The sequence below is a fragment of the Saccoglossus kowalevskii genome, chromosome 6 (assembly GCF_978046115.1).
Source record: "Saccoglossus kowalevskii chromosome 6, keSacKowa6.1, whole genome shotgun sequence".
NCBI classification, from domain to species: domain Eukaryota; kingdom Metazoa; phylum Hemichordata; class Enteropneusta; family Harrimaniidae; genus Saccoglossus; species Saccoglossus kowalevskii.
The window spans coordinates 37,930,705-38,074,883 of NC_140646.1; the positions used below are offsets into that span (position 1 = coordinate 37,930,705).

Consider the following 144,179-nt stretch of genomic DNA (forward strand, 5'->3'; position numbering starts at 1 on the left):
AATTAGTTGTCTGATTTTAGTCTTTAGTCTTAGTAAAACCGAAACGTGATTGTCTAGCTATTCGCGTGACTGAAAGTGGTAAAAAAAACCCTGTGTTTTCAATGGTAAACAAATTACACTAGCGAAATTGGCCGCTAGATGATCTCTTAGACAAACATTTTAAATCTAAGCTTTTAGATGACGTGTCCGTTGTTATAGTAGCATGCTTAGCTTAGTGACTTCTAGAGAAGGACTGAATCATAGATATTTTTTAAAATATGTTTATCCCCTGTTAAAAATTGTGAATTTGTACAAAGCATAAACTAAATACGTATATCCGTATCACACGCATCTGTTTTCTGCATACTGCACTGTGTTTTCAAAATTAGTGTGTTTTCTGCATTTTTTTCATCCATCCTAATACAGCCGTCATATAGATTTTGAGTTAGCAGAACGGCGCCCTCTTTATTTTACTGTAAAATACTTTATTTTCGCTGGAGTAATGATTCAGTGAAAATAAAATCCAGCGAATATACCTTTTTTCCTATATTTAACATTCAACTCGCCAAAAATCAGTTAAAATAAATTCCATACAAAACACTCACAAAGTCTTTCAGCGAAAATTAATTCCAGCTAAAATAAAGTATTTCACAGTAAGTATAGTGCAATGTAATCGGTCGTTTGACTGATTGATAAACCATTGGTAATCATAGAGTGAGACGTGCGTGAATAAATTATTAATTAAATAAAAATAATCAAAATGGTTGTAATTACATTTTACAGGGTGATTTATCTTTACTTTACAATGACGCACACCGCTGACAAATTTCCTGTCCAAAATGTACTTTACTATCAGTGTTTCCGATTTCATGTAACTGAGATGAGCATTGCGAGGATGTGAAACAGAATTCTGTATAGATCACACGAAAAATTCCACTAGTGTAGTTGCCATGGTAGTATTTGTGTGACCCGATGACCCTCCATCCGTGGGACTCCCATCCATTTGGAAGATTATCCAAAACATACACCCCAAAAGCTCATTGCTTTATCAAAGATAGATTTACATGGAATACTTTAACACAATTTCGAGCCAGCTTTCAAATGAGTAACACTTTAACTGGTCAGAGGCCAGCCACTCCCTACAGAATGCTCAGTTATAGGGTGTACCTTTACAATGATGGTTTTACCATATTGCATTATGGGATTATACAGATATTTCAGGTGTTCGCGCCACTGCTAACAATTGAAAGTGGACACAAACTGCTGAATTTCAAATTTAATTTGTTTATGTAGGTTTTATCTGTATATTTCTATTTACATATGATTTGTTCGCCATACCCATTATACGAACGAAATTGAGATATGATGAGATTGTTTTAATACTATAGTAGGCTGTACATGAACTAGAGAACGTTTGATCCATTTTTGTATGAAAGACTGACACTTCGATTTTCGTGAACAAGCCTTACATGTAAAAACTGCATCTGTGGCAATATTGTTATTGAGGGCGCTATTTCTAACTGTTAGACATTGAACCCATGTTTGACTACTAGTAACCTCAGACTAGTAATAACTCAATAACTAGTAATAAGTCAATATGGAAAACGCACAGGGGATTGTCGTGTATTTAAATTGCATTACGTCCATAAATCTTGTCGCTTTTAAATTTTGCTTTTTTTAAAAATATTATTCTACCAGCATGAGAATACAGTGAATACAAAGTGAAAATAGTATTCATCCACTCTATAAAGACACATCCACCCCTCATTCGAATGGTTCAGCCGACCCTGCCTAGTATGCAAATTACTGAAAGGCGGCCATTTGAAATTCTTCAAATTTGAGCAATTGGGATGAAGTGGTGTTCTACCTTGTAGTCTGCAAAACATTTCACTGTTCATAAATTAGAAGAGTGCCGTCCCGTTTCAACCTAATTTTAGTTGCGTTCAAACAAGGCCATGGAAGTCGACATTTGTTGTGATGCGGATGAAACAATCGTCAAGCAACTTGTTTCTCCATCATCGCCAGTTTCTACTTCCGTGCACCCGAAAGATAATATTCTATCTGCAGCAATCGATAGTCTCCCTGAAGTCTTTGATACCAGTGCATTGTCTTACGAAGAACGATTTTCTGCATATTATGATGAGATATTATTTGACAGAAAGCCGTGTGAAGTGAATGATGCCTTTCGTGGGTACATTGAAGAGAACATTGAACCCGTGGGATGGCAAGCAATCTGGCGTTCAGAGCAATTCAATTGCGATGTATTGGTGGAGGTATATGACATCATTTCTCATAATCCTATTGTAATTAATTTATTTGATTTACTCTTGAATACTGACAATGCTGATACGACTAAAAATTCACTGGTGTGAGAAGCGTACACACCATGCATGGCATTTGACATCTCTGACTTCCACAACCGGCTCTCTGTCTCTGGAAATTCAAAATATGAGTTATTCGGTCAGTTAGCAAGATGACTTGCTGCATTGCAAAACACTTTGGTTGTTGTTAAATGTAGACTTGACTGCACTATTCAATTGACAGGCACACCGTTTATTTTATTCCATTATCATATTTGTTTTGTTTGTTTTCTTTATATACGGACTATGTCTAAATATAATAATAATAATAGATGAGGGTAAAATGCAATACATTACAAAGTTTGGAAATATAACAACATTTCTGACAGACCATGTTTATTTTGCAATTCTTGTTAAATGGTTCACATATGTAACATCAGAGGAGGCAACAACAAATATTTGTATACATATAGATATCGATGATTAGGCCATGCATATGTCATGGCTTTCTGGCTCCTGAGTCATATTAGAATGACCCTTGAGCAGACCATGTGCAGACCAGAAAAGTTTTTGGTAAAAATGTGTGTATATTAATTACCTAATTTGCATAAAAATAAGTAAATTTTTGATTATTCTTAGAATATCTCAAGTACTAATCATATTTCAATGAGACTTGGTACATAGATGCTCTGTGACATTGTGCAGACCTTATTGGCTTTGCGTTAACATATGTGCATATTTTTTACATATTTTGCATAATGATGAGTCCTTTTTTTAGCTTTTCCATCAATATCTCTGGTACTTAACTTTAATATTTCAATGAGTCTTGGTACATATATGCTCTAAGACAATGACCATTTAAGGTAGCGAGAAGGGTTTTGTGACGTTTTCGAATAAAACATTCTCTGTCTGTTGTCTTGTTCAGAAGAGTAATTTAGCTTATATATATATATTTCAAAAGATTAAGTATAGAGGTACAAGTTCGCACAAACTGGACAGTCATTGTTTACATAATTGTCACGTGACATCAAAAATGGCGAATCTTGTAAAAATGACTAAGTCCTCGATTGCGAGAGCACACTGGAATTTCCTGGTTAAATTTACGTCATGCATTGTCCGTAATCAAGTCCATTGAAATGCGTCTCCGATAATCAAAAGACCTATTCCGATTTCTATGCAGGTTTGTTTTTTTTGTCCTCAAATTATTTCATACTTGGCACCTTTAACAGACTATTATTCTGTGACAAAGCATTTTCTTTAAAAACCCAGACATATTTCGCACCATCATTATCTTTTGAACGATAACTGCGAGTTTGAATGTCCTAGTCCGAACGCACTTGATTTGGCGACGGTCCCAATGAGTCGTACTCAATCAAAACTTCCATTCGAGAAAAACGCGAAAAACAGTCTTGGTTAATAAAACACTGTAGATTTGCTGCATTATAAATATACACTAAAAATGGCCAAACATATTAACCATAGAGCTCATAAAGAGTGTCAGATAATGAATAATTTCATGCTCGAGCGTGAAAAATGAAGAAAACTGCTGGCATTTGAGTCCCCACTCCAGGAACATTCGGGTTTCCATTGTTATGCAAACGAACGAGGGATAATCCTCTGACAAACATTACTGTCCCACTGTACACGCTGACAGTTTACAAACAAGCTAATCCTTCAAGTGTCTCTGATAAGTGATCTAATAAAACTGTTTTCATGGTGAAACAAAATGGCTGATGTTTGAAAAAAAAATTGCTGTGTCAGAGTGCGACACTGAGTGGCAAATTTTTCTTTGCCTCATCTGTCAACGCTTTCTTTCTTTTCTTCGCCATTGCGTTAGAAAACATGGTATTAGTAAAATAGAATATTGACTTGGAAAATAAAACGATTTAAAAGAAAGTTGCACAAATTTACAGTACTCATTTCGCACTACCTCCCGCCCGCTCCCGCTTTCCAATCACCTTTTTTCTTGCTTTTTTGACCGCTTGTTGAATTTGACAGGACAATTTCCGCTTTATTTTCGACTGCGCAAACTCCGAAATATCACCGTTCGCTTGCACGCATTTAAAATTCGAACTAACAGAAAAATTTCCGAGGTTCACATTGTCTTATAATTGTCTTTATGGTTTTTATAGATGTTGAACAGCTGACAAAAATTCAAATACTTTTTGTTTTAACTATCTATAATTAACGTACTTATCCGGGTAAGAGCCCATGCCTGGGCAAACGCCCACCCCCCACTTTTGACACAATAAAGGAGTTGATGTCATATCCGGGCACACGCCCAGGGGGTCTTTTTCTACACACAAAAAAAACTATTTTTTATTCGTTGACTGTGATTGTATTAACAGTTGACTTTCTTGAAGACTGTCATGATACTTTTAAATAATGTTAATTGTGTAAAACAAGTGGTGAACGCAAAATAGCTGTGACAGCTTTCAGCCCTTAGGGCAGCGCGTTCTGAATCATAATAGTCAGCAAGTCTATAAAAATATATATTAAAGCAGAAATGGTAGTTCTCTTTTTAAAATATGTCGTGGCCCTAAAATTGGCCGGCCGTTTGGTTTGTGCTTCCTTAGTAACTTAGAAACAATTCAGGCAAATCGTAAAAGGAGAGCCGCAAGTGTCGCACTCGATCGGCTTTAGCGCCGTCGACAATGAAACCAATGTTGCAATATTGTAGCAACCCGTACCTGGAGAGTGGTTGAAATCACGTTATTTTGGATTTATAAAATATTTTGTAGCAGCTTGCGAATCCATAACTTGGGTCAGCAATTTTGCAATGTCACGCCGAAGACTGCCAACTTTTTAGCTCCGCTGTCGACTTTGTCGAGCGGAGCTTATCATATGAGTGATTGTCCGTCGTCCGTCGTCGTCGTCCGTCGTCCGTGTCAATGTTTTACTTTTTCGACTTCTTCTTGAAAACTACAAGCCTGAATGCTTTGATACTTGGTGTATATGTACCTTGGGTAGACCTCTCTTAGGTTTGTTCATTTCATGTTGATATCTTCAATTCTCTAATTTTGGTGAATATTTTTGTCATTTTTGGTAAAAAGTGATATTTTCGACTTCTTGTTAAAAACCGCAAGTGCAAATGCTTTGATAATACATATATAGGTACTACATGTGGACCTCTCTCAGATTTGTTCATTTTGTAATGATATCTTTAATTCTCTAATTTTGGTGAACATTTTTGTCATTTTTGGTAAAAAGTGATATTTTCGACTTCTTGTTAAAAACCGCATGTCCAATTGCTTTGATACTACATATATAGGTACTACATGTGGACCTCTCTCAGATTTGTTCATTTCGTGATGATATCTTCAATTCTCTAATTTTGGTGAATATTTTTGTAATTTTTGGTAAAAAGTGATATTTTCGACTTCTTGTTAAAAACCAATAGTTCAATTGCTTTGATATTACATATATAGATACTACATGTGGACCTTTCTCAGATTTGTTCATTTTGTGATGATATCTTCAGTTCTCTAATTTTGGTGAATATTTTTGTCATTTTTGGTAAAAAGTGACATTTTCGACTTCTTGTTGAAAACTGTAAGTTCGATTGCTTTGATATTACATATATAGGTACTACATGTGGACCTCTCTCAGATTTGTTCGTTTTGTGATGATATCTTCAATTCTCTAATTAATTTATTTTGGTGAATATTTTTGTAATTTTTTGGTAAAAAGTGATATTTTCGACTTCTTGTTAAAAACTGTAAGTCTGATTGCTTTGATACTATTCATATTGTTCATTTTCTAATCATGTCTTCAGTTCTTTAATTGAAATGTGCATTGCTAACAGCGGAGCTATCTCAGCCGATAGGCTGCTTGTTTACCATCTTTCATCACCGTCATGAAAACATTCTTCTGTCGTTGGATAAAAAAAAAACTTCCTATTTCAAGTCAACCGCGATATCCATATAGTGAGATATTCCAACCGCCGGAACTTGCTGAATGATAACTTTCACCGTGATTAATAAGCGTTGAGTCTGATAAAAAAGCAATGTCACGATTTGACCTTTATGATGGAATACTAGTAGTGATGTCATTATTAGCCAATCAGTAAAGCAGATGCATAAAGGTCAAAAAGCATCATGTGCCATCGCAGCAGAGCGACAGACTGCGAAATCCGTAGATTAAAAGTGCTAAGTCCAAATTGTGTGGGACGATATTGACGAACTTCAGGAATAAGTTGTAGGGATTTTGTTCGACGGCTACAGTGACGCCGACTTGGACATTTGAGGGTTTTAAGTTTGACGAAGATGACAATGAACGTACAAATAAAGATCTGAGAAGTTTTTTTCAAACAGCTATGAATTTTTATAATTTTTACTGTGTAAATTTGTAAATTATTATTGATCTTGTATGACGGTTGATGCGTATTTTGTTGAGACCGGAAATCATTTTACGCAGTTTAACATTTTAATTTGACATTTTAATTCATTTTGAGTTCATGCAAGTTTGTCGGCGGGAAAATCCTAATTCAAATGATTCCTTACTGTCGATTTGTATTATTTCTGGTTTTTTGTCACATTATAAGCAATACATTATTTTTGTTCTACTTCTAGTGTTGCATATTGTTCATTTATTTCCGTTGCATGTTTTCATTTGCCGTTCTATTCCCTGCCGCAGTTCGATCGAACTGCGTGTTGCCGATTTTCGCGAATTTTCGTTTTTTTGCCGGGGATCTCCTGGCAAACGCCCACCGATTCTTTTTGGCAATTTTCCATGTTCAAGACCCTGGGCTTATACCCAGATAAATACGGTATATGCACCCAACCCCGACCCTTTGGCCTCGATTTGGCTTGGTCTGAATATTTTATTTTAAACAATATTCTGACGTGAAATACAAAATGTATTTCAACACAAGTATGACATGGTTGTCTGGGTTTTCTTTCCTGATTATTGAGTCTTCACAATGTGTTTTGTATTATTATTGTTGTTTTCCTCCGAGGCAAAGACAAGCTGAAGGACCATGAAGCTAAATGGCAGTTCCATGCATGGGCTGACTGAAAGAATATATTTCTAAGCCTAAAATAAAATCTCGTCTTTCGTTGATAATTGCGATTGTTTGGAATGTCTGTCGACCGTGTCCCAATAATTTGTTTGGAATGTCGATCCCCGTTGGTTTCTCCCACAGTCAGCTGGCATCGGTGTCGCTGGGTGTATATGATAGAGCACAGTCCCTCCACTGTGGATAGAGGGAAGTTGTGCAACCAAATTTGCCGAGTTCGCAGTTTTTCGCCGATAAAAAATAACTAAGGCAAAAACTATCAATAATCCGCCCAAAATAGGAACATTTCTACTAATTCTTGTGTTTTTTCGACGTTTTTCGAAAAACCTGCGATTAGGCCGCGAAAGTAGAACATTCCGGAGGGGGTGAAGAGCATCGCCAGGCGATGGACGCGGGGTTCTTTGGCAACGACCGCAAACGTTTTCGTATCCAGCCATTGGTTGGCCACACAGAGGTCAAAATACGCATTCTATTTTTATGCGTTAAGATTGGCTCTTCCGTTTCACCGCCTCCGGAATGTTCTACTTTCGCAGCCGTGTGAATCTTGAGTTTTGAAATTGTTCATCGACAGGCCACCAAATATTTATGGCTATAACTAAATTTTTAAGCCCAATAAATTATTCATACATGTCAAGCTCTGTTCGATTTTTTCAGGGCATGTGGCCGTTTTTAGTCGAAAATATTTTTGTGGGAACAATTTTACGTATACGGTTTAGACCGAAGTAAATTCAATGATCGTGACTTAATTTTAATAATTGAATGTCAAATTTTACCAGACATGGACAGACGTGGATTCGGTATCGTTATTTTTGGAATTAATCATTAACATTTCCTTGTTTCTCTGCTCTGTCAAAATGAGTTACTTATGTTTTTTTCACGTAACTGTCTCATTAAAATAACATTACATTTAGAACAAGCACCAAAACACGTAACAAGAGGTCCCCGTTCAGTTGGTTTCACGATACAAGTGTCATACAACTATTAGATTTGAAGTGCCGTTCAGAATTTAATAATAGTTAATACTAGTTAGTTGTATGTTCACACTTTACTATCAAAACCACCATTTGACCACTCCTGCGCCAGTGATCAGTGTTGGGACGAGCAGTTGGTGTTTTCAATGAGCGAGCGAGGCCCCCCCCCAAAAAAACGTGATTAAAGTGTGGTCGGTTTCCGGTCGGACAAGACCGCATGGTCGGAAATTAAGCGTTAAGCGGTCGATGTAAAAGTGGAAGGTTGGGCGAAATGGGTACTGTATGACCATGTTTCTCCGACGAAGTCTCGACTGACAATAATGCTGACAATGAACGTTAGATATTCATAAACACGCATTGTTTGTGACTGGAAGCTTATCACCTGTTATATCAGAATCGTCAACAACAGAGTATACAGATAAGATGTTATCATTTAAACCCTTTCAAAGATAAACAATATGCAAATATCCACGAAACGGCAGTTGTAGTCTTTTCTCCTAGCGTTTTAAAACACTGATTTGAGCGACGTTATTTCGCAATTTCGATCTTTTGTAAACCTGGGATGATGTATCAAGGTCTAAAGTGAACGTTTTATCAATTTTTGAAAAATCAAGAAAAAAGTGAAAATTTCCCTTCTCGCTACCTTAATTAGTTTTGGGTTTATATACATCCATAATAATTACCTAATTTGGATTCTAATTTACTTTTTTGGCTTTCTACTGATTTTTTTTTAAGAATTACGGTACAAATCATCCCATAATGAAACACTATAATGGTACATATGTGCTCTGGAACAATACACAGACCTAATAAGTTTTGGATTGAAATTTATGCATAATTGCTTGCTTGATTTGCATAATAATTACCCAATTTTCTACATGTATCTAAAAAAATTATTATCTTATATTAAATTACACTACAAACCACAGATGTACAATTCAATTTTTTGTTTTTCAATAATGTGGATCACATTGTGCATCTCAAATAACTTGACAAATATTAGTTGCCAAGCTTCTTGTTTGAAAGGCTAATCTTAAATTTTGAATTCATTTTGAATGTCTCCACACAGGAGTCCTGAGCTTTTTTGTTTGCTTCTAACAGGCTTGTATCTATTTCTCAATCCTTTCCAAGGTATTTGATGTGAGACCCACTGGTTTTAAAGCTGACATCAGACCAATATATCCTGTGCAGTGTGTTCCGAAAGAGACAAACATAGATGATATTGTAACATTCCTAGTCAAGAATGATTATTTAGTAGCTCTGATTGAATTGTATCCGGTGTTTGATGAGACTGGGGACTTCTATAAAACTGCACTTGCCATCGAGCATTTACGATTCTATTTCAATCACATATGGCGTGGCTGGGATGATGAGGAGGAAGATGATTTCATCTATGTTGATCGGCATCTTGAACCAAGACTCAAATTGTAAGATTTTAAAAAAATACTATTTTTTCAACAGGTGGCAGCTTTTTACATAGAATGTGACTTATTTTTCTGATATTATAAATGTAGAGGGCAAAGTATTACATGAACAAGTAAAACATTGAATTGGAATTTTTTAATGCAATCTGCATATTACAAAAATCTGCTTAAAGTTTGTGTGAAAATGATGTCTTTCATTCTTGGCTCCTATAATTCTCATTCAGATGTTATTATTGTTGGTCAAAATTGACTCGCTGGTATAAACTAATTAAGTAAATTTCTGGCCACAATAGAAAGATAGAAAGACTTTATTGGGCCATATAATGTATTGTGAGATGATTGTGTGATGTCACAATGTATCCCTGTAGGTATTATGACATGCAGAGTGGAACACTGGCTACTGAGACAGTTAAGAAATACACAGCAAAGCTGGAAGAGTACAAGGTCCTCTATGCTGAGTTGACAAAGATGAGAAATGAGCTTGACTGCAGTGACTCTGAGCATGACATTTCTGAGTCAAGTTTGATGGAGTTGACATTAAAATATCAACGGATAAAATCCTATGAACAGTCACTACAAGTTATGGAGAATCCAATGATGAGGTGAGATTCTTTAATATGTTTAGTAACTTATGTGTTGATTATTACAGCACATAGATTGACAAATGAACTGAAAGGTGAACCAATCAAATTTGCATCAACTTGGAGAAACCAATAGTTTTGCACAAAGTGGTATTGCAAAATGAAAATTAGAGTTGTCATTTAAAAGTGTATTAATTTGGTATCGTATATATCGGATCTTTCATGAGTGACCATGTAATATCAGATTTATTTAATGGTGTCGTATGTCATATTACTACACAAATCATTACATGAAATTATGTTGTCGTATATACATCGGAATCGTAAACTCAGTGAGCATGTCAAAGCATTCTCAGCGTGTTCTTTATTCATTCACAAATGGAGATGCTGTTTTTTTAATACAATTTACCAACAGTTTATAGCAATCGCTGGGCAAATTGGCTGATTTTGAGGGACATTGATATATTTAGTGTTAGAGACTCTTTAGTATAACTTTACGAACTTTGAAAGCAATTCTATCAGCAGGTTTTTACACATTTTATAAAAATTTGGAAACCAGTACATCTAAACTAATTCTGTGCACTGCCAAGTTGTGGTAGGCAGAAATAGAAACGGTGAAGTCTGTATGTGTAACTTGAACACCAAAACTCATGTTGGTTAATGTCTGAAATTACTGGTAAATAAAGCGTCAACATAAATATTTATCTTATTTCAAATAAAAGAAACATGTTTTCATATCTTCGCATCGCAATTATGGCTCAGCAATATTTTCACCTTTCATAAGAACAATCACCAGAATGGACTAGAGATCTGATTATATTCCTTGGGATCTCCTTATTATATCTTTAATTGGCAACACAATCAAAGTGATTTCACAAATATATTGCACATACATGCAGGAACCTTGTGTATCATTTGAAAATGCTATCCTCTTGTCAGTAGAACCTGAACTCAGGGAATGACAATTTGATTACATATGTATATCCCAGCCTGTGTAAAATGTACTAAGGTAGTGTGGGACATTGATTGGATCTGCATTGCATCCCTTCATAGGTTAATGATTAGTCATCATGAATCGTTTAATGGTAGTATGCCTGGTCAGAGTAAAGGACCCAGACCTGATGGTAGTGTCATTACTCATATTGTAACTGAGAGACTTACAGTGGGCATGTTACAGGTGAGTTGACATTCATACCAATGTGTTTTTAATGTTTATCATGGCCTAAATTTGATTTTAGTGAATTTCCGGTTGAATCAGGTCCTGAAATTAACAAATTTCTCTAAGCTACCAGTTATAATATAATAGTAAAATCTTGTAGTCCATTGGGTTTAGTAGGTCATGCAGCAGAAAAGTGTTCATAGAAATAAATAAAAGCCATATATGGCTTGATTTGTTTTGACACACCCAGAATTTAGAGGCAAATTGGTTCATTTATAGAAAGAAGTTGTCCTGTTGGGCTGATAACTTTGAAAAATGGTAGCCCTGGCCAGAACAACATTTGGTAGTTTGGGCTACTGTTATTTTTCAAGCCCTGTGAATAGATTGCAATTTTGTTTTGTGAAATCATAAATACATTATTGTAAATCTTTTGTACTAATCATATATACTCTAAAACATTCAAATGAAAATGATTTTTCTAATTGTTTGCTAGCATTGACCATTTTAAGACAAATGCTTGACTGTGGACCTCATTCCGCCTTGAAATAAATAGTAGCCATGATGTATGTCAATATTATTTGTTTGTTTTTTTCAGGACCTGCCTTCAGACACCATAATAAAGGAGTATGAGACACCATCGTGTGCATTGTGTAGCTGTTTTGATGGTGATACAGTACTTATATATCCTGGAAATTATCCAGCAGATGGATTCTATGATCTTCAAGACTCTATTACAATCATGGGTATTGTCATCTATAATTTACCTGACTGGACACTGTCTGGGGCTGATTGATAGGGACATGCGTGCTAGCTGTCTTAAATCAGATTCAAAATGTCTGACTGGTGGCTATTTTTGACCTAAAATGGCCACCTACATGTTATGTTTGTAGAGAAATATCTCAAAGCTGTTCAGACTGATAACACCAGTCAGCTTACGGGCATAATCATTCTATATTTGGAATTTGCATTTCCTAATATGGTAGGATGAAAATACCCCCGAAAATACAGCAAAATTACGGCACACAGTAACTTGTGACATTATGGTGACAGATGTATAATAATTGTTTTTATTCTTCCAATTCACCTAAATCTGTAAATAAATCAGTATTACAACAAATCACTAAAAATACAACAGATCTTGCAAAATACAATCTCTCCAATTCCATTTCATGCAGTACAAGTGTTGCTATTATACAATCACATTCCGCTGGTAAACACTTAGCTTCAAAACTTACTACACTCTTGTTAAAAATGCTTTTTATGGAAATAACATTTTATTTCAAGTCTGCCAAAAATAATGTATTGATGTATATCTTCGTTTTACCAGGTGTTGGTGAAAGAAATGACATTATTATTGATTGTGGACAAGGTGGTGACATCTCGGTAGACTGTCATGCAACTGTGTTAACTATTGCTAATCTGACATTTGTACAGCATGGCACTGATGAAGGCATCCTGTGTGTTCGCCATGGAATGACAACACTGGACAATTGTCTATTTCAGTGTGATGCGCGAGGTGTTGTCGTGAGACGAGGGGCAGAATTGACAATGAAGAAATGTGAAGTTCAAGGTGCAAAGGTTAGTAAAGCTTGCATGTAATATTCTGAGTTTCATAGTAGTTGCAGTTTCTGAGATGTTTAGAAGTATTTTGCCTGAACAAAAATTGGTGCCTATTATTTTATTTCTGTTGTGGACCAAATTCAAAAACGTGTACTTGAAGATTAATTCTTGCATTGGTCTGTGGACTGTTTCTGTGCCTGTATATGTCGGATATGTCTGGACCAGTCTCATTCAAACTTCACACATGCATCACATCTCAATCTGATTAAGATGGAAGCCTAGTCATAATTTTTGACAAAATCATCATAAATCGCATGACAATGTTCATTAGTTTATTATGTACAATCATGAAGCTGATGTCCCATTGTATAATGAAATAGCATTATTTTGTGTGTTACAGTTATGCTTTTTGAGAAACGTATCCCATTATTTCTTAAAAATTGCTATTTTTAGAACAATTCCTTAGAACATAATGTTAAAGAAAAATTGCATTTTTTGACACTTTTTTAAAACCCAGATTTTTTTAATAATTCAGAACAACAAAAAGTTCTCTATCATTAACAATATATGATTTTTTCAGCCTATGTCACCAGGTTAAATTTTGAGATATTGCATAATATCTCTGCCATAGGAACCTGTGGTAAAAGTGTTATAATAGTGTCAAAATGGCGACTTTCCACTAAAATACAACCATCAATTTCTCAAAAAAAAGGCTGGTAACCCCAACTTTTTTTCTGTCAATATTCTTATATTGCCTTGGAGTACAATTTATTGCAAAATGAATAAATTCTGGGTTTTTAAATTTATGAGTAGGCTTCTGCCTTAAAAATGAATGGAGACCATTTTTGTGCTAAAATGCATTGTCTCAAGCCGTTTACGAAGATAACATTGGTAATGTTTTATTTGATACAGAGTGCTGGTGTAACTGTGCATGATGGTAGTATTGCTGTATTGAATTCTAACAATATACATCACTGTGGTACACAAGTAACGGAAGACTGTGACAACTCAGAAGGAGGAATTCTCATAAAAGTAAGAACATCTGACGGGCTACCAGACTGATTTGATGCCCATCTAACTGCCTTCATACCCATCTATCGGGCTACCCGACTTGATTTGATGCCCATCTAACTGCCTTCATGCCCATCTATCGGGCTACCCGACTTGATTTGATGCCGACCTAACTGCCTTCATGCCCATCTGACGGGCTACCAGACTGATATGATGCCCATCTAACTGCCTTCATGCCCATCTATCGGGCTACCCGACTGATATTATGTCCACCTAACTGCCGCCATGCCCATCTATCGGGCTGCAAGACTTGATTTGATGCCAACCTAATTGCCTTCATGCCCATCTGACGGGGCTACCCGACTGATTTGATGCCCACCTTTCTGCCTTCATGCCCATCTATCGGGCTACCTGACTGATTTGATGCTCACCTTTCTGCCTTCATGCCCATCTATCGAGCTACCCGACTGATTGTATGCCCACCTAACTGCCACCATCCCCATCTGACGGGCTACCAGACTGATTTGATGCCCATCTAACTGCCTTCATGCCCATCTATCGGGCTACCCGACTGATATTATGTCCACCTAACTGCCGCCATGCCCATCTATCGGGCTACAAGACTTGATTTGATGCCAACCTAATTGCCTTCATGCCCATCTGACGGGCTACCTGACTGATTTGATGCCCACCTAACTGCCTTCATGCCCATCTATCGAGCCACCCGACTGATTGTATGCCCACCTAACTGCCACCATGCCCATCTATCGGGCTACCTGACTGATTTGATGCCCACCTTTCTGCCTTCATGCCCATCTATCGGGCTACCCGACTGATTTGATGCCCACATAACTGCCGCCATTCCCATCTATCGAGCTACCCAACTGATTTGATGCCCACCTAACTGCCTTCATGCCCATCTATCAGGCTACCCGAGTGATTTGATGCCCATCTAACTGCCTTCATGCCCATCTATCGGGCTACCCAACTTGATTTGATGTCGACCTAACTGCCTTCATGCCCATCTATCGAGCTACCCGACTGATTTGATGCCCACCTAATGCCGCCATGCCCATCTATCGGGCTACCTGACTGATTTGATGCCCACCTAACTGCCGCCATGCCCATCTATCGAGCTACCCGACTTGTGTATACCAGACTGTTTTCATGCCTACCTTGCCGCCATGCGTGTACACTACACCAGACTGGACACGAGGCTGCCTTGTTGCCTACCTGGCTGCTGTAAGCTAGTTGCCTTTTACCTTTATCATTCACATAGGCACTTGCATTTCTGTCAATGCATGCACAATTGTTCAACAACAGCAAATTGCCGACTTTTCAGTTTGTTTCGTTGCAGGCCTGCCCATCAGAAGATAACAAACCAAAAGTGAAATTAACAGGGAACCAAATCCATCATAATTCTGGTTATGGAATCACTGTTATGCATACTATGGAGACAATTGATACTGATATGGATGGGAAAGATGTGGAAGTTTTAAAAGGAGTCAATATTGAGAATGTGGACAATAATATTTATGACAATTCAAGTGGTTGCATTGGTGCACTCAAAATTGAATGAAAAACAAAAGATTACTACAGTCATCTGAAAAATGTATATTAAAAATTATATCAAATTATATAAATTGTATCTATAAAGTGTATTCTTGCATTCAAAGCATGACGTTCGACGTTTGAGAAAATTATCATTGGACGACTGTGTAGAACTGATTGCAGTAGAACTCTTAGAGGCGCTATGAGAGTAAATCTTAGTCCGGATAATATTATTAGTTTTTTTTTTTTCTGTCTTGTTAAAGTACATACGTGTATTGTTTTCAGTAAATACAGTATAGTCTTAGAACATACTAATTTCATTTACAAATTCATTACTGCAGTGTATTCATATTATTTTAGTCCTCCTATTTACCAATTTGTAGATGGAGAATTCCATTCTTTATAGTGGAAGATGTCACAGTAACTTGATAACCAGCGTTTCTCACCATATCCTCTGCAGCTTGTTGCTAGGTTGAATAAGATTTGTTCTTTAAAATTCTTTTTTAAATAGGACTAGAACAGCATGCATTATAAACTGATATTTTTGGTACATACCTGTACGCTTGCAAAAGCAACCGAATCCAATATGCTCATAAACAATAGTTACCATATTGCATCTTTAACTTTATCAAAATCTGCTACTAATAATATTTATTTTTCATTCGCCTTAGTGATTATGTATTGTATTGTGAATTTTAATAACTCGTCACTGTTGTGATAGGTGTTTTTTGTATAAAAAATGTTATATTAATATAGCAGGAAATTACAATAAAGAATATTTTAAATATATAAAACGAAAATGTTCTGTTCATTCATCAAAACTGAAAAAAGTTAAAGCTGACATCAAATTAAGTTGAAATTCTTAATTCTAAAAATTTCAAATGTTATAATTATTAGTTTCACGTGATGAAATGTCAGAGCATTCTCAGGCTGGGTATCTGTCATTTGTAGCATAAATCAGTCCAACTCTCTACTGTAAAATGCTTGAATTTTGTGTTTTGTTTATAGAGTTTATTTTCACTGATTTTTGATGAGTTGAATGTAACATTTGGAAATAAAGATGTATTTGCTGGATTTTATTTGTCTGCACTTTTTCCTCGTATGCTTCAATATTTCTTAAAATGAACCCTAATTTTATAGCCAACAGAAAAAATTCAGTCAATTTTCAGTTTTTACTCAGAAAATTTGGCTATTTTTCTCCCAGTGCATACTTCAAACGGGACTATTTTGTGATGAAAAGAGAACTAATGGAGAAAAGGTTAGGAAACTACTTGCGGTACATAGTTGCAATTTTGACTCTAGGTGGCGCTGTTTGCAAAAATGCTTATTCTGGATGCAAAACTGTTCTTGCAAGGAAGGTTTTCGTGCTGTAAACAACTTTGAAGCACAACCAGCAAAAGTTATAAATGCATTTAATCTTGAAGTTGTTGAATGTGCTCTACATTTATTGGTATCTTGAAAAGCCTATGGGTGATAAATTCGTAAATGTTTTGACACAAAACACATCAGTACGAAGATATTGATCATCTGATAAATCTAATCAAAAACATCATGCCCATCGTTACCATGTCAAGTGCCGAAAAACTGATGTTTGTTTTACTTTTGCGTTAAATTTATTTCTTCCTGCAATTCTTGGAGTAACAATCTGACATATTTCATCCTACTCTGCTTGAATGCGTGTCCGAAGTTACTATTTTTTTTTATATCCTTTGATGCAAAGAATTTTGACACAAAAGTTGGTGGTAAGTTTTTCTTCAGAAACTGCGTTTTAACTTTTCTGGGTTTTCTTTTGCTGACCGATTTTGTTGAACGCTTAAAAATCCGAATTTATGACCAGGGCATTGGGCAAAGTAAATGTTTGAGTAAACAATTCAGACATGTAACATTCTGCTCTGCTTTAGTGTGTGCCCAAATTAGTATTTTGCTTTGGGGTCAACTCTATGCATTTCCGTCACCAAATTCTGAACGACAAAATATTTCAATACTTCATCAAATGTTCAAGTCATAAATCATTCAACGTGGAGTTCAAGTCCATCAAGGGTTCAAGTCTAACAAACAAGTTCATAAATTAATTTTCTGAAGTTGGTCCAATTGTCAGGTCAAGCATAGAGTCGTTAAGACTACCGGCTTGCTCGTACGTGTCAACGCTTCTGCAATGTTTTGTCTGGGCTGACATTGTTACAACTTGATAGGCTCAGTAACTCCTGCACTTCAGATACAGTGGTGGCAGCACCGGGAGTAGACTGGCACAGTCGGGCGATTAATTTGTTTTTGTAGTTTAAATAAAATAAAAAACTTCGCTAAATGAAAGTGGAAGTCTATTTCGCGATTTTTTTATTTTATTTAAACTACAAAAACAAATTAATCGCCCGACTGCGCCAGTATACACCGGGGGCAAATCAAGCTGAAACCTTTTGTGTCAGCAAAATTTACCCTCAAAATGCAGAGAATAGCATTTCAGAGGGTATAGATTTCAGATCTCGCCCCTCATGTAAAATTTCGTGCCGCAGTCTCTGAGATATCCTGACCTTACCGTTGCCATTCTCAACGCCATAGTGTTTTATTTGTTTAACCACGATGGTGCTGTAAACCTTGCATAATGAACTTGTGATGGAAATATACATGAAGATCAGCAAGATCGAAGGCTTTGTATGAATCAGTTTATTGGTGCCGTGTTTAAGGATCGACAGCGCCCTCTGTGGTTGATGATTAAATTAAAACACCGATACGAAACCATTCTTTTTATCAGCCTAAAGATAACGTTATAATGATGAATTAATTAACAAGTTTATATCTGAGAATAATTTTAATCCGTATCCTTTGTCCACAATAAAACGAAATAATACAAATGTTCCCAGACTAAAGACAAGCACCAGACTCAGAAACTGGTTACCCATTTCGTGTATCTATAGTCTGACAATGAAGCAATGGTCGAGAACACTGTTTATTCTACTCACTTTAGTGATAATGTTACCGACGGCTAAAATATGGTAGTTGGCTGCCATTAAAACTTATCGCCAGATTTCCTGGACTTGTATCATATTATTTTAGTTAAAATCTAGATAAAAAGCTATCGTCACCGAACTGTTTTTTGCACAAAAGATATTTTAAGCAATTTACCATTGGTTCATATGGTAAGAATGTTTTATCATAAGTTCCTGTATGGTTAAACAATCACATGTAATTATAAGGTTGGCATTTATGGTTGTTCCAAATAATATTTTGTACGAAATAATGATATAACATGAATTTCATACACGGAAAAATCCCCAGAGTCAATGTCTCGTGTCTAAATAAATAATTATTTGACATTTTTGAAACAAAACAAAAACGTGATAATTGTGCCGCTCTTATTAATAAGTCGAATGCCCGTGAACACCTTAACCCCATATACGCCAAAGTCACCTTGTGTAACTTTTGATGTATTTGTTCAAACGTTTCAAGACATGTTGTCAATGTGAAATATTGCAATTTAATCATTTCAAAAATGTTGCACTCGAAACTTTGGCGGGACAATTACGTAAGTCATTTTCAGAGTTTCTGTCACGGAGATGAAAAAATCCTGCAACAAATAGTGCATGATTTTCACCAGGAATAAACATCGACGAGTTTGATCAATAGTTCCAGTATATATTAAAGTGTTGTAAGCAAATGACACCGAATAAACGGCAAGGTAAAGACTATGTCTAATTATAGTAAATAATAAATATAATAATAAATATAATTATAGTATATTAAAGTGTTGACATATCCAGTTCTCGTAAGTAATACCACGGGTATTGCAGTTAAAAGTACACGTGTCAACACCCATCAACAACAACAAAACAACAAAAAATCACTCTCTCATAATCCTACGCACAACGCACAAAATATTTACCCCTCCCATTTTTAAAAATATATATTTAAATACTATGTTTCCATGTATTTTATTCCGTTTTAATTTACTGTTTATTTGATCGGTTTTCCGAAAGCGCTACGGTCGTCGCGCAATGCGTGTTCGAAATTCGAATATAGAACAGGACGAAGCGCTTTAAAGTTCTGGTAATTGCAAACATTTCAAAATATAGTGATAGTCACACTAATATGAAATATAGTCGATATAAAATATGTTATATAATTTTTTTTTTAAATCGGATATATATAATGATGGCGAATGCATACGTTTTGGTATGCATACATGCTCCCATGTACGCACACACGTAATCAGCACGTGTGTAGTTGAAATGGTCAGCTTGTCACGTGTGCATATTGCAAGACGGGTGTTCTCCCGTGATTGGACCAATCCAAGCAACGTTTAATTTTCTATATGATTTGTGGTAGATGACAATTGCATTGAATTGAATACACATTTATACTGAACCTTTGCTTGAAATGTGCACATGTATCAACTAAAATAACATCAATGGAGTAGTACAGTACAAATAGACTGGCAAATATAAGACGGCGGAGAGAAATTTGATGAGTAATTATGTTAAAGACCCCTACTTCCACGGAAAACGAATGATGGAATTCATACTTAATGATCAATTTTATGCGATTTAGAATATAAACTACACATGCCCTTTTGCAGGGAAATGATGCAGTGAAAAGTTAGCAAAACAGCGTTGCAAAGTATTGTGAGAGTAAATCAGGTTGGTAATAATGTGCTACGTAGCCATCTCACCTTAAATTGTACAATACTAGTACATAATTTATCTGGAATTAATTCTCGCTGGAAAGACATTTTGTCTGATGTATGGAGTTTATTTTCACTGTTTTTTGATAAGTTTAATGTAAAATATATGAAAAATGTATTTCACTGATTTACTCTTCAGCGAAAATAGTGAAAACAATTTCCAAGTGAAAATAAAGTACTTTACAGTATTAGATTGCTTTCTGACATGCAACAGTAATTACTTACTGTTATTGTATTGTCATTGCTATCGGTGTATTAAAACATGCGATTACACGTGGGCGTCATATACTTACACTGTAATAAAATACGAGTAACAATGCTCTAATAACTTCCGAGACTTACTGTAATCATAAACTTGCATGTTTTAATAGTAATAGTCAGTAGTGAAATATGGATGGGTTCATAAGCACACTTTTGACGACAATTATAAAAATAAATTGACTTGACTTTTCATCATTCTGACAATGACATCATTACTTTGGCTTTCATGAATAATTAATCACGTTCTGCGCATGCCATTTTTGTTCAGCATCCGGGTCGTTTGAGCTCAAATCAACATGGCGCCGATCGGTGAGAAGGCGGCGGTGACAGGCAGTGTTGATCTGAATGATGGACAAGAAAGTGGCTCAAACTTATGGTAAGTGGAGCGATGATAGACCGTCTTGCATCGCACATTTCTCTTCTCTGTCTAACTAGTGTTTTCGCATTCCAGGTCGTCTATTTTGGCCGAGGTTGGCTCTCATTCAAGCTCGAAGCTGCCATCTTGCAAGTCGATTCTCGTGTTAGGTGGGTGCAGTTTCCTATATTAACATCAGAAATATTTCTCGCTTTTCTTTTCAACCCCTGTAAGCGTGTTCGAAACATCTGTCACTGAAGAACCATTTCGATTGCTTAATTGCAGGAGAGGATGAATCGGGCAAAACTACTCTCCTTGCCAAAATACAAGGTACGGACGAACCCAAGAAGGGCAAAGGTTTGGAATATCTCTTCTTGGATGTCAGAGATGAAGACAGGGACGGTGAGTTATCTGTCTAGTTATCAAAATAAAAACATGATTAAAAAAAATAAATAAAAAATGGCAATTTATTGCCTGTTATTGAGAAAATAATTTTATGTTAATTTTCAAAACAAGTATCGCTGCATTTACGGGGTATTTACTTTGATCTAAAAAAAATTACGTCTGGGGTGAAGTGTACGCCCTCTACCGTGTCGACAGTCCTACATCAACAATGTGTTGTATCTTTGCCGACTGGAGAACATACTAATACACATTGTGTCAATATGTGGGTAGAAACACTGATTTGAATGATTTTAGATAGCCATTACATGCATTATGTTGCAGTATTTTTGTGTCTTATTGAACTTTACCAGCTGTTTATTGTGTACGTTCTAAATAGCTATAACAAAGCATTTTTAATTATGCAAATTTATGCCAAACAACACTTGGCATGTGATTCACCTGGTCCAGGAATGTGGTGTTCCACTGGAAAAAAAAAAAAAATTGGCCATCCTGCAATATGGCAGCTTATCAAAAACTCAAATTTTGAAAATCTTTCTGCCAAATATGCAAATTAGGCATAGTACTTCGAAAACTACCTATTTGAGCTTTTATTGCTAAACCAATCGAAGATGTGATATAATATTACCTTTATTTCACAACAGCAGCTTTCATACTGACATAGGGGGTATATTTGTTTGATTTTAAAGGTGGCCTTAAGTACCCCTCACAGTGCATCAAATATCAATGAAGATGATTTCATACCAGTATGTCATTTAATTATTCTTTTGAGGAAATAAAACTTAACACTCACCATATTACTCTACTAATACCTCCAGATCACCATTTCTCATATCTTCTTGTAACTGATAGGAATATATGGCTTTTATTTTTTCCTCTTCATATACAACATTGAACCAAGTCGGGAAGCCAGGGACCTGAAAAAGTGTTTAAAATGTATTTAGTCATTGCTTGTTTGTTTAACTGGCCCAGTTATTTATTGAACATTAACATACTTATCAGTTTATTACTATATTTTATGTTGGTTTGAATAATTAACATTGTATAGATACAAGGATTGATAACACAAGAATATTGTTCACAGTTATGATTATATATTCCTGGATGTATTTAAAACACAGCATGGCACAGCAAGGCACAGTTTGGCACAGCATGGCATGGCAGCTAAACAACATGAACGAAACTTACTTTAATGTGATGGACATGATAACTAGTGCATTTAAATGTTGTAGTCTGTAGTTCAGAGTGTGAACTAATATTTTGTATTATACTTAAAATTATGTTGATGCAAAACATGATTTTTTGTATGTTAAAAATTCTCTGTAGGTGACTTGGGTATGATATTTGTGGAATGCATAGAACATATAATTTTCACACGGAAACATGGTATTACAATTTAATTATCATTTTTTAAGTTACGTACACCCCTCACCCACTAAATAAAATTACTATTACATTACATCCTATCACACAACATATAAAATTACTGTTAAGTTTGTTAATGACATGAGTTGTGCCAAATCGAGCCAAAGCTGGTACCTGCGATACAACTAATCCTTTGTATGTAACAATGTTTCCATCCTCTTCAAATTTGTGTTTAATTCTTTTGCCAACCAGAAAGGCAGTTTCCGGCGATTGACTGGTTGGCATCTCGCAGGCATGGTCCACTAGAGCTTTGACCTGCTCAGATAACTCTTCCCACGTCAATGCAACTCTGCGAGCACCCTCCCTCCTTGAAAAAACAAATAAATCCTTGTTTCCTGGATCTTGTTTTAATACATTTTTCCGGAATCTTAATTGAGCTTTCAAAGCATCTATTTTTTCTTTGGTGGTTCTTAATGTACTCAGCATTGTGTCCACTTGCATTTTTGACTGCCAAAGTCCATAGTGGATCATCTCATGCGTTTGTTTTTCCAGATCAGCTATTTTTTTTTCTTTTTTGGTCTTCTCTTTTTCTTGGTGGTCTCTCAAATTCTGTTGTTTTCTCTCTTCTATAACCATTTTTCTGGCCTTAAATTCTTCTTTAATAGATTTGACACCTTTCCTGGCAGCAGCTACCAATCTTCTAGCTGTAGCATCATCTTGGGCATACAGCCATTGCTCTGTCCTGTTCAGGCAGAACATGGTGTATGCCTCGGACGCCAAAACACTCACATTTGGCTTGAAGCGCAATAGCTGGTCCTGATAAGCGAAAATGCGCTCAACATATTTGTTGTGTTTTTCAACACTTTGCGCGCGTTGTCTCATTTCGTCTGTCCACTGTCCAGCCTCCAACAAACCACCAGGAAGTTGGTCCTTGAACTCTTTCTTCACCAATTTAGCAAGAGCTGGTAATAATGTCCCAAGAATGGCTCTTGTATCTGGGTCATATACTGCACTTGGTGTTGTCAGTGCTCTGTGAACTGGGTCTTCATTTATGGGTATGTCTTCAAATGGCAACATCTTACCCTCCATAAAATCATCCAAATTCATTGAAGCATCATGTAAATATGTCACCAATTTGAGATAATATGCTGCCATATCCATGATGTGTATTTCTTTATTCTCTAATAATTTCCACAGAGGTGTTGAAATAAATTTGGAAACTAAGCCTAGAGCCCGACATCCAGCAACAAAAAAAACCTGATCTAAATAATATAATACACACTCTGTTAAATTATTCTTTGGATAACTTAAAAGAAAAGATTTCATTTGATCATGTAAAAAATACAAATGGCCAGCATTAGCAAATAAAATATTAAATCTGTTACCTCTATAAGGAACCAAAGGAACAGAAAGAAATTTATTCTCCTTTAAAAAATCACGAACAAAGGTTTTAAAAGCTCTGTGGCACCCTGACTTCTCATCACCTCCCCTAGCAAAAGCTTTACACCCTACTCTAACTAAAGCAAGTGTGCCTGGCTCATCTCTCCGACGAAAATCTGAACTAAATAGGGGGACACTACTCTCAAAATGGTCTTTTTCTAAAGCAGTGAACACGCCCCTGGTTGTTTCGGCCATGTGTACCAGACTATGCAGCCCACAGAAGAAGTTCATCAGATGGTCTACTGAACTGCGATCTTCTTCTGTCAATTGATGGTAATTGGGCTTGACCTCAGGAAGAATCTGCAGACGATGAATGTCGAGTAATCTGTTAAACTTGCATTCAGTAGCAGCCTTGTCTGACATAGTACTGGAAATATGGCCCAAGATCTTCTTCCCAACATCACAGTCTGACACACTGGATCTGGTCTTAATATCTTGTAGTATAGTTTGGAATGTGTCCAATGTGTCTTGTGCGGATTTGGTGGGTAATTCCCGCAGACCTAAGCAGTAGTAAGCCCCATCTTTGTCACGTGCAGCATAAGCCCCATATTTATCTCCATACTTGGAGGTCTCATCAGTATGGAGGGTGGTTTCTTCTTTGGTTGAATATTCTTCTCCAAGCTGATGCTGGGCCAACCACAAACGTTGAATATTCATATTCGACACTGTTGATGCAGATGGTACTTTGTTCGGCTTTTTATGCACGAGTTTCAGGCAGCTTGTGATAACTTCACCAACATGTTGACTATTGACGTGGTGTTTCAACAGAGTATAAACACACATTTGTAGTTCCGGGGTGTATTTCTTCCCTTCCTCATCATATATTTCGACAACTTCATCTTTCAGCTGAGTTAGCTCTTCATGCAAGTTGTCAAGTTGATGGTACATGTCAACAATCTGTTGTTTTAACTTTTTATTTTCGTCTTTCAGCACCTTGGGGTCACTCTCCTCCGTCATTTTGACAAACTTACCCCTCCAATAATCTTCTCTTTGTGTTGTTCTTTTTTTGGCCATTTTCTGCCAAGTTAATTTTTCTTTTAACTTTATTTCTTCAGATTCTTTGAATCTGATAGTGGCCTTTGCCACTGACACCTCTTCTTTGGCAGTTTTCAAATCTTCTCGCTCCTTGCCAAGCTCCGATTTTAATTGTGTGACTTCAGTGGCCAGTGACTTGGAAACTTCAAGAAACGTTTCTATTCCAGTGAGTTCTGGTTCAGGCAGCATGCTACTTTTTTTGTGGGGGGGTTGTGCTCTGCTTGGTATTGATGGAAATGTATACTTGGCACTCAGGAATTCTTCTAATCTCATTTTTCCAGTAACATTATTTTTGCTTTTATTCAACTTTCTGTATCGTGATACCAGATTGGTTACCGATCTCTCATACGTGGTTTCTTTGATTTTATCACAGGCATGTTGATTCATCAACCAGAGTGCAGTGACTTTACGTCCCTTACTATTAAAGAAATCCATAACCTGGCCATTAGATATAATAGTACCTACCTCAATAGGTTCGGCTTCACTGGGTGATGTTGCCATTTTAGAACTGTAACATATGAAAGCAGTTGTATTACTCCAGTGCTCTCCAGAAAAAAAAATATATCACCCTTCTTTGTGCACAGATTACCATCAATTTCAAGAAGAATTAATGATTCTCATGTATACAGAACAACTATAAGGAAATTGGAGGTATGGAGAACACTGGACTCATACATGACTGCCAGTTGGATGAAACAGACATAATGGATTAATCATTTAAACAAATACAACTTACCTGGTTGAAACAGTGATGGATATCTTGAATTTGTAATGGATATCTTAATATTTTATATTTAATGTTAGTGACTATGAAAAAAATGAGAAAGTATATTGTTAGATAAGTGTTACTATTAGTTATTAAATGTGTCTTTCACTTAGGCTGATTCACTTACCTGTCCCCCGAACAAAAACAAATAAAATAGGTGAACAAACTAAGAGTCTGCAACTTCCTGTTATAAACTCTGATTTATGGGAGTGTTCTACATATCACATACAACATTATTACTGTGGTAAAAAAAATTTATTTCAGAATTTAAGGGTCAGATGGTACATATGAACTACTAACATCTTCTGACTCACTTGATGTACCAGACAGAGAAGAAGCATCAAGCCTTAAACCACCTGCATAATAATTAAAAAAATAATGGCGAAATTTCCAATACTCTTCTGGAATTAATAAAAAAATTGAAGAATAATCAAAGGTAACATTTAAAATTAAATCATATGCTAAATGAAACAGCCAAAAATGTTCCTTGATGGTAATAGAGAAAAAAAAAGAATCGCAAACAATATGTCCCATCTTGCTATTAAGTAAAGTCAATAAATGTCTGACAATGTGTCCGTCATAATAGGGGCTTATCAAAATTATCTGGTTTTTCCCAGTCAACATTGATGCCCAATAGTGAGTACTTGGGTATGAGGGTGGCCCATTCACCTCCTTATCAGCTTGCCAACAAACAACACTTTTAGAAGCATACATTTCCTAAGGTCAAGGAAAAAAATAATGTTACTAAAGTCCCATTTCATGTAATTAGCCTGGGTATTATGTCTGTTTTACTAAACCTTGATTGTATTAACAGGTAATATGATTACAGGATACTACGACAGTTTTCATTTATCAGTAATATCACCTGGTCTTATTTTTCTAATTAGATATTTTGATAAATTGATATCCAGTGAATATCAGCAGATTTACTGTATTATAGTATATATTAAATTTATTAAACTTACCTCAGTCTTGTAAGTCTTGGTAAAGATAAATTGTATAATATTTGTCTGTAATAAAGAAGAAAGTGAAATGTTTTTAATTTGTCAGTAGTCAATATTGAAGTATTTATTAAATTATATATATAATATATATGATTAATCAGGAGAACAGAAACTGCACAAATAATTTCTACTCTCGGACAAGTGAGAACAAAGGCTTTTGTTGTTGCTAGGATATGTATAAACTATTATGGCGACAGACAATAACAAAGCGATGATCACAAAGGTCTCACAACTCGCGGTTACTTCCGGGTTTCAGAATTCCTACTTCGCTCGGGTTCGCGCAGTCGCAGAGATGATCAAACGCAAGAGGTGAATGAGAAAAGCTCTAAAAAAAGGTATTTTACGGTGTACATAGCTACCGTCACACTCGGGGACTTGTAAGACCTTTATAATGAATAAGCAATCTAAAAAATGTTGGTTTTCCGTTGTGAAAAAGCGAAAATACCACAATTTTTTCACATACCTATAGGTTATGAAGCTGAGATGCTGACACGAGAATTTCGCAGAATGACCTGACCCCGATCACTCTCGCGAGATTGTTTTTCCGAGATGTGATGAGCTTTCAATATGGCGGCAATGGTAAGGTCGGGTTTAAGTTACGCTCAGTAAGTTTCGTTATTATTAACATATTCGGACCAGTTAGTCGACATCGGAGTATTATATGTGTTAATCTAACCATTTCTCAGGCATTCTCAAATAATTTGATAAGTCTGGTTGTCTTTAGTCGACTGTCCGAAACTGGCAAACTTTTTTGAAATATTCAGTGTTGGCAGAATAGGGGGCACTGTTCATTGTTATCGCTATTCTAAATCAAAAATTCTCGCATATCCTCATTCAACCAGAGTGTCATTTCAGTAGATATCCCAAAATGCATAAATAAATAATCTGAAGTGATATCTCGCTTCCCCACTCCCTCAAATTCTTCATATAGTATGTTGAAGTATATACACCTCTAAATAAACAAACATTGTTTATACAAGTTTCTCCGTCATTCCTATTGTTCTACTATGTCTACTATGATATAAACCAAGCCATGCACGCAAATAATAGGGGCCCCTGGCAGGGTAAATAATGTGTAATGCAACATATGGCTTGTTTGTGGTATCATTGGCCTGGTTGGTACACATGTATCCACATGCATAATAGAAAATTTAATGTACGCCATAATATTTACAATGCTTCTCAAAGGTGTGGAGCTACTGTTTACAATATCAATTTTAGATAATTTTATTCATTCACAAAAAGTGTTAAAATTAAAATGTTTTTATAGTTACTCTCATCGGAAATCAGTTGAATCATAAATTCCAATTTAATGCAGCATTGAATGTATTACGGCAAAGAAAAAAAATTGTGAGTGGTTCCTATAACATACCCTGCCGAGCCTAAACCATTTTTGGCCATATTTGAATAAGATTTTTTAGAACTTTGCAAAACTGGGTAATTTTAACAACTTTAATCACTTATTTAAAAAAGAATTAAACTTGTACAGTTGTAACAAAGAAAAAGTATATAGAAAAATCCCCAGCTACCAGTACTCTATTTTTGAAAAGCATGTTGTAGAAATCACAGCATTTTTTTTATTTAGCCATAGATGAATAAGATCTCTGGTAACTCAGAGCTTGAACTTCAGCTTTGAGATGGCTCCCTTTTTCAGCCAAAGTTATGGTCTCAGCAATTCATAGGAATATACAGGAAATTTTGAAGGACATTAAGGCAAACTTATTAGACATCATGCCTACGTTGCCTCTATGAAGTTCAACCCCTGAAAATTAATTGTTCTTAGTAGTGGTATGGGTCACCAGAGTATTTACTCAGTATTTACTTAATTTCAAGCTTATATTTTATATAATCTTATTTCTCTTTTATTTGTTTTAAAATGTCACCCCCTGTCAGTTGGCAATGTTTGATTTGTGTTGTCTCATTGTGTTTATTCAATACATCTGTTTTCAATGTAAGCCTACATAATACAAATACTGAAGGTAAAAGTGGTGCTTAGTCATGAAATATCACCCTTTTAGCTAATTTACCTCTTCTGTATTCTTGCTGATTTAAGATGTATTGATTTAGTACAAGGATAGAACAATTGAGGACGTAGAATAACGGCATGCAGGAATTCAAAGTGTACTGTATGATATGATATCAGATCTAAAAACACTCGGTTATCATAATATCATATCAGAAATGTTGTTACTTTTGTCACAGTATTTTAAGTTACAATGTTACATGTGGTATTGCAGTGTGTATCTGAATCCTACATTATTAGGAAATCATTATAACATGATATTTACAAGAATTACAAACATGTTTGAAAAGAAAGTTCATGCGAGTTGAAGGCAATATTGCTCTAGTTCAAATTACCTTGCTCAAAGTATGCATGTTTACAGTACAGTAGGAGTATGTATATATATTTAGCTTGTCACTAACTAGTGTTATTTTGTTGTATTTTAGATGTTACCAGATGTGGTGTTTGGATTTTGGACGGGGATACTCGGCTTGAACGCCTTTTAAAATTTGCCCTAACACCAAATAGTTTAGAACATACACTAGTCATGCTTGTTGTGGATATGTCAAGACCCTGGACAATTATGGAGTCGTTAAACAAATGGGCCAGGATTCTTAGAGATCATATAGAATTGTTAGAAGTAGATCCAGAGAAAACAAATGAATTAGAAAAACAATGTAAGTAGCTAATTGTATTATAATTGTTTGCTTTTGTCATGTTTCTGATCTGTTTTCCATTATCAATGCAGGTGTGTGTTTTTATTTTCGTTTTCATTTTGTTATTCAAAAGTTGTTTTTAACTGCAGAGGGAAAGCTTAAAAATTACCCATTAGAGGTATGATGGCTGGGACATTAGAATATTGAAGTGCATATCTATTAGTAGTAAAGTAGTACTAGTAGTACTGTAATAAAATGAGGTCAAGCATTTAGTAGAACTATATAGATTAGTAATAACACATTAGTGTATTGCACTGCCATCCTGATTCCTGGTAGGTTATGTAATACTTTTCTAGTGTTAGTGCACAATTAACAGAGCCCGAGTTTGTATTTTTTAAATGCTTAATAAAACATTTCCTAAATAAAGAATCCACTCTCATCGCAAGAAAGAATGGAATGACTTTATTGCAACATGCAATACTGTTTCACTAGCAATATTGTAGTATTGCTTCTCAAGACTGCGAAAAAAAGCATAAACTAAAGAAATTGATACAGATGTTTGCAGCGAGAGTAAATTGCATTTTACTCTAAATTGGATTGGTTGTAATGGATTAGCATGTATTGTGAAATTAAAATTCAGAATGTAGATCTTTGAGCTAAGCTCATAGTACCTAGACCAGTGATTAAAACATGATATTAAGGTGTTCCATTCAACTGTGACCTCAAACTTTATATTGTATTGTAATGTATATCAATTACAATTATTCAGCTATGTTTTTCATAAAATATGTGTAATTTAGTGACTAGAAAATAGAAGATTATTGGATCATGATTTTTTAGTAATTATACTGTGTATCTCTTTGGCACTCATGGTCAACATTCTTTTCAATTAATTCTCTGATCCTTGTCAATAACATTGAATTATTGATCTTAAAAATGATAGTTACCATGGTAATGTATCATATCATAAATTTTATGGAATGTTAAAATATAGTTTACTTTGATAAATAGTCACAATTGTCTGTAGTTTATTGCCACTTCTTTGAGTTCAGTTTTCCCACCATTATTTTTGGCGTCTTCAGATTATTTTTTATTCAAATGATTTTCTGTTGCTGAGAGAACTCATATTGTCGGTCATTTTATACTAGTGTGGTGTATAGCAACAGGGTGTTTAATACCATGTGTAGCATAGCAGTAAAAGAATGTGTTATGCATCTTTTTCTACTGTTAACTGTTTCAGACATAAGTAGATATATTATTGCACTACAGTAGGGGTTTATTTTGTTCTTGGGTGTTTTACATCATCTCACTTGGTTTCAACTATCATGAATTTTGAGTTCTAATTTATTCCAAAGCTGTTCATAATTGTTATATCTGAATTTATTATTGACTATCATCTACTTTACAGATTCTAGGGTGCTATACTTAAATTTACTCAACAGCTTTTGTAACAACAGCTGTAATTCTATTTATTTATTATTATTGCCATTTTTATGCCTTTCTTGTGTACAAAATTCAGTATAAAAGTTAGTGATACTCACTGTGTTGAGAATCCCAAAAAACTGTTTAATACTGAAAAGTTTCACAGCTCTCCCAGATTCACAAATCTGTCTTAAATGTGTCTTGTGTGAAAACAAAATAGTTTACAGTATTCCCTCTGTGGTAACAACATATTTCACTAACAATTTACTCCAGTACATTAACTTAGGTTTATTGGATTTCATATTCTTACAGAATTGTTTTTTTTAATAAAACACATTACTACATAATTAGATGGTGTTTTCAGCAATTAACAAAGTATTGCTTCTCTCAGACATATTATAATAAGAATCTGTGTTTATGTTGTCAGTGTGTTATGCATCTTTTTCTACTTGTAATTAACCCTTTTGAATTATTCTGGCTATATGGATTGACACATGGCGTATCCAAAGATTTTAAACACCAGGCCAAATGATAAGCATAAGTGGTTGTTCTATTGTGTCTTAAAAATATGTCTTCTTAAAATTGAAAGTGGAAAATGTTGAAAAAATAAATAAATTTTAATTAGGGGGGGGGGGGTTGTTCTAAAAAATATCCAACTGAAAACTAATGGAAATAAACAAATTGTGCACAGTTTTTCCACTAGATCCAATCATGCCCCCTCCCAGAAGTGCCATCAGTGAAATGCGTACTTGTGTATCTGAAGCAGACCACGTTTTATTCTCAGGTGACATGTTGGTGAATTGTTATGCATCTTGCATACCTTGATGAACAAATTGTAAGCATAATATCTTCATTCGAACAGACTGGGTTATATTCTGAATCTAATTTAATCTAAATTTAATTTTTAAAGAATTTCCAGATTAAAGAAATTTAGAGAAACCTCAACAAAACGCAAGCTTCTTAATACCTTGCGACTTGCACTGTGTTTGGGGTGTTGCATCATGGAAGACACAATGGCATTTGTATCAAACATAGGAGACAAGCCCAGTGAGTATATTTTGTATTGACACCAAATGTGTCAACACAAGAAATGTGAAAGTTACCCGATAATTTTCAAATTTAGTGTGCTTTTTTGGAGTTTCTGACATTTGAATGTTTATTTCAAATTGTTTTAGAAATTGTAAGAAATTTGTTTTCCTGTGTGAAACCAAAACATGATACCATTCTACACAGGATACGTGAAAATAATTTGAACCAAATGCCAACTACATGTAAATAATATCTGGTCTTCAGCACTGACAATGGGATATTGCATAAATACACATAGAATGGCACTATAAGGTGAAAACATGTCAAGAATTCCACTCGCTATTTGATTTATTGATTGATACAGGACAAGTATGAACATGTTTGCAGTAGAATGCGAGATTTGAAGTTTATTGCCGAGGGCAACATCAGAGGTTTATTGTTTACAACGTAGTTCCTGGTGTCATGGAATGTGGTGTATAGCAGCCACTGTGATATTTGGATTTAAATTTGTTAGAGGAAGTTTCTAATCTATGAGTCATGTTTTTATCGTGTCCTGGCAGGGTGATTGACCTCACATTTTCACCTTTGCATCTGGTTAACACAATAAGGGTCATTCAGTCAGAATAGTACAACAGGTTATAACTTGAAGATGATATTATTCAAAAAAATGAAATACTGTAGAGAGGTGACCATTAGGGGTACCGAGGTAATGCTTAAGGGTACTGGTCATGGGTAAAGAAATCTGCAGAAAAATAACTATGTTCATAAATAAGAATCATGTTTGATACAGGAATGTGAAAAAGAAAGTTTTACAGTAACATTATCATGATTAAAAAATCTAATTCAGGAAATGAGAACGGGAAAAAAATAATTTGCTGTTTTTCTACAATGCTAGCTAGGGTTTCTAATATTGTCAACTATGTTCATTGCATTATGGGAACGACATCTATGTATTACACTGTGTGGCAGTCTCATATGTTTTCTTTGTTCATATTTGTCTATATATATAATTAGAATACTGTAGATTAACAATAATTTTTATTTGCTGCTGTCTTTCTATATTTAGAAGGCTGTTTGACATAGCATTCCCTCTGTTGTGAAATCAATAACACAACTCTTTTGGTTAAACGATAACGCATACAAAAAAAAATGTAAAGGCTCATAGCTATGTCCTGTGATGACTCCACTTAAAGGTCATTGGGCTAATTTGGTCAAATAGGGGACAGATAGATAAGGTTGAAGCTAGCATCCTTTACTCGTGCTGCAAATTACATACTCAGACAGCATTTAATACTTCAAAAACAATACTTTTATTAGGCCCATCATATATGTGTTGTATTGAATGTGTGACAAACTTGTGTTTTGTTTTCCATCAATCTCAGCCTTACAGCTGAAAACAAACACGCATATTTGTATTGTTGAAACATAAACATAAAGGGCGACAGTCGTCGTGCCGCGCCCTGTTCAATATGGGACTCATAGCGACGTATATAGCGCGTGTAAAATACATTGTTTATTTACATGAAATTTGAACTTTCGCTGCGCGACGACCACCACGCTTTAAATCATGCGTGTTACCATGAATAATATATGGCACAATAGTGGTCTTTTAATATACTGCGTTTTGTTTTCACACGAATTCAGGTTTATTCAGTATTTATGACAGATTTTAAGTTGAGTTCTCAGAATTCTCAGCAAATACATGCACGATCAGAGCAGTGCATCAATTTTGTTCCCCATGAATGTGCCTGTGAACACAATTGATGCATATTCTGTTTATTCTCTGAACAACTCTTGTAAAGAAATGTTCTTTTGGCCTTATTCCCAAGGCGTCCGAATAGAATTGTGACAATGTTTTTTTCCAGCAACATATGCTTCTTTTAAATTCCAACCTAATCTTAACTTTTGAGGATTCCAATTTGACATCTCGTGTGTCATCTTATCTCACATTGACAATTACTTGGCAGTTTTATCTTATTTCACATTGACGGTTACATGGCTGTGTCATCTCATTTCACATTGACGGTTACTTGGCAGTTTTATCTTATTTCACATTGACGGTTACTTGGCAGTTTTATCTTATTTCACATTGACTGTTACATGGCTGTGTCATCTCATTTCACATTGACGGTTACTTTGCAGTTTTATCTTATTTCACATTGACGGTTACATGGCTGTGTCATCTCATTTCACATTGACGGTTACTTGGCAGTTTTATCTTATTTCACATTGACGGTTACTTGGCAGTTTTATCTTATTTCACATTGACTGTTACATGGCTGTGTCATCTCATTTCACATTGACGGTTACTTTGCAGTTTTATCTTATTTCACATTGACGGTTACATGGCTGTGTCATCTCATTTCACATTGACGGTTACTTGGCAGTTTTATCTTATTTCACATTGACTGTTACATGGCTGTGTCATCTCATTTCACATTGACGGTTACTTTGCAGTTTTATCTTATTTCACATTGACGGTTACATGGCTGTGTCATCTCATTTCACATTGACGGTTACTTTGCAGTTTTATCTTATTTCACATTGACGGTTACATGGCTGTGTCATCTCATTTCACATTGACGGTTACTTGGCAGTTTTATCTTATTTCACATTGACTGTTACATGGCTGTGTCATCTCATTTCACATTGACGGTTACTTTGCAGTTTTATCTTATTTCACATTGACGGTTACATGGCTGTGTCATCTCATTTCACATTGACGGTTACTTTGCAGTTTTATCTTATTTCACATTGACTGTTACATGGCAGTTTTATCTTATTTCACATTGACTGTTACATGGCAGTTTTATCTTATTTCACATTGACTGTTACATGGCAGTTTTATCTTATTTCACATTGACTGTTACATGGCTGTGTCATCTCATTTCACATTGACGGTTACTTTGCAGTTTTATCTTATTTCACATTGACGGTTACATGGCTGTGTCATCTCATTTCACATTGACGGTTACTTGGCAGTTTTATCTTATTTCACATTGACGGTTACTTGGCTGTGTCATCTCATTTCACATTGACGGTTACTTGGCAGTTTTATCTTATTTCACATTGACGGTTACATGGCTGTGTCATCTTATTTCACATTGACGGTTACATGGCTGTGTCATCTTATTTCACATTGACGGTTACATGGCTGTGTCATCTTATTTCACATTGACGGTTACATGGCTGTGTCATCTTATTTCACATTGACGGTTACATGGCTGTGTCATCTTATTTCACATTGACTGTTACATGGCTGTGTCATCTCATTTCACATTGACGGTTACTTTGCAGTTTTATCTTATTTCACATTGACGGTTACATGGCTGTGTCATCTCATTTCACATTGACGGTTACTTGGCAGTTTTATCTTATTTCACATTGACGGTTACTTGGCTGTGTCATCTCATTTCACATTGACGGTTACTTGGCAGTTTTATCTTATTTCACATTGACGGTTACATGGCTGTGTCATCTTATTTCACATTGACGGTTACATGGCTGTGTCATCTTATTTCACATTGACGGTTACATGGCTGTGTCATCTTATTTCACATTGACGGTTACATGGCTGTGTCATCTTATTTCACATTGACTGTTACATGGCTGTGTCATCTTATTTCACATTGACGGTTACATGGCTGTGTCATCTTATTTCACATTGACGGTTACATGGCTGTGTCATCTTATTTCACATTGACGGTTACATGGCTGTGTCATCTTATTTCACATTGACGGTTACTTTGCAGTTTTATCTTATTTCACATTGACGGTTACATGGCTGTGTCATCTTATTTCACATTGACGGTTACATGGCTGTGTCATCTTATTTCACATTGACGGTTACTTGGCAGTTTTATCTTATTTCACATTGACGGTTACATGGCTGTGTCATCTTATTTCACATTGACTGTTACATGGCTGTGTCATCTTATTTCACATTGACGGTTACATGGCTGTGTCATCTTATTTCACATTGACGGTTACATGGCTGTGTCATCTTATTTCACATTGACGGTTACTTGGCAGTTTTATCTTATTTCACATTGACGGTTACATGGCTGTGTCATCTTATTTCACATTGACGGTTACATGGCTGTGTCATCTTATTTCACATTGACGGTTACATGGCTGTGTCATCTTATTTCACATTGACGGTTACATGGCTGTGTCATCTTATTTCACATTGACTGTTACATGGCTGTGTCATCTTATTTCACATTGACGGTTACATGGCTGTGTCATCTTATTTCACATTGACGGTTACTTGGCAGTTTTATCTTATTTCACATTGACTGTTACATGGCAGTTTCATCTCATTTCACATTGACAGTTACATTGCTGTGTCATTTAATGTATGAGATTGCATGTCCCATGGAAGTTGCAACTTGAGTGAAATTTGATTTATTAATTAGATCTACTGGTAACTCGTTTCAAGTTATTTCTAGAGTCAACTTGTTTTCTGAATATTATGCTTAATTAGATTATCATATTGCAGTGCAATGTTGTCTTCTCACCAATTGTTTTGAACTCTCTCAGAGATGTATTAAATTGCTATTTAATTGACACAAAATCCCTCCTTATTCAATGTTTTGCGTTATTTTAACTCCAAAACAAGTCAAAAAATCTAAAACAGTAAAACGTTTTGTTTAGAAGTGTTGAAGTGTTTTTAAGTTCTTGACCATAAAATATAGCTCATCTTGCATGTTTATGGTATGCCATCTGTATGTGGCAGATGGTACTCACTACTATCTCTCAGATTTTGTTTGCCATGTGACTATAACGACTGCTAACTCATTACATCACATCACATCTAGTGAATCAGACTTTCCATTCTTACATTTATATTTTTTATTCGACGCATAAAATCCTTAGGAAAAGATAAAAAGGGTCTTACAGAAAGAAATTAAAAAACTACAATCTAAAAAGGAAAACAAAAAATAAAAACTTTTCTAAAAAATATAAAACAAATCAAAACCAATAAAGACAATTTGCAGCCAATGGTGAATACAGAATATAGAATGAACACAAAATATAGCCTATTAAGATGCTGTTACTGCTGTGAATTATGACATGTTAAAGGTCAATGACCTCAATATGCTTTCTGATTGACATGAATTACTTTTGTACTTTGAATTCGTCTGAGAAGCTGTAATAAAACTAGGCGTTTCTATGTTAGCACCACTATACAGTATGTTTTCTACTCGTATAAAACTGCCTGCTGGTATCTTAGCAATGGATAAGAAATTCATTGTCATGGAAACTAGTACAAGAGGCTTACTTACCTGGTGATGGGCTCATGGAATAGGATAAATTATTTACAAACCCAAGGCAGGACCTTGCACGGGATTATAAAGTAACCATGTCATCAACTATTTTTGTTTTGAAAATTATCATACTATGCTTAAATTGACAGTGTTTGTTGAATGTGAATAAACCAGCATTTATACATTATTGTAATTAAATTGTGTTAATGTTGATTTACTGCTGGCATGCAAGCTGTGAGTCCCATGTTACCTGCTGTCTTTAGTATAACATTTTACATTTGTCCCTTAAGCAGCTACTGTGAGTTGCTTTAATTTGACAAGAGATTAATTTTCTGGTATTTTACAAATCGTAATGAATAAAATTTCATAGCATTGTTCATTTCATTGGGATCTTTTAGACAATAACTTCCATTAAATTTTGTCTCCATGAATGAACACCAAATAATTAGCATATTAGGGAATTGAGAATGGCAAAAATAAATCAGTTGACAATGTTATTTTTAGCCATGTTCTTTGATGCTACTAAAAATATTAAACCAGAAAAGCACGTGCCCCAACTTGAACAATTTATATTTTGAAATGAAATCTTGTAATTTGTCAAACATTCACCTGTTTGTATTTGTACAAATTGGTATATGTTTGTAATCATACAAATTGGTATTTGTTTCTATTCGTACAAATTGGTATTTGTTTCTATTCGTACAAATTGGTATTTGTTCATTCACTGAGACTTAATATTTAGTATTAATAAGCTGATGGTAGAAATTGTTCGTATTATTCTCTGTTGCCTTGGATATATGTTATTTGAATGGCCCAAAATGCTTAAAACCTGCAAGTGTTTAATTGGACCTTGTTGAATATTCATACTTGGTTATCACATTGAATGGCCATTATTATAAGATGGTCTCAGTCCTGTCATGTAAAATACACTAACATTATTAGGAATCCGAATATTACTGTATTGACTCATTTGGGACAGCGATTACAATGTAGATGTTGTTTATGGCACTGATATTCAAAACATGTGTTGCCAAATTACCGCTATTCTGGTCAATAGTGGTTATGTAAATTACAATCTGTCTGATGCCCTAAACTGCAAACTGTAAGTGTTGTCATGGCAACTTTCATACAAAATGTATGTTTACAGACTGCATTTAGTTTATGAATTTATTACATTTACCATTTCCAGATAGCTTCTTTTATTGATGTTTTGTCCTGCTGACTTTTCTTTCAAGTATTCTCTGCTCTATACGTCTTATCAAGTGATGTGGGTATGGATGAGATTCTCACAATGTGAATATAAAGATGAGCTTTTGATATGTTAATGACGACACAGTCCCATTTTAGTAATCCATGCATGCTTACTTGAGCTTTCACTAAATGTTAACTAACTCGTAAGTATTTCAAATTTAGGTGTCACTTTTAGAACATTCCACTCTTGCCCCATGCCTAAATCAGAATAGTAACGATACATTTAAATTTAATAAATTACATCACTTTCAACATGAATTTTTCTGAGAAATGATTAGCATTCAACATGTCATCACCCACAGAAGGTTAAATTAAACCTTGGGGAAAATTTGGCGATTTTTATATCCCTATCTTCTTCCCGTTTGCGAAGGGACTATTATATAAAACAAGTTAGGAATTGGTTAAATAAACAACGTATTATTGGTTACCATGGTTATATTTTTCTTACCCTGTAAGAGGAACCCCAGAACTGGTTGGGTCGATCAAATTGACATGTATTTCACCCAACCCAGTCTGTGTCGAAAATATTCACTGTGACAGTTGGCAATATTCTTGTGATTATCAAGCAACCTGTGAATTTTTTTAGCTCCGCTGTCGACTTTGTCAAGCAGATCTTATCATATGAGTGATTGTTCGTCGGCGTTCGTCGTCCGTGTCAATGTTTTACTTGTTCGACTTCTTCTTAAAAACTACAAGCCTGAATGCTTTGATACTTGGTGTATATGTACCTTGGGTAGACCTCTCTTAGATTTGTTCATTTCATGATGATATCTTCAATTCTCCAATTTTGGTGAATACTTTTGTAATTTTTGGTAAAAGTGATATTTTCAACTTCTTGTTAATAACCGCAAGTGCAATTGTTTTGATATTACATATATAGGTACTACATGTGGACCTCTCTCAGATTTGTTCATTTTGGAATTATATCTTTAATTCTCTAATTTTGGTGAATATTTTTGTCATTTTTGATAAAAAGTGATATTTTCAACTTCTTGTTAAAAACCGCAAATCCAATTGCTTTGATATTACATATATGTACTACATGTGGATCACTCTCAAATTTGTTCATTTCATGATATCTTCAATTATCTAATTTTGATGAATATTTTTGGTAAAAAGTGATATTTTCGACTTCGTGTTAAAAACCATAATCATTTATGGTGAAAAATGATATTTTTGAATTCTTGTTGAAAACAGCAAGTCCCATAGCATTTATACTGTGCATATTGTTCATTTTCTAATGATATCTTCTGTTCTTTAATTGAAATGTGCATTGCTAACAGCGGAGCTATCTCAGCCGAGAGGCTGCTTGTTTTTTATTGCTAAACTGGTTGATGACATGTACATTACTATCCACCATCTGTGTGACCTAAAATGTGGCGATCACAATTAATACTAAAACCCCAGGCAATATGTTCACCTATGCATCTGTAATAACCAATTGTGTACTCTAATGTATTCATAAAGCTGCAGCACAAAGAAAACTGTAGGTTTAATATTATGTGACAGCTGTCATGTTAACAAAGGTGTGGTATGGTTGTCTAGTAAAATGATGCTTAGACCTACCTTGCACTCCCATGGAGGACACTTTGATGTCATAAATTGGATAAGTAGGATACCTGCAGGTGTGGTTAGATACTATAATGAAAAATAAATAAAATCCACTAACAATAGATCTATGAAGCGATGAAAAACCTGTAAAATATGAGCACTTCATGTATTTGCAAGTCTCTATTGCAAGTACTGATGGTATGACATCAGGTTTTACACTGTAATATATTGTTTAGAATAGAATGTTAAGCGTAGGGACTCAAGCAATATTATTTATCTTTCATCACTAGTCCTACAAATTTTATATCAGACTCTGTCTATCAAACTTTCTGGCACTTTTAGAAATGCATAAAAAACAAAAGACCATTTGTTATGCTAAGTGTATGTACATTAGCTAACCAATCCAGTATGACCCCATCAGACAAAGTCCAAAAAAAGGACCCATGTTTTAGGATACGCATGTTTTTCAGTTTGGCTGTTATTTCTGAGACATGCCCAGGCCATATTTGTTCAGGCATGTCTTGACTGTTTTTAATCAAACTTAGTATAAACATCATTAATGGTATGTCAGTTTGTTTTGTGATTTGATTAAAAATGTCCGACTAGCACCCATGGTAGTGTTTTATTTTCATGTGTCCTATGACGAACTTTGACTAATTTTGTTGATAAAAGTTGATACAAACATAATTGTATATCATGTCACATGAATGTGTTTTTCATTTTGATGACTTTTGAATGACTGGTGTTCATTTTTCCCACACTTTTGCCCTGCATGTTTCTTGGGAATGTCTGGGCTGGTTTTATTCAAACTTGGTATGTGAACAACACACGTTTTGTTTTGTTGTTTGATGCAAAATGTTGAACTGGTTTATATGTGGATTATACAATTTTGTACGATATAATAATTTTATTCCTAAGAGTTGTCACTTTGGACAGAACCTGTATAAAGTGAAATAACGCCATATTGTTATATGCTAAATACTTCAACATTTATTTATAATCTATCTGCATCTTTTATTGTTTATAAGTGATACAGTCACTAAAAACTAAACAGGGTTATTGGTAACTGAATAAATTTAGCTGACTTTTTCCTGTGTTCACAACATTATTTCATTTATCACTGCTCTATTTAAAGTTGCACAGTCACTCTGCATGTCAACCTTTCACATAAACAGTGTATTGTATATGTTTCATGGGACCCACTTCAAGCCGTGACTACCAGTACATCATTGTTACGCTTTACCAGTTAGTACTAGATATGAGCTTGAAATCCTGTTTGTGATATTTTATTGGTTGTTCTGTTGCAGAGTGGATGACTACACTAAGCTGAGCAATACAACCACTGATACAAGACTCTCGTTATTTCCTATCCATACAATCACATTTAATGTGTCACTCATCTTTCATCTTTTCTAGTGATTAAGCATTTTCAAGAGTATACAGAACCAGAGAGTGGCGATAACTCACCACGAAGGACGTCAGCTGTCACGCCCACCGCAGACGAAGAAAAAGTTATACTTCCATTAGGAGAAACTACACTAACACATAACCTGGGTGTGCCTATTGTAGTTGTAGTCTCAAAAGTAAGTAAGAATATTTTTTTTTCATTTCTCATAATAAATTTAAATTTCTTTAAAACGGTTGGCTGATTGCTTTGATATTTTATATGTAGACACCTTGGGTGGATCTCTTACAGATTTGTTCATTTTCTAATTTTTGGTAAAAAGTGCTATTTTCTACTTAGTGAAAAATGCTTAGATGATTATACCCTTTTCCCACCCAATGAATGGCAAAAAACATTGGCTACAACATTGGTGTAAATTACTTCAATATTGAGTTGGCCATGATGTTGCCGAACTGTTAACATATTTAAATGAGCTATTGTAATTTGAACACGTTTGCACCATCCAGCATTCTGATTGGTTAATTAGCGACTTGACCTAACAGGTGAAAGAACACAGTTTCAACTTGTGTATGGGAAAAAACATGACTGATATCATATCGCATCAAGGGTTTACATGTGGACGAAAATATTTGCTTGCAATAAAACTAAAGTGAAGTTTACTTTTTCATAACAGTCCGATGAATTTATTTTTTGTAAGTTAATATTTATATTACATTGTAATTTTGATGAATATTTTGTAATTTTTCGTAAAAAGTGATATTTTTGACTTCTCATACAGTACTACTACGGCCATGTATAGATACCTCAGGTGGACTGATCTCTGCTAGATTTTAAATTTGCTTTACAATAATGTTTTGTATAAGAGTGTTAATATAAAATTGATAGAAATCATAATTTTAAGTCCATGATTTTTTTTCAATTTTTACGTTGCCAAGTGCAGTTCAATCTAATGTATGAGAAAGCTGGTCTGTGTTGATACTGGCATAGACATGAAAACAGTTTATTGTACGAACAATGTATATAACAAAGGTGCCAAAACATGGCTCATTATCCAAAACATCATCCAGGGCAATCTTTCAGATAAATACAGTAATAATTTTGTCAATAATGACAGGCAACCTCAAAATCCTGGCACTTGTAACTGATAGCAATACACAGACAGATGGATAATATTAGGTGCAACACAGATGCACTTTGTATCATGTTATTACAGTATTGGCATGTTGATGTTTTAACCAATGCCCAATATGGACTTTCAACACTTGTTTGTTTTATCTTTTTACAGTCAGATGCAATTTCAAGTTTGGAAAAAGAACACGAGTACAGAGATGAACATTTGGATTTTATTCAACAGTATGTTCGAAAATTCTGTCTCAATTGTATCCTTTGCACACAGTGTATGTGTTCATTCTTATCAACAACATCACAATATCAAGGGTTTTTCTAGAAAAAAATTGCAAGAGGGAGAACTGCAATTCAGTGGAGCCACCAAGTGGGGGAGATAGAGTTCTTCCTACCAGGGTGTGGAGTTTTTGATAATTCAAACTTAAAATGGAGCATTCTATGGCTTCCTTGGGGCCAAAATTACTATCAGACAGGTCACTATTGAAGACTGTGACCACATGTGACCCCTGGTCTATCAGAATTTTATGATTTGCTCCCTAGGGTAAGAGGGGCATGGCCATGGCATGAAGGCGCTGTGCCCCTGTTCCCTTGTTTAAAAAAATCCCTGCAATATGATTGTCAATTGCTTATGTTCATTTTGGAGAAATGGTTGAGGAGCCATACATAAAACGGGGACTTATGGTTTGCCCTGTGTGCGTCCGTGCGTTCGTGATCACCTGTATCTCGAACATGCATGGACCGATTAAGTTCAAACTTCACTCATACATCACACATTATATGGGACATATGCACATGCATTTTTTTCATGAACCGATTAACGATAGCCGAATAGCGGCCATTTTAAGGCCGAAAATGCATCAAAATCACACATTTTCACCATTCCGGACCCGGATCTCAGTTATGCATGGACGGATTTTGTTCAAATTTGGTACATACATTAAACATAATAGGACCTTGATGCACGTCATTTTTTTTTTTTTGATCAGGTTTGAAATGGCCGACTGGCGGCCATTTTGTTTTAAAGAATTCAGTTCTGGATCCATATCGGAGACATGCCTGAATTGATTGAGTTCAAACTTCACACACACAAGGTACATCATGTCACAAATAGATATGTGCATTTGTTTCATGATCCGCTTAACATTAGCTGAATGGTGGCCATTTTAAGGCCGAAAATGCATCAAAATCGCACATTTTCACAATTCCGGAACCGGATCTCAGTCATGCATGGATGGATTTTGTTCAGATTTAGTACAGTGTGTTGTACAAATGCAGATGCATTTCTGATTCAGTGGTCTGAGATTTCAGTCATGATCTGCTTTGAATGTATATGTCACTCAAATATGAACGGAACGGGGACGTGTCATTGACAATGACTTGTTAGCCCATAAGTTGGACAATGCCACTTAATGGTACACTGTGTGTATTATAGAGACAGAAACATTTATTTACATTTCTACCAACAAATATAATTCACAGATCAGCACTAGCTTGTGATCTACTGTGAAAATGTTGGCCATGCTTTACTTTATTATGCTGCAGTTGTCTTGTTCTCGCCAACCAGTCATTGTGCACACACAACGAACATAATCAAGAGACTTTCTACACAGTACCATGATTTAATGTACATGGAGCTGACAAGATTAGAGTCAAATCTCATGCTCAATATCTAGCAGCTGACAAGATTAGAGTCAAATCTCATCTCAATATCTAGTAGTTGAAGCATTTGTTGAATGGTAGACTGTGCTAAGGGCAGTGGTGTGATTGGAAATAAACATTTGAAAACAGGTATATTTTGTTATTTTCCTGACATACTTGTCTCATTAGATGGGGCAGCCTTATTCTATTCATCAGTAAAAGAAAACAAGAATTGTGATTTAATCTACAAGTATATGATACATAGGCTATTTGATTTTCCATTCAACACACCGGCATTAGTGGTAGAAAAAGACTCTCTCTTTATGTAAGTACCAAATATCTCTACCTGTGTAAAATGAATCTTGTGCAAAACCAGTCACTTTTTGCAGTTGCTTCACCATTGCTTACATGAATGATCTTAAACACCTGTGGAAAGGATTGGATGGCTGCAGCAACACCATTCAACCATGCTAGTTCATATGGACCACTCAGCTGTATTTCCATATTTGATTGATTTGAAAAGTATCTTTTATTAGAAGCCCACGTAATTTGTTTATATTGTATACTGAATCATTAAAATATGATTTGGTTAGGACATAGTATCATTTACACCTGTATCGTTTACATGAGTGCATATGCTGCTAATAGAGTAAAGACAGTGGAGGACCAGAAAGTGATACAGAAATTTTAACCCTGTATTATTTTGTGAACTTTATTGAGTAATACTACTTATGTATTAATTGTTTTTAGCCTGGTTTGTGTTGTACAGGAGGTAAAAGTTGAACATATTCGCGTTGTAGCTGACAATACTCTCTATACCATATACCTTGTCTTGATATGTGTTTCTATCTAGTCCATCAGGTTGGGATAACCTTAAGAAGATCAGCATTCTGTATGAAAACATGCAAGTTATGCGTCCAGAAGATCCATATGAAAGTGTCATTAGTAGACCACATGTCAGAAGAGTAAGCTTCTATGAAATTGTTTTTTCCTAGATTGTAGGCATAAAGAAAGTAGCTCTGTTAGCTCATGTTTGGATAAAGTTCAAAAACTGGGACTTGTACGTTCACCGCTGTGTGTGCATGCTTGTGTATGTGCATTCATATTTTCTTTAACACCTGACTGGGCTGATCATGTTCAAACTTCACACATACAATCATGTCACTTTGTCATTTTGTGATCTGATTAACCAAATTGTGGTCACTTTCCTGTTAAAAGTGCATCAAAACATTTCTGCCATTCCAGAACTGGATATGGTTGTGTATGGCAGATTGGATTCAAATTTCATTGTGGATTTCATTGAAGCTTGGTACATACATTGAATATTAGGTTTTGGAGACTATAAACACAATATCTACCCATCCTTTATTATTTTCACCTTATGATTGACTCTATTTTCTAGTATCAGCAAATTGGACTATTTGCTTGTTGATCTGACATAAATAATATCTGAAATCAGTGATCAGGTGGAGAATGGAAGGCTTAGAGTATGATTAGAATAGGATTCAATATTTGTGAGAAGCATGTGACATTCTAATGTTTAATTCCATTGCCCTTAGCACGTGCAAGATATGAAAGATATCACAGCTGAAGATGAGCAAATGTTCTTGCTAAAACAACAGGCATTACTTACTAAGAACATCACAGCTAATAGACAGCAGGTAAGAGCTTTCATTCACATACATATTGATATGATTCTCGCTTCAAATTTGTCTGATCATTTTATTGGAATTAGTTTTTATCTCTTTGTATTGTGTTAGGATTCTCCACAGCGGCCAGCAGCTGGCATTACAAGGACACCAGATAGACCAGGTAGAGCTACTGTAGCCAGTGTGTCACCTATTACATCTACTGGAAAAGCCAAGGTAATTACACACACCTCATTCAGCACTTAAACTTGAGTGTTCTGAGGGAACCCAATTTCAAGAAAAAATCTTTTAAAATTGTCTTTTAGGCTAATTGAAATTGTGAAAGAAATCAAATATATTTTCTGCCATCAGAGTATGGAGTGTCCAATGCTTGTCATAGATCATATTCTATATTCCAAAGTAGAGTAATAATAATGAGTTTTAAATGACAATTTATGACTGGAAAATGTTTTGTTTACTTGTGAAAAAATTCAGGTTCAGTTCAATGTGACGAAATTGACATGCTTTAATCAGCTTTTATCATTCAAGCTAAGTGTGCATTCCAAAAATAATGCAGAGGTGTAGATGTTTAAATATTTTGATCAATTATGAACTGGAAAACTTAAAATAGTCACATTGTTTTGTTTTTTTGATCATTTTTGTTAAACATGTGCTCTCTTAAACCCCCTGTTTCATGTTTCGCCCTGTTGACTTTAACAATGTATTTGCATACAAAACAGCAAGCTAAGATATTAGTGTTTTTATATCAAAAAGTTGTATTACCAAGTGGTAAAACAGGATATAAGTAACATTTGATTCTGTTTTCACTTCAGATTGATAGTAAAGCAGCAGCATCAGGAAGTGAAGGGGTACTCGCCAATTTCTTTAATAGTTTACTCAGTAAAAAGCCAGCTACATCACCAGGCACACCAACAGGGGCAACTGGTAGTGTTGGTAAACCAGGTAAGCTATAACAGTATTTGAATACTAGAAACACTTGATTTTGGTCATCGGATATATGTAGATTTAGTGCATTATAAGACTCCTCATGATTGGCTAACAACAGGTAACTGGCAAACCAATTACTAGTTTTGGTGATCTTATAGATTTCGTAGGAATTCTACTCCTGCTCGGCTGCATTGATACATTATTTGGTTGGTATATACAGCCGGGCTTATCTAGGCTGGAGAAATCCCATTTTCTACCATACTCATCTACGATGTCCTGACAAATACCAGTGCTTCGTTTCTTCCCCTTGTAATAATACAGTTGTATTTCAATACTGAACAATTTGTTTTGGGACTGTAGACCACATGATGTCACTGAGCAGCAACAGGTGTTAAATGCATGTTGCACCATGCCCACTGGATTGAAGCACATCTCACTCAACGAATATATTTTTATTTAAAGCATGGCAGTATATTGAATATGTGACTATTTCATTAGATACTTGTCCTGATTGTTCTACAAGACTAACTTGCTATTTTCTGATTATCATGGGTATTATCTATTGCTTTAGTTACTCCAGACAGTCAGGATTTCTGTTGGAAGTAATAGTAACTAGTCATGTTGTTATTAAATAAGATTGTTATAAAAGTCTTAGTGAGTTTTACTGATAAAATGTGACATAATCCACAAATTACAATGAGCTGCATGGCATCTCATAATGGTGCAATTTCTTTGTTTTCCAAGCATATTTAATTTCATTTCTGCATGCAGGTCACCATCATGATTTATTGCGTTTCTCATTATGTTTTTGTTTATTTTTTCCCCCATTTCTGTGTTTCTATTCCTCCAGATGAAGACTCGTGAGGGTCTTTAGCTTCACTGGTCAGTAAGTCATCACAGTGCTTACAATCCTCTGCATGGTTTATTCATATAGACAAAGAGGTGTTAGAGGAATTAATAGCACACCCCTGTTTTGTTTTCTTTACTTTTGCTATCTTCTATAGATTATTCATGCTGTTCTTTCTTGCTAACCTTGTACTCTCTTTCAATTTCACTCTCCATGCTTTGAGATCTTGCATCATCTACTGCTACTAGACTTGAGTTTATTTCTGTTACGATTAAAAATTCCAAGTATGATTTGCTTGATTGTTTCTATCTTGTAGAGAGGACGACAGCACGAAGAGATGCAGCTGCTGAGTTGGACCGACTTACACAGACAAGGAAATCACTAGGGGAACAGAGGGCAAAACAAAATTCAACGTGAACCTGTCTTTACTTTAGAGTAGCTGTTGTAGAAAAGGCTAATAATTCTTTCTCAGTAAACATTTGATGTATGGTATAATTATTATCTAAAGTGCATAGTGGTTCAATAGTCTTTCTGAGTTGCTGTTGCATTCTACAAAGCTTTCTGACTGGCTGTTACTCTTGTATGCTCACTGCGTACATACTTTAGTGTTGTGTAGCCAGCCAGACCCACAGCATTTTCAAAATTGACTATTAACAGTATTGTCCTACTGTGATTTAAATTGCATTGCCATACACAAAATGGTTCATTCATTGCTTTGTATATACCATTTTATTATAACTTTAGTGCCTCTCCTAGATCAGTATTGGTTCCATTTCTTGACTTGTGTCTGTACTTTATGTGGTTTATTAGTTGTGACATGGACTGGCGTATTTATGGTATCTGACAGTCAGTGTCAAGTAAAAATCAGCAAATTGTACGGAGACAGTAAAGCAGGGTAGTTGGTTTGGATCATATACAAATTAGTACTGCCACTAATTGTGTAACGTCTAGTAATTTTTTGAAGGGACTAAAAATATTGAAGATTTAAATGATCAAACAGAGAGGAATTTAAAAGTTTGAGACTTTTATCTTTTTACTTAAAATGCAAAAATTAATCTTACATATGTGTGTTAACTGTGATGTGAAGGACATCTTCCTTTCTCTAAAATTAGGCTGGGTTGATTTACTGCACAGATAATTGGAAATACTCTAAAATGACAGTTTCAATGTTGGCTTAATCTGCACTTTTAGTAGTTGCAAGCAAGGTGCTCATAATATGTAGAAGGAGTATCACAAATTGCCTTCCATTATAGAAACACCTCAAAGTTGGAAAAAGTGCATCTCCCAGCCTCACTTTGGAAGATGAAAAATAAGGATGTCCTCAACTCAAAAGTGGATCCATTATTTCCATAACATTTTGGTACAAAGACTTTATGCTGAAAGCAACAAATGCAAGTTTTATTTGTGAATAATAAGTACAAGTGGTGAAGGAGGCTTTTGGTGCTGTGTGGAAATATTTCAGTTTGGGCATGGTGAAGAAGTATTTTTTATTGGATTGTGTACACCTGTCTCTTCCACTGGATTATTTTCCGTAAATTACTAATTTTGTGTGCATGTCCTGCATGAATCATAGATCAAGAATTAATATAGACATGAGAAAATCTGCACTCAATCGACCACATATTTCATTCACCGAGCAGTGACGACATTTGTTAATCCTGTAGAGTACATGTAATTTCTTTGGCTGAATAATGAAATCAAAGTAAATTGATTAAAAATGCATGTGGTTTTCATAGAAGTTTATCAGTAAATCCCAAGATACTGATGTGTTGGACTCTTATGGTATTGTCATGTGCACATAAATAAACAATACGTTGCTCTCTACAGTATGGGACTCTTATCAAATCCACATGACCTTCATCCTCTCTTACCAGTGTCAAGTGAAAACTTGCCAGCAGAGTGGTTTACCATTGTTTGAATTGGGTGCTTTTTACATCACATGTACAATGAGTGAACAGGTAGTATAAAATTTGGGTAAACCATTTTTGAATGATCAAAAATGGCTGAACTTTCAGAAACTGACAAAATGGCTGTAATTCAACAAATCCAACATGTTCTTTAATAATCCATATCTCAAAATGTGTCTTAGATTCGGCCATGATCATATTGATGTACATATTGTGTGCATCACTTTTCCCAAAGCAAAAGTTGCATGTTTGTATTCAAGGAACTGAAAGAGCATCCTTTAATTCAAATATTTTGGTTGTTATTTATCAGATCACATCACCCAAGTCAGTATTGTACTCATTTGCATACTTAAATTTCTTGAGTCAGGGTTACACCGTTCATCCGGGCATAGGTATTGTAATTTTTTTTATTAAATTAAATAAATTTACACTATTTAGGTGATAGGGAATTAATTTATACAATCCTTGACCACAATCCAGTGGGCGTGTCACAAGAGAAATTTTAATTTTGCTTGTAACAGGGAATGCTTTAACATTTCCTTGAAAAAAAAAGCCAACTTTAGATAGGTATTTGAGCAACAAAAAAATGTGTCCTTTGTATTTACAGTTTTATTTATAAAATTTAGAAATGTCATGTTTTGTTTTTATTTTTGTTTATGCATTGATTGATGTAGCTTTCCTGTAAATTTGATAGCTATGTAATATATATAAAACTTATAGGAACTCTTGAAAGGAATATTTATATCTGTTGAAAATGCTGATACTATTCTTAAAACACTACTGTATTTGTTTTATTTGACCTGCAGCAAGTGTATGGTAAACTCCAATCATTAAAATAATTGCATCACAATAACAGATTTCAAGTTATTTATAGTTTTGTAACGTACAAAAATGTACTTTCAGTGTTATGAAGTGGGTTTATCATGATACTGGCTTGCTATTCGTGCTTGATACTATGTATGAAGTGCCCATCAAAATTTACAAGATGTCTTCCTGTAATGCACCTTTCAGACAAGGAATGACCGATATGTGTACATGTATGCAGTTCTTGATCTTGGGAGTGCAACCAACGCCAAAATTATCACATCTTGAAAATTCATTGCACAGTTTTAGAATAAAGTTGGAAACGTCTCTCATAAATTGATCCATTATTGATCTTTAAGCACCAGTCAAGAGGCAAGCAAACCACCTCCCCCTATTATGGGAGTTTATATCTTCATACAAGTAGAGCACAATTCCATATTTGCGCTGACTAGATTCAAGTGTAACGTCATGGTTTTTCTGGGCTCTTGAAAAACGTTTGGTTTTACAGTAATACTATGTATTCCTAATATATTCCAATGACAACATGATTCGTTTAGACCCATTCCTGGATCTTTAACACGTCTACATATCTTGAGTAGCCTTAATATAAGTATTGACGGATTGTATAAATCACAAATAAAAGAAATCTGCTTGTGACAAAGCATTCTGAAGAGTATTTTTATTGTTCAGTTTGAAACCTTTCATTTGGGAAAATGTAAGTTATCACGTTTACTTGCCATTTAATTATAAATTTTTGTTATTTTTCCCGCATTATTGTCAATATTGGTAAGTTCATTGTTAAATAACATTCTTATTTTGCTGCAAAAATATTAAAAAATATTCACTGCTGTGTTAAAGCAAAGTCTAGTTTATTTTCCCTATGATATGTGTAATAGTTTTCATGGCCTAATCGTCAAAGGTTGTTTTTGATGCTGATCAACATCACCAATTCTCCAGACTATTTTTTTAATGTGCAAAATACACAACTGTATTCCAAGTTACTTTAGTTTTCAGCGAATTGAATTTCAGTTTTTGTCTGAAATTAAAAACCTCCAGAAATATCAGTCTTTTTTGAGGATTGACTTCTGAGCCCACCTTTATCTTGGTCATCCTGGGCTGAATGCAAATGCTGTTCTAGAGCCACTTCTGCATGACATGAAATAAAAGAAGAAATAGAAACTGCTCTAATGTAATTTGTTCACTATTTAACTAACTGGCACTTGTTCAAGTGTATTTTATTGCAAAAAATCAAATTTGAAGACATTTAGCCTATTTCCCAATGCTAAAAAACAAGACAATGACAGCCTGATCCTCCAGTTTTTAATGACTGTTGATTATAAACAAAACCATCCTAAAATAACTGAAGACGACTGTTGGAGACTTAAAAAAAAATAGTTCAACCTCAACTCTAGAGGGGGCTGTTCCAAAGTAAATATGCATGTCATTTTTCCCTGTCAATGAGTTCATCTGGTTCTTTCCAATTTTCACTGGCCCATTCTGGCATTGGTGTGGAGTACTCAAAATCAGGACCCTGAAATAGATAAATATAGTAAATCAACAGCTAATCCTATTAATTTAATTTTGTTTCTATATCTAACAAATTCGGATCGAAAGTAGAGTATATTCATGCTGCTTTAATGTTTTAAAGGATGAGGCTCTTTGTAAGTACATATGACCCAGTAGGTAGTATTTTTTGGACTCATTAGGAAAAAAAAATAGTCTCAATATGTTGAATTGTCGCTCTTTCTGCCAAATTCAACTTTTGTTAGCAAGATCTGAAGCCAATGGTAAATTATGTACATGTGGGACAAAATTAAAGAAATTGTAGCAAAATCTTGGACCAAAAATCATGGCATACAAAGGCTTAACAGCACATTTACTCCACCAACAGTGATTTCATTCACTTCATGTGAATGTGGCAGTATCTTACAGCAGTTATCCATATTGAACACAATAACTAGTGATGTCATTCACTGTCATGTGAATTTAGTAGTGTTTCACAGCAGTTATTCATATTGAACACAATAACTAGTGATGTCATTCACCATCATGCAAATTTAGTAGTGTTTCACAGCAGTTATCCACATTGAACACAATAACTAGTGATGTCATTCACCGTCATGTGAATTTAGTAGTGTTTCACAGCAGTTATTCATATTGAACACAGTAACTATTGATGTAATTCACCATCATGTGAATGTGGCAGAGTTTCACAGCAGCCATTATGTGGCACAGCAGCCATCATGTGGCAGTGTTTCACAACAACCATCATGTGGCAGTGTTTCACAACAACCATCATGTGGCAGTGTTTCACAACAACCATCATGTGGCAGTGTTACACAGCAGCCATCATGTGGCAGTGTTTCACAACAACCATCATGTGGCAGTGTTTCACAACAACCATCATGTGGCTGTGTTTCACATCAACCATCAAGTGTGGTAGTGTTTCGCAGCAGCCATCATGTGGCAGTGTTTCACAGCAGCCATCATGTGGCAATGTTTCACAGCAGCATCGTGTGGCAGTGTTTCACAGCAGCTGTCATGTGGCAACGTTTCACAGCAGCCGTCATGTGGCAATGTTTCACAGCAGCTATCATGTGGCACCGTTTCACAACCATCATGTGGCACCGTTTCACAACCATCATGTGGCAGCGTTTCACAACAACCATCATGTGGCAGTGTTTCACAGCAGCTGTCGTGTGGCAGCATTTCACAACAGCCATCATGTGGCAGTGTTTCACAACAACTGTCATGTGGCAGTGTTTCACAACAACTGTCATGTGGCAGTGTTTCACAGCAACCATCATGTGGCAGGGTTTCACAGCAGCCATCATGTGGCGGTATTTCGCAGCAGCCATCATGTGGTAGGGTTTCACAGCAGCCATCATGTGGTAGTCTTTCACAGCAGCCATCATGTGGTAGTCTTTCACAGCAGCCATCATGTGGTAGTCTTTCACAGCAGCCATCATGTGGTAGCGTTTCACAGCAGCTATTGTGTGGCAGTGTTTCACAGCAGTCGTCATGTGGCAGTGTTTCACAGCAACCGTCATGTGGCATGTTTCACAGCAGCCATCTTGTGGCAATGTTTCACAGCAGTCATCGTGTGGTGGTATTTAACAGCAGCCATCATGTGGCAGTGTTTTGCAGCAGCCATTGTGTGACAGCGTTTTGCAGCAGCCGTTGTGTGACAGCGTTTTGCAGCAGCCAATGTGTGGTAGTGTTTCGCAGCAGCCATCATGTGGCAGCATTTTGCAGCAGCCATCATGTGGCGGTTTTTTGCAGCAGCCATCATGTGGCGGTTTTTCACAGCAGCCGTCATGTGGCAATGTTTCACAGCTGCAATTATATGGCAGTATTTCGCAGCAGCCATTATGTGGCAGTATTTCACAGCAGCTGTCATGTGGCAGTGTTTCACAGCAGCCGTCATGTGGCAATGTTTCACAGCAGCCATGTGGCAGTATTTCGCAGCAGCCGTCATGTGGCAATGTTTCACAGCAGCATCATGTGGCAATGTTTCACAGCAGGCACCATGTGACAATGTTTCACAGCAGGCATCATGTGGCAGTGTTTCACAACAGCCATCGTGTGGCAATGTTCCACAGCAGCCATCATGTGGCAATGTTTCACAGCAGTCATGTGGCAGTGTTTCGCAGCAGCCACTGTGGCAACGTTTCACAGCAGCCATCATGTGGCAATGTTTCACAGCAGTCATGTGGCAGTGTTTCACAGCAGCCATCATGTGGCAATGTTTCACAGCAGCTATCATGTGGCAATGTTTCACAGCAGCTATCAAGTGGCAATGTTTCACAGCAGCTTCTTGTGGCAGTGTTTCACAGCAGTCATCATGTGGCAGTGTTTCACAGCAGCCATCATGTGGCAATGTTTCACAGCAGCCATCATGTGGCAGTGTTTCACATTGAACACAATCCTGATACTTACCTTATAAGTCAATGCATGAAGATACATAATCATCTGATGTGGCAAAGGATCGCTGTGCTTCAGTCTGCATTCTTTACACATTGCATCTACAACATCACAACTGACATCTTTCTGCTTCACAACTTTATTTGCTTCATCTCCACTTGTAATTCCTGCTACATCCTCAGTTTCCTTTGTATTTTGCAGTTCAACTATTGGTTCTACACATTTACCGTCTATGTTACTTGATTGCTCTTTACTCTTCACTTCCATGTTTTGTTCCTTTATATGATCCAAGACTTCATTCGTCTTGTCTTCTAACAATGTAGCATCATTTTCTCTGTTATTTCGCTCTATTAGCTTTGACAGTATCTAAAATATGTAAGTGTTTCAAATTTATTTTTACATTATCATGTGAATATCACATAAATAGAGTTTAATACACTAACTGCACTATTTTTCACCATATCAATGGGCAGTGATCAGCTCTCCATATATATTATACTGCAAGATTTGCTTGAATAGTTTCTAAGGAAGCACAAACCAAACGACCTTTTCAGGGCCACAACATATTTCAGAAGAGAACTACAATTTCTGCTTCAATATACATTTTGTAGACTTGCTGACTAATATGATTCAGATAAAAAATCTTGAAAGTAAATGTAAATCAGCCCTGAATGCGGAAAGCAAAATTACCTATTTTGATGTCACAGCTATTTCGCATTTATCCATTGTTTTAGGCAATTGACAATTATTTTTCAAGAATTTTTATCAGAATCACAACAAAGTTAACTCTTAATACAAAAAAAAAAATATCTTTTTTTATTACAAGTATAGATAAAGACCCCCTGGGCATATGCCAGAATATGACCTCAATTTTTTTATTGTATCAAAAGTGTGGGGGGGGGAGCTATTACCCGGATAAATATGGTAAAACTATTTGAAGGAAGGGAATGTTTTATAAATAAGCATGTACATGCAAATCAATCTAGAATCTAGTTTTGACTCTTTTCATCACATGCAGCAGTTTGAAACCTACGCTTCACAACTTCTTTTTTGCAATTATGTGTACCGGTAAAGTGTGTCACATATGGTAGATTCAGGAAATTCAGCTGATCAGTCTCCGCCATCTTTGGACAATGACCTAATTTTAAAACTGTCTGATTTATTTGAGAAATGTGACGAGGCAAAGAGTATTACAACTAAGTTTGACTACAGTTTTGTTCACTTACCTCATCGTCTGGTAGATCATTTACTCCTCCTTTACCTACATCTTTACCCCATACTGGGTTGTTGTACAAAGGATCGTTCATTATTGGATAACCTAAATATTGAAGATGGACTCGGATTTGGTGCATGCGACCTGTATGTGGCTCACCTGTGAAAAACAGTTATATGCGGCCAAACAAAGCCAAGATGAAGTGAGAGTAATTATAAGGTAACTCAGTGGTGTTGACAGCTACTCTCATTTCATTTAATCACATGACCACAGAGCATATTATTCACAGTAATAACGTTAATGTGTCAAATATCACTTACTGCAAATGTTTCGACACCATACCTAATTTGCATACGGTTGATAGTTGCGTAAAATGGTTTCTCTGATGTTTTGACATTCAGAATTGGTTATGTGATAAAATGTTGAAATTTAATTTACATACTGACAGTTCTTCAAAAATAATGGGATGGGATATGGAGCAACTGACGTTAATGTTCCTGAGCAAGGAAAGCATGAAAGCCACAAATATCAAAATATTAGCCAATACTTACATATAACTACACTGCTTGTTCCATTGTAACTTTTTCTATAAAAATTGGTTTGACACTCCTTGCCTTCAGGACTGACTCGACATACACCTATCTTATGAGACATTGTCTTAATGGGCTCACAGCATTCCACAGGCTCACTGAATACATAAATAGAAATCACATTATCTCAAATATCAATGCATATATAAACATTTTTTCTATGTTTAGAAATTTGAGTGTCTTGTTTGATTTTTGTTTTTCTGTATTAGTGTTTGTTTTCAAGTGTATTACCGTACTTTATTGTATTTTTCATTAAAACCTCAAATATAGGGTACAATAGCAATAAAGATTCTATTCTATAATGTCAGGCATTGTATCATGGGAAAGGTCAACAGCATTAAACCAAAACAGCAAACATTATACAAATGTTCACCCCAACAGAGGTTGACATATAGATTTGGCGACCCGAAGAGCTCATTGTCAACCGAGGTGAAGCCTCACAAGTTATTGGTGTAAATCAGGTAAATTCAGGAATAAGGTATCCAGATGGAGGTAGACATACGAATATGTTTACCTGTAATATGCTAATCTGATTGGCTGTCATGGTCATGAGGTATAATAATGAAAATATATCAGTAATTCACGTTATATTTTGACTAACACAAAATACACAGAATGGCAGATATTACTCTCCTTTTATTATACTTTATTATTATTTTCTTACCTTTTCATAAACCCATCCCTGTTATACAATGTGTATTATGTATTGTAAAACTTAAAATGTATCCAACAGAAATGTTCAAAATTCATGTGATCACCATTCAAATTGACATTGACTTATACAATTACCAGGTGACAACCTAGTACTCATAGCAATGCATTGGAAATACATAGTGTCAACATGCATGTGCTATGCTGGTTCAAGATTCAAGTTTGACATTTGACCTCACAATTACCAGATTCTGCCGTAAATTCGCCCTGGGTTGTTAAACAGCAGTTTGGGTTTGAAAAATAAATAAAATGGGACCAAGGGCGATTTTTCAGCAGTTTTTAAGGTGTTATTTTAATTTTTTCTGATGCCTAAAAGTTTCACCATAGTTATTGACGCCTATTCAAGAGTATTGATGTTTATTGCGACTAGTGTGAATGGGTGAGCTTCGTTTCGACAATGAGCTGTTATTGCTGTAAATAATGTTAAATTATTCTTTAAATGCTCAGTTTATCTTTTAAAAACAACTAATTTTTTAAACAAATCATGCCGTTTTCCCATCAAAATCCAAGCCAAAAGATCGTACAACAACATCGGCAAATCACTTCTGTGCTGCATTCATAACATTAACATATTTAAATGAGCGATGTTAATTTGAACACGTTGGCATCATCCATTGTTTTCATTGGTTAATTAGCGATTTGACCTGTCCGGTCAAATAACACCTTCCCAGGTCAAAACATGGTGGATATTTATTTCTACAGCATCAAGTGTTGAAAATGCGATCGGAATCATTCGCTTACGATGAAATAATAATTCAACAAATTTATTTTTTGCATGTAATAATCAACAATTGTGAAACACAGCATGACCGAATTGCGCTGCCGCGATCATTTGCTACTAAGCAATTCAGTTGGGTTCGTTTTTATTTGAAACTTCTTTTAAAATATACTTTCCTTACTAATAAAATGAAAAAAAAAATTGTATTTGGTGCACGAGGTTTGTTAATGTGATTTTTTTGGAGAAAGGTGCGCGGTCTACTTTTTAATCCAGCAAGAAAAAAATGTATAAAATTTTAGATTAGCTTCTGCAATAGTTTCTTTCGTTTTGGGTGGTCGAACTGCCGACGTAGGTGGATTTTTGAATGAAAATATAAGCTATAAGGCCCCCCCCCAAATATTTGATGATCATATTTTTGAAATTTTGAAGCTCACCAGCCGTGAAACTGCCCAGGGCGATTTTTCGGATGGGCGAATTTACAGCAGAATCCGGTACTAAAGTTTAGTAAGAATTTGTTTCACTTTGTATTTCAGTCAATTCAAATTGTTTGTCTGTCCATATCAGGATCAAGTCATGATTTCACAACTCAAAATCCTTTCACTGTCAATATATGCAAATAAGATGCACTCGCTACCTTGGAAATTCTCCCTTGACCCGACAGATATACGTCTTCTGTAGTTTCCTCTCTCTGACATAAGAATCAAGTTTCTGTGACATTTCAAGCGATCTGCAGCAACAAAGCAAAACAAGATTGTTTTATTTTGTTATAAGTGAGATAAAATCGTTATTACTGGTAATGCTGGTTCAGAATAAGAATGTTTTCTGTTCTAGCAAATCTGAACTACAAAATATTATTCAAGATGTTAACCATTACCAAAGTTTACCGCCCAAATATGGGCATTAAGCGGTGAGACCAGTTGTCATCCTAATGTTTGGTAAAAGATGTAGTCGGCATAAAAATCATATCCATTCTTTATAATATCATATTTCATAATAAAATGTTTGCATTCATGCCAGCTACAATTAAGATAATCTGTTACGATTCAAATTAATATAATAATGATATTTTTTATAATTAGTATAATATGCAATAAAGTTATTACCTTGCAAACATTAATAACCCTGAAGTCAATCTATCCAGTCTATGAATGGCTAGAAACAAACAAACAAACAAACATATGCAAAATATCATAAAAGCATCTATCAGAATATCATCATAATATATTGTGGTATATCAGAGTATAAAATAGTACACAAATAGGAGTATATAAGAGAGGTATAACAGAGAGGTGTATATCAGTGTGTATCAAGGTTTTTCAGAAGTGCATATCATAGTATATCAAAGTTGTATATTAGTGAACATAACAGAATATCATCATGGCATATCATTATAAAATAGTACACAGATTGGAGTATATAAAAGAGGTATAACAGAGAGGTGTATATCAGTGTATAACATAGTATCAGAAGTATATATCAGTGTGTATCATAGTATACCAAAGTGGTGTATATCATAGTATATATCAGAGGTTATATCAGTGTGTATCACAGTATATCAAGTGTATATCAGTGTGTATCATAGTAAACCAAAGAGGTGTATTTCAGTGTGTATCATAGTATATCAAGTGTTTATCAGTGGGTATCATAGTAAATCAAAGAGGTGTATATCAGTGTATCATAGTAAATCAAAGGTGTATATCAGTGTGTATCATAGTAAACCAAAGAGGTGTATTTCAGTGTGTATCATAGTATATCAAGTGTTTATCAGTGTGTATCATAGTAAACCAAAGAGGTGTATTTCAGTGCGTATCATAGTATATCAAGTGTTTATCAGTGTGTATCATAGTAAACCAAAGAGGTGTATTCCAGTGTGTATCATAGTATATTGAGTGTATATCAGTGTGTATCATAGTATATCGAGTGTATATCAGTGTGTATCATAGTAAACCAAAGAGGTGTGTATCATAGTATATCGAGTGTATATCAGTATCATAGTAAACCAAAGAGGTGTATTTCAGTGTGTATCATAGTACATCAAGTGTATAACAGTGTGTATCATAGTAAACCAAAGAGGTGTATTTCAGTGTGTATCATAGTATATCGAGTGTATATCAGTATCATAGTAAACCAAAGAGGTGTATTTCAGTGTGTATCATAGTACATCAAGTGTATAACAGTGTGTATCATAGTAAACCAAAGAGGTGTATTTCAGTGTGTATCATAGTATATCGAGTGTATATCAGTGTGTATCATAGTAAACCAAAGAGGTGTATTTCAGTGTGTATCATAGTATATTGAGTGTATATCAGTGTGAATCATAGTAAACTAAAGAGGTGTATTTCAGTGTGTATCATAGTATATCGAGTGTATATCAGTGTGTATCATAGTAAACCAAAGAGGTGTATTTCAGTGTGTATCATAGTATATCAAGTGTTTATCAGTGTGTATCATAGTAAACCAAAGAGGTGTATTTCAGTGCGTATCATAGTATATCGAGTGTTTATCAGTGTGTATCATAGTAAACCAAAGAGGTGTATTCCAGTGTGTATCATAGTATATCAAGTGTATATCAGTGTGTATCATAGTAAACCAAAGAGGTGTATTTCAGTGTGTATCATAGTATATCTAGTGTATATCAGTATCATAGTAAACCAAAGAGGTGTATTTCAGTGTGTATCATAGTATATTGAGTGTATATCAGTGTGTATCATAGTAAACCAAAGAGGTGTATTTCAGTGTGTATCATAGTATATCGAGTGTATATCAGTGTGAATCATAGTAAACTAAAGAGGTGTATTTCAGTGTGTATCATAGTATACCGAGTGTATATCAGTGTGTATCATAGTAAACCAAAGAGGTGTATTTCAGTGTGTATCATAGTATATCTAGTGTATATCAGTATCATAGTAAACCAAAGAGGTGTATTTCAGTGTGTATCATAGTATATCAAGTGTTTATCAGTGTGTATCATAGTAAACCAAAGAGGTGTATTTCAGTGCGTATCATAGTATATCAAGTGTTTATCAGTGTGTATCATAGTAAACCAAAGAGGTGTATTCCAGTGTGTATCATAGTATATCAAGTGTATATCAGTGTGTATCATAGTAAACCAAAGAGGTGTATATCAGTGTGTATCATAGTATATCGAGTGTATATCAGTGTTTATCATAGTATATCGAGTGTATATCAGTGTTTATCATAGTGTATATCAGAAGAGTGTATATTGAATTCATAATTCACACAAAGCTATACAGATTGTACTTACTGTGCAGGTTTTTAAGGTCATATTCTTTGCCAAGTAGAAATACAATAGTGTTGTGTCTGTATCTTCCTGAAGGATGGACCTACAAGATGATCAGTAAATTAGTAATAAATATAAATACTTTTGTTAAACTACAAAATTGATGTCCATTATTTTATTTTACATGTAAATTGACTTTTCACTCACAATTCATAATGCACACTATCCCAAAGAGGTCAAGCGAAAACGATACATATAGCAACCAGGTCCCTACAACCAGTCAGGTTTTGTTACAAAACCAGCCCCCCTCCCTCCCTCCCCCCACAAACTTACTGGTATGGAGGCTGGTTTGTTGATAACTGCTATATCGTCATTACACACAATAACATCGATAGGCTGCCCAGTAACAGGTGGTTCATGTCGATGAACTCTACTTTCTAAGAAGTCATTGTTTTTCATTACATAATCCAGACTAGCTTTGCTACCATTGATTGTGATCATTCCTGAATTAATTGCAGCAGCCTGAAAAAAAAAACACAGATATCAAATATTATTTTCTTTTCGTCAACTATCACATGACCATGGCTTGACGCAGAAATTCTGTGCAAGAACAGGTCAATAGACAATGTCTCTTGTGAACTCAATTATCCAATCAGACACTTGGAACACTTGATCATTGCCACTGAGTTGTCGGTTTCATCATAATCCGCTGATTTCCATTCTTTCAGATTGTTTCATGACTATTGTTTTTCAGTATAATAGTTTATTTAAAAATATTATTTTTAGTTTATTATAGTTTATTTAAAAATATTATTTTATTCACAGATGTTTATCACTAACTGAAAGAGTGCAATGCACTCTGAAATGACTTTACTTACCTTGGTCACACATTGACTATGAATTTAAATTACAACATAGACTGCCAGAGACAATTCTTCTGCATGAGAGCTGATATCCTGTTTTAGCCAGATTCAACAAATGAAATTATAGTATGAAATCACAGCCCCTCTATCAAAGAGAAACTGTTTGAAATGTATTTTATTCAATACATTTTGTTCTAATTTTTTCCCCTGTCATTTGGTGAAAGTATCGTAAATTGAACTTGAATACAACACTTAGTCTACTTTAATAATACATTCAACTATTTGGTTATCCAAGGGACTGTAGCACTGGTGCTATGTTTGTTACAAATCATATTAACTTTTTTTTCACATATTTATTGTAATCACATTTTAAAATTTTATGAACGTGGGCAGATGTTATCAAATCGTCTGCTTTGGAGCCTGTGTAATTCTGATGTGTGATTCAAGTCATCACTTACTCATTAAAGTTAATTGCCCTATGTTTAGAATAACTCTGCTTTTCAAACAAGCAGATGTCGGCTGAGATAGCTCCGCTGTTAGCAAGGCACATTTCAATTAAAGAACTTAAGATGTCATTAGAAAATGAACAATATGTATAGTATCAAAGCAATCGGACTTGCTGTTTTCAACAAGAATTCGAAAATATCACTTTTCACCAAAAATGACAAAAATATTTATCAAAATTAGAGAATTGAAGATATCGTCACAAAATGAACAAATCTGAGAGAGGTTTACCTGAAATACCTATATGTATAGTATCAAAGCAATCAGACTTAACAAGAAGTTGAAAATATCACTTTTTACCAATAATTACAAAAATAGTCACCAAAATTAGAGAACTAAAGATACCATCACGAAATGAACAAATCTGAGAAAGGTCCACATGTAGTATCTGTATATGTAATATCAAAGCAATTGGATTTGCAGTTTTTAACAAGAAGTCGAAAATATCACTTTTTACCAAAAATGACAAAAAAATTAGATAATTGAAGATATCTTCACAAAATGAACAAATCTGAGAGAGAACCTCATGTAGTGCCTATATATGCAATATCAAAGCAAAAAAAATGATACAAATATTGACCAAAAATAGAGAATTTGAGATTTTGACATGAAATGAACAAATCTGAGAAAGAACCATCCAAGGTATCTGCATATCAAATTTGAAAACATTCTGACTTGAGGTTTTGAAGAATAAGTTGAAATTGTAAAGTTGACGACGACAGACAACGACGACGGACGACGACGACGACAGACAATCAGTAATATGAACAGCTCCGCTGTGCCGACTTTGTCGAGAGCGGAGCTAATAAAATGCAGCAACAAAGAATGCAATGTTACATGGAAGAAAATTAATTTCACTTACATAAAATTCAGGTGACTCTGATCTGAATTCCTTTTTAAAGATATCATGTAGCTTCAATCCAAGCCAACGTCCTTTACAGTGTGTGGAGAAGGTATAATAGTATGGATGTACTTTACGCAAACCTACAACAAATGTATCATAGTCAGTAACAAGTACACATAAAATGTATCAGTCAGTAACAAGTACACATAAAATGTATCAGTCAGTAACAAGTACACATAAAATGTATCAGTCAGTAACAAGTACACATAAAATGTATCAGTCAGTAACAAGTCCACTCAAAATGTATCATAGTCAGTAACAAGTCCACTCAAAATGTACCATAGTCAGTAACAAGTCCACTCAAAATGTATCATAGTCAGTAACAAGTACCATAGTCAGTAACAAGTCCACTCAAAATGTACCATAGTCAGTAACAAGTCCACTCAAAATGTACCATAGTCAGTAACAAGTCCACTCAAAATGTACCATAGTCAGTAACAAGTCCACTCAAAATGTATCATAGTCAGTAACAAGTACCATAGTCAGTAACAAGTACACATAAAATGTATCATAGTCAGTAACAAGTACACTCAAAATGTATCATAGTCAGTAGCAAGTACCATAGTCAGTAACAAGTCCACTCAAAATGTATCATAGTCAGTAACAAGTACACATAAAATGTATCATAGTCAGTAACAAGTACACATAAAATGTATCATAGTCAGTAACAAGTACACACAAAATGTATCGTAGTCAGTAACAAGTACCATAGTCAGTAACAAGTACACATAATATGTATCATAGTCAGTAACAAGTACACATAAAATGTATCATAGTCAGTAACAAGTACACATAAAATGTATCATAGTCAGTAACAAGTACCATAGTCAGTAACAAGTACACATAAAATGTATCATAGTCAGTAACAAGTACACACAAAATGTATCATAGTCAGTAACAAGTACACACAAAATGTATCATAGTCAGTAACAAGTACCATAGTCAGTAACAAGTACACACAAAATGTATCATAGTCAGTAACAAGTACACACAAAATGTATCATAGTCAGTAACAAGTACACACAAAATGTATCATAGTCAGTAACAAGTACACATAAAATGTATCATAGTCAGTAACAAGTACCATAGTCAGTAACAAGTACACACAAAATGTATCATAGTCAGTAACAAGTACACATAAAATGTATCATAGTCAGTAACAAGTACACACAAAATGTATCATAGTCAGTAACAAGTACACACAAAATGTATCATAGTCAGTAACAAGTACACATAAAATGTATCATAGTCAGTAACAAGTACCATAGTCAGTAACAAGTACACACACAATGTATCATAGTCAGTAACAAGTACACACAAAATGTATCATAGTCAGTAACAAGTACACACAAAATGTATCATAGTCAGTAACAAGTACACACAAAATGTATCATAGTCAGTAACAAGTCCACTCAAAATGTATCATAGTCAGTAACAAGTCCACTCAAAATGTATCATAGTCAGTAACAAGTCTACTCAAAATGTATCATAGTCAGTAACAAGTCCACTCAAAATGTATCATAGTCAGTAACAAGTCCACACAAAATATATCATAGTCAGTAACAAGTACACACAGAATGTATCATAGTCAGTAACAAGTACACACAAAATGTATCATAGTCAGTAACAAGTACACATAAAATGTATCATAGTCAGTAACAAGTACACACAAAATGTATCATAGTCAGTAACAAGTACACATAAAATGTATCAGTCAGTAACAAGTCCACTCAAAATGTATCATAGTCAGTAACAAGTCCACTCAAAATGTATCATAGTCAGTAACAAGTCCACTCAAAATGTATCATAGTCAGTAACAAGTCCACTCAAAATGTATCATAGTCAGTAACAAGTCCACACAAAATATATCATAGTCAGTAACAAGTACACACAGAATGTATCATAGTCAGTAACAAGTACACACAAAATGTATCATAGTCAGTAACAAGTACACACAAAATGTATCATAGTCAGTAACAAGTACACACAAAATGTATCATAGTCAGTAACAAGTACACATAAAATGTATCATAGTCAGTAACAAGTACACATAAAATGTATCATAGTCAGTAACAAGTACACATAAAATGTATCATAGTAACAAATACACATAAAATGTATCATAGTAACAAGTACACATAAAATGTATCATAGTCAGTAACAAGTACACATAAAATGTATCATAGTCAGTAACAAGTACACACAGAATGTATCATAGTCAGTAACAAGTACACACAAAATGTATCATAGTCAGTAACAAGTACACATAAAATGTATCATAGTCAGTAACAAGTACACATAAAATGTATCATAGTCAGTAACAAGTACACATAAAATGTATCATAGTCAGTAACAAGTACACATAAAATGTATCATAGTCAGTAACAAGTACACATAATATGTATCATAGTCAGTAACAAGTACACACAAAATGTATCATAGTCAGTAACAAGTACACACAAAATGTATCATAGTCAGTAACAAGTACACACAAAATGTATCATAGTCAGTAACAAGTACACATAAAATGTATCATAGTCAGTAACAAGTACACATAAAATGTATCATAGTCAGTAACAAGTACGCATAAAATGTATCATAGTCAGTAACAAGTACACACAAAATGTATCATAGTCAGTAACAAGTACACATAAAATGTATCATAGTCAGTAACAAGTACACATAAAATGTATCATAGTCAGTAACAAGTACACATAAAATGTATCATAGTCAGTAACAAGTACACATAAAATGTATCATAGTCAGTAACAAGTACACATAAAATGTATCATAGTCAGTAACAAGTACACATAAAATGTATCATAGTCAGTAACAAGTACACATAAAATGTATCATAGTCAGTAACAAGTACACATAAAATGTATCATAGTCAGTAACAAGTACACATAAAATGTATCATAGTCAGTAACAAGTACACACAAAATGTATCATAGTCAGTAACAAGTACACATAAAATGTATCATAGTAACAAGTACACACAAAATGTATCATAGTCAGTAACAAGTACACATAAAATGTATCATAGTAACAAGTACACACAAAATGTATCATAGTCAGTAACAAGTACACACAAAATGTATCATAGTCAGTAACAAGTACACATAAAATGTATCATAGTCAGTAACAAGTACACACAAAATGTATCATAGTCAGTAACAAGTACACATAAAATGTATCATAGTCAGTAACAAGTACACATAAAATGTATCATAGTCAGTAACAAGTACACACAAAATGTATCATAGTCAGTAACAAGTACAAACACCTGTTTAAATCTGTTTTAATATTCACTTTGCAAACAAAAAGGAGCTAAAATGTGACAGAATAATACCATTCTCTCATAATACACCTACATGTAACAACAAGAAGCTTAAATTTATAACTTACCATTTTCAAAATAGTAACTTGTTTCACTGTACTTTCCCTCATCAAAAAACTTTGCCTTCTTTTGTGGTTTAGCAAGTGGAATTGAACCAGCATCAGCAACACTGCTTCTTTCCTGGTGAAATTAACAAAGAAATTCAGCACATTACCTTTAAGGTAGCGAGACTATTATTTTTGTTGAAAATTACGATTTCCACATTTATTTATTAATTGATGAAATGCACTATAAACTTTCATGTGATAAAGTCAACATAACATAGAATGTCATGTAAGTTGGTTAAAATGTAGATTTTCTGAAGGGGAGCATGACAGCGACAGTAGTGTTTTCCAAAATCAACAACACAGGTTTAATCTGTGTGCCTATAAGTTTCAAAGATAAACTCAAGACAAAGCAATGTTAGGATGTGTTATCAGTAGCTATCTGACACACAATAAGTGTTTCCAAACATTTGAGTGGTTTGTCTCCACCTCTGTTGGTTTCACAGATTAGTCATTTGCATATGAATGTGTCAGACGTTTTCTAAGAGTTTATGTTTTTCAAAATACAAGGTCTTTAACAAAAAATAACGTATACTTAATAGTTGTGTTCACGTTACACGAAGTACGGGCTAAGATTTAAGCTGATTTAGGCTTATCTAGCATATTTGCATTTCGGCTAGACCCAATTGCGTCCACGCACAGGGAGGGCCAGTCGTTAGCACGGGCTAAGGGGTGCCATTAGTCGGTGACCTTTGGTAAGCCGCTATTTACGAACGAAAAATGGATGACACGCGCGAGGTTCTATTTCTGCTGCTGGCATGTTTCGTTCTAATTTTGAAGCGACGTGCACAGGAATGCGAGAGAAGACGGACCCAACTTATTTGGATGCACATAAACAGTATACAACGGTCGTAACAGAATACAGAGTTTTATTAATGCATGTCGTAGACAGCGAACCAAATTTATTTTGTCTACAATTGGAGCTGCTGTACGCTCTACTACTACAGTGACCCGATTAGTGTGGAAGCGAGCGCGGAGTAATGACTGGTGGAATAGTGTCGTTATATGAACATGGGACAATTTTCACACCCAAAGGTCGCCGCAGAGGGCGCTTAGCCCTGGGCTAAGCGTTTGCGCATACTTTGTTAGCCCGTGCTAAGGTCTAGACCGCGTCTTAAATTCGGATCAGATTTAACCCGTACTTAGCATTTCTTAGCCCGTGCTAAGCGTTCACGCACGTTTTCTTAGCACGGGCTAAGGAATTTGACCTCTTAGCCCGTGCTAAGGAGCTATGCGTGAACGCAACTATTGTCATCGGATTAACACCAAATTTTCACAGCTTTAAGGTGACAGTGAGAGGAACTTGAATGTGTCCAGACAAACTATTTCATCGATTATTTACCAACGAGTTGTGGTTTGAGTAGGGGGCAATGCGACTAAAACAGTAATTGAAATTCAGCATACTATTTTTTAAAACGTGTTGCTTGAATAAAACTGACCAGACACATTCAATTTACCAGAAAAGTGAAAAAAATACTTCTTATCACCAGCATAAATGCGTAATTATTTTTTTTACAGAAAAAGTAATTTTTCACCTTTGATTGAGTAACGCGTCATAGAATGCAGATACGAGCATGACAAACACATCTTTGAAAAGCTTGAAGTCTGGCGATTCTAAAAATATATACTTTCCTGGGTCTATTTGTAGTCATTTAGTCACAATTAGAAGATGAAAACAAGTATGCAAATAATAGTCCCGCTACCTTAAGATTAACATAATGAGAGCAGTATTACGGTAGTGGACAATTTGGCATGGCTAAAACAAATACCATATTTGTTTTATCAGAAGCACACATAACGATTGTTGCATTTAATGTATAGTGAATCATTAAAATGATTTATTTTGACAACAGAAACATATTTGTAATTTACGTAATCATATGCGCTACTATAATAGAACAAATATGGTAAATAAACATGCATCTTCATGTTCATGTTTATGAGTCATGTGTAACATCTCTCGTGGCGAAACCCAGATAACAGTGAAACAAACAAATGTCATTTGGACATATGCTGTGTTTAGTTTTTGGTGATATTTTTCACAGAGACTGCAGAATAAATAGAAGGATAGAATTTCGCTGATTTGGGTTTCTATGCTGTTCAAATTAGTTTTTCAGATTGTTTATCAATAGGTTTTTACTTTTTTTCAATACCCACCTCTACAAAGACTAATAGACAAAAGCACCAAACTTGTCATTGTTATCTGTATTATACTACACATCTAACTGGTTTTCTTGATCTGGGGCTGTTCTGTCTGTTCTAAATGGATGTAGTCTCATTGCTTAGCAGGATCAGTGCTGCCTTCAAATAAAGTCATTTGAGCTGTTTTCATCAGCAACATTTTTGGCACTGCACATCTCTAATGTGTGTTGCACCTCTGATCATTTGAAGTTTAGGTTGATATTTCTGTTCTTACTCCAGTGATTTATTTTCATTTGAAAAGCCATGGTAACAAATAAATTGACTGTATACCGAACTACATGTATTGAGAATTTAGCACTTTATGTACAAGGCTGGGGTACAAGAGTGTTCACCAAATCTGAAATACAACTTACCATATATTGATAAATAAATCAAATATGCATCAGATATTATCATATAATGTTACTATAAATATATAATAATTACTGAAGTGTAGGAATGTTCTGTTTTTTGCTTAATTAAGTTATAAACTGAATGGTTAATTCCAGCATACACATTGTTATTAATGTTATTGAGGCTCTGAGTGAAACAAGTAATTATCAAGTAATTATAATCATAACTGATTTCTTTTATTCAATTATACATAATGGTAAAAAATTACACGCAAAAAGTAGACACTATTTTATCAAGATATATGTTTCTATGCACATGTTAAAAATGGCAAAAGAAGACATTCAGATATTTGCACTTCATTGCTCAAGGGCTGTTATCTGTTTGCCATATTTAATCACAAAAATCATAGTGCCGGGCATAATTGTTATGATTACGAATCACGACTGTGTCTGAGCGTGATTGAACAGACAATCACGATCAGTTGATCTCTATCATGATTGGACAAAACCAATACACCCCTGATATTGATTTGTAAGTGGCACGTCTACTAGGTTGGCAACATGTGTTCCAATCAAGAAAATGCTTCATGCTGGTGGTTTATATGATGTAACCATCACATGGTCATGATTTAAATAATTATTGCTGTGAATATTCATAGCTTAATTTGTGGTAAATTTATTGCATATATTGGGACTTAACCAGGTTACACCATATAACGCCCATTGGCCAATTCGAGACAGTCATGATGCATGGAATCACGAAACCAGCATTACTAAAAAAAGATACACTAATAGTAACTTTACCTAATACTTTTGTATATGGTATTGCTAACTAAATTAATAATACTATAGTTATTCACTCGCACTTGTAAATTAAAAATTGATTTGTAAAACAAATACTGTAAATGATTAGAGTTACCCCTTGTTCTGTTTGGTCACGCCTTTTTCTTTTCTGACCTCCTCTGTGTCTCTGTCTTCTTTGACTGGGAATGGTGGATGAGGAACTTTCACAACTTGTCATACTTGATGCAATGAGAAATCGTTTTAAAAATTCAATTTTCAAAAAATGTCTGTAGTTGTGAAGACTGGATGTTCGCATAACACCACTCACATGCCTAATATGAAAATAGATATATATATAATTAGGACATATACTCAAAACATTGTGTTCGCCATGCGAGTCACCATATTTTTAAATAAGAGGTCAAAGTTTACCAGTCACCTGACACGACATTTCCCAGGATTCAATTTTGGCGGCTCGTTTCAACAAGCAGAGAGACGATTGATTATGCGGCATATTTGTTGACATCACCAAATTGACAAAAAAGCCTCTGATGTAGAATTGTCTTTTCAAAATGTCTTTAGTGGAAATTCCGTATACTCGATATAGTAGCAGCAGTGACAATTATTACTGTATCGATGACATTATAGCGACTTGTGAGAAAATTCCGAGCAAAGTGGAGCAGCCATTGTTTCGTCTTGGATTCCTCGATCCAAGTACAGACAACACAACTATTCAACCGGGAACAAAATTGGAGCTGCCTTTTTGGTTGGCATCGTCACTATGTACACGGAGACGGAGACTCGTCAGTGTTGATATGCCGAAAACGTACAAGGACAGTTTTCGAGAAATTTTGAAAGCAGATGCCAATGTCGTTGACCTGCACAAGATCGGACCGTATTATTACTCATTTGGAAGCAAACTTCTGCATTTTGATCATCCAGAAATCGGGGATATAGCCGACTCGTTATTGCAGGTAAAGTATCCATTAGTTACACTACGTCATTACTTCTTTACTATTTATACGTGCATGTTTATATTAAATAAATGAAACGTTTATTTCATAATTTATAAGGTTAATTAAGTTAAGCCAACACTGAGCAGTGATGTAATCTCGTGTGTAGGTGATCGTACCCAGAATGTACTACATAGGTCTGAAGTTACTATTACTTTATTATTAATGAAGCCATATAACTGTAACTTTAATTTTGAACAACAGAATGCACTATTGGGTAATCCTTTGTCTTTTTAAAGTACAGTATTACGTTAATCACTCTATTGTTCTCATAATATGCACCATTAGGAGTACAGGAATGTACCGTTTTGGACTCAAGTCTTCTCAGAAAGAGTTCCTTCTGTCCCCATCATCTCTAACCTGAACCGGAACCTCTAAATAAAAACTTACAAGTGACCCAATGCGGGTTAATACAATCAAAATGGGGGAGGGATTAGAATTACAGTTATTGTTGAGGGGCCCTAAGCGACTCTGGCTGTCTTTCCTACAGTCTATGGTAGCATTGACTGTCCCAAGACTTATGCATTAACATAGGGCATCATTATTAGTGCACCAGTGGGAACTATATATTTTATTTTTTCCTTAAAAAAGAAAAAAAGAAATGTTTAAATGGTTTGAGTTTCACAATTAAATAATTTTCCAGTGACATAACCAAAATGATGATGAATATTAAAACCACCCAGCCCTAATCTGTGCTTTGCATGCTGCACTGGTTCTTTTCATTTTACAAAAAAAAACATACTTTGGATTTTTTTTAAACAAAACAAAAACCGACTTATGAATATTTTGTAAATTGTGATAGTAATTCACAATAAAAGTAAAAATTACTTCTATTGCCTGTCTGGAGTCTGGAAAGAAAATGCAATCTATTGTACCAATGTTTATAGCAGGTAAATAAACTGTTTATACTTTCCGATAAGTATTTCAGAAGTTATACTGTCTGTAAAGTGACGCAAAATGGATGCATATAATTAACTTACAGATTTCAGTATTACGGTAGTGTACATTAAAATATTAAACTACCTTACCAATTTTAAAACACATTCTAACTAACACATTTTGTATGACTGAGTTATGCCATTCCCCCGTAATTGGGGCAGAAACTTGCGCTACACTTCTATGTTGTGGAAACTATCATGTAAATCACAAAATCATTATTAAATTAAATCTTCAACCAGCCAACCAATTTTAACACACTTTGAAATTTCCAAAATGAACAATTTGCTGTTGTCTAAACAACTAATAACAGGGACATAAACATTGAATACGTTTAGATATCGCTGACACAAACGTCTCAAGGTTTTGTAAAGAAATAGCTCATAGTTCCACTCAGAGATATATCATGCAGAATAACAATATGCACTATGAGAATATGAACTTATCGTAAAAGGGGTTTCATTCTTGCAAAATTACTCTAAAATCTTGACCAACCTACTGTTAGTATAAGCCACATAGTCACCATGCTTTGTGGATTTCTATTACAAGCATTGTCCCACTAATCCAGCTGATTGATGCTTGAACAATGATCATTTCCTGACCAGGATGGAAGCTCGTAAACCAGACAGCGACGTCTAGCTATACTTGCTGCAGCAAGTCGGCGAGCTCAGGAAGGTCTTCAAAATTGGTGGTGTAACACGTACTCCCCATTTAGTCTGCTGTGAAGTATTTTTTAAATTTCTTGCGTTTTCGAGCACATTTAACTGGGATTCGTCAACATCGATAAAACAGGCCATTGTGTTTGCCTTTGGTGAGCTATGTTTATTTACGTCGGTACAGAGTGTTTCTCGTGAAGTTGAGATTGGCCAGACAGGGATTTGTGTTTATCGTTATGCCGGGAATGAAATTTCATGTAAACTAGGAACAAATAATTATTTTTCATATAGCTCAGAGTTATTCATTTTCAGTTTTGATTTCAATCGTTTTCACCCCATAATTTCCCTTATTATTAAATGCTCGTCTCTTTATTTGTTTTCCAAACTCAACATTGTATTCCTATACACGGTACGGGGCCTTGATGCTCAATAATGCAATACATTATCATAGAATAATCTGCTATAATATAATCATTAATAATTTTGACATACATCTGTTCGTTTCTGTAGGGTTTCATTTCTAGATTTCGCAGGATTATGGATTCATCTCAGAATGCCTACAACGAAGACACAACTCATCTGACATGCAAATTGGATGAAAGTGAAAGATGTGTATTTAAAGCGGGACAGAAAGGACTTGATGATTTCCAGCGATGGCAGACTGGGCAAACGACCAAAATAAACACATCACAGATGGTAGCCAATCACAGGAAACGTAAACGTGTTGTTATGGAGGAAGATTGAGCCTTCACGTCTTATACCATTAACGAAGTGAAATTTCTTTTGACACAGTGCAAAATGTGTCAAATCATTGAATTTCCATGGAAAACTATCTCAGACTATATCACAATATCAAAATCATCCATAAAACCATGCGAATAACATGGTATAAATGCATTCTGGCTTATATGTAAGCTGCCGATATGTGGTGTTCATATATACCTTGTTGGCTGCGTGTAAGTGGCGTGTTAAAACCTGTCCACAATGCTCACTGGTAGTGTGGAGATATCCTGGCTTACATGTAAACTGCCAATAGTTAGTGTCCATATAGACCTTGCTGGCTTGCATGTAAGCGCCGTGTTTAAACCATTCCACATTGTTCACTGGTAACCTGGAGACATCCTGGCTTACATGTAAGCTGTTCATAGGCAGGGTCCATATAGACCTTGCTGGCTTGCATGTAAGCGGCGTGTTTAAACCATTCCACATTGTTCACTGGTAACCTGGAGACATCCTGGCTTACATGTAAGCTGTTCATAGGCAGGGTCCATATAGACCTTGCTGGCTTGCATGTAAGCGGCGTGTTTAAACCATTCCACATTGTTCACTGGTAACCTGGAGACATCCTGGCTTACATGTAAACTGTTCATAGGCAGAGTCCATATAGACATGACTGGCTTGCATGTAAGCGGCGTGTTTAAACCATTCCACATTGTTCCCTGGTAACCTGGAGACATCCTGGCTTACATGTAAGCTGTTCATAGGCAGGGTCCATATAGACATGACTGGCTTGCATGTAAGCGGCGTGTTTAAACCATTCCACATTGTTCACTGGTAACCTGGAGACATCCTGGCTTACATGTAAGCTGTTCATAGGCAGGGTCCATATAGACATGACTGGCTTGCATGTAAGTGGTGTGTTAAAACCATTCCACAATGCTCACTGGTATTGTGGAAATAGGCTGGCTTGCATGTAAGCTGACCATAGATAAACATGGTTGGCATGCATGTAAACGACGAGTAAAACCACTCCACCTTGTTCACTGGTAACATGGAAATAGCCTGGCTTACATCTCAGACCACGCTTACATGTAAGCTGTCGATGTATAGGGTCGATGTGAACATGGTAAAAAAAAGTTTCGCTTGCATGTAAGCGGTGCGTTAAACCATTCCATATTGTTCACTGGCAACATGGAAATAGTTTGGCTTAAATGTAAGCTACCTGATAGTGTTCATATAGACTTGACTGGCTTGCATGTAAGCGGCATGTTAAAGCCAGTCCACCTTGTTCACTAGTAACATGGAAATATCCTGGCTTACATGTAAGCTGACCATACAGATGATTTTCATAATGATAATGTGAACATTTGACTTTGCATGTAAGTGAATTCGGTTTCTCAGTCCCAAATCGTCCATTTTGCCATATTTTCACAAGTTAATGCTGTTTCGTATAAAAAAAACATCTTACTCATACTTTTCGTCCAATAATCTTCCCTGTGTACACAAACAATTAAACGAGAAAAACATGTTGCTCAGACAGTCTTCATATTCACCTACATATTAAATAAATTTGCAAGCTCTTTCGCCATGTAATTTTACATTTTTAATTAACCTGAGTGAAACATTTAGTTAAGTGTTGAAATGAAACATATTAAAAGAAAATAAGTCTTAATCACTGTTTATTATATTAGCACTGCATTTGACCGGTATCCTTATGTTTTATTTCGTCTGGTGACAAATGATCTGACGAAAAATAAACTTTATTCAAACAAATACTCATAACACTTTAAAATAAATTGGTGTGTAATACCTGTGCAGTTGGAACTATTGAATGAGTGTAACAAAAACAGTATGTAAATCATTTTACACCTGAAAATGTTTTCAGACACGCTTGATGAAAGTGTGTTAGGCTGACATCATAATACTAAATGACATACACGCCCACCCCAACACACCCCAACACACACACACACACACACACACACACACACACACACACACACACACACACACACGCACACGCACACACGCACGCACGCACGCACGCGCGCGCACGTCCAGACAGAGTAACTACGAAGGCTGTAGTTAATAAATATATAAACGAACAAATAGATACAATATATATCAACGAACAAATATTGTTAGTAAGGTGTTGTTAAGAGTATGTTTTAACGGCTGATGGTGACTTTGTCAGGCTTCCGAAACGATGCCACACACTCTGTGCAGGTTGGTTATAAATCTTCATTTGAACTGAATAATGACTTGCTTATGCCTGGTTATTTGACCTCATACTGCTGGGTCAATACATCCATTACTGGAAAGTTGATCTTGCCAAGTTCGGTTGACGACTGTGGCTTCACGGTCACTGCTATTCTAACTCGATGCCTCCATTGTTTAGTTACAATCTAAAATGAGCGAAAATGATTTTACTGACATTAACACAGTGCATAAAATTAAGTCAAAATGGTATTGTGACTAAATAATAATCCGAAACGTAATACTATTAACTATATTTACCAGCGAATTTTGTTTTTGTTCCTTGTCATATATACTTTCAATAATATTTAATCGCACTGAGTCAAGTTTGTAGTTCAGATGACTCTTTATATTGCCCTATTTCCTTCGAGCAATAACACCGTCCCGTCAATATGAATACCACCATTGATTTGGGTCCTCGGAGTGCTTTAGAGAGATAGTTCACTAATCTCGCTCGTTTACATTGGTATATTTTCACAACGAATATTATTACGAATTTATTGAATATCTTTTTTGAACTATTGCGGCCACAACGCTACGATTTAAATCAGACGTGTCACAGTCACTGTGCTACTGTGTTTATAAATTGGCAACTTCACTACAAAATGGTGTAAATCGGATATATCTACGTGTTTTCAAACTAACACGGTCACAACGCTACGATATGATCGAAGAACATAATATATGTTTGTGACGAATACTTACCCATTTCGCAAGTTCCAGTTAGTTTGTTTGCCGATGCGAGATGTCTCTATGGTTAGCATTGCTGTCGAGGGTGTCCAACTGTGTGTCTATAAAGCTTTCATAAGCTGGTGTAGAGTTTGTGCAACTGTCATATTCCACGTTTGCAAGTGAACTTGTTTCATTGTGCATACCAGTGGTATCTCGGCCATTATATGATGTGATGTCCATACGTTCGTTGTTACCATCGGAAAACAAGTCGATAAAGTGAACTTTGCTTGTATTGGGCGATTCATAATATACACTATCATCGTAGGGTTAATATGAATGGTCATCACTAGAATAATTATCTTGTGTATCAACGCTGGTGTTCAACAATCGGAAAAACTGTGATGAATCATCGCTCATCTAGACACAACATGTATTTAGAGTGTGCTGATTTCTACTTGGTATATAACGGTTTCAAAATTGCCGCTCAAGATGGCAATTAGTAGTCAACGGCCAATCGCTGTAATGTGATATTTGTAATATGAACCTGCATACATAGGTCAAACAAGTGCTAAGTGTGTGATTCGGGTGTTCAACAAACGCCTTCTACATTGCAATGTTACAATGTAGCCAGAGCTAACGAGTTGAATGTCATGTGCTAATTTGATGTTCATATTCCCTTATAGATGTGATACTTAGTATTTAATTTCACCATATCATATTAAATATAGCGTTTTTTACAATGTTTAGTTATCTTTTTCAAATAAACAATTGCACATGAATAAATGAAAAACAAATTAAATAATTTTATTAAATTGCAGCTGACAGGCAAAACAACCCAATTATAGGCCGGAGAACAATAAAATAATTGCACAAATACAGACATTTGACATTAACAACAAAAATTACTTTTAAAAAAAATAATTATTTTTTAGCCCGGATATATTAATTGATATGATGCCACCCTGCCTCATTTTTAAAAATTTCCAATTTAATCGTCTGTTAAAAAGAACATTATTACACCCATGTTTCAATTATTTGTATACAGTAATATACGTAATGGCAAATTTTGTATGAAACATTGCCATCTACATTTTAAGCTAAGTTTGAATTAGTCTCGCGCTCATTTAAACTGATCTAAAGCGTCGATACTGAGTGGACGATTTATCTAGGAAGCGTTTCCCGAATAAACACATGGCACTATAATCAACACAAACTTAGCTCTCAAGTATAGACGATACAATTTCAAGGGCAGCCACAATCGCCTACATTGACAGCACTGTCAACCAATAAAATTAATGATCACAGCTGAGAATCTCGCCAACTGTCTTATTTTCCCATGAACTCTCTTCGTATACAGAAGTTATCTTACTGCCGCCCAAGAACAAGTATTAAGGTAATCATTTAATGTATGTGTCATATATCTATACATCGTATACATTGAACTGAATTTGTTTTTATTATTTTAACTTTACTGCACTGTGTTTTATTATCTTCAGAGCAGGATATGTTTGACTTCGCCGTTAAAGTAGCCAATGAGATATGGGAAAACATTTTTAAAATAATGTAATGGAGTTTCAAGAAAAGCTCAGTCTGCAATGAACTTTATGTTATATGTGATGGTGGTATTGAAAGCATAAACGAGCAGCCTGGTAAGTTATATTTACTTTAATTTTACAGCGTTGGTATAAGAAAACAGTGTCGCCGTGTTTGACATAGAAGTCAGCCCGACACGATCAAAGATATATCATGTTTTATCGCGTTTCCCGTATGTAGCAACAAGTACACACAATGTAAATAATGATATAATTTCAGCAGCATTCCGCTTGGGATGTTAACTCAGATAAGACCGCGATGAAATACCAACATCGATGGTAAATGTTCATATCAACCGACAACGTATTAAGTAAAATAATTGATCTACAGTCACATTTGGCAAAATAATACTGTACTTTACTTATGTATTGAATGTCTATCCAGGGGCGGATCTAGGATTCTGGAATGGGGGGGGGGGGTAGGTTGGCCTAAGGCCAAGTTCGCGAGCGCCGATGGCGCGAAGTCCTGTTGGTTGTTAAAAATAGGTGGGTTGCGGCCCCCTCGGCCCCCATCTAAATCCGCCAATGCTATCAATTTAATCCCGCTTTGAAAAAAACACCATTGACCTAACGCCCTACCGTAACGGTATGTGATACACACACATTAACTTAGAATGATTATTATATAGTTTTGTGTCTCGCATCGACTATTTTTAAAGCAGCGTTGGCATAATGTGAGCAATATCACTGCTTCTTGTATACACATAGGTTTGAAAAATGCTCTCATCTGCCAACAGAACTGCTTGAGGTACGCATGTTTTGTAAGTTACGCTGCCGGTCACGGTCAATGGCATCAAAATGAACAGTTAACTTGGTGTTTATTTACTATGAAGGGAAATTTCAGTTGCCTAATGGGATCTACGCCAATAACTTGTCATTGTAGTATGATATAATCCAGCAGAATAGGTACTCTTTATGTTCCCACCACATGAATGGTATTTGATTAATTTTCGCCATAGTCATTTTTGCACTGTCAGTGATGTTAACAGAAGTCTCATGTTTGAGTTGATAATCTACGGTGTTCCACAGTGAGGTCAGTGAGAACTTTGCGGAAAACTTAAAATGTAGAAATATGCGCTACACTATTTCGTTCAACTAAATAGTCAGTCAAAACTAGTCCTAAAACATCTAGTATTATGCCCCAACATTAGGTTTTTATTGCCCTGGAAGAGAACTATCCTCATGCCATTAAAAAATAAAACAGTGTTACCCTGCTCTAAAAAGTCTACATTGACAGTATAGGGTCACATATATTCTTTCCATCTTTCTGAGCTTCAGTTCTCTTCCAAGGTAAAATAATTCATCAAATTCCCGTATGGGAGGATCGTGTGCTTAAGTTCGTTAAGCTTCACTTGACAAGCTCAGCTCGGTCAGTCAATGACACATTGAACTCTGTCTGGCATAGTTAGTTGATTAGTGGTCGTGTGAGTCGTGAACCTCTTGAAATATTAGTGCAGCGTATTCTTGCGTATAGCGGATGCTTCTAACATTTTCATTATTTCAGAACAGAATACATTGTACTTGCATATGTTGTATAACGTATATTAACCAATATGACGTAGATAGGGGGAATTAACAGTTTTTCATTGGCTGCTCTCTCACATAATGATTCAGTACCTACGCCTCTGAAAAAATGTTTTCCCATCCTCCACATATTTCCAATGGACGGTATCTCTCCATGCACATCTTTTCAAAATACATAAATTAACATATTAACACAATTTGGGCTGCAAATAATTGTTTTGAATGCGCATGCATCGTGGAATAAGCTATACGTAGAAGTAATTGGAATCGAACATTTTTACTATTTAGTTTTTCGTTTTATGGTTATCGCTTAAAATGAAACAGTTGCACGTATTCACGTAAACGCAATATAACCACACCATATCACTTCTTATCCGTTCGATATTCCAACTGTTCATGAACAAAAACAATTATGAGTACATGTGTACAAGACAAATCATAACATAATTGTCATTCGGGATATATTTTGTTCGACGTCGCAATAGAGCAGACTTTACTATAAATAATACATTGTGTTATTTGTTTATAGAACCTGTCATCTATGTTCATAATGGAGATGATGAATTTTGTACAGAGAAATGGAAAGAAGAAAAAAACATTAACGTAACTGAAGAAGAAATCAGGATGGGCATATTAACTGAGTCGTAAGTTGCAGGTATAGTCTCATCTGTAGTCATAACAGAAGGAGAATATGAGTTTCTGTCATACGAATTAATTTCGGCACTTAACTCTCATTTTTGTAATTGAAAGGCACCCTTGGATGCAGAGCTCCAGGCACACATAATAACCAATTTTTTCTGGTAAATATTTTGATCTGTCATTTTTATGTTTAAGTTATGATGGTCAGTCTCACATGCACAATGTTTACTAACTGATTTTCCTCATAGTCAACACTTTTTTCTTGGGATACTTTATGTGTATACATGGTCGCATGAGGTATGATGGGAAGTGCATGCGGTAGCTGTCTTTAGTCTTAATCAACGACCCCTTGCATAGCTGGCACAGTCATAACTGGTTAAGTTGAATAATAAAGTGTTTATTTTCACAAATGTCACACATCTATATTTACAGACTGTACACGTGGGTGATTTCTTCCGCATTCGTGGTACAGGCAAACAAACATGGTCCAGAAAAACGACGGAGTGCCGCGATAAGGATATAGACATCCAATGGTATACAAAAACGGACGAATACTTTCCGACGATTGAAAGCGGTAAACCTTGGTCACATTATGTAGTAAACAAATGGATTATTTTTTAGTTCTAATAAAAAAAACCTCAACACATAGCGAAATGGCATAAAATTATTTTACAGACACTCTTGGGCTAATGCAAAAACATTACTTTTTAGTTGACATTTATGCATATTATTTATCTATCTAACATGAAAATATTTTTTAAATAATTTCAAAATCCATTATTTCAATCAAACTTGATACATATGTGAACATTTTACTGACGTGATTATTTTTCCATATTTATTTGACGCTTTCTATTCTCTCCTTGTCAAGTTTTTTTTTTTTATTTAAATTTAATATCGTATTTTGTATAGTGCAATAAAGTGCATATATGAATCGCTGCTAAATCGTTTGATCTTTAATTTCATTTTTAATTTTAAACTTTCATTGCTTAATGTAAGTCAGGGATATCAAATTGGAACCTATCTATTGGTGGCTTACATGTAAGCCAGGATATCTCCATGTTTCCAGTGAACATGGTGGAGTGGTTTTAACACGTCGCTTACATGCAAGCTAACCATGTCCATCTATGGTCAGCTTACATGTAAGCCAGCCTATTTCCACATTGCCAGTGAGCATTGTGGACTGGCTTTAACACGCCGCTTACATGCAAGCCAACCATGTCTATATAGACACTGCCTATTGGCAGCTTACATGTGAAAGCTAGGCTATTTCCATTATACCTGTGAACATGGTGGAGTGCTTTTAACACGTCGCTTTCATGCAAGCTAACCATGTCCATCTATGGTCAGCTTACATGTAAGCCAGCCTATTTCCACAATACCAGCAAATAGCATTGTGGGCTATTGAACACATCGCTTACATGCAAGCAAATGGAAATTTACTACCGGCAGTGTACAATGTGGAACGGTTATTATGACAAATATATGCTTTTGAACCATGTATTTCGCGCGGATTGTGCACAGTTTTGTTTTTGTAAAGAAGTCTACGATAGATTTCTATGCAAAACGCTATGATTTGACACATTTTGCACTGTGTCAAAAGAAATTTCACTTTGTTCATTATTAAAGCTTTGCAGTGCTTGGCTGCAAAGCAATGTATACATCATTGGTAAAATACATTGTTTGCATGGAATTCAAGCATGCACTACATCATGACTATGGTGCTGAAATAACAATATTGAAGACAGATTTTTATTATGGTACTTGTAGAAACATATATTGAGTGTCCCTTGAACCATTTTCACTTTCAATGTATATGTGAAAATTGTACATTTATATTGTCTCGGGTCATTTTTTATATCCATATTATTCACTGTACCATATACCGATATATGTGCATGCTCTGACCAACTAAAATGTAATAGTTAACCACAGTCAGCTGTTTTAAGTTGGTATAATGTTATAAAACAACAATTTATGGTAAAAAAAAATGTCTACATTTTACTCTTTGAACAGAGCGTAAAAGTGACGACTGGCAGACGGCACCCGTACTTCGTATCCAGCTGTGTCTTGCACATGCTTGGACTGCTAAAGTACTAACTTCACACTTATCAGACATATTGGACATTTGTTTCATGATTCAATTCAAGATGGCCCAATGGCAGCTATTTTAAGGCCAAAAATGCATTAAAATCACATATTTTCAAGATTTAGGAACTAGATCTTGACAATTTAGGTTTGAACTTGGTATATACATTTAAGACAATCAGACCTTGGTGCACTTCACTTTATTTTTTCTTATTGTTTTTAACATAGTAGGTGACTGGTGGCCATTTTGTGTCAAAGAATGCAGTCCCAGTTCCACTTCTCTAACATGCCTGAACTGATAGAGTTCAAACTTCACGTATACAACAGACATCTAGAACAATCTCGCATGCACTTTTGTCGCCATCAAATCAATGAGAGAGCTATATCTCATACATGCCTGGACCAATCAAGTTTAACTTACATCCAAAGTTTAACATACATCCAAAATTAAGGCATATATTTCACGCCTATCATACAAAGACTATTTTCATTGATATTTACTCGTTTTAAAGTCTAATATAATGACGCTTATTTGTTTGTACAGTGTGCAGGCTCATATAACCTGCAATCTGTGCAGGGGGAGGGGTAAAATAAGTTTAAAGAAGACTACCTCTGAAGATGTGTTGCAAACTCTACTGCAGTGTTCCGATTTTCTGAAAAACAAATTGTATCTATATTCAAGTTTCAGACTTTCAGGCAAATTACAAACTAGTAAACAAAAATATAAGCTAAATGAATGTTTGTGTTGCTTATATTTGATGGTTAATATACATTTATATAGGCACATGCACTTATGGTACCGTAGTATATATGATAGGCCTGATAAATAAATAAATTTAGTTAACAGTATTTTTGTTGACACACTCGATCAATTTTGTTTAAATTTGGTATGAAGGCAAGAATGGTTTTAGAAACATGTACATGCTAATTTTGTGTTTGAATGACATTTACTTGACAATCTTTTTGTATCCACAAATTGCATCCAAATACAGATGAGAAATTGACGAAGACTAATTTAACAAATCTTTCACATAAGTGCATGTGTTCTAATAGAATATTCAATTATTTATTTTTCAATTGTCTATAAAATTTCACTGTATTTCATTGCACTCACTTTTATATCGTGTCTGTCTAAATAAACAAATTAACATATAGCATGTCTATTTCAGTGAATTATGAAAAAGTGAACGTTTTAATCAAAAATGTATCATCAGTATTTTATTTCCAGTACAAAGAAAAGTAACATACAATTGTCATCATTTCTTGAGTTGAATCCTGATATTTATTGGCCTAGATTGGCAAAACCATTGAATCTGCCACTGGAATGAAGTGGAATGTTGGCAAATATGGCAGAATAAGATGTGAAATTATGAGTAATTTGAATAGTGCTGTGCAGAAATTACAGAAAATTATTTGATGTCAGTGATAGTCTTTCAAACCTTGTCATAAGTTGATTATGCAGATTATGCAATGTAAAGAGAATTTACCATTCAAATACTGTCGAGGGTGGGTGCCAGTCCTCGGCTTGTTTTTTATATTACTTTTTTTCCCCCATGGACTTAATCAAACAGACAAGGTAGTACATGTAATTAGATAGCTTAACACAAACGAACAAACTATTTTCTTGACTAGCAGCTGGTTTTGAATATATATAATTTTACACAGATACCTTAAGTAATAGAATTTTGATATACTCTTGTTTCTTGTGCTTTTAAATGTAATACCACTGTTGTAGTATTGCTCTGTATACACAACAGTGAAGTAGAGTGTATGACATAGTAAATAATTTTTTGTACCAAAATTACCATCATGATGTTATGTCTCCCCCACAATGTAGCTAGTCTCCTCTTGGTAATGGTGTGCTCGGAAACTTTGCATTCAGTGTATATGAAGCTTGGTCAAGAATCTCTAGACAGTTTTTAAGTTGTTTATATCTACAACAGTAGTACTGATTATAATTCTACACATATTATCAACTTGTGGGTTGAGAAAATCACAATGGTTGATACCGGGGTATAGTCGTACCTGTATTTACATTATTGATTTTGTTTTTAGTGGACTTGCTCCAACTTCCCTACACTGTAAAAAAAAAAAACAAGCAGATCAAGGAACCCCTTCCCCTTCAGTAAAATCAGCGAGGTCAAAACGATCTTGGTGTTGTACAAAATGTGTGGTATGAATTGTTAGAGCTCATGATTGTAAATATTTTCAAAATTGTAAAATCACTAATATTAAAATAATAATAAATGTAACAATTGTGTGATTTCAATTAATTTCAGTGGTATATATTCTTCCAATCACCATGGCAACCATACCATACAGTTGAATAACAAACATTGGTATAAAGGAATTATAAGAGACCTTAAAGATGTAGTAATGGTTTCCAGGAAGTGAAATTCACACTTTATTTTCATAGAAAAAATGTTTTAAACCATGTCAATCTTTATTTTATAAAAACTTGTGAATCACACTAATTAAAAATAAATGTTATGTTAGATGCAAATTCACATGGCCACATGACTGCTAAGTAAGGTAATCCTTTTTTGAAGATTCAAATGAGTACTGTGGGGAAATTCATTCATCAAAACAATGTGGCTTGTTAATTTTGACCAGTTTTAGGAATCTTCAATTTATGATAGACGTCTGAAATTTTCATAAAATAGATATACTAATAGATGCAATAAAACTCTTAAGATAGAAGCCTACTCATAATTTTTGAGAAAGTTGTTCATAAATCGCATCATGACAATGTTCATTTCTTTGTGTGAAATAATGAAGCTATTGTCAGAATGCACCATGAAATAGCATCTTTTGTGTGTTCCAGTGGCGTTTTTTGAAAAAACTTGCCATTTTTAGAACTATTCCATAGAGCACAAAATTAAAGAAAAATTGCATTCTTGACACTTTAAAACCCAGATTTTTTAAATAATTGAGAACAACAAAAAGTACCCCATCATTCACAATATATTTTTTTTTTATTATTTATGCCTATCGTCCCTCCTGGGACATAGGCAACCAACAAGATTTCTCCAACCAGGCCGGTCCTGTACCAGACGCTCCATTTTCTTCCAGGTATAGCCCAACCTCCGGACATCAGCCTCTAGGTCCCGTCGCCAGGTATTTCTTGGACGGCCCCGTTTCCTTTTGCCCTGTGGGTTCCAGGTGAGTGCCGACCTTGTGATGTTTTAGGTTGGTTTTTGATGGGCGTGTCTTAGCCATCGCCAGCGTCTCTAGTATTCCCTGTTCTATGGGCTGCTGGCTTGTTCTTTCCCATAACTCCTGGTTTGTGATCACATCTGGATACCATATATTGATATTCTTCGTAAGCAAGAGTTTATAAATGTCTGGATTCTTCTGGTGATGATTTCGGTGGTTCTCCATGTTTCCGCCCCATACAGAAATACCGGTTTAATGATTGTGTTGAAGACCGTAATCTTTGTTCTGAGAGATATGATTGACGAATGCCATACGTTCGAAAGCTGGTTGAAGGCTGCCCTCGCTTTGTCACCAGCTTACAAAATGACCACTATCCACTAAAATACAACCATCATTTTCTTGACAATTAAGCTGGTGCCCCAACATTTTTAAAGTCAATATCTTTATAACGTCCAGAAGTACAATTAATTGGAAAATGAATAAATTCTGGGTATTTCAAATGAGTAGGCTTCTACCTTAGTACAATGGACAATTCTAACTTGCATAAAAACCCAAAGTTACCCAGTACGGATAAATTATTTTGTTTTATAATATAGTGAATATACATCAATTCTGTCTTACACTGTGTATGTGTCTAATGGTCGTGTACAATAATACTGGATGTTTTAGTTTAGTAAAACGCCCTCATTGTTTAAAATGTACAATTCTTTCGTGTATTGTAATGTAACTCCGACATGGTATATAAACAGGCACGGGTGGAGTCTTCAAATGAAGGGGTAGACAAGATAATAGTACTGGAAATAAAATACACACACACAAAAATATAAAGTTAAAGCCCCTGACCTTAATACTTTAATTACAAGAAACAAAACACAGAATTATAATACAATGAATAACTACACTAATGAGGATTGTCTAGGGAAGTGTGCATTGGTGATAACTCACAGTTTCAGGATTTGGAAATTGATAAGTCGATGGCTTCTGCAACACAACAACAACTTGCTTGTCTTGTTTGCAGAGGAACGCTGTTATTCTGGAGGACACCGATGATAGCAGGAGATCGCAGAGCAGTTCATGCAAGTCTCACAGAATGATGATTATCACTTGTCTCACAATATCAAACACACAAAGAACTCAGTTGAAATGGTGATACACCACCTGGGTTTCCACAGGATCCAATCAAAATGTGGTCTTGCTAGCAGTTATCTCACGATGACATGCAGACACTCAGGTAGGCAAGTCAGTAGATCGGAAACATCCTATGTTATGTACACAAGCACACCTGGTGGATTCCAATTGTCTTTCAGAGTTGTAAACAAGTATGACCTGTCAATCACCTTTATGCCAGTTTCTTGGGCTAATCTGCACTGGCTCGGAAGGTTGTAAATGATTAGCTAGTTTGAATTTCTAATTTGCATAACATTACTGAGAATGAACGTGCATTCAACTCCACAAGTCTTTTGTTTTTTTAGCCAATCAGAATTCATCTTCCGAGCCAGTGCAGATCAGCAGAGTTTCTTTCTATGATTCCATGCACACTTCTATTTGCAGGGTTTGAGGTAATATAAAAAAAAACATACTAGAATAAAAGATAACGTTTTCGTAAATACAGTTTATAAGAATATTAAATGTTTGAATCAAATCTGAAATTGATGAACTAAAAATGTTAAAACGGTATTCTGTTACATATAATGAATACTAAATCCGGGAATTAAATTTACGCTGATCATATAATAAGTAAAAGGACTACTCACAGGAAGTTTAAAATTGTATATTTCTTATTCTTTGCATTCATTTAATTTGTTTAGGTCCAGGAGCCACAATGTATTCCACCATCTAAGTCATTTTGACGTCACAGAAACACTGCGGCTAGGCTGCTGTCAATCGTAATATTAACCACGAGAAGCAACCTTTTGCAAGATTGTTCTTTTACGGGTAAATGTCATTAAAACATTACGTGGTTTCAATGTTTCAATGCGATGATTATATTTTTGTTTAATAGATTGGGAGTCGAGACCCCGGTGTCAGTGATATCAAACATTGAATGTTTATACTGATAATATTAAATGTCAATTAATTTCAAGTCAACAGTTAATGTAACTACGAATGAATAACTTCATGTTTACAGAACAGTGGGACAAAGTACGATCACGTCTGATTGCATGAGGAGTTCAGTAAGGTCATAGGTCAACTTGTTGCCTGAAATTATTTTTTCAATTAGTTTTTTCCCATCACCTGATAAGTAAACTAAAGGCCATATTTGATTGTATTCGGCAGGTCACTGAGTTTGTCATTATAGTATTGGATGCAACTATCATCACATATCAGGGACGTTACCTGAAGTTATTCCGTGTGACTGGATATTTGAAAGTCTGAAAGAAAGTAAAAACTAATTTGAATAAACTTGTGTAGTTGGGTATAGAAATTTACCAAATTTAAGGCTGACAAAATGGTCCTTAACAAATTCATTGTTCCCATGGAAACGATTTCGGATAATCTCGGGTTTTTGCTCTGTGTCACTTATTTGATGGAGTATTTCGTTCAGAAAAATATCTGAATTTGTAGTGTTTTTATATTTTCAACAAACTACTGCACTCACAATAAATCAATACAACATATGCACGTGCCACTCTGTAAATAAGCGTGACCGAGGTATGGAATTAAGACATCATTTACTTTGACGAGACTATTGTATGGAAGGCTGTCATCTGACTTCCCGATATATGGTGATAACACTGAAAGAAAAAAAAATAATCCTAGCTTTTGCCGGCGGTTTATCGACAATAAGAGGTAAATCGACGACATATTGCGCATGCTCAGAACAAATCATCCATGTATCAGACTTGGAGTAGAGTATTAACCATATATGTCAACGCGGAGTAGCACTGTCTGATTCAGTGTTGAGACCACGTGACTCATAGTGCTTCGTGGGACTGTACTCCCAATCCTAGTCGAGTCACTGAACCTCCAGGTGGAACATACACTTCTTGCGTCGTACCTCTTGTCCCTGGAAATACATAGCAACCATGTCAGGTATTGACACAGACGCTGTAAAGACTGCTTACGAGGATGTGAGAGATGACAGATCTGAAACATCCTGGTACGATATGGTTTGTTTTATTTCACCCATGTGTTATGTCTTATCAATTTCTGAAATTTACATTGCACTCAAATTGTTAACGTTAACGGTTTTAATTTCATTTCATCTATACGCAGGGTGTTTCTTAAATACAAAGATAATAAAATCGTATGTGACAGTGTGGGGACGGGATTTGAAGAATTCAAGTCGAAATTCACAGGTGTAGTATCGTGGATATTTATCAGCAGATTTACCCATTTAGTAATTGCAAATATAGCTAACATAGTGACCTTTGACACACTTAGGAAACCTGAGGTGTTTGCACAGAATTTCGTTCTTTATTTTATTTCATTTGCTAAAAATGACGAGATTATCAACGAGATTGGTTTCCATGTTCCAAGGCCCTTCCATGTATATGTTTCATTCCTCGTTTCAACAAATTAAGTTGCAGTGGGGGTTGCAGATGTTTGAGTAGACAGGGGTGCAGCGCCATACAGATTATCTTGATCACATGTCACCCACTTTGTATGGTTTTCAAGATAACTTTGTATCGCGTCCGTCTTCAGAATTTCTATTTTTAACGATTGATGACAAATTCACCGATCGAAATGTCAGGTTTCTCCGACTACTAGATATAATAATACAGATATAAAGATGTCTAATTATATGTCTCACGTGATGCACTGATGATACATTCTCATTCACAGACGACGAACGCGGGTTTGGATTTATACGCCTGGTGACTGGCGATGAGATGAGTAAACGGTCAAAGTTTGCACTCATAACTTGGATAGGACAAGACGTCAGCACGCTAAAGAAAGCCAAAGTCAGTACGGATAAAGGTCTCGTCAAACAAATAATCCAGGTATGTTTTAATTGTGCTTACACACAGTACATTGCGACGTATTTGATTGTAAAATGGTTTAAACAGTTGCCTTCTTCTGGTAGTCCAGCTTGGGTTCGTGGGTCCATGCTTCTATCGTTAACTGTGTTATCGCGTTATTATGTGCATTTAAAACAGATAAATATGATAAATTTAGACATTCTAGAGCGCATTTGTTGAAGCAAGGAGATACATAATCTAAACAGGTATGTATTTTTCAATATAAGGTACACGAATATCACTGTCTCTTGATGATTGCCTCACTTTGAAAAAAAAATAACGGTACAATAGTATATTGGGTCTACTACGTCAGCTGCATATCAGCTTCCCCAAAACACAACTTATACGCAAATTTAATTAAACTAGTGAATTGAAAACCCAGTGAATATACCTGCAACATCAAATCGTCTCCATTCAATGCATATTTCTCGTTCTACGGTATTCTGTGATACTGTAATTTAGGCACGTCATAATTACTGGCGCTATTGGCTGTCGCCTGGTTTCAATAGTATTATTCTGTGAAAGCAAGTTTGTTTAAATCGCCTGTCACTCTATCATGTACAATTTTTATTTACTCTGGTTTTGTTAAATGGGTTCATTATAGCGACTTTTATTTTGTTTAATGAAGCGACATTCAATAATTTGTAAGCTCGATTTTCGTAAGAAATATTAATTAATGACAGTAATAAAGAACACTAAAGCATGTCGGGAAAAGGACACGTGACCACGCCCAAGTGTGATTATCACCGCAGCTGACCTGATCATGGTACTCAACATAAAAAGGAGTACACATGATATAAAAACAAATCCTCCTTGCAAATATGTATCAAATGTTGATCCCTTTTTAACGCGAGTGTATGTCCATATGATAGAACTGATACAAATTTTATTTTATTTTATTTTTATAATGGAAGACAATATTCATAGTTATTTCAATGTGTAACTGTGACAAACAATAAGAAACGTTAAATAATTATTTTTTTTATAAAAAAAACTAATTAATTTTATATTTCTAATGATTGTTATCAATATTTCAATTGGTGTCAATATCTCAACGCGGGAAGATTTCAAGGAGGGTTACTCTAAATTAGATTTAAATACGTCAGGAATTCTAAAAAAACGTCAATGTTATTTGACTATAAAACCATAACAATAGTTTACCATTTCAGTAATGAATACTGAAATTGTAAACCCAATTCTAGACACTTTGACTCAAATATCGAAATAATTTGTCGACACTGCTTTATACAGCTTTCCAATAGAGGTAACCCGGATGTCACATTGATTGCAGCACCCGGTGTGCTTGCGAACGACACAATTATTTTACCGTTATAGGGAAGTTCTAATTTAACCCAACAACTCTGCATCCTCACTTGCGATGAACAGACGTCGCAGACAATGTCGTCCCACAATGCAATGTTGCAACCCCACCGATTGACAGTAAGCCTTTCATTGCGAAGTGGCGTGAGAAATAATCCTAAATGTATGTGTTAAGTGCATTTTCAATTCACCTTTTGTTTCCAATTGATATTAAAATCCTAAAATATATGCGCTTCATATTTAATCTGGAAAACAAGTCTATAAAATATAACAATATTGCAATACATTTAGTGATTATATAAATGTGAAAAACAATGCACAAACCAATTAAAATACAGTTATAATCGACCAAAATCTACTAGTTTTTCTGTTGTGCTAATGTCTATGGACGTCAGTGGTTTTTAGTTGTGATTCTATTAACTGAATGGTCAATATAATATCGTTCATGTCTGGACAATTATAGAACCAGGTTACCGTTATGATTTATTTTATTTTGGTAATCCATATAAATGATAATGGCTATAAAGTGTACAAATATTGTGTTGATCTGAGGCTGATACAAAGGCTTGATTTTGCTTTTATATGTTTATAATAATTCGTTGTAATAATGCTCATGTCAAACCAAATCGGTTGCAGCAATAATTTAGTATGAACAGTCTAAATTCGGGTTGGAACCTCAAAGTTTTTAAATATGAATACGTCACATCACCTCTCCAGATTGCAATCCCCACGTGACCCGGGGTTTATCTCTGAACAAAATAACCTATGACCCGTGTGAGACATGAAGCATGTATTTTGAAAATGTGTCATTATCATCGCCTCTGTTTATCCCCCCCCCCACATACGGACATTCCGATCATGTGCCCGTTCCATGCACTCATTGTCACTCCATCCTGGTCTGAATGGCATCGCACCAGCTGCATCCGGGTATATATCCACGAACTTTAAAAATAGTGATATTCTCTTGTCCAGTATCGAACGGAAATTGATAGATTTCCAGTCAACGCCAAGAAACGGAACTACAAACAAAGCTGGCATGTAATTAGAATAACGCCGGTTATGGAACTGTCTTATGGGAATCTTTTCATTTAGTTGGTTTGTACGACATCTGGCGGTAGTTTTCTGACGCTATATTTCATTTCATAATCAATTTAACATGTTAGGCGTGTGTTTGTGAGATCACAGCGACTGAGCATGCGCATACACGATGTACCAGGGTGTAAATCATGAATGCAATTCATCGAACAACCCGTGCATATCCATAGATATTAATGTGTGTATTTGTATACCAGACATATTCCCACACGAAAGGCACGTGGCACCCAAATGGGTAATTTTAACATCTAAATAGGTAATCTAATTTCCATGGAAATTACTGAATGTGGGTATATTTAAGTGAGCAAAATTACAATAATTATAATAGATAGTAATAATAGTGTTTAGGCAAGGTGTTTTAAATTTACCACCTCATCGAATTATTCAAAAAGCATTAATGAGTCGGTAGATACCGGTTTGGTGCCAGTGGTACAACATTAGTACAAACCTTGCATAATAATTAGTTAATTTGCATACACTTGTATTTTGGTGCGGCACATATAATACACGCAAAGCCTAACCACTTCAATCACAACCCAGTATAAAACACGTGACATGCTGTATGTACATACTTGAATACTAGTATATATTGGTATTCACGTGACACTAAACTGAAAATGAGAGTACAATAATATTGGGCGTTGCTTCACGTGATCACATTTCATCCAATGACAACCTGTCACGATCATCTGCTGTTTTCACACACGATGACAAGTCAAATGAATTTGCGAAAATCGATAACAGTCAATTTAGAATTCATGAAATTGTGTAGACGGACGACGTTGATTTATCGGCACCGCCATTTAGTGAATATAAAACACTGTGTACACACAGCGAGCACATAACAAGTATAACTTTGATTTCAACATGACATCAGACACAACGCGTCGTGTTCGACGTGGGTCCCATGCGACGTATACAACGTACGTAAAATAAATTGTGACAAAATTCGAACACACCGCCCTCTAAGTTATAATATATGTCTGTTACTTGTCCTTCGGCGTCTTGATTGTTTGCCGCTGTAGTCACCGAATAGTGCATTTTATCATTATAAACTTAGTTTACCTATAGAATAGAACAGTCACTATATTTACTCCGTAAAGAAACTAGGTTATTTATACTAGCACATAAACGTAAAGCTGCAAACGCACACACAGCCTACTAAACTAAACGCCTACTATAGCTCGTTACGCCTTAGGTATACCTAACAATTTGGAGGTTTTGTCGACCGACGGTCTCCTTTCGAACACTTGCATACTGGAAAGTTTAGCATCATTATACTTTATCCTACTAAAAACAAAATATTATTTTCAGATACTATTTTCATCATTGGCAACATCGAATAAAAGCTTAAAATTACCACTCACTGTAATGAAAATAAACTCGAATTTCAATGGAAAATCAGCAATTATACCGTATATACATCTCCTCTATTACCCTCCAGCCTCACCCTCCAGCGTTGCCATGACAATGATGAGACACTTTTGTATATATTTGTTAATTATATGTTCAGTTTCGACAGCTTTCAGTGAGACTACGGGTTCTGAATATTTCAGCTACTTCACAAATAAAAAGATAGTACTTGATGTCATAATTACTTCGGTGAATTTTACTGGAGACGGTATGATAGAAGAAGAAAGAAAGTGGTAGTGCTCGACCCCCTCCCATGTTGAAGTAACGCTACTACGTGTTAGGTTTTGCATAATGGTAGATACAACTGAATGTAAAACTTTTCTCCTAAAGTGTATATCTTTCCAGCCAAAATTTTTAATTAACATTTCCTTCGTTCTTCCACAATTGATCGACATGGTTTATGTCAATCTCTGACTACGAATTCGACGTGACGTTTATAATTATCTGCTTTTTATCAAATAATACCTAAAGCAAATTTCCGATTTTAAAATTCACAGACTGACAGTACCATATGTTGCATTGTTAGTTTGAAAGCGAGTAGCTTCGTCGATTACTCCAATTTGCGTATTGTAGTATGGCGATATATGCAAATAAAAACTGCAATGTCACATACTCACTTTGTTATCACGTATTCAAATTATCGAAATATAAACAGTGTATTATTCTTTCATTTTTAACATCAAAAATTGCTTAAGGGTGTATTATGTGACGTGTTGCCATGACAGCCTCCTCCTTGTTACATACTCTCTGTCTCTCGTATATGTACTTGGGCACGCATTTCATTTCGCGACACTCTCGGCACTACGAGATTATGTACTTCCTTATTTTCCATAAATCAGTTGAAGTGTCACTCGTTGTCGTTTATTGGTAAAACTAATGATTATCGACTGCACTCAGAGTATTAATGTCGTGCCATAGTACAGACGATATGATGTCTCGGCTCAGATCTTGATAACCGTTGTATGTTTCATGAGGTGTGAAACCGTGAATGATATATACTCTATGACGTCATACTAAAACCGTAAATAGAAAACGGACAGCTTCATGACTGCGATAAATCTCGATATAAACCCATCATAAAATAATTAAAATTTAATTTGTTTTCCAATGTTGTTACGTCCCAATTTGGCGATTACACTCGAGAGGGCGTACTAGCAGTGATTTCACACATGCGTGTTTATCGGGTAATGAGTTTTGTTAAACGACATACTATATTATAATAGCACAATGTTTCGTTATTGTTTTCCGTTTGAGTACTATATCCCCGTATTAACCGGAAACAACATCTGTTTGACAGTTTAATATTTGCCGAGAACGCAAAATTCCAAATAATTGCAAATGCTTTTCTTCTGCAGGTTTTTGCAAAAGAATTAATGATTACCGATATCAACGATCTGGAAGAAGACCATATAAGAACGGAAGTGCAAAAGGCAGGTGGTGCTATTTATGGCACGGGCAAGCGATAGTTATAGAACGTATCATCCAGTTATCATTAATGTCATAATCTCCTATTGTCATCTCTGCACGATAGTATTAATTCCCTTACGTATCATTTACATATACAATCTGTTGACTACAGCGACCAAATCTTGATGTGGGCGAATACGATGCACCCAATACAACACACAATATACCTTCCCTATAAATCTCGCCCCCTCTAGACAAACGATTGTGTGACGTAAATGGGAGAAATGAAACCCATTGATATTGTCGAATTTGGTTTCATCGGCATTCGTCCATCAATAAAAAATAACGTTTTTGAAAGATTTACAATATTCTGAATGACAAACAACAACACGATAGGCCGTAGTTGATTTTGAGAATAACAATGCCTACAACCATATACGTCATTATGACCGCACAAAATCGCATTGTCGCCATTACTGTATTCCATTATATAATTGTGAAAATCTCTTTGAACTATGATGGAAACGAAGAATGTTCTTGTCTAGTAATAGAGGGGCAAGGGGGTAGCTGGTACAGTTTTACGGAAAATAAAAAGGGCTTTTTACAATTTACAAGGAAAAAAGACGTTTTTACAGTTTACAGTGAAAATTGAATTTTGTGTCATCTAGTAGTTTTACAGTTTCGAAAATGTAATTTCCCTGGATTATTCTTTACGACTGTTTTCATTTGAATGTAAATTCTTGTACGTACCGAGAAAAATGACACATTTTTACAGTGTACGATAAAAATATTTGATTGATTACGTTGTACGTCTAGCCTGTGATTACAGAATTACGGAATTTATTTGTTCAATTTACGTTGTACGAACAAAAAAATATTGCAATTACGTTGAACGAAAATAATCCATGCCCCCCCTCCTGAGTAAATACCATTTATATCAACGGCTAACGAACTTTGGTTTGTCCGAAGAGGCAAGCGTAAACAAACATCTTATCCACCACATATTAGTAACCAATCACATCATTGCATGGTGGTTGCATGCGCCAATCACATCATTGCATGGGCCAATCACATCATTGCATAGTTGTTGTATGCACCAATCACATCACATCATTGCATGGTTGTTGCATGCGACAATCACATCATTGCATGGTTGTTGCATGCACCAATCACATCATTGCATAGTTGTTGCATGCACCAATCACATTATCTCCAGTTAATCTTTGTGTTTCGTCATTGGTGTCACGTGGTGGTAGTGGTTATATCATAGTATTTAGTGGTGATGGTATTTCGATGTCAAGTACACATATCGGTGAGTCCATATATTTCTGTGTCGAATGTTTCCCTTGTTCTCATTATATATATATATATATATATAATCCAGTATATAGTACGATATGTTAATAAAATCTTTACCAAGTGCTTAATAGTGGTTAAAATATATTTGAACATACTATATCTATATCGCATTGGACTACCACCCCAAACTGTATTAACAAATATATTCATTCATTGTACCGATCCGAAAACATATTTACGTAGTAGCGAGCTTTGATAAGCATGTTTTTATCACATGACGCAACTTGATGTAATACTATTACAATGAAACTACTAATAATGTTTTATTTTCATTTCACTAGATATCGGAATGAAACATCACCATGCAACTGTGAAATAGCACCGCTTATGTTTGTTACGTCACACCCGGCAAGCAACTGAACATATTTTATTATTAAATGATGTTTCCAATTATGCCAACATTTTCAAAATATCTTGTAATGTCACCATACTATAGTTTTCGACTATAATTATAATATACACCCGCTTTTTTAACACATAGAAATGGCGCCCTTGTGTTTTTTATTATCATTATTTTAATGTGATTGTGTCGTTAATAACAGTGTCACTCGCATACCAAATTGAAACTCTTGTTAAGAAAACTATGCATCCTTTAGAACATTCATTTCAAAGATGCTTTTTATATTTTCATGCATCTGTATAGGGAAAGTAGAAAAAACTAACTCGAAGTTGTTTAAAAAACACAACTCAACATTTTAGAAAGGGTTGTCATGTGTATAGTCCTGTCAACTCCACAGACACACAAGACTAGTTCTTAACTGTGAAACGTTCATATGTATTCTGCAACGCCACGAAGCGATGCGAATCGTTGTTGATTTCCTACTATAGCTTTAGGAATACACTGCATATTTTAAAACGTTTATATTTGTTGACAAAGCAATTCTTGTTTTTGAAAGTTTCTGTATTTTGTATTTAATTCAATTGTCTAATGCGAATGATAAACTATTAAAATGTGATACTGTCAGAAACAGAATTTGTTATTTTTCATGCCATGGAGAATATGTATACAGTTTCTATAATTTGCGCCATCTGCCGACGAAACGCCAATGTGACATAAGTGTGCGTCATTGTGAGGTAGTCAGTTAATACAAAAACTATTTATGATTATTTGCTACCATATGCCAAACATTCGAACATCACTTATACACCCATCAATGTCATTTTGAAGTCATCGCGAGAGGGCGTTACTAATAGGTAAGCTATATTATGTTGACTATTTTAACCAAAGTACAATTGCTTTACCAGATTATACAGCCACTTATAGACTAGATCAGTCTGCATGTCATCGCGACTTTTAATGTCATTGTCTTGAATTGCGCCCTCTATCAACTAGTGCACGTTTTAGCCACATGTAATTTTTTTTCGCTTTAGGTTTCACTAAACTAACAGGAGGGGGTTTGAAACGACTCAACAAGGAATAATGGCAAAAAATTACATGCAGAATTACTCTCCGTTATTGATCCAGGAAGGATCGTTTTCCCCAAGATTTTTTTCCTGTGCAAATTATTTTTTTTCAATTGTCCGACCCCCAGTCTCCAATAGTCAACCCTTAAAACAGGCAATCTAATATCACATATGGAGATGAAGAATCTCAATTCAATCACAATATTTGGCTACGTTTGGCAGTTTTTTGTGTTGTGGGTGGGTGTGTACTTAAAAGAATTTCCTTACCCAGGTCTTAATTACTCAGACTTCATGGAAGCCACTGACAGCAGAGTGATACGGTATTCTGTGTTTCAGCACCCAGAACAATAGTCATGTGAGGGCACCATTGAAGACCCTCAAGGAACTGTGAATTAATGGTCTAATTTTCATGCCTCTTTCTATTGTCCAAGAAAGTATCATACAGAAAGAATAGAGTCTTCAAAAACAGTGTTCACATTACACTTCTTTCTACTATACCAGGAAATATTAGATAGTATACAACATTTTGAGTCATATTCCCGGGTCATATTCAGTTTGCACATGACAATTTCACAAGTAAAAGTATTCAAATGTCACTTGCAAGGGCAAACAAGGAGTCTGTGATCATTGTACTTCATCATAATGTTCAAGACCAAAGCTTAAGCTGATGCCAACAAGGAAAGAACTGTACTGCATTTTTAAATACGTTACATAGTATTATTCAACCAACCAATCAATAAATTATTATTATTATTATTATTTGTCGCCAATGTTGTAACATAAAATAAGGAAAAAATTATGCATGAACAGTCCCTGTTAGTTATCAAAATTAAGATATATAGTTTTGTTTAAAATACTTTAGTTGGAACATAAACATGTCAGAGATATGGATCAAGAAGCTGATTTAACATTAAAATGATTGACATTCAGTCATCTTGTATCAGATCGTCAAACGAGTATTTGTCCATATTGAGAGATATTGCTCTGGAAAAGCATTAATTAAAACTAAATGGCCACCTATCGCCCATTTTGAATCGGATCGTCAAACAAATACATCTGTATATCTATGACATGTTGTATAATGAATATATAATATTTGAACACAAGCAGTCAAAGCGTGTCAGAGATACGACACTAGAACCCATTCATTAAAACAAAATGCCCTTCAGTCGGCCATTCTGAATGCGATCTGAAAAACAAAATGACATGACAAAGTTCCATAATGTCTGATGCATGTACCAAGTTTGAACAAAATCCATCTGTAAACAGCCAAGATCCAGTTTTAAAATGACAGAAATGCTTGATTTTAATAATTTTTCAGCACAAAAATGGCCGCCAGTCAGCCATATTGAATCAGATTGTGAAATAAATTCATGTACAGAGTTCAATCCATATTTCGCGTTTTCCGACTGCATTCAAACAGAGACAAATAATGAAGTTTTCATAGACCTGCTTTGGTATGTCCAGGGTACATATCTAATGAGTTAAAGATCATAATTCTTCTGTGAGTCAAATTATATCAAACACAATGAGATGGTATCCTTTCTGCCCTTTAACAACCTGTTAGGAATCTGTCCCCAAAAAGAATGACCAATATTTTAGTTTATTGTCTCAATAGACATATCAAGTATACATTGTATTTAATATTGTAGATAAAGCCTCATGAGTATTCAGATTCAAATCTTACAAGTTACATAAAGTGATTGATCCTTTACTGTAAATGATGCCATCATGTCTTATTTGAATCAAATCTATTTGAGATTTATGAAAAATGAATGAAATGACAAACAATGATTTGCTTCCCCATTTTTTCAGACTAGAAATTGTACTTTAAATTGGAGTGCCAATGCAATATGAATTTCCTAAATTGAATTTATTCATTATAATATAAACTACTGTACATAGCAAACAGGAGTTTTGGGTTAACCTAACCTACAAATGCCATCACACCGAAATGTTGGTGCAATATTTTTTACACATTTGTCTACAATCATTTTTGTTGTTAATTTAGGACCACATGGACACAATTTCTCCTTGGCTAAAAAGGTGATGAAAAATGTTCACAAAATCTGGGAAGATTTATGCAGCTTTACTTTGTGATAAGTGACAAAAAGGCATTTAAAGATTAACAAGCTAAGTGATTTGAGCCATTATCTAGACTAGTTTCATCTTCTTGGAAGCATTTTCCATAATTTCTTCATCATCTGTGTTGCCCAATGGAGATACAGACTGCAGAAGTGGAGTATCAAATGCACGCCCAAATAAGGAGAGAAGGAGTGCGACGCCATAACCAGTTGCTCTCTCTCCCTGTCAAAGATACAGAGGACATGAAACATTAAACATAGCTTAACTATTACAACCTTGCATATCTAAATTAAATAACAAAAAAAATGATGTACATATATTTTTGTTACATATCACATGCACGAAATAAGTATAAAAGTTCTAAAATAATGTAATAATATATCTAAGCATTTTGCAAGAAAAAAATAATAGTACATCAACATATCAAAGTAAAATTTGACAAGAAAAATATATTTACAATTTAAACAAATAGCTTGGTTAAAAATGAAAACAAACATTCATCCAGAAAATCACTCTGGGCAAAGCAAATACTCACACTGTGTACGGGTGATGCCATGTCAATGTGTAACCAAACACCTGGGAAATCAAATCCTATATGAGCACCAATGAAGAGACCAGCACAAGAACTTTGTGCATTACCTCGATCCTATTAATGTATCGAAGGAGACACAGAAAATAAACAGGTCAGAACTCAATGATTAACACACACCAACATGTCGTACTGTGTGTATTTTAAAAATCACAATAGTATTAAAGGGGAAGAAAACACAACCTTTTCATGGTATCCATGTCAATAAACTGTATTCTGACAATCATTCTGTGATATTGCGTTAAAAATATACCAAGCTGTATTCCTGTAACAAGGGTCTAAGTTTGCCCATTAACTTGGCTTCCAACCATTGTAATGGCAGTGGTTTTATTTACAAGAGTGTCTCAGGTAATTAAGAAAGTTAGTAAAGAATAAGTCTGATAACTCACAGAAACAGAGTTTTTCATGTCAGCCACAGCACTGGCAAACTCATTGAAATGAATCTCAGGGCAGTATACAAGAGGGAAGACAAGATCACCAGAGTTCTTGCCAGCTTTGACACATGCTAATTCCCATTCTTCTCGATTGGTCAGTATTGCTCCATGGATTTTACCCGTTGAAATACCTTGAGCACCAGTTAATGTTGCCATGTCAACAATAATATCCGACTTTAAATCTTTACTTGCATATGACACCTGTAAAAGATTTAAATAATAATTGACTTGACAGCATAGATAGCATTACATCTTTAGCATGTAGAAACATTAAGATGGGGCTGTGAATCCTCCTACAATGGATAGAAATCAATCTAATGGAATGTCTTAAATCGTAATCTAGCTGCATAAACCTAGCCTACATATGATAAATTGTAATAATACAGGCAGTCACTATAGATATGAAGACTGCTGATATTAAATGATGTATTGGTACAAAACTGTCAACCAGCAAATAGATTTTCAGCTTATTGTTGTGCATAAAAATATTTCCTACAATTTGTACCACCAAACACATCACAAAAACTCAAGTTCAGATATTATGTGTGTTCACCACACACATGGTTATGTTCATGATTTAAATTGTTACTAGACTGCAATTTACATGTCAATTTACATGTCATGTCATTATAACAGACGAAAGAAAATCATTGAAACACATGCACTTCACAAAGCATATTTTTAAAATGACAATCTATACCAAGTTTTTAATACTATGTTAATATCTATATGAAGTTATAATGGTATTTATTACACAGAATGGTTCAAGATCACACAATAAGCGACAGCGATCATAAGGTCGAAAGCAGCCTGTATCTTTAACACTAAAACACAAAGAGCACGTTCAGTGCATTGATACATGTATATTTTTCAAAGTCCCAAGAAAGTCGGAAAAAAACAAACTCAAATTACAGCCCTTTACATCACTCATATTTCTCCAGCGGAAGGATGTAAAATACATTCTCAAGTCTTCATGGTAATTAAGACAAGTGTTATTGTACCTACCCCATCAGCCAATACCAGCCTCCCTTCAGCATCAGTGTTGTTAATTTCAACAGATCTTGGAAAGGAAAATGTTATTCAGTTACAATTAACATGAATTTTTTACATGTCTGATGTAAATTGTCATGCAATATGTAGAGGTTATTCACCGTCAACAAGAAAATATCATGTTATATCACAAGTTTTCATATTTGATATTCTCACGAGTCGGCTTTCAGAAAATACCATAGTTGCCTGCCCCTGTATTCTCTGGTGACCCACTAATTTAATTTCTAGATCTTTGAGTGACAGTATACCTGTAATGCATTTATCCTATGGTGGCTAATCAACTGACATAACATAATTACCTTCCTGAGTACATGACATGGATATCATCTGGTCTCGTTGCTATGGGACCAACAGAATTCTCTGCTAGACACAAGACAGCATGCAGATTCTCTTGAAAACCCTGAAAGCAACAATTCATTGTCAGTGGATCATACCAATTATAATCACATTATACTCTTAGTAATTGTGATTAAAATTAAATAAATGATTGAAAAAAGTAAAAAGTATAAAAATTAGCAAATAAAACATTGACACTAAAAACAGCAGAAATCCAAGAAATTTATCCAACTATAATGACTTCATCTCTTTATTCAAGTGTACAGATTTATGACTTAAACTGACATGCTGCAACATTCTATTACCGGTATGTAAATTTAAATTAAATTAGTAAATCAATCAATCCATGGAATGGAATTATCCACTGTCTTGTTTGCATCACACATGCTGAATCACAGCCTGCTGTAATATAAATACATAACAAACCCACCTGCTGAACAGCTGCTTGAAAAGCTCCTAAGATTGCAGCAGCACCCCCACAGTCCCGTTTCATTCCTGGCATAGTTGTCTGAAATAAAGATGGAGACAGTATATCAGCAAGATCCATGCATAACACAATTATTCCATTCAAATGTGTACTCAATAACAATTTCATCTAGAACTTTTCATGACAACACTTGGCCTTTAACATTATACTTTTCAAACCATTTTAGCATTTCTTCTGAATTCAAAGAATAAGAGCACACATTTAAAGTGATTTTAAATTTGTTTTCTAACTTCTTCGCACTCACCCAGAGTGACCTGCAATGCATTTGTTATTTACTTGTTTCACCAACTAAGCTAGTTAACAGCCTTCAGTGTTTTTCTACGGCCAATACAACACAGTATCTCAACCATCATTCGCTATAGTTTCAAGAGCTAAAACAATGAAGATTGTTATGTCTACAAAGTTTATATTCCTGACATTTGTTAATAGAAATAGTGACAATTGTAGGATGCTATTGTTTTCAGACTGATTATGTACAGTACACAATTACAGTAGTTTTGATGACAGAACATTGCGATGGGATGATGTTTGCTGATAATGAACATTTGCAGTTACCTAATACCAGTTTTATTTAAAATTGCATGTTCTGGTTGTTTAATCATATAAAATAAGGTTTTCACAACAACAAAAAACTACTGATATTGGTATGACATGATAATTTCCACATTTTGAATCACATATACCGAGTGACTTACAGTGATATCAATAGTTTGTAAACAGAAATCCACGTGAATTTAACGATGTCAAACCACAGTCCCTCAACAAATTTGTTCTAAGGTGTTAATCCCCCAATCGCTGGTAACAGTGCACTTTATACTTGTGGAGTGAAGCCGATGACGTCATAGCATCACGGCGTCTTCTTAGATTCCGTTCTGCTCGAGTAAATCTTGTGTTGAGGGACTGTGGTGAAACCAACCTAAATATGCAACTGCGGATGTCGAGGTGCTGTCACTAATATTTACATGAGATGAATGTAATTGGTCAAGACATGTCATAAAATTATTAATTTTGGCATTTATTTTCTTTCCCAGCATGAAATATTTGTTTAGAGAAAAACTGCCTTGAAAAATGCAAAAATGGATGTTTTTGGAGCAATTTTAAAGCATTATTCCATAAAAAATGAATAGTGATAGTAATCATCAGAACTAGAAAGCCCCAACAATTCATTATAACCATAAGTATGTCACATATGTACGCAAATGAAATTTAAAGATATGGTGAAAACTTTTCATGATAGGATAGGCCCCAATGATAAATGGCTCAAAAATCATCATTTTCATGAATGTTTGTCAAGTTGTTTCAATGGTAGCCAACCCTAATTCAGAACTTTAATTTTGAAAAACAAAATACTCCCTTGTCGGCCATTTTTTATAAAAAGGTAAAACAGATGAATAGGAATTTGCTTTGTTATTGTCCAGTTGGTGGTCAAGACATCAATTTGGGTGAGCTTTTGCCACAGTGTTTTAGACCTCCTGCAGTGGCTGGTTGGCAAAAGTTACATGTGGTTTGTGTAGATAATCGGATAACACGCACTCACCTTGCCCTTTATACTAAGACCACCAGTGTCATAGACAATGCCCTTACCAACCCATGATATAGTCTGTGTTGCATTATCTGGTGTATAACTAAGTACAGCCAAAGCAGGTGGGTTGATAGCTGCTTTCCCAACACCATAAATACCTACAGTTTTAAAAGTGAAAATATTTTATGAATTTTCTCTTCACAGCACAAAGTAAACATGACATAAAGGGTCATACTCTGGATGCACAGACAGGCATACATACACACATGCATGCAATCACATTTTTTGACTTTGTAGTTTACCTCCAAATCCTTTCTTATTCAGTTCTTCGCCTCGGATTATAGTAGTTTTCACATTTTTACCAATAGACTTGAGTTTCTCCTGTACTTGATGTATTTCCTACAAAGATGGAGGTATATCAAGTCAAACAGAGTATGGTACCTCTTTTTGAGACAATAACAAGGGTTGTCAATTCGTAAGTTAGTTGTTACAGTGTCATGTAGAGTTGCAAACATTTTTACTGATTAATCTAATTAAAGTGGAATTGTTATAACAGTGCAGTGCATCAGGGTTCTCCCACGGTGCACAAAATTCTGTAGGGTGCACCAAGGAACAAGCAAGTGGGCGTGGCACCTACACTTTAATCTGGTTGTGTGAATGCACAACCACAATGTGTGCATGCAATATACAAATGCAATTCGATTGGATCATATGTTAGAAAAAAATAGTTTTCCTATTTGAGTTGGTCAGATCTTCACAGGACAAGCAAAGCAAAATATGAATAAACAAGTCAATAACAAGTAACCATCCAGTTTTTAGTGGCTGTTATAATTAGTGCCAAATTATTTACACCCTTGCAATGGACATGATACAAAATGGAGCCAGTTTATTTGTGTGATTCCTTCCTTTATTCAGCCATGACATTTATAGTGTACTTCTAAAAAAGGATAATCAGTCACCTTGAATCACAATCTGAAACAAATGTATGTGCAAATGTGTTACATGATGTATGTCCAAAGTTTGAACATGGTCAGTCCAGTCATGGTAGCAATATGGCTCTAAAACAGCAATCGTTAAAAACAAAATGGCCATCAGTAAGCCATTTTGTATCAAATCTAGGAAAAAATTATGAGCTGCATCAAGGACCCGTTATGTTTAATGAAAATACCAAGTTTGAATGAAATATGTCTATGCACGCCTGAGATTTGGTTATGGAATGGAAATGATTTTGATGAACTTTTTTGCACTAAAATGGTGGCCATTTGGCCATCTTGAATTGGATCATGGAACAAATGCATGTGCATATGTGATATTATGTGTGTGTCTGTGAGAAGTTTGAGTGAAATTGGCCCAGGCATGTCTGAGATATAGATGCGAACAGATGTAAGGTGAAATTGGTGAAATTATAATAAAATGACAAAAAAATCAGATTGTAGTATGACTTACTGTTATGAAATCATCTGTGTTCATTTCATTACAAGGTGTGTCAACAATCCTTTGTGCTAGTCTAATTGATGCAGCAGATGATTCTAAAGTACTCATTTCTGATTCCGTCAGTGGTTTATCCTTGTCATCACCAACCAAGATAAACTCAACTGTCACTGTGCGAGGGCTAAGCTTAGCACTACCAGATTTACGAGTAAATAAAGGAAATGCTCGGGCAACTGCGCATCCAGATGCATAGACATTACTTCGCTGGCACACCAACTGTTAATAAAAGTTAATAAAAAAACAGTACATGTAATTTACTGTATTTTTCAGTTTTATAATACAACATAGATATGATGATACATATATGATGAAGTTCTCCATTCATGTGAATTCCATGCATGCATGAATTGAATGTACATCATCACAGTACGCAGTAGACATTCGGGAAGGTTCAATTGTGGAAACAGAAAAGAGTGAGATTAAATACTACTATATTCAAAAAGACAATACACATATACATGTAATAAATACTTGTACATTTGTTGTTCACAGTCTGGTTTATCAACGAGCACCTATGGCCCAAGTTTCATTAAAATCTGGTAAACGGTTATAAAAATTAATTAGGCATAAATTTTGACTCTAAATTAATCAGGTCTGTGGATTATCCAAGAAAACCTTTATACCAAATTTCATCAAATTTGATGAGTGGTAAAAATAAAAACAAATTTGTAGAACAACTATAAATTTGATAATTTATGCAAATTATTTAATTAGAATGCACAAAATTCAACCCTAAATAAATCGCATTTGTGTCTTACTACAGAGAAGCTACATACTAAGTTTTATGTAAATCGTTTGAGTGGTTCTTGAGATAGCTGTGAAGAGGCTGAAAGTCTAGTAAACACCAAAACTAATCCGAAGACATATTAGTTTCATTGAACATACATACATACACACACACAGAATAACCACAGAGACTCCCATTGTGTGTTTCCACACAGGAGTTAAAAGTTAATTAACCAAAACAAAACCAAATCAGTAATTACTGGGTACCGTACTTACCACTACATTCTCATCACCAACACCAGTTAGACATGTTTTGACAAGTTTAGTAATGGAATGTGATCTAGCTGGGCAGTTATGACGACTAGATTTCAGCGGTAACACTGCCACTGTTGCATTGTTAAACCAGAGGGAACATGCATCTGTGGGCGATGGATGAAGACATCTGACAGCTGCTTTGAATCCCTGTGAGAAGAAAACCAAATTACAATTAACCTCAAATCAAAAACTATGCCCCTCTTGATGATATTACCAGCAATATTTTACTGAAAATTGCAGCAAAACAAATGAACTGAGAGGGCACAAAGCGTTATCTGTTATGTAAATTTGCATAATGACAGTGTGTAAAGTGTACTTTTTTGTTGTTGAAAAATTAGCAATAGTTGAACACAACATAATTTATATGCCATTCACATGTATCAGTTTATGGTTGCCATGGCACCACTTATATTCAAAAAAAAAAAAAAAATTCAAAAATATCTTACTACAACAAAAATGTAGATCTATGAGATAGCATTAATAGGTTTCAACTGAGTAACCATTGCTTAAAAATGGAATCTGGAAGACAAACAATATCAAACACCTCTGAAGAAGAAAAAGTATCAGTATATGAGATATATGTTCAGAAAATAAAAAATAAGATATACATCATTTTATAATATCATGTTCCTTTTATAAAAGCCAGGACAAAGATTTATTTGAAATATAAATAAAGACAACATTTATTTGACAAAACAACAAAATATATCACAGTCTTTGCTAATCTAAACATTTACAATTTATAATGATAATTAAAAACAACAAGCAGCCTATCGGCTGAGATAGCTCCGCTGTTAGCAATGCACATTGCAATTAAAGAACAGAAGATATCATTAGAGAATGAACAATATGCATAGTATCGAAACAATGGGGCTTTCTTGCGACACAATTAACACCTCAACCGACTGAAGTGTTTTACGTTACAGATGAATGAATGGAGATGTCTGTTTCTGTCACTTGTAGACAACTAACCTGTAGAGTTCCAACAAGTATGGGTGGGATGAGAAGCATTATATATTAAGTATCAAAAAATCTGTATCCATGTAAATATTGAGTTTGACGCACGTCAAAGTATCGGCTTATTTGTTGTTATCACAGTGGGTGACGACTGTGTTTTAAATTCAGACAAAAACCATCGCAGTTATAGACAAAATGCCAGTGCCTGGTGATTGTTTTTTTATGCGAGGTTACAACGGGTCGAGTTGTTTTTAATTCCAGCTGAGGTCAATTTACAAGTAAACTATCTCAAACATTCCATTGTGTGGTTCACATCTTCAGAAAGCTGAGACGATGAATAGAGGAAGACTACTTTTTGATGCGTCCTTCTTACAAGGTCATAGGAGTCAAACTGCGTGAATATTTAATTAAACATGGTTGCTTTGTTTTAACAAACGTCCTCTCAAGTGAATATGTGACTTTGTATCAACTTCATGTTAAACTGAGCGTAGCTTTCATTCCAGCATTCCATGGTTTGTCCCCACGCTTACTTTTAAAAGTGAGCGCACTCCAGCGTTCCATTGTTTGGCTCATACAAGTGTGTGCAACAACTCGTTGTCACTGAGCGTTGTTTACAGACGCCGACAAATGAAAACACCAAAGACTAAACAAACGTCAGAGTTGCATCTTTATCATTAAATATAATTGTAGCCGATCCTGGCATTTATCTTGCATAAATCAAAATTGTACTCTCCAAAACTCATGTATACACTGGCGACTTATGGTTACTTGAAATCAGACACGCGCACTTCTCATTACATTGTAGGTCCCATGCCCATGCCTACACGTAAAAGTGAGCGTAGTCCCTCATTACCAGACGCGTCCATCTTACAAGGTCATAGCATTCAAACTGCGTGAATATTTAATTAAATATGGTTGCGTCAGTTTTAACAAACGTCTTGCTCATGTGAATCCAGATTGGATTCTTTAATTTATGTTAGACCTCTGAAACGTTAAGAAAAAAAATCCTACCGACTGACCAAATTTTTAAATTTTTCGACTTGAGGGCAACATAAGTTTTTTTTTTTTTTTTTGGTCTTATGATTGTATTTTAGACATTGTTATTTGTTATTCTTGCTATATGAGGTTAGGATAGCCATTTTTGATTAGTCAATGACTTTTGTAGTTTTCTTGTGAATTTTCATTGTCCTTGTTATGTATAATTATATAATTCCTTCTGAGGAATTTTACATGTTTCAATAAACAGTATTTACATATTCATCCCACAACACATTAAGACTGTGAAACAGTGTATGATAAAGAGGTTATTACCGGTACATGGCAACCTTGTGATATTGCATTGTTTTTGCTTGTCATCTTGGAATTCTGACTTGTCTGCGAATTATTCAGACAGTCAACAAGATGGCTTGCAACTTTGCAAAAACACTTGGTTTTTGCTTTGTTTTAGATGTGGCGATGCTAGTGTCAATTTGCTAAATGCCTGTATGAATAATTCTCAGAACCACTGTAAATAAACCTGTAAACCCTTTTATTTTTGCTCAGGTATTTTTTTTCTCTAGAAAATGTGTGATTTAACATCGGTATTTGCCACAAAATCATTAGGTAATGTTTTGTTCTGTAATATTGTTGGAACAAGCTGAAAATTTCATAACTATAATTTATTATTGCATAATTTTTGTTCTGTGAACTGTTTAAATAATTATCCTCATTCTGGAGTTTGGAAATAACGATTCTAACCAAAATGTGGATGCATTTCAATTGCAAGGTTCCTGAGCTTACCATACCCTGGGGTTTTTAATTGGCAAAGCAACATTCTCAAATTTCTGCTGTTATGTGATGTAACCTGTTTATAAATATGACATCAGATCAGAATATGCAACAAAATGACTATTACAACATCCCTATAAACTGCACAATCAAAATGATGTCACAATGACATATATGGGTGAAAGAAACAATATTCAAATCGACAAATACGCTTGGTTGTACAGTCATTCATCATCTAGAAATAGTAAATTCTCTCAAAAAAATCTTCAATAAATGTCCAATTTGATTGGTGAAAACTCTCGAATTGGACCAACTGCGGTGAAAATTAATAAAATTATGGTCACTTGATAGTTATGGCATACTTATGATACAACTATTATGTGACTATGATTCAACTAGTAGCAAGAATTTATAAAATTAAGGGACACATTTGTGTGTGTGACATGTGATGAACAATTCATGTGAATTGACGAAGTCACATGATCAAATTGCAGGATAACCAAAAACATGTACATGTAGTAACATTTCAAGAAATTCTATATTTAAAAATTAGTGAGGCAATCTGTGAAAGAACTGATTAGTGTTCATCTCAGATTATTTTTGGTAGTGATACAAAAGGCGTGTAATACATACATTTTGCATTTTTAAAATCTTTCAAAGCATCCAATGGACTGGCTAGAAATTCATTTGATTGGCACGCAGGGAATGGATTCACTTTCAAAGTCTGCAAAGTAGGAAATTTTACTTTTTCCGAGATCTTGATTGCATATATGCTTACTAAATTTGCATACGGTAGGTGCCTTATCTTGTACATTGAAATCCTTGCATTTTGGGGCAAATCTGTTAGGATTAGGTCACCTGCTGTTCATTGTTTTTATGATTAATTGTCGTTACCAGGGTAAACAAACATTGTATCTCACTGTGAGATGTAATGCATAGGTCATATATTGTCACTGATATTGACTTCCGGGCTAGTACTTTTTTCAGAAATCAGGGCTTTTGAAAATATGGTAGATAAATATAGCATTATAATTACAGATTTATCACGGTGTTCCTAATATATAATTGGCTCCTGTTTTCAAAATAGAATACCGTTCACTGTTAATTGAGTAATATTAACGATCCTCACCTCAGCGTCAACTCTCGGCTCCAGCTTAGGCTTGACCAACTCAAAAGGAAGACTGGTCAGTGCATGCAGCTGACCGATGATAACTACCGTTTTGTCATTCGGGTCTGATTGAGATACAACGTGTGAATACTTCAACTCAACATTCGCCATCTTGAGTTAAACTAATATGATTGATACTTCACCAGATTTCTTAACTAATCGTTGCACTGTTCATATGTCAGTACCGTACCGAGTTTCAATATTTCCGCAAATCAACCAGCCGGCCTCAACGACCGGAAAATGTGATGCATTCTGGAACCCGGAACCTCGATTTTTGAACTCTTCCGGTTGCATGAAATGCATGAAATACAATCCTTCGACATACTCTTCTTACTCAGTTGAAAAGTTGGAGCTATTTTACGCTTGGAGTTAATTAGTAAAGAATGCCAAATCCCCAAAGAATGGTTTTCGTGTACATGTATTTTTAAAAATATCATTTGTCAAATTCAGTCTCCATACCTAGTCAGCAGTCACGGGCACGTACTTGAATTAGGAATTTAGGATTGGGTTAGGATTCTAGTGTGTTGTCTAGGGTTACGCTTATATAATCCAAATATACTTTACACCCATGGAAATGACGATTTTCTAGATTCATTTAACATTGGTTTCTTGTGCATATGTAAAAATGGTCTCAATCTATCTCCAAAAAAATATGTGACCAAGTGTGAACAAAATCATATGTAATGTAATGTATGTAGTTATATGAGAAAGGTGTCTTTGGTTGTCACGAATTATTTGGAAATTAAGATGGTAGATTGTTATACTGTGTGATATAATGCTTTACCATTCTGGAAATAACTCTAAATTGTTTGCATATAGGTAGTTATTCATCAAAAAATATAGATGACATGTGACCAAATCAATGTGATTATGTGCTATCTGAAACAAAACAAATTTGTTAAATTTATAATTATGGTTCAAATTTCATTCTTTTTGTTATTTAGTTTAGTTTACTTTTTTTATGAAAGGCTTTATCGTCATATCTTCTTTCTGGTGAAAATAAAGCATATTCCATTTTATTTTATTTTATTCTATTCTATTCTATTCTATTCTATTCTATTCTATCCTATTCTATTCTATTCTATTCTATTCTATTCTATTCTATTCTATTCTATTCTATTCTATTCTATTCTATTCTATTCACAACACAACACAGGCGTCTATGTTTCTAACGTACATGGTTGATGATGACGGAGTTATATAAAATCAAGGCGCATACAAGTGACTGTACCCTGACATAATCCGATGTAAGTACACCCATTGTGTCCGTTTTCTCAATTTTCGAACACTTGCCGATCGAGTGACTACTATGTTATATTTATACGATCGCGTCTAGTGGATGATTTTTGTAGTCTAATATCGTACATTATAAATGGATCTATAGCCTTAACCCCAACGTTAATTTTGAGTGAACATTATTTATTTCTATTTGGAAATCTCTAGTGATTTGACGACTGATTTACCAATACCATGTAGGTATGTTAAATCACCGTATCTCTAACTAAACCATATAATGGAGAAGCTGTGGTCACTCACGCAGGAAAGCGGAAAACCAATTTGAGGAGACATTTCGGGTTACATCCTAATGTTATAATGCAACCACTTTTACCGGTTTATTTTAGGTGTTAGTAAAGTAACACCATTGATTGGTATAAGAGGCGAAATTGGTAGAATTCCTATAAGGATTAAGGCAACTTTCTCACTAATTAAATATTGGCACAGATTGTCTTTCTTACCTGAAAATTATATTCTAAAAAATGCACTTAAAGAAACAGTGTCTTCAAACTCAAGCTGGATAAAACATGTTAAAACAATTCTTGGACATGCTGACTCATCACTGAATTAACAAGATTGTTGAAAGAAAAATAAAAAAATAAATATATACAAACCTGGTATCACCAACTTAGTCATGTCCCAAAAAAACGGAAATTCAGGAAACAAACTAAGAACGTATAATTTGTTTAAAATGGAATATGAATTTGAAGGATATTTAACAGAAATTCGGGACTTCAATTTGAGAAGAATGGTTACCAAGTTTCGACTTAGTTACCATAATTTGGAAATAGAATCAGGCAGGAGAAAATTTCCAAGAATTGAGGCAAACTACAAATTGTGTAAAAAATGCAACACAGGTACTCTAGAAGATGAAGAACTTGATTTCATCCTTGACTGTTGCTTCTTCACTCAAAAAAGAAATACCCTCTTAGAAGACTGTAAATAACAAATGTGTAATACAGCTAACCGAAATGTAATATTCACTTGCATTATAAATAGTAGTACTGCACTTGCAAAATACTTAAAAAACACAATTTATAAAACTTAATTGTGATACGTATTTATATATACCCTTTAGTTTGTTTTGTTTGTAATTTTTAAACTTTTTTTTTATTTGTGTTTGTTTTTTATGATCTGTATCCTTACTATACAGCACCCATCGATGGTGCAGTTGTGTAATAAAGTTATTATTATTATTATAAGGGAGGTGGTTTTTTAATGTCATATATATAAAATATGGCACTCCAAAAATAAATTATCATCAAATAAGTTGATTATTAACCGAATGATTAATACTAAAACCATGTATTCATAAGAGATAAAAAGTGCTCATAACGATATCCTAAAATTAATTTCTATTACAAATAGTTAGCTTCTCAAGTCATATATACAATCAATTCAAAAGAAAGCACGAGATTGAGCGTCATTGAGTCTCTAAAGTAAGGTGTTATTGCTGCCTAACAGGTGATAACATTCTGTATCCATTCACCCAACTTAACCAATGATTTGCATAATCACTCAACTTGTGCAAATTTGACAGACACTAGTAAAGTGGTTATAACAGTGAAAACCCAATGTTTTATAAAAATACAAAAACATTTTTGGGACTGCGAGTGCCCATGAACCCCTTAATTCACTCTTTATGGAGCACCTTCTTCAGGACAAAACCATATACCTTATAGGTCTGCCCAAGAACGGGATTTATTTTTGCATTCTCTCAAGCATTTAAATAGAGACATCTTATAGATTTACGATATGGCTCAATGTCTGCACAAAACTCATCACCATACCATACGTGGCTAGTGCAGTTCACATACCGAATGCAAGAACTGAATTCAAATAAACCATATTTGACAGTGAAATCAGTATCATGTTGGTTTTCAAATTCTAACTTGATTTGCCCATACAATTCTCAACCAATGGCCAAAGCAGCTTTTTAAATGTTTGAATCAAATAACCAACTAGGACACTCTGGCTTTGATAATTTGCACCAGCACAAGTTCTGACATTGTATTGATGTGTTTATTTATGTCACATATTTGCTTAGCCTCTAGGTTACATACTACTGAACGTCATTAGGAAACATTCACAGAGTGGGTTATTTTGTAGATAAAATAATATGAGAATATGTGATGAATTCAGGTGTTCCTCCCAAGGTAATGACTACAGGTATTCCTTAAAGATAATGAATACAGGTGTTCCTCCAAGATAATGACGACATGTGTCCCTCCAAAGTAATGACTACAGGTGTTCATCGAAGGTAATGAGTACATGTGTTCCTCCAAGATAATGAATACAGGTGTTCCTCCAAAATAATGCATACAGGTGTTCCTCTAAGGTAATGAATACAGGTGTTACTTCTGGAATTACCCTGGAAGGAACACCTGTATTCATTACCTTTGGAGGAACACCTGTATTCATAAGGTAATGAATACAGGTGTTCCTTCCAGGGTAATGAATACAGGTGTTCCTCCAAGATAATGAATACAGGTGTTCCTCCCAAGGTAATGAATACAGGTGTTCCTCCCAAGATAATGAATACAGATGTTTCTTCCAGGGTAATGAATACAAGTGTTCCTTCCAGGGTAATGAATACAAGTGTTCCTCCAAGATAATGAATACAGGTGTTCCTCCCAAGGTAATGAATACAGGTGTTCCTCCCAAGATAATGAATACAGATGTTTCTTCCAGGGTAATGAATACAAGTGTTCCTTCCAGGGTAATGAATACATGTGTTCCTCCAAGATAATGAATACAGGTGTTCCTCCAAGATAATGAATACAGGTTTCCTCCAAGATAATGAATACCGGTGTTCCTCCAAGATAATGAATACAGGTGTTCCTCCAAGGTAATGAATACAGGTGTTCCTCCAAGGCAATGAATACAGGTGTTCCTCCAAAGGTAATCAATACAGGTGTTCCTCCAAGATAATGAATACAGGTGTTCCTCCAAGATAATGAATACAGATGTTCCTCCAAGGTAATGAATACAGGTTTTCCTTCCAAGGTAATGAATACAGGTGTTCCTCCAAGGTAATGAATACAAGTGGTCCTTCCAGGGTAATGAATACAGGTGTTCCTCCCAAGGTAATGAATACAGGTGTTCTTCCAGGGTAATGAATACAGGTGTTCCTCCAAAAGTAATGAATACAGGTGTTCCTTCCAGGGTAATGAATACAGGTGTTCCTCCAAGATAATGAATACAAGTGTTCCTTCCAGGGTAATGAATACAGGTGTCCCTCCAAAGATAATGAATACAGGTGTTCCTTCCAGGGTAATGAATACAAGTGTTCCTTCCAAGGTAATGAATACAGGTGTTCCTCCAAGATAATGAATACAGGTGTTCCTTCCAGGGTAATGAATACAGGTGTCCCTCCAAAGGTAATGAATACAGGTGTTCCTTCCAGGGTAATGAATACAGGTGTTCCTTCCAGGGTAATGAATACAGGTGTTCCTCCCAAGGTAATGAATACAGGTTCCTCCCAAGGTAGTGAATACATGTGTTCCTTCCAGGATAATGCATACAAGTGTTCCTTCCAGGGTAATGAATACAGGTGTTCCTTCCAGGGTAATGAATACAGGTGTTCCTCCAAGGTAATGAATACAAGTGGTCCTTCCAGGGTAATGAATACAGATGTTCCTTCCAAGGTAATGAATACAGGTGTTCCTCCAAAGGTAATGAATACAGGTGTTCCTTCCAGGGTAATGAATACAGGTGTTCCTCCAAGATAATGAATACATGTGTTCCTCCAAGATAATGAATACAGGTGTTCCTCCAAGATAATGAATACAGGTGTTTCTCCAAGATAATGAATACAGGTTTCCTCCAAGATAATGAATACAGGTGTTCCTCCAAGATAATGAATACAGGTGTTCCTCCAAGGTAATGAATACAGGTGTTCCTCCAAGGCAATGAATACAGGTGTTCCTCCAAGATAATGAATACAGGTGTTCCTCCAAAGGTAATTAATACAGGTGTTCCTCCAAGGTAATGAATACAGGTGTTCCTCCAAGATAATGAATACAGATGTTCCTCCAAGGTAATGAATACAGGTGTTCCTTCCAAGGTAATGAATACAGGTGTTCCTCCAAGGTAATGAATACAGGTGGTCCTTCCAGGGCAATGAATACAGGTGGTCCTCCCAAGGTAATGAATACAAGTGTTCCTTCTAGGGTAATGAATACAGGTGTTCCTCCCAAAGTAATGAATACAAGTGTTCCTTCCAGGGTAATGAATACAAGTGTTTCTCCCAAGGTAATGAATACAGGTGTTCCTTCCAGGGTAATGAATACAGGTGTTTCTCCAAAGGTAATGAATACAGGTGTTCCTTCCAGGGTAATGAATACAGGTGTTCCTCCAAGATAATGAATGCAGGTGTTCCTTCCAAGGTAATGAATACAGGTGTTGCTCCAAAGGTAATGAATACAGGTGTTCCTTCCAGGGTAATGAATACAAGTGTTCATCCCAAGGTAATGAATACAAGTGTTCCTCCCAAGGTAATGAATACAGGTGTTCCTTCCAGGATAATGAATACAAGTGTTCCTTCCAGGGTAATGAATACAGGTGGTCTTTCCAGGGTAATGAATACAGTTGTTCCTCCAAAGGTAATGATTACAGGTGCTCCTCCAAGGTAATGATTACAGGTGCTCCTCCAAGATAATGAATACAGATGTTCCTTCCAGTATAATGAATATAAGTGTTTCACCCAAGGTAATGAATACAGGTGTTCCTTCCAGGGTAATGAATACAAGTGTTTCTCTCAAGGTAATGAATACAGGTGTACCTTCCAGGGTAATAAATACAGGTGTACCTTCCAGGGTAATGAAACAGGTGTTCCTTCCAGGGTAATGAATACAAGTGTTCCTTCCAGGGTAATGAATACAAGTGTTCCTTCCAGGGTAATGAATACAGGTGTTCCTCCCAAGGTAATGAATACTGGTGTTCCTTCCGGGGTAATGAATACAGGTGTTTCTCCAACGGTAATGAATACAGGTGTTCCTTCCAGGGTAATGAATACCGGTGTTCCTCCAAGATAATGAATACAGGTGTTCCTTCCAGGGTAATGAATACAGGTGTCCCTCCAAAGGTAATGAATACAGGTGTTCCTTCCAGGGTAATGAATACAAGTGTTCCTTCCAGGGTAATGAATACAGGTGTTCCTTCCAAGGTAATGAATACAGGTGTTCCTCCAAAGGTAAAGAATACAGGTGTTCCTTCCAGGGTAATGAATACAAGTGTTCCTCCAAGATAATGAATACAGGTGTTCCTTCCAGGGTAATGAATACAGGTGTTCCTCCCAAGGTAATGAATACAGGTGGTCCTTCCAGGGTAATGAATACAGGTGTTTCTCCAAAGGTAATGATTACAGGTGCTCCTCCAAGATAATGAATACAGATGTTCCTCCGAGGTAATGAATACAGGTGTTCCTTCCAGTATAATGAATATAAGTGTTTCTCCCAAGGTAATGAATACAGGTGTTCCTTCCAGGGTAATGAATACAAGTGTTTCTCTCAAGGTAATGAATACAGGTGTACCTTCCAGGGTAATAAATACAGGTGTACCTTCCAGGGTAATGAATACAAGTGTTCCTTCCAGGGTAATGAATACAAGTGTTCCTTCCAGGGTAATGAATACAAGTGTTCCTTCCAGGGTAATGAATACAAGTGTTCCTTCCAGGGTAATGAATACAGGTGTTCCTCCCAAGGTAATGAATACAAGTGTTCCATCCAGGGTAATGAATACAGGTTTCCTCCAAAGGTAATGAATACAGGTGTTCCTTCCAGGGTAATGAATACAGGTGTTCCTTCCAGGGTAATGAATACAGGTGTTCCTCCCAAGGTAATGAATACAGGTTCCTCCCAAGGTAGTGAATACATGTGTTCCTTCCAGGATAATGCATACAAGTGTTCCTTCCAGGGTAATGAATACAGGTGTTCCTTCCAGGGTAATGAATACAGGTGTTCCTCCAAGGTAATGAATACAAGTGGTCCTTCCAGGGTAATGAATACAGGTGTTCCTTCCAAGGTAATGAATACAGGTGTTCCTCCAAAGGTAATGAATACAGGTGTTCCTTCCAGGGTAATGAATACAGGTGTTCCTCCAAGATAATGAATACATGTGTTCCTCCAAGGCAATGAATACAGGTGTTCCTCCAAAATAATGAATACAGGTGTTCCTCTAAAGGTAATTAATACAGGTGTTCCTCCAAGGTAATGAATACAGGTGTTCCTCCAAGATAATGAATACAGATGTTCCTCCAAGGTAATGAATACAGGTGTTCCTTCCAAGGTAATGAATACAGGTGTTCCTCCAAGGTAATGAATACAGGTGGTCCTTCCAGGGCAATGAATACAGGTGGTCCTCCCAAGGTAATGAATACAAGTGTTCCTTCTAGGGTAATGAATACAGGTGTTCCTCCCAAAGTAATGAATACAAGTGTTCCTTCCAGGGTAATGAATACAAGTGTTTCTCCCAAGGTAATGAATACAGGTGTTCCTTCCAGGGTAATGAATACAGGTGTTTCTCCAAAGGTAATGAATACAGGTGTTCCTTCCAGGGTAATGAATACAGGTGTTCCTCCAAGATAATGAATGCAGGTGTTCCTTCCAAGGTAATGAATACAGGTGTTGCTCCAAAGGTAATGAATACAGGTGTTCCTTCCAGGGTAATGAATACAAGTGTTCCTCCCAAGGTAATGAATACAGGTGTTCCTCCCAAGGTAATGAATACAGGTGTTCCTTCCAGGATAATGAATACAAGTGTTCCTTCCAGGGTAATGAATACAGGTGGTCCTTCCAGGGTAATGAATACAGGTGTTCCTCTAAGATAATGAATACATGTGTTCCTCCAAGATAATGAATACAGGTGTTCCTCCAAGATAATGAATACAGGTGTTCCTCCAAGATAATGAATACAGGTGTTTCTCCAAGATAATGAATACAGGTGTTCCTCCAAGGCAATGAATACAGGTGTTCCTCCAAGATAATGAATACAGGTGTTCCTCCAAAGGTAATTAATACAGGTGTTCCTCCAAAGGTAATGATTACAGGTGCTCCTCCAAGATAATGAATACAGATGTTCCTCCAAGGTAATGAATACAGGTGTTCCTTCCAGTATAATGAATATAAGTGTTTCACCCAAGGTAATGAATACAGGTGTTCCTTCCAGGGTAATGAATACAAGTGTTTCTCTCAAGGTAATGAATACAGGTGTACCTTCCAGGGTAATAAATACAGGTGTACCTTCCAGGGTAATGAAACAGGTGTTCCTTCCAGGGTAATGAATACAAGTGTTCCTTCCAGGGTAATGAATACAAGTGTTCCTTCCAGGGTAATGAATACAAGTGTTCCTTCCAGGGTAATGAATACAGGTGTTCCTCCCAAGGTAATGAATACTGGTGTTCCTTCCGGGGTAATGAATACAGGTGTTTCTCCAAAGGTAATGAATACAGGTGTTCCTTCCAGGGTAATGAATACCGGTGTTCCTCCAAGATAATGAATACAGGTGTTCCTTCCAGGGTAATGAATACAGGTGTCCCTCCAAAGGTAATGAATACAGGTGTTTCTTCCAGGGTAATGAATACAAGTGTTCCTTCCAGGGTAATGAATACAGGTGTTCCTTCCAAGGTAATGAATACAGGTGTTCCTCCAAAGGTAAAGAATACAGGTGTTCCTTCCAGGGTAATGAATACAGGTGTTCCTCCAAAGGTAATGAATACAAGTGTTCCTCCAAGATAATGAATACAAGTGTTCCTCCAAGATAATGAATACAGGTGTTCCTTCCAGGGTAATGAATACAGGTGTTCCTCCCAAGGTAATGAATACAGGTGTTCCTTCCAGGATAATGAATACAAGTGTTCCTTCCAGGGTAATGAATACAGGTGGTCCTTCCAGGGTAATGAATACAGGTGTTTCTCCAAAGGTAATGATTACAGGTGCTCCTCCAAGATAATGAATACAGATGTTCCTCCGAGGTAATGAATACAGGTGTTCCTTCCAGTATAATGAATATAAGTGTTTCTCCCAAGGTAATGAATACAGGTGTTCCTTCCAGGGTAATGAATACAAGTGTTTCTCTCAAGGTAATGAATACAGGTGTACCTTCCAGGGTAATAAATACAGGTGTACCTTCCAGGGTAATGAATACAAGTGTTCCTTCCAGGGTAATGAATACAAGTGTTCCTTCCAGGGTAATGAATACAAGTGTTCCTTCCAGGGTAATGAATACAAGTGTTCCTTCCAGGGTAATGAATACAGGTGTTCCTCCCAAGGTAATGAATACAAGTGTTCCTTCCAGGGTAATGAATATAAGTGTTTCTCCCAAGGTAATGAATACAGGTGTTCCACTCAATGTTATAAATACTGTTTGTTCCTCCCAAGGACATTCTTCCACTTGCTTGCAAAGACTGAACATGGGTATCAACACACATGATAGCTAAGTTTGGATATTCACCTTGAAGTCACATCATCACTGTACAAGATTATAGGTAATAAACTTGTTTTTATTTATTTACTTTATTCAGCCCTTCTATAATCATTCATATAGATTTATATAATAGGAGGATAATGTGTTAAAACTTCCAAGAAAGCTTTAAAGATGTAGATGAGTAGCACATTTTGTACTTCTCTCAGTATAGCATATACTGTGATAGACTCAATCCTCCATATTATTAACAAAACACAGTATTTCATGGGTAGAATACTTAGTTAGGGGGGCAGATGCAAGTGAAAATAAAGGAGCTGTAGAGATCACTGCTTACTAAGTTACTAGTGTCAGTCTTACAACAGAAAGGGGTAGGGGTGGGAGTGCGAGAATGTTATAATCAATGTGGCAGTTTCTGATTAAATGAATAGTCATGGAAAGTAAGGATTGATACCAGATATTAAATTATAGTTATTCAAGCCCAGTTTATGTATTTACGAAACTTACAAAGACAGTATGGATACCGGTACTATAAAACAAAGCCAACACATTTTTCTCTGCACATAAACTAAAATATAAGGAACCAGACCAGCATGCGTGGTAGTCACTAAGCAAGAAGAGAACTTGAAACTGAGCTTTTGTTGATTACTATAGTAACCCCACCAAATACATAGTTGTACCTTTAACAAAGCAACATCTATGCATTTTCTTTACTGTAGATATAAATAATTGTGTAAAGCACCACAGCGTTGTGGTTGACATGGATGTAACATGCAACTATATAGCAAGTTTACAGGAAATTTGAAAGTGTAAAACTGTAGCACTTTGAAACTTTATATAAAATGCGTACAGAATTGAGACATTTCAATTACCTAATAAGGAAGAAAGCAGAATAATATTTGTTCTATTAGCAGCGCATACACAAATGACAGAGGTGTAGTTTAATGATTCAGCATACAATCAATACAATTCTGGGTTTTCACACACTTATAGAGCAAATATCGTATTGAGGTAAAGTGATGTATACATGATGTTTACAGACGTCAAATGATTACACAATATAACAAAAGTTGTTTTTCTTTTTTTTTTGAAAAGCAAATAAGTTAACAAGCATAAAAGCAACCACGATTGGAACGCTGCAAGTTGTATCTTAGGATGGCAGAAAAAATGCCCACAGAGAATACAAAATTTGAGATTAATATTAAAATTTGTAAACTTTTTCACTGTGAACTTGTTCAAATAGATAACAGCCCAGCCTGATTACACTTGTAATATAAATCTAAAATTGTATTTTAGGTTTATTGAAGACCAAATGATCAGTTTCTTGTTCTATCCCAGTGATACCTGCTGAACTGGAAATCAATTAGAATGTTGAACGACATGGGTTATCAGGGGACGATGTTTATAGCAATATTAAATTCAAAAGATCAGTTTCCTTTGCATTGTGCGTGACGAGACAGAGAATGAATCAGTTTTGCGATATAATCATTCTCACCTACACAAACATATAATTGTCTGTCCGCCATGAGCGGGGCAAATAGCATGAGAGAACCTAATCAGCCATCAAATATATGCTCTAGGAAAAACAAAATAAGGAATTCTTAATTTTTAAGCAGCAATCACTGTGTATAACGCATACAAATTTTGAGTCAACAATGTACATTGTTTACATTGTACATGTCGAGTGGCATGAGACATGCTATCAAGCATCATGTGCCATGATGGCTGTAGCATTACAATTGCGTCATCTTTGTACAAGATTTACCTTGTAGCAACAATACCTAAAGGACAGTGCCATATAGCGGAGAATCAGTTAATTGTATGTACTTAAAACTTGGCACTAACAGACATAAGCCACCTGGCAATGTTTTAAATATACCACCCATATTGCTTAAAACAATTTTTTTTAATGAAATATTCTTATTTTCATACAGACTCCTTTGATTCCTCATGTACAACAGAAAACATAAACTTGACATTATGGAAGGGACATTTTATTTGTGATCAACGCTGTCAAAGTGGACATATTAACTCACTGTAGTATAGAGTTTGCTAGTAAAGTGTAGGTACTAGTCTTGAATGAACAATGTCCTCCTACACATACTGTAAAATGACTAATTTTCACTGGGTTTAAATTACGTTGATTTAGCATTTCACTGGGTTTTAAATTTACGGTTTTATCATTTGGATAATGTGTTCTATGCTAAATTTTACATATTCACTGGGTTTTAATTTAGCGCATTTTCCATTCAGCGAAATAAGCAAAATTAAAAGCCAGTGAATAATTAATCCCTTTACAGTAAATCGTGAAGAAAGCATTGCTATAGTGAGTTGTGTACATCATAGTACAATTACTTTGTCCAAGTTGCAAATGTCTCATGAATATACAAATATAGTTTTGACCACAGAATGCATTACAGTGAAGAACGTTTTAGACAAATTTCTATATGAGTCAAGGAAGTTCATAAAATCTTGTCAGCAGTGAACACTGAAATTTTGTCTTTGTAAATGACCTCGAATTATGAAATCGTGAACACTTCTGGCTGATAGAATTTAGGGATTCCAGCACTGTCACGCACTATTTTGCTGATACATATTACTGGTACAAAAAAAGGTAAAAAAGAAGAAATCAAAATAAAATGCTATGCAAAATTTATTTTACTATTATTACTCTACTAATTTGTTAATACATAAATATCATCAGTGGAGAAAACAAGCGGATCAGCCCCTCTCTGGGTGACATATTATAGCATCCCTTAAGCTGAATGGTTTCTCCCATGATCATTTAGAATATGTTATGTACAAGAGATTGTCTTTTTACAAGAATTTGTTTTTTCTCATCCTTCTTGTCCAAAGTCATCTGTGAATTTCTTTAGTTTATGTAAATCAGCATCATTCACTGTGGGTTTTGTGTTTGCAAGTGATTTCAGTACGTCATTCTGTGGAAAAAACAAAACAACAAAATGTCAATCATAAGTCATGACCCCGTACGTTAACATTTTAAGATTATATGGCAATTATAATGCATCATCAAATTATTTGCTGTAAGCATTTAAAGTTTGTTCAGATAAGTTGTGTTTACATTTAAAGGACACCACATTGTAAGCAATGAGAGAGAAAGAAAAGAAACAAAGTGAACCAAACTACTATTTTAGTGGACTTTTATAGCAATTACTAGAATGACCGAGTCATCCCTCTTGAATCAAACCATAATAGGCATGCATGTCAACACAATCAGTGCTGACAGGTCAAATAAAGGATAATGTTAACACAATCAGTGCTGAGATGTCAAATAAAGGATAATGTTAACACAATCAGTGCTGATATGTCAGATAAAGGATAATGTTAACACAATCAGTGATGATATGTCAGATAAAGGATAATGTTAACACAATCAGTGCTGACATGTCAGATAAAGGATAATGTCAACACAATCAGTGATGATATGTCAGATAAAGGATAATGTTAACACACTCTGCTGACATGTTACATAAAGGATAATGTCAACATAATCAGTGCGGACATGTTAGATAAAGGATAATGTTAACACAATCAGTGCTGACCTGTCAGATAAAGGATAATGTTAACACAATCAGTGCTGACATGTTAGATAAAGGATAATGTCAACACAATCAGTGATGATATGTCAGATAAAGGATAATGTCAACACAATCAGTGCTGACATGTCAGATAAAAGATAATGTCAACACAATCAGTGCTGACATGTCAGATAAAGGACAATGTAAACACAATCTGTGCTGACATGTCAGATACAGGATAATATTTAAAGTAAAATACTAATACCAAACTAACTGAAGAATTAGATTTGATTGATCATCATCGAGTTACATTATAAACCAATTATATAATTGCATTAGGAGAGAAATGAGTAAAGTAAACATACCATACTAACAACAGGTTCTAAGAGTTTGTCACCAGGCACCTCCATCCATGTCATTTCCACTGCACCGGGCATACCAGGTGAACATGGCTCTAATAAATCATCTACAATTAGATTGGGGTCCTTACGAGAGGGTCCACGAACCTAAACAAAACAGTCACACAATATCAATAAGTCTAACACTAGTAGAATAATAGTGAATAGAATGCTGATAATTGACAAGACTATTTTCACTTAATCTGGTGGTTGTTTTAACAAAAAATCAGGAAATACAGTGGCCCCTCGCTAAGTCGCGGGTGTTGGGATCCAAGCAAAAACCGCGACTTATCGAGGGCCGCGACTTACCGAGGGACGTCGTGAAAGAGGGAGGTCGTGCATTGAAAAACATATAAAAAGCACATATAAACCCTCGGTTTAGTTAATTGATGTATCATCACATGTGTCAGGCAGTATTCGAATAAAATCATGATTATGTTTGCTGTAAACATTGCGTTGATTATTTTGTTTGTGTCTGATATTATGTGGGCCGCTTGCTATTGCTTGCGACTTCGACGGTAACAGCTTCCAAAATAAACCAGTTTCATCGCAATTATAAACATGTTCGTCAAAATAACCACCTTCATAGATAATTTCTCTCAGTTTTTCGGGAAAAGTTCCGACAGCGTCAATGTTCCCAGATCGAGCTTCGCCTTGGATTGAGACTGCGTGTGTCGATAGCGTGTCTTCTTTGCCATCGCAAGAACCACCCTGAACTGGCCTCAAATTCAAAGTCGTCATATCTGAGTTGTATGCTTTGCATTGGGTGATGGGACCAGATAGTGGAGTTCCGGGAGACCGTTCTTAAAGAAACGTAAACAGCTTTATCGGTGTCATCATTGTCGGACACTTTCGCTTGTTTTTCTGTTCAGTCCCGCCTCTTGGTCAACTTTGAAAACAAATTTACTTTTCATTTTTTTACCCACCCACGAATAGTGGGCTCAACCACGTGCAACCCTTAACTTGGTTTGACACGGTCGATCGCCGTGAATTTATGGCGTACGAACAGGCTGTATAGCTTTCGCTTTGACATGCTGCTCAATTGAGAAATAGAGATCAGAATTCTATGAATTCAACTCATTGTAGCGAGTTTTTGTAGAGGTATACCAAAATGGGACCGGCCAAGAAGTACGTACGGTCACTACTCGACACCCCTGTTGACACCTTGAGTAAGGCCGCCGTCACCCATTGCATCTCAGCAATTGACGGACAGTAGGTGTTAAGTTGTCTCTTTAACGGTTAGTTAAAAACACTATGCCACGAAACATTAGTCTTTGTACTTCAAAATTGCTGTCAAAACACAATAGAAATTTTGGGAGCCATCCAAGTACCCGCGACTTACCGAGGCGCGACTTAGCGAGGGGCCACTGTATATTCAAACTCAAATTTGTATGCAGTTGTGTGTTTGCATGTTATGATGTGAATTGAACATCACAAAGTGATACTTTCACTGATTTCTGAATCAATGAAACTTTACCTACCCTTCTAAAATGTGTGGCTGATTGCACTTTTCTGACTGGTTGCATCAATGCATCCCTGACAACTATACTGATGTCTGCCCCAGAGTAACCATCTGCCTTTTGACCCAAGTGTGTGTAATCATTATCAGTCAGAGAGCAGGGCGTTGTTCCCATGTGAAGTTTAAACATCTCTGTCCTAGCATGCTGCTCTGGTAGCGGTATGTATATTCGTTTTTCAAATCTGTAGATAGTAATGTAGGTGAAACTGTATCAGACATTGCAGAGTCCATAGCACCAAGATCCAAATGATTTCGATGACTTTTCTAGACCTTTTCCCAAACTTTCTTGCATCCCCCCCCCCCAAGATATTTTGACCCTTAAGTTAGACCAACATGGTAGAAGGGCGGGTGCGGGGATAGCAATCTGGGGTAGAAAACACTTTATAAAAAAAGACTATGCATAGAAAACAGGCCTTTCTAAAATGAATTACCAGGGGTAATAACTATGACAAAATTTAAAGACTTTTCAGGGATTTTTTTATTTTTCCTGTAATTTAAAAAACAAGCAGCCTATTGGCTGAGATAGCTCCGCTGTTAGAAATGCACATTTCAATTAAAGAACTGAAGACATCATCAGAAAATGAACAATATGTATAGTATCAAAGCAATCGGATTTACAGTTTTTAACAAGAAGTCGAAAATATCACTTTCTACCAAAAATGACCAAAATATTCACCAAAATTAGAGAATTGAAGATATCATCACGAAATGAACAAATCTGAGAAAGGTCTACATGTAGTATCTATATATGTAATATCAAAGCAATTGAACTTTTGGTTTTTAACAAGAAGTCGAAAATATCACTTTTTACCAAATATGACAAAAATATTCACCAAAATTATAGAATCCAAGATATCATCACGAAATGAACAAATCTGAGACAGGTCTACATGTAGTATCTAAATATGTAATATCAAAGCAATTGAACTATTGGTTTTTAACAAGAAGTCGAAATATCACTTTTTACCAAAAATTAGAGAATTGAAGACATCATCACAAAATGAACAAATCTGAGAGAGGTCCACATGTAGTATCTATATATGTAATATCAAAGCAATCGGACTTGTGGTTTTTAACAAGAAGTCGAAAATATCACTTTTTACCAAAAATTACAAAAATATTCACCAAAATTAGAGAATTGAAGATATCATCACAAAATGAACAAATATGAGAGAGGTCCACATGTAGTACCTATATATGTAGTATCAAAGCAATTGGACTTGCGGTTTTTAACAAGAAGTCGAAAATATCACTTTTTACCAAAAATGATAAAAATATTCACCAAAATTAGAGAATTAAAGATATCATTACAAAATGAACAATTCTGAGAGAGGTCCACATGTAGTACCTATACATGTAATATCAAAGCAATTGCACTTGCGGTTTTTAACAAGAAGTCGAAAATATCACTTTTTACCAAAAATGACAAAAATATTCACCAAAATTAGAGAATTAAAGATATCATTACAAAATGGACAAATCTGAGAGAGGTCCACATATAGTACCTATATATGTAATATCAAAGCAATTGCACTTGCGGTTTTTAACAAGAAGTCGAAAATATCACTTTTTACCAAAAATGACAAAAATATTCACCAAAATTAGAGAATTGAAGATATCAACATGAAATGAACAAACTTAAGAGAGGTCTACCCAAGGTACATATACACCAAGTATCAAAGCATTCAGGCTTGTAGTTTTCAAGAAGAAGTCGAAAAAGTAAAACATTGACACGGACGACGACGGCGGCGACGGACAATCACTCATATGATAAGCTCCGCTCGACAAAGTCGACAGCGGAGCTAAAAACTCAAAGACTTTCCAGACCTCAAAAAATCCAAAGACTTTCAAAGGATTTTCCCAATGCTACGAACCCTGCATTGGAAATAGGGTATACAGTATTTATTTATTTATTTATTTATTTATTTATTTATTTATTAGAACAGTATCTCCAATTGTATTTGCTTTATTAGTAGATTGTACGTTTAAGTAAATTGCTGTCCTATGACTTCTTAATAACTACCTCCTTTGATATGTTATATGTGCTGCATCAGTGGACCTCTATCAGATTTGTTCATTTTGTGGCGATAATTCTTCTTCTTGAAAACTACCAGCCCGATAGCTTTGATAAGTTATATGTAGATACCTTATTTGGGCCTCTATCAGATTTGTTCATTTTGTAACAATTTCATTAAATCTCCTTTTAGCGAATATTTTTGTTAATTTGTTAAAAAAGGGATTTCGATTTCTTCTTGTACCAGACCAATTGCTTTGACATTTGAGGTGTGAACAGTTTGTTTGATGAAGTTGTCATGTTCTCAAAAGCCTGAACCAAACTACTTTTTTGTGGGTTGAATGGATTTTTTCCTGTGGGTGTGCATTACTTGATTTGGATACCACAATGTCCCTGTAGGACAGTAGAGTTATGGTTGATTGTGATTGTATAAATATGCACAAATTGAGGAAGACACAAAAGTTTAAAGAAACGCCATTGTTACAAATTACTATGGCCACATATGATATAATAATAGTTGATGCCTAAATCAGCAACAGGAATCGGCGATGGCAGCTGAGACACTGATGCACCTCCTGGTTAAACATCACCTTTTATGTGTCTATTCACATGTATCACATCGTTGTGAGTACATGTAATCAACGATGACACTGATCTTGGTTTAATCAAGACTAATAATGATTTGACAATGATTAGTGAGATTTAAGTGAAATACTACTCCAATAATGATGTTACTGTTAGCATTCCAACAGACAGTGTTGGTGTAGTATCCATCGCCTTTAGCAGGTATTTTTTAGAATTTACAAAAAACTGTAACTCCCAACCTCAGTTTGATTGTTATTAAAGTGATTTGATTTGATTTTAGTACCCTATTTAACAGATAAAATTTCCTTAAAACAGCATTCCAGGTTAACAACAATGGCCCACACAGTTCCACAGTATGTAGATAAGTTATCTTGTGCTGTATAAATCAGACATTCTGGCCTTCAAGCTGATTTATATCTAAGTTATGAATATCTCATTGTGCATATTAAAGATCCAGCATTCAGAGATGAAGTAGTGATAACCACAATTCTACATAAAATCCATCTTTCAATTATATACCAAGACTGCAGACCCCTTGGAAAAGTGATTTCACGTCCAAGACGCAACTTACCTTCTTCTAATAGCAGCATCTAAAACCCACGGAATATTAGTGGCACCTAACACAAGTACTCTGTCTTTTTCACTTCCAACACCTGTAATATTAGGAAATTGCAAACACTTATTCACACCAAGGTTTAATATACACAGGCTTTGTCTTTTGAAAATGGCCTACAATCTAAAAATGGATCTTCTGGACACAGTAAAGAGAGTAAGTAGAGAAGCAATGCTATTAAAATCTATCCAAAATGGTATAAACTAAGAGAGTGATAGCTCTTCTGGTCTTGATTTGGGCGAGTAGAGAGATCACCATCCAAACATAGCAAGGTCTGTATGTGGATAATTATACATAAAATATCAACAAATATAAATACAAATGAATACTGATAAGTAAATATCAAAAATGTAAATGCACAACACCAAAAAAATGTTGATGCTGATAATGTATGGAGAAAAAATTGTATTTAACTGATGGTTTGAAAGACTTTTGAAAAAAAAGCAACAACAAAAAGCAATAACAATGAACTGAACATATTATGTAAAGTCAGTCTGGTCAGTTGTGTGCATTATGAAGTAATTATTAGTCAGTAAGGTATTGAAATCTGAATAACATGTGATCTGATAACCTGTACATATCAGTATGCATGGAGTAGAAATAGATTTACCTTGCATTTGTACGAGAAATTCTGTTTTAATACGCCGAGCAGCCTCGCTCTCATTTTCACTTCGGGAGCTGGTCAAGGAATCTACCTCATCAATGAAGACAATGGATGGTTGTTTTTCACGTGCCAACTGAAACAGATTCTTGACTAACCTGAAAAAGATATGATGTTTATGAATCATCTTTTCTACATGTAATAATAGCAAAGTTACATGTTAGCAGAAAGAACATATTAGATCAGAAAATAGTCGCCACCTGCGCATGTGTGGGAATTGAGTCCCAAGTGACGATAACACACGCTAAAAATGCAAAGGCTTATGGGTAGACCCTTATTTGTAAACAATGACACACTAAGGCCATCTGACACATGCGCAGGTGATGACTCCCCGCTTTAAGACTAAATGGATTATGTATAGCCCAACATTTTATGACACATCCGATTAATTGGCAAATGAGCTGCATGTTCGAAATTCATGTAAACAAACACTGAACAGAAACAATGTAGATCTTTTTAAGTCAAAATGTTGTAAACAGCTGCTATCAAGTTTTGCATATAAGTGACTATGAATATCACAGCAGAGATTTTATATCAGAATAATAAATTCCATGTTTGCCGAGGTAAGGTACACAAGTGCAATATCTGCATTCTTACTTAATAATGTAATGGTTCAGGACACAAGTATTGACTAAGCTTACACTATCAAAAGTTTAAGTAGGAACATTCCTGCAGCACAAAGTATGATCTAATAATACCTACTTTTCACTCTCTCCTAGCCATTTGGACATAAGATCTGATGAAGACACAGCAAAGAATGTAGAGTTATCTGCCTCGGTTGCTACAGCTTTGGCTAAGTAGGATTTACCAGTACCAGGAGGCTGTGCATGAAGAAATAAAACATAGTTAAACTACACATGGCTTGCCCTGTACATGTAAGGGTGGGCAGATCATGGAGGGGGGAAAATCATAGCATAGGGTGGGAAGATCACTGCATAGGCTAGGAAAATCATAGCATAGGGTGGAAAGATGGACTACATAGGGTAAGACAGATAACTGCATAGGCTAGGAAAATCATAGCATAGAGTGGAAAGATGGACTACATAGGGTAAGACAGATAACTGAATAGGCTAGGAAAATCATAGCATAGAGTGGAAAGATGGACTACATAGGGTAAGACAGATAACTGCATAGGCTAGGAAAATCATAGCATAGAGTGGAAAGATGGACTACATAGGGTAAGACAGATAACTGAATAGGCTAGGAAAATCATAGCATAGAGTGGAAAGATGGACTACATAGGGTAAGACAGATAACTGAATAGGCTAGGAAAATCATAGCATAGAGTGGAAAGATGGACTACATAGGGTAAGACAGATAACTGAATAGGCTAGGAAAATCATAGCATAGAGTGGAAAGATGGACTACATAGGGTAAGACAGATAACTGCATAGGCTAGGAAAATCATAGCATAGAGTGGGGTAGGTCATCAATGCATACAGATTAAGCATATTAATATATTAGTTAGATAGTAATCCCCTAAGTAGAATGTAGAAAAAAACATTACACATAATGACTTAAAGAAACAATTTAAAGGAGTGTGTATTCTATACAGCAACACAGAAACAAAAGTGTTGAAATTATCCATGCTGTTAATTTAAGTTGAATAATCTGACACTTTTGTTAATTTAATTATGATGAAGAACAACAAAATTTCCCAATCAACCTGATTAGATTAGTTAAATTGCTAGAAATCTATTTCACTGAATAGTTCAACCCTAATTAATACCAGTAATGTCCCTAATATGGTAAAACAAGCGAACAATTCTAGTAGATATTAAAATGTTAAATACTGAAATTATGAACAAAAAGTTAAATGGCATCCTCTCGAATGATAATATTTACAAAAACAAAAAAAGCGACATACGAAAATGCTGAAAAATGGGGGAAAACAATAATTTGAAGAAAAAAACACATGAAAATTATAGAATTCAAAATAAAGAAGTAAAAGAAAATTAAGTTTCTAGCATGGGACTTGCAAAGCAAAGGTCTTAACTACTAGACTATGAAGTTTCCTACACCAAACCACATTTCAAAAAGACTTACCCCAAATAAGAGAATACCTCGCCATGGTTTCCTATTACCAGAGAAAAGGTGGGGAAACTTGATGGGTAAAATAACAGCTTCTTTGAGAGCTTCTTTGGCCGATTCTAAGCCAGCTACATCCTCCCATTTCACATTAGGTCTCTCCATTATAATAGCACTCTGTAACTGTTCCTGAAGTTTCTTGGTTTCTGGATTCTCAGAGTCACTATCAGAGCTGTCATCTTTCCTGCAAACAATAAATACCCCACATTTAGCAAGATATAAACATTGTAAGATGACCAGATAATTACAGAGAAAGGATACTCCTGACTCAGAAATTAAATATGAATATTTAAAGCGTCAATCATATTGAGCAATCATGCAAAAGATACATATAAAATATACTGTTTGTTTAGATTAGAGTATCAGTCACCGGTTACTTGGATTTAGGAGAATTTTCTTACATTAGCCAAATGAACAACTATTCCCTAATTATTTAAAAAGGACATTTCTTTTATTCAAACAATTTCCAGTTTACCAAGCTTGTGGATGCATGGTCACACTACTGAAAGAGCTAAGCAGGTGATTTGTGATGAAACAACTTTCTGTTCACGACCATCAGTGTCTCTATAGCCGTTCTTTAACTATCAGATCGAAAACTGCTACGACATATGCATGTGCAGTGTAAACACTATTAATTAACTGTACATCTGTCACTGTAACGCCTAAAGTTACAGCGTGCCGTCATTTTGCGGTATTTTTTGGGGTATTTTCATCCTACTATATTAGGAAATGCGAATTCCAAATATGGAATGATAACTGCGTAAGCATCCTCTAATAATAAGAACAAAGAAATTCACTGATTCTGTTCTAAACTTTTTGGATTTCGGCATTCCCATGATAAATCCTTGGAAGGAAAAGATGTTTAATAATAAGGTTATTACGAGAATATCCTCGTAATAATCTCACATTGATAGTACATAACTTGTAAACTGTTTCAGTAAAACAGACATTCCACCTAGGCTAAGACTGTGAGCTGTAATGAAGGTGCAATGTCTGAATTGATGACGAGATATACATTGTAGTTCTTTTTCAACTTTTTAAATTTTTTTTCCAAGGCCGGGGGGTTAGGGACGACGTCAAAAGATCGATGTCGGATAAAAAACTTAATTCCTTTAGTTTTTTTCCAAACCCCCCTACCCCCCACTGAAACTTAATTGATAAATATTGGTCATGGCGTCAGACTACATTCACTATTAAATACAAATTGATAATCGGACAGTAGTATTGCATAGCAGTTGGTTGTCGGGTGGGTGTAAAGAGAGTTTACAAATGCACCTCATTTGACGCACAGATTTACACTCGAACCAAACCATTTTTCTGTTTTTTTCCCCCTTTTCAGTTATTTCTGTCCATGATTGGATAGAACTACAAATACTCCAAGATTTTTTTGACTTCATTAAAAAATAAAATCGTTTTTGTAGGATGGAAACTTTTTGAGGTCAAAACCCCCCACCCCCAAACTAAAGGAAATAAGTTTTTTATCCGACATCGATCTTTTGACGTCGTCCCTTAGAAGACATTAGAATGGTATTTTCAATGTCATGTAGTATGGTATGCAGAGAATCATTAATTAATGAGCAAATGACAGAGCAAACTTTTAAATTTAATGTAATTGCAAAGATGCTAATATATAACAAATAACAATTTATAATATCTACATGAGGCAGTATAGAAAATATATGAATGCAAGGTTAAAGTAACTTTGATATAACTGTTCTAACAATATTAAACGAATAGTTTAATCATAGACTGCATAGAAATAGTTATGATTAGATGAAGAACAACTATTTCTTGAGCAAATTATTGATCACGACAATGCTATTTTAAGCTCTGATTCCTATATGCAGATGAAATGCAGTCACACTAAAATCACATGGTTGGATCAAATGAATGGGACACATGTACAATGACACATATGACTTGTATGTTTGACAATAGTAAAAAAATATTTAGATTGCAGTCACAGATCATATTTTTATTATTTACTCTTACCCTTTATTGCCTTCAGAACTTTTCATTGGTTTCTTTTTGTTGTCTTTGCCTTCTTTCTTCTTCAAATATGCTTTCAACTGTTCAGCTCTTTCTAGATACTGTACACATTTAGCTCTGATGCTTTCCTTGGCTTTCTCACCAGCTGCTTCATCTGGAAGAACGAATAATAATCTATGATTTTCAATCCATGTACTATATTTCATCTATTACAAGTGCATCTCTAATAGAAATGCATTGATTCTCACTAGATATTTTAAAGGGTAGGTAAAGTTTGTAATTGAGAAAGGAAAGCATGAAATACATGTAGCAAGTATTTGTAATTGTTGATGTTCATACAGGTAGTGATATAATTTATTATGATTGAAAAAAAATCTCAATTTTTCTACATTCACTACTGACATAGGCATAAAAACAAATAACACACATCAACAATATAATAAAAAATAGAAATGAATCTGCAGAGCATGCTTCCTTTTTTGTGACAGCATTTCAAGCATGCATAGTGTATATAATCATTTGCATTAACCAATCACAAGCATTGTAGTGAACTCTTACATTTTATACAATGCAGAAAATATTCCACTCCATGTTCGTATAATCTCAGGGCTTCATCATAATTTTTATTTTTGTCTTCCTCTGTTGCTTTTGTCACAAGCTCAATGGCTTTCTGTAAGAAATATCAATATGGTGAGTATGATAATCTAGTTCTAGAGTAGAATGCACCAGTCAACTGCAACTTTGGCTCCTCAAAGACTGGAGCTTGTATGTAATAAGCTGTTAAACCACAGCTCTGCGACAGAAAAGACAGCAACCAGATTTCAGTTTAAAAAATCAAACTCCATGATCATAATCTAGTTGAAGTGCTATGCAAAATGCTTACTTGTAATGATCACAATTCAAGAATATTTATTTCTCATAATTCTTGCATAAAATTTGATGGCATTTTGAATAGTCAAAACGAACCTTCAAACTGACGGTCTATCATAACTTTATTCAAATCAAAGTGCAAACTGTTACTGATAATATAGTCAAGTTTACGTTAGACATTAAAGGACGTATTGTCATGATCAGTTTGAATAAGCCAGTGATTGACAGTCATTTCAAATGTTTCCATGGTGGGAATTAAATCTAGTAAACTAACATCAAAATAATATTCTACAAATATTCATGATCATGTACATTTACAACAGAAAAATAAAACACTATGCATTATGACTGTCAAAATTTAATGGAGAGTTTTGGCCCGATGCATCACCTTACAATTTGCAATACTGAAATCTGGTCTACAATCTTTTATACACGCGGATTGAGCCACACTTTTTGAGACAACAGGTAGCAGGTATCCCAACTTCAATGATATACTCTTGATTAATTATTGACTGGGTTTCAATTTCACTATTAAGTGTAAACTGCTAAATTAAATTGATGTAAATTTACAAGACAATTGATTTATTTACTGGAAAATCTGTAACCCAATACAAGATACATTAGTAATACCGATCCCACATACACCCACCCCACATAGAGAACATAAACATGTAGATTGTCATTCATAAATAAGGCAATATTGTCACTGTGATTATTAGTAACGTTACAGATTTCAAGCATGGAGTTACTATACTTCTATTACAATACAACCACACAGATCGAAACGGGACATATCATGGGTACCGGCTTATTAATATAAGGTTTAGGGAGTAACGTCTCCAATCTGGGCAAATCATGCCAGTAAGAAAATACAACTACGTTCAAAACAGGTCCGATATTTACACATACACGTTTTGAAAAAAACATTAAACCTTGCCAGCTTATCTGACAACGATCTAGCAAACATGGGTATCAGTAATCCGCATCGCATCGAAAAGTCGAATAAATTGAGAGGGGAAATTTTGTGGGACACTTCTTCCGGTTTTACTCAGCAATCATTGGCAATGTTTATTTATGATCCCCTCTCTTCGGCGAGTTAATTGTCAAAGTCAAAGAAAATGCACAGATGAGTTTATATATTAATTAGAATAACGGCGAATATTCAGCTTACTTGCATCTTCTGAGACGACATCCTTAAAGTCACAATTTAGGGAGAAGTACCTCCCAAATGTCACCTAATCCGTTCGCAGAGCTTTTCAAGACCATACAAAATGGCGACGAACTTCCCACAATGACGAAAGATCACGTGACATGCGGGCACCCAGAATGCAGTATTCTCTCGGTGAGTCAGGTCCACGCACCTTGCACGCACATACTATCGGACATATAGCTGTTCCCGGTAACTGTTACGTTTACCGATTTCTAGTTGTTAATTTGAAAATTGACTCAAACCAAAAATGTATTTTCTATTGGCCATGTGGTCATTGTGATGACCGCGTGATCAGTATATTGACCGCGCGTTGCTATTAAAAGTATGATAACTGAATGACCATGACGTCACTGGTCATAAGTAACGATGACAGTACATTCACGTGATTTTCGTCAGAGGATATGTGATGCATCAACGCCTGTGGTATGACTTACAATAACAAGCTTATAGACTGTCAGACTTGTTTCAGTATTGCACTGAGTTTAATATGTCAGGAGACGACTACGTTGGGTGGTCCGATGTTATTGGCCAAAAAGATGTAAAAAACACATTGATGAGTACAATTATAACACCGTTACGAACACGAGGTAAGTAAGCATTTCCATCACCATGGCAATGCGAAACTCGTTTGCATTATCACGAAGAATCACCGTATTTGTGATATAAGGACATAACAATCGAGTGGAGAACATGACGTCACAGTCATACAGTGGTACAGTAAACGACCTGTCCCTTAATCTGTGATATGTTGCAAACCCAAGTGTAAACCAAGCTAGTAAGTAGTATCCCGAAGATGTGAATGACACTTCATAATAGAATTTATTTTTAATTTCGCACTAAGTTGCTAATTGATTTACCGTCCCCCTCCTCATCATCTGTTAAGACACGCTTTTACAATGACGTCATTGTCGCATTTACTGGATGGTGGGATACTATACACGGTATGTGACCATATAAACACAAATACCCTAGATAGAAAACAGTTCCTAAGGTGTGTGTTTCTATTGAAAATTACATTTTGATACGAGTCCATCGACTACAGTCACATCCATATATAACGCACACCAAGCCTGTATTCGTCACAGTTCATGTCGCTTATTTCAAGTTGTTATATTGTGTTCTCTGTTTTAGGTTGCAATCTGCCGTTTACAAGTGTTCTGATCTGTGGGGTAAGCTATCATATTCTGATTGTATTTATTTTATTATTTTTAAATCATTCTGATTATTATTACGTTTTGTTATATTTTATATTTGCTAGCCTCCCGGTACCGGGAAGACCTTATTACGTCAAGCCATTGAACACGAACTCAGTGATGTCGTGTCTTTTCATTCCAAGCACTCGTCAGATTTTATTAGCAAAGGTTTCAGCAAACAGTGAGTATTAATTTTTCAAGTATTACGTAATGCTGGAAAGTCTGCGTAAATTTCTATTTTTGCCAATGAAGCATACAAAATTTGGCCGGTACTGCATATACAGCCAGCGACGATATGCATGCTCCCTCGTAGCGGCCGATAGAGGGCGCAACGCATACGACTCAAAATCCTCAATGGCACAAATTTGTACATGCTGTAACTAGATTCTAGTTTGGGCTTCTTTTCTTTTTTGTTTTTTTTGTTAATATATATTTTCATATATTTTATTTTATTTTTCAATTTATTTGCTGGTATTTTTTTTTAAGTTTTGGTAATCGCGAAAAATATGAATGATATTATATTAACAAAAAAAACGAAAAAGAAAACAAATTACTGAAGGCTGGAACTACAGGAAAAGTGTCCAACTTGATAAGGTCTATGTATTTTGTAACCAACTATGCAATCAAAGCTGCTCATGGTTATACCAATTCATTTTTCTCATCTTGAGTACAACAAGGGTGCAATTTAATTCCCCATCTATTCAACATACTTATCAACGATCTTTCTGACATTATTATTTCTTTTTTTCGGTTAGCTTAGAGAATAATTTATTCAACTGTAAATTATTTGCTGACTATATCGTGATAGTGTTAAATTCGAGTAATGGACTTCGAAATAGTCTAGATAATCTTAATAATTACTGTAACAATTAGAAGTTACAAGTAAATACTAAACCGACACAGGTCATTATATTTTACAAATTATATATTTTACAATCGTTTTTCAAAGTAGCAATAGAAACGTTAGTGATGAAGGCACAGCAGGCAATAGGTGTTCTTAAACAAACACTCAATTTACATAACTAATTTTGTTTAAGAGACGTGTTCTACCAATCTTAATGTATGGGTCTGGAATCTGGGTAACTTTCACACTTAAATTGCATTGAAAAATTAATTCAAAAATTACAACTACACATTAAATTTGTAAAACCATCCTAGAATTTCACACAAAATCAAATAGCATTACGACAAGAGCTGAACTTGGAAGCTACCCAATTATCATCGATATTTGCAGACGGATGAATGTAATGTGCTAATGCATTCTGGTTACAACAACGAAAACAAAACTACAGCCTGAGGCAACACATGGACAAATTTTGTACGTAAACTTCAGGAAATTACTGATTCAGAAACCATTGAATGTCACCATGACGTTGACAGTTTTGAGAACAAATTAAAGCAAATAAATTTATAAAAGATTTATGGTCACGCACTTTACATAAAACAACAAATAATAACTACGTAAATATAAAAATTTCAATACTCTTTCTAACTATATTTGGAATATGTACATAATGTCAGACACAGAGTTGCCATCACTAAATTCAGAATTTCTGCACATAAACTACCAATACAGAAATTAAGGTATTTACAAGTACCACCAAAGGAAAGGTTATGCATGCTATGTGATGATCTAGCTGTTGGCAATGAGATGCATGCTTTCTTAGATTGCAAGAACCAAGAGATGGAAACTGCTAGGTGTCAATTTTTGGGGATAATCTTGATGTATAACACAATATTTGAGAGTTTGCCAAGACAGATAATGTTTAGAAAACTGTATGCTTATTAATTGTTAAATGTTTTCTTGTTTATTTATTATTTGTTGTATTGTTTCGTGTCAAATTAAATATTCTATTCTATTCCATATTTTATGTTTTGCACGCAGACTTTTAAAATCATTTCTTCAACAATCCAGTGAAATTAGACCAGCTGTAATTTGGATAGACGATCTGTTCTCCACCGATGGTATGTTTCCATGTGCATTTTGTCGTGGATTAGAAGGAGAAAATCTCCAACGATATATAACATGCTGGATGAACAGTAAGTCTGCTACATTGTCTCACCAGTTCTCGCAAAATGCATGCCCAACGTCTGTCGACGTAACGGGAAGTGCACAACTAATTGGTAAAACTCAAATACATTAATACATTGTACTTTTAACATTATTCTTTTTTTATTTTCAGCTAATGACGTCAACAAAGAAGGGGTTGTTATAGTTGGCTCCACACAAAATCCATGGGTAGCAGATGAATCACTCATTCAAAGGTATTTTATTGGATATTACCAATCCAATTAATATAAGATCCTAGTTAATTAAAAAAAAAAAGACATGTACATTTAGCAACACATTAGTAGCACAAACTTATAGTCTGGTGGTACAGACTTTGCTTATAGCAGAAATTTCGACTATACAAAGCAGCCCACCGTTAGGCACCAGAAAACAAGGATTACAAACGTTCTATTTTAAGTTTGCGAAACATATACACAGTATTAAATAAGTAATACTTTCCAAGTTGCATTAAAACGACGTCCAAAAAATAGCACTGCGATTTTTGGCGCATAAAGAATCCTCACCGATGCGCTAACATTACTTGTGGTCCACAGAATTAGTTTAAAACACCGCATAGAAAAAATAACATGTTGTTCTCATCTATATTCTCGAGATGTCGTTTAATTGCGTGAATTGGTTTTTGTATTTTACAGTTTCCATCACCATGTCTACATGGGGAAAATGGAAGAAGAATCTAGATATCGAATGATTCAGCGTAGTTTGAAAGATGAAATACATGTCTTGAAGGAAGGTGACCTATGGAAAATTGCACAACATACAAACAGGTAAGCAGATGAACCTTCAAATATAGCCATGACGTGTGGCCGACATCAGCCTCATGCGAATAAGGTACAATTTGTATGGATGGTCGGTGGTGAGCATCATCAAGGTAACTAATCAGTCATGCGTTTGATTTGAAATCGAGCACAGGGATTCGTCAACTAGCTGGGATATTTATATATCTGTATATTGAGTGGAGGTCGGCACGTGCCACAGTTATTACAGAAATACGTCATATACATAAATTCTATATTATGTTTATTATCGGATGCCCACGCACCAAGTATTAAACACCATGCCATGAATGCATTGAAATAGGTACCATAAATACAATGCAGACAGACAATCCTCTGATACCATGAGTGAATCATTATCTTCAACGCGAATAAAGATGAGCTATTTGTTATTGAATGTAGCTTTACAGGTGCCGATATGCAGATTCTCATCCGTTCGGCATGCAGTCAGCCACTCAGAAGAATTACAAAGTCACATCATTTCAAAAAGGTGAGACTATGTAACAATTTGTCAGACTAACCACCCAGTTGATAATTGCTTATGTTTAGTAGAACGCCACCACAGACAATTTTATTTCTCCAGTATCCAGTTTGTTTTATTTTAAGTGTTTGTGGACGAAGGTTATAAAATGTAGTTTTTCCTTGTATGTGTAAATAGTTTTCATTTTGTAATGCTGTAATCTTTTGTATTACAGAAGATTTATTGCTTTGTGTTATGAACATATGTAATATATCACAACGAACGACATACTTGTCTGTCGCAGACCAATGACGTCAGCGATATTTAACTTGTGTTATTTTCTCACGTTTCAGGTCAGTAAGGCTCGCGACAATCCCGGAGAATTGAAAGACATTTTTTACAAACCATGTGATGCCAACGATGAGGGCGCTATCGCCATGCCATGGACAGATGTCCCAGCTGACAGACTAATTCTACCAGTAATCACAATGGTATGTGAATATGTACTTATGTTAGTTATTAACCAATCAATGTTATTGTAAGTTATATTGTTCAGCAATATATTTTGTTTATGTATTTTTCAAATCATATGTGAGTTATTTATCACGTCTTTTTACCCAGTAAACGCGATGAACCCATGCCTTTGCTGAAGACATGCACATTAAAACCAACAAATGAATAGTGACACTAATTGAAACCAACGAATGAATAGTGACACTAATTGAAACCAACAAATGAATAGTGACACTAATTGAAACCCACAAATGATAGTGACACTTATTGAAACCAACAAATGAATAGTGACACTAATTGAGACCAACAAATGAATAGTGACACTACCGTAATTGAAACCAACGAAAGAATTGTGATACTAATTGAGACCAACAAATGAATAGTGACACTGATTGAAACCAACAAATAAATAGTGAAACTAATTGAAACCAACAAATGAATAATGACACTAATTGAGGTACATTTCCTTTATAGGATGATTTTCTGCAAGCAATGACGTCAACTCGCAGCTCTGTCCGAGATGAAGAGTGGCAAGAAATATACAACTTTAAGTCCGTATTTTCTCAATCATAGCTAACAGCACATAGATGATATACTATATAATGGCAATCCAATGACATAATACTGCGTTGTAAACCCTTAAGTGATTCTTCAAAAATGTAGATTATACTTTATATGTTTAGACATGCTTCACATATTATAAATAACGGTTGTAACCCTGAGGTGCATTATATTGTCGCCTTTCACTATACGATTAGACCCCTTATAATACTCCTAACACCAATCACCATTATGATATTATTGACATCGTGAATTTGAATAAAACACCAGTTGAACAATTGCATATCAAATTCTGTAAACAATTATTAAGGGTAACAGCATTTTCACCGAATCTAGCTTGCAGATCAGAACTCGGCGTATATTATTGGTGGATAATCATGGAATGTACAAAAACACTGTGGCGAATGATTATTGATAAATCGTGTCACTTCAAATTAATTTCATCAATAATGGAACAGTTCACTTGAGGGGCCGCAGTCCGCAAGCGTCAGAAATAAATCACTCCAGTATTTCACATCAATGTCGTTTATTCACTGGTCACTGGTTCACAAAGGTCAATCCAGTGTCAAGGTTCATTGAACTCATGGAGAGAATTACAAATTCACGTAAAACTCTATTCCGGGGATCGGTGCTAAACACAACTAAAACTTTGTTGTTTTATCTTCGTCAATCAAATCCGACTAACTTTCTCTTCAAGATGGCATGTCCCGGTCTGTTTGTTCGTTAACTACAGAGGGCGCTATACAAGTAAAATCACTAAACCACATAGAATAGCGTTATCGCTATTAATACAACGCCGACAGTCGTTACACGGCTCCTCTAAATTGAAGCAATTTACCTCACGAAAAACAAAGACTATATCTACAAATACTACTACTATACTGTCGAGGATTGTCTTATACTTCAACATCAGGCTCCTTGACGGGGATACTTTGGCTAACTAACAATACAAGTTTATGTATTGGTCGATCATAAATAGACTGTCCAACTGCTAGGCGGACTTTCCTGACATGACCATCTTCTCCGGGAAAAGTTTCGATGATGCGTGCAAGTGGCCATCTGGATTGCGGCAGGCTATCATCCATCATCATCACAACGTCATCCTTCTGTAGATCTGGTTGGGAGGCAACCCATTTTTGTCGTTCTTGAAGAGTCGGTAAGAACTCTGTCTTCCAGCGACTCCAGAATTCATTCGTGAGGTACTGCACACGCCTCCAACGGTGGCGACAATACACATCAGCTCTCTGGAATTCTCCGGGTGGTGGAAGAACTACATTAGATTTTAATGTCAATATTTGACTAGGGGAGAGTGGTTCTAATGAGCTTGTTGAACTAACATCAGTGTATGTGAGGGGACGACTGTTCACAATGGCTTCTGCCTCAACAAGTAGTGTTCTAAGCAACTTGTCATCAAGCTGCTTACCATGTGTCATCAGTAAAGCAGACAAAGCGTTTCTGGCGGATCTAATCATCCTCTCCCAAACTCCACCCATGTGGCTGGAATGAGGCACGTTCATTTTGAATGTCACCCAATCACAACTGTCCTTTAAAAGCTCATGACGCACTCTCTTGTGATTCATCTCTGCCAACGCACATAGTAATTCACCCTTTGCACCAACAAAATTAGTTCCTCTATCCGATCGAAGTTGACGAATCGGTTCATGGCGGCCAATGAAGCGGCGATAGGCGTTCAGGAACGAATCAGTACTTAGTGAGTTAGCAGTCTCAATGTGGATCGCACGCGAGCTCAAACAGGTGAAGTGCACACCATATCGCTTTAGTTCACGGCGTCCTTCCTTCACGTAGAAAGGTCCAAAGTAGTCCACAGCACTATAAGTAAATGGAGCTGTGGGTTCTAGTCTGTCTCGTGGTAGATCGGACATCCTCTGCCCTTGTGCAGGTCTACGTAATTTACGGCATGGAATGCACTTCCACACGTAGGCCGACACTGTTGCTCTGGAAGCTATTATCCAGTATCAAGAAGCGCGAATTTCGTTAAGCATCATACCACACCCAGAATGTCCACTTCTTGCATGGTAATGTGAAATTATCAAACTTGTGACTTCTTAGGCAATAACACTGGATGGGTTATATCTCTAGGAAGATTCGCTTTTTTTATTCTTCCTCCTAACCTAAGTATTTCACTTTCATCGAGGTATGGGTCCAGTCAGAATAGGTTGCTTGTCTTCTTCAGTGACTGCTTCTTTCGGCTATCTCCACCAGTCGTGGTACTTGAGAATTCTGTATTATGGAGAATCTGCAACTCTTTAGCAAATGCCTGTTGCTGTGTTAATTTGATAATTTCCTGCTCAGCCCTTCGCATTTCGTCGACATCAACAGGTATGTATGATATCTTTATCACTTCCTTCAACGATTTTAAGTCTTTACAGACTTTTGACAGCTTAACACTTCGGTTCACTAGTTTCTGCTTAAATCGTAGACATACAGCGATAGCTCGCTTTGCCTTATGCCAGCTCGAAAAATATTCCAGTCTTGTTAATATGGCTGCATGGCTACCAGGTTTGACTTTTGTGACCAACACAGTTACTTTCTTGACTTCTGGGTCGTCAGGTTGAAGATCTACATGGTTGATTTCTGGGATCAATGTCGCTGCTGTCGATAGGAATGTTGGTCCCTTCCACCACAAAGAACTCTGGTTCAATTCCTTTGCGCTGACACCTCTCGACGCTATGTCTGCAGGATTATCTTTGGTAGCAATGTGTCGCCATTGCTCTGGAGATGTAAAATCCCTAATTAGTTGAACTCGGTTTGCCACAAAGATGTGAAAACGCCTTGCCTCGTTTGTTATGTAGCCTAGTGTCACCATACTGTCAGTCCAATAAGTGTGAGATATATCTTCATATTGTAACACTTTGGCCAGGAAATTGCTCACTCTTACAGATGTCACTGCAGCCGCCAGTTCTAATCTAGGAATGGTGAATGGCTTTGACAAGGTCACTCTGGTCTTTCCCATAACCAGAGAACAGGAAACTCTGTTGTGTTCATCCATCAGTCTCAAATAACTGCACTGACCGTAACCGGTTTGACTTGCATCACAGAAGTGATGCAGCTCAGCCATCTTCAACTTACCAAAGTCCTTTGGCTTATAGCATCTAGGAATATTAAGCTTTGAGAGAAGAAGAAGTTCTGCCCTCCATCGTTCCCATCTTACTTTGATATCAGCTGGAATTGCATCATCCCAGTCAGCTCCATCTCTGATTAGTCCTTTTACCTGTAAGTATAAGTGGAGCTACTAATCCGAGAGGATCGAATACAGAACTCACGGTGGATAGAATTCCACGTCTAGTAAATGGTTTATCCTTCAACTCAATGCGAAATTGAAAAGTATCCAATTCTACACACCACTGAACTCCCAAGGTGCGTTCAATAGGCAGCTCATTGCAGTGAAGGTCAATGTTCTGTGTACCCTTGGCTCGTTCACTGGGAGAAATACTTTCTATTACCTCCTTACTGTTGGAGATATACTTGTGGAGTCGGAATCCTCCTCTTTTACAAAGT

At 35.4% G+C, this 144,179-nt stretch overlaps 11 protein-coding genes and 2 long non-coding RNA genes across 15 annotated transcripts in view; 7 read left to right on the forward strand and 6 right to left on the reverse strand.

Annotated features, from left to right (window-relative positions):
- The first annotated feature begins 1,819 nt into the window (after positions 1 to 1,819).
- On the forward strand, positions 1,820 to 15,659 carry LOC100378154 (SHC SH2 domain-binding protein 1-like). The gene is made up of 8 exons (XM_085500876.1): positions 1,820 to 2,252; positions 9,399 to 9,694; positions 10,060 to 10,293; positions 11,326 to 11,449; positions 12,027 to 12,174; positions 12,759 to 13,009; positions 13,904 to 14,023; positions 15,360 to 15,659. Exons 1-8 carry the CDS (start codon positions 1,935 to 1,937, stop codon positions 15,579 to 15,581), a joined length of 1,713 nt encoding a protein of 570 aa, XP_085357002.1. The 5' UTR covers positions 1,820 to 1,934; the 3' UTR covers positions 15,582 to 15,659.
- A 5,098-nt stretch (positions 15,660 to 20,757) lies between these two features.
- On the forward strand, positions 20,758 to 50,388 carry LOC100373816 (cytoplasmic dynein 1 light intermediate chain 2-like). Of its 3 annotated transcripts, none has more exons than XM_085500503.1 (13): positions 20,758 to 20,865; positions 20,941 to 21,014; positions 21,130 to 21,246; positions 29,305 to 29,535; positions 41,454 to 41,620; positions 42,728 to 42,821; positions 44,395 to 44,530; positions 45,059 to 45,170; positions 45,765 to 45,866; positions 45,966 to 46,070; positions 46,667 to 46,796; positions 47,632 to 47,667; positions 47,945 to 50,388. In XM_085500503.1, exons 1-12 carry the CDS (start codon positions 20,786 to 20,788, stop codon positions 47,643 to 47,645), a joined length of 1,362 nt encoding a protein of 453 aa, XP_085356629.1. In that variant the 5' UTR covers positions 20,758 to 20,785; the 3' UTR covers positions 47,646 to 47,667; positions 47,945 to 50,388. The 3 variants fall into 3 exon arrangements, with proteins under 3 accessions (XP_085356629.1, XP_085356631.1, XP_085356628.1); XM_085500505.1 differs by having other exon boundaries at positions 47,632 to 47,663; XM_085500502.1 differs by lacking the exon at positions 47,632 to 47,667.
- Positions 50,389 to 51,529: 1,141 nt separating this feature from the next.
- LOC102802511 (pseudouridylate synthase RPUSD2-like) lies at positions 51,530 to 70,193 on the reverse strand. Its single transcript, XM_085500501.1, has 11 exons — positions 69,905 to 70,193; positions 66,416 to 66,527; positions 62,966 to 63,087; positions 61,070 to 61,258; positions 60,761 to 60,839; positions 58,599 to 58,647; positions 58,130 to 58,222; positions 56,028 to 56,164; positions 55,490 to 55,635; positions 54,279 to 54,629; positions 51,530 to 51,870 (listed from the first exon to the last, which is right to left on the reverse strand). Exons 1-11 carry the CDS (start codon positions 70,082 to 70,084, stop codon positions 51,781 to 51,783), a joined length of 1,548 nt encoding a protein of 515 aa, XP_085356627.1. The 5' UTR covers positions 70,085 to 70,193; the 3' UTR covers positions 51,530 to 51,780.
- Positions 70,194 to 70,245: 52 nt separating this feature from the next.
- Gins3 (DNA replication complex GINS protein PSF3) lies at positions 70,246 to 73,553 on the forward strand. Its single transcript, NM_001184840.1, has 2 exons — positions 70,246 to 70,742; positions 72,884 to 73,553. The coding sequence occupies exons 1-2, from the start codon at positions 70,341 to 70,343 to the stop codon at positions 73,115 to 73,117; spliced, it is 636 nt and encodes a 211-aa protein (NP_001171769.1). The 5' UTR covers positions 70,246 to 70,340; the 3' UTR covers positions 73,118 to 73,553.
- Positions 73,554 to 77,142: 3,589 nt separating this feature from the next.
- Positions 77,143 to 80,430, forward strand: LOC144355146 (uncharacterized). The gene is made up of 4 exons (XR_014929859.1): positions 77,143 to 77,414; positions 77,518 to 77,670; positions 79,667 to 79,792; positions 80,209 to 80,430. It is a non-coding gene; the product is annotated as an uncharacterized LOC144355146 (long non-coding RNA).
- A 7,495-nt stretch (positions 80,431 to 87,925) lies between these two features.
- LOC102802628 (coactosin-like protein) lies at positions 87,926 to 95,060 on the forward strand. Its single transcript, XM_085500877.1, has 4 exons — positions 87,926 to 88,120; positions 88,237 to 88,319; positions 88,807 to 88,964; positions 94,166 to 95,060. The coding sequence occupies exons 1-4, from the start codon at positions 88,047 to 88,049 to the stop codon at positions 94,274 to 94,276; spliced, it is 426 nt and encodes a 141-aa protein (XP_085357003.1). The 5' UTR covers positions 87,926 to 88,046; the 3' UTR covers positions 94,277 to 95,060.
- Positions 95,061 to 95,200: 140 nt separating this feature from the next.
- Positions 95,201 to 96,549, forward strand: LOC146742762 (uncharacterized). The gene is made up of 2 exons (XR_014929860.1): positions 95,201 to 95,529; positions 95,858 to 96,549. It is a non-coding gene; the product is annotated as an uncharacterized LOC146742762 (long non-coding RNA).
- Positions 96,550 to 98,834: 2,285 nt separating this feature from the next.
- LOC100373969 (putative aminopeptidase NPEPL1) lies at positions 98,835 to 110,136 on the reverse strand. The gene is made up of 11 exons (XM_002736251.4): positions 109,869 to 110,136; positions 105,977 to 106,162; positions 104,930 to 105,190; positions 103,786 to 103,882; positions 103,499 to 103,641; positions 101,905 to 101,982; positions 101,438 to 101,538; positions 101,094 to 101,148; positions 100,044 to 100,289; positions 99,601 to 99,711; positions 98,835 to 99,287 (listed from the first exon to the last, which is right to left on the reverse strand). The coding sequence occupies exons 1-11, from the start codon at positions 110,016 to 110,018 to the stop codon at positions 99,135 to 99,137; spliced, it is 1,581 nt and encodes a 526-aa protein (XP_002736297.1). The 5' UTR covers positions 110,019 to 110,136; the 3' UTR covers positions 98,835 to 99,134.
- Positions 110,137 to 122,238: 12,102 nt separating this feature from the next.
- On the reverse strand, positions 122,239 to 135,285 carry LOC100374381 (vacuolar protein sorting-associated protein 4B). Its single transcript, XM_085500506.1, has 10 exons — positions 135,051 to 135,285; positions 133,568 to 133,679; positions 133,013 to 133,163; positions 130,979 to 131,204; positions 129,635 to 129,753; positions 128,882 to 129,030; positions 128,230 to 128,311; positions 125,022 to 125,241; positions 123,508 to 123,648; positions 122,239 to 122,542 (listed from the first exon to the last, which is right to left on the reverse strand). Exons 1-10 carry the CDS (start codon positions 135,069 to 135,071, stop codon positions 122,441 to 122,443), a joined length of 1,323 nt encoding a protein of 440 aa, XP_085356632.1. The 5' UTR covers positions 135,072 to 135,285; the 3' UTR covers positions 122,239 to 122,440.
- On the forward strand, positions 135,247 to 140,815 carry LOC100374234 (vacuolar protein sorting-associated protein 4B-like). Its single transcript, XM_002736253.4, has 9 exons — positions 135,247 to 135,676; positions 136,221 to 136,258; positions 136,348 to 136,463; positions 138,168 to 138,322; positions 138,466 to 138,547; positions 138,986 to 139,117; positions 139,529 to 139,616; positions 139,940 to 140,077; positions 140,574 to 140,815. Exons 1-9 carry the CDS (start codon positions 135,577 to 135,579, stop codon positions 140,670 to 140,672), a joined length of 948 nt encoding a protein of 315 aa, XP_002736299.2. The 5' UTR covers positions 135,247 to 135,576; the 3' UTR covers positions 140,673 to 140,815.
- Positions 140,816 to 141,556: 741 nt separating this feature from the next.
- Positions 141,557 to 142,543, reverse strand: LOC146742763 (uncharacterized). The gene has a single exon (XM_085500696.1). It carries the CDS (start codon positions 142,541 to 142,543, stop codon positions 141,557 to 141,559), a length of 987 nt encoding a protein of 328 aa, XP_085356822.1.
- Positions 142,544 to 142,827: 284 nt separating this feature from the next.
- On the reverse strand, positions 142,828 to 143,739 carry LOC146742764 (uncharacterized). The gene has a single exon (XM_085500697.1). The coding sequence runs from the start codon at positions 143,737 to 143,739 to the stop codon at positions 142,828 to 142,830; it is 912 nt and encodes a 303-aa protein (XP_085356823.1).
- A 124-nt stretch (positions 143,740 to 143,863) lies between these two features.
- Positions 143,864 to 144,179, reverse strand: part of LOC146742765 (uncharacterized) — a 2,010-nt gene continuing 1,694 nt past the window's right edge. The window contains exon 1 of the mRNA XM_085500698.1: positions 143,864 to 144,179. This exon is cut by the window's right edge and continues 1,694 nt beyond it. Coding sequence (XP_085356824.1) covers positions 143,864 to 144,179 — 316 coding nt within the window.

Excerpts from the sequence above, each read along its gene's own strand:
- LOC100378154 (XM_085500876.1), top strand. The coding sequence starts at position 1,935 with ATGGAAGTCGACATTTGTTGTGATGCGGATGAAACAATCGTCAAGCAA. Across the intron at positions 10,294-11,325 it reads ATGGAGAATCCAATGATGAG|GTTAATGATTAGTCATCATG; the intron begins GTGAGATTCTTT and ends ATCCCTTCATAG. Across the intron at positions 12,175-12,758 it reads AGACTCTATTACAATCATGG|GTGTTGGTGAAAGAAATGAC; the intron begins GTATTGTCATCT and ends TCGTTTTACCAG.
- LOC100373816 (XM_085500502.1), top strand. The coding sequence starts at position 20,786 with ATGGCGCCGATCGGTGAGAAGGCGGCGGTGACAGGCAGTGTTGATCTG. Across the intron at positions 21,247-29,304 it reads CAGAGATGAAGACAGGGACG|ATGTTACCAGATGTGGTGTT; the intron begins GTGAGTTATCTG and ends GTTGTATTTTAG. Across the intron at positions 42,822-44,394 it reads TCGAAAATTCTGTCTCAATT|ATGGGGCAGCCTTATTCTAT; the intron begins GTATCCTTTGCA and ends TTGTCTCATTAG.
- LOC102802511 (XM_085500501.1), bottom strand. The coding sequence starts at position 70,084 with ATGCGAACATCCAGTCTTCACAACTACAGACATTTTTTGAAAATTGAA. Across the intron at positions 60,840-61,069 it reads ACAAACCAGCCTCCATACCA|GTCCATCCTTCAGGAAGATA; the intron begins GTAAGTTTGTGG and ends ATCATCTTGTAG. Across the intron at positions 55,636-56,027 it reads AACAAGCAGTGTAGTTATAT|GTGAGCCACATACAGGTCGC; the intron begins GTAAGTATTGGC and ends TGTTTTTCACAG.
- Gins3 (NM_001184840.1), top strand. The coding sequence starts at position 70,341 with ATGTCTTTAGTGGAAATTCCGTATACTCGATATAGTAGCAGCAGTGAC. Across the intron at positions 70,743-72,883 it reads TAGCCGACTCGTTATTGCAG|GGTTTCATTTCTAGATTTCG; the intron begins GTAAAGTATCCA and ends TCGTTTCTGTAG.
- LOC102802628 (XM_085500877.1), top strand. The coding sequence starts at position 88,047 with ATGTCAGGTATTGACACAGACGCTGTAAAGACTGCTTACGAGGATGTG. Across the intron at positions 88,121-88,236 it reads GACAGATCTGAAACATCCTG|GGTGTTTCTTAAATACAAAG; the intron begins GTACGATATGGT and ends ATCTATACGCAG. Across the intron at positions 88,965-94,165 it reads TCGTCAAACAAATAATCCAG|GTTTTTGCAAAAGAATTAAT; the intron begins GTATGTTTTAAT and ends TTTCTTCTGCAG.
- LOC100373969 (XM_002736251.4), bottom strand. The coding sequence starts at position 110,018 with ATGGCGAATGTTGAGTTGAAGTATTCACACGTTGTATCTCAATCAGAC. Across the intron at positions 106,163-109,868 it reads AGCCGAGAGTTGACGCTGAG|GGATTCAAAGCAGCTGTCAG; the intron begins GTGAGGATCGTT and ends TTCTTCTCACAG. Across the intron at positions 103,642-103,785 it reads GAATAAGAAAGGATTTGGAG|GTATTTATGGTGTTGGGAAA; the intron begins GTAAACTACAAA and ends TTAAAACTGTAG.
- LOC100374381 (XM_085500506.1), bottom strand. The coding sequence starts at position 135,071 with ATGTCGTCTCAGAAGATGCAA. Across the intron at positions 133,680-135,050 it reads TGTCGTCTCAGAAGATGCAA|AAAGCCATTGAGCTTGTGAC; the intron begins GTAAGCTGAATA and ends TATTTCTTACAG. Across the intron at positions 129,754-130,978 it reads GAGGTATTCTCTTATTTGGG|CCTCCTGGTACTGGTAAATC; the intron begins GTAAGTCTTTTT and ends CTTCATGCACAG.
- LOC100374234 (XM_002736253.4), top strand. The coding sequence starts at position 135,577 with ATGTCAGGAGACGACTACGTTGGGTGGTCCGATGTTATTGGCCAAAAA. Across the intron at positions 138,548-138,985 it reads GATGAATCACTCATTCAAAG|TTTCCATCACCATGTCTACA; the intron begins GTATTTTATTGG and ends TGTATTTTACAG. Across the intron at positions 140,078-140,573 it reads TTCTACCAGTAATCACAATG|GATGATTTTCTGCAAGCAAT; the intron begins GTATGTGAATAT and ends TTTCCTTTATAG.
- LOC146742763 (XM_085500696.1), bottom strand. The coding sequence starts at position 142,543 with ATGTCCGATCTACCACGAGACAGACTAGAACCCACAGCTCCATTTACT.
- LOC146742764 (XM_085500697.1), bottom strand. The coding sequence starts at position 143,739 with ATGGCTGAGCTGCATCACTTCTGTGATGCAAGTCAAACCGGTTACGGT.